The 144,179-nt window shown below is 41.9% G+C and overlaps 1 pseudogene; it reads left to right on the top strand.

Annotated features, from left to right (window-relative positions):
* Window positions 1-6,772: 6,772 nt before the first annotated feature.
* Window positions 6,773-7,029, top strand: LOC142448872 (metallothionein-2A pseudogene; annotated as a pseudogene).
* The last annotated feature ends 137,150 nt before the right edge of the window (window positions 7,030-144,179 follow it).

Genomic DNA, 144,179 nt, shown 5'->3' with positions numbered 1-144,179 from the left:
TTTTAAAAAGATGATCAAAGGTTTTGTACGAAAATCATCTTCATATTAACACACACACCCCTCCTTCCTGTAAGAAAGCATACTGCTACGGATGCATTCACTAATGCATTGTACCCACAGCAGTTTTCTAACCTGAAAGGATCCAGCAGCCACTGAGAACAAGGCTCATTTGTGAAGCTGCACAATTTATAAGACCGTTCCCTCAGAACTCTCCATTTTCTCCCACGTTGGTTCACAGGTGTCGTGTGTAGGTGGGTGTTTGTTTTGCTTTTTAAGCTCGTTATGATTCATGTGCTTTGGTGCAGTTTTGTTGGGTGGAGGGTCAGGCGGCAGCGTATAGCTTGGCAGTGTGCAAACACTGAGCTTCCGAGGGAGGTTTGTGGGAAGGACAGGAAAGCTTGAGATTGCAAGGGCAAGGAGAAGAGCAAACGGCCATGTAGGCATGAGCCATAATGCTTGCTAACTCCCTTTGTACCCAGTGTCACATGATTCCTTTGCATAATATATATTTCACCTTGCAAATAAGATTCAAAGACTTTCAAAATGACTCTTCTACTTTAAATAGTGAATTTTATGAATCATTAGGTTTATAATTCTATAAAAGCCATAGCGGTTTTATATTGGGTACATAACTCTTGGAGTTCCTGAGTGGTGCAGAGGAGTACCATCTTCGCCTCTGATTGAAAGGCTGGAAGTTGGAGCCCACCCAGAGATGACTCAGAAGTTGGAGCCCACCCAGAGATGACTCAGAAGTCCTGGTGATTGACTTCTAAAACCTCCACCACTGGAAACGCTCTGGAGCACCATTCTATTTTGACATCATGATTCTCCATAAACTGGAATTCCCTCAAGGCAACGAGACTGCTATTCCAAACCACGAGGGCTCTTATTAATACAGTTTTTCATTTAATCTGCATGAAAGCCCTACTTAGAAAGGTCTGTTATTATCCTTGCTTTCTAGATGGGTCAATGAAGCACAGAGAGGTCCAGGAACTTGTCCAAGGTCACACTGCTAGGTTCTGGACAATCGGATTCCAGAGTCCACATTCCATAGGTGTTTTTAACACCAGTGACCCTCCTAATCATACGCTTTTAAGGCGCAAGTAATAACTTCTCAGGTGACCGATGCATCCTGAGCAGTTATGCTGTACGCTTGTCCCCACAACTCATCGATCCCACGGCATTTCTGAGGGGCTTCTGAGTGTTCGAGGGGCTTCTCCAGTGGAAGAAGTGGGGTGTGGGCCTAGACACATGGCACCACCCCCTTCTGTTTTTGCTTGGAGGGCAAGGGGTCATGTTGTGCCTACACGTGGGTTCTTCTGCGTTTGGATCAGAGTTTCCATCCCATGTTAGCAGATTTTGGTGTCTCTGTTACCTAGAGCATCTGTGACACAAATATCCCAAGGGGATGTCTTTATTTCCTCTCTGTTCTGAAGGCTGAAGGTCCAAATAAAAGTCTCAGCCACTTTGATTGCTCTCAAAGTCTCAGTGGTTCTGGGTGATTCTCACATGACATTTGCCTTTTCTGGTCTGTGCCTGTATCTTATCTTCTCTTTTGAAAACTCAAAAGTGACTAGATTTAGCACCCACCCTGCTGGGATGATCATAACAAAGCGTAACAATAGAGATTCGAGCCATGGGAGGATGAGGGAAGACACAATTCGATTCATAACACCCAAGATTTTATTATTCTCAGTCGCCTGTGAGCAGCCAGCCACAGCTAAAACAGAGCTGCTTCTTTTCCATGATAATCTAAGCCAGTTTACTGTCAACTGGCTGCTAGACTTCAGGGGGTGCGGATGGGGGAAGAGGCAAGAATACTGAAATATCTAAATTGGAAAACAAGAATTTTTCGAATACCCTGGTCGACCTTGTTTAGTGCTCAGAAATTCTGAACTGCCAACAGGAAAAGGTTACGGAACACCTGTGGCATGCGTGTCCCCCTGCTCGCTCTTTGCGCACCGACACTCACTGCGTTTTCAAGGACTGCTCCATTCCTGACACCTGTGTCAGATTGGCTGACTTTGTGAAAAATTAAGCAGGGCTTTCTTTCGCCAGGGCTTGCTTCCTTTCTTTCCTGTGCATTCCCGCTAACAGTCGCTCAACACTTCTCACTCTAGCCAAGCACCGGAGTGGTCGAGAGGCCCAATATTAAAGCCCCACTATTAGAGCAAACATTTCAGTATCTCAGGGGTTCCATTCAGGTTGAGAACCATTGGCATGACTAAACTTCCTCTTTTCTTAAATTATTGTCCCATGTGATTGATAAAAGCTCAAAAAATAGAAAAAATATTTTCTTAGTATTAGAGGGTTTTAAAATATATATATATATACGCCTGGCATATATATATATTTAATTGTATTTCCAGTGACAATCTACCCAGCAAATTAGGTTCTCACTGGACAAATTCTGTACACACGGGGCAGTGACACTAGCTCCATTTTGTACCCCGTGTCTGCCTCCTTTTAACTGGGTCTGGTTGTTCTTCTACCAATGCTCTAGTTTCCCTGCCCCTCTTTCCAGCTCATCGTTGCCTTCTGAAATTGTTGACCTTTGGGTCTCATCTGTATGGTTTTTGACAGGGCGCGTCAATCATGGACACTAGCCTTCATTTTGTATGTAAAGCTGTCCTTTTACTAAGAGGCGACTTGACAGCTGTGAGTAGTTTTGGTTTTGTAAACTCTGGATGGGCTAGTTTAGTTTTGGATGGGTCCTCACACTTTTCAAACAGGGGCCAGTTCGCTGTCCCTCAGACCCGTTGCAGGGCCGGATTATAGTTTGAAAGAAAACTATGACCAAATTCCTATGCACACTGCACATATCTTATTTTGAAGTAAAAAAACAAACGGGGCAAAAACACCCGGTGGGCTGGATAAATGTCCTGGGCAGGCCGCATGTGGCACACGGGCCGTAGTTTGAGGACGCCTGGCTTATAGAGTATCTTGAGGTGATACTCTTAGAGAGTCCTGCACTGGTCTAACAGGTCTAGACTTTGTAAGAATTGGAGTTCTGGTCTGCATTTTTCTCCTTCTATTCGAGTCTATCTATGCGGCCCTGATAAGACAGATGAGCAGGGAGAGCTGGGTGTCATCTACTCACAGTAAAGGAAGTCAGGTGGGCCATTCCCTCTATACCAGTGGTTCTCAACCTTCCTAATGCTGCGATCCTTTAATACCTCATGTAGTGGTGACCTCCAATAAAATTATCCCACTGTTACTTCAGAACTATAATTTTGCTCCTGTTATGAATTCGGTGACCCCTGTGAAAGGGTCATTCGATCCCCAAAGAGGTCACGACCCACAGGTTGAGAACCTTCTTTATAGGCTCTCCTCTCAAACTTAAATTTCCTTTTTTTCCTCTTTATTGCAGGGAGGCTCCTTATAAGTAGATAAAAGTAGCTGTGTTTTATATGGCTGCTTACAAGATCACGACCCCATGCACTACTCTGTTCTACTAAGAAGCAGAACATGCACTGTCTGATGCCAATTGACTGAGTTGTCCCATGAGATTAATGTTCTAAGTCTTCAAGTTCAGGAAACACTTCTCAAAAGGTGTTTGGTGATATCTGAGAAGATCCTACAACTATGTTATCTATGAATATTTATGCATGAACACGTGTGTATGCACACATATGGATAGATACTCCTATGTGTACACCTATGTACCTCTATGTATTCACCCAGAGCTACCTATGCACGTACACCAAGATCTATGAGCACAGACTCATTTGGGGATGTTGTTAAGTTGTATGTATCATATTCTTTAGCACAAACATCCTTTTCTCTATGTGCTTCTTAGGGGCATCGCTTACTTTAGTCAAGTGTGTTTGTTACACTTACGTTCTGGGCTACTCTTCCCATTACGTAAAATAACAGGTATCTGTGATTGTACACACTCTTGTCTTTTTGTAAACGTGAGACCGTACAATTATCTTTGCGTGACTGACTGATTTCCCTCAGCCTTTTGCCCTCCACACCATCTGTTATGACGTGCTCTATGGGCTCACCAGTGTCCTTTATGGTTGGGCTCTATTCCAGTGTATGGACATCCCAAATCTTGCTTACCCATTCACCTGTTGAAGGGCACATAGGTTGTTTCTTTTGTTGCTATTGTGAATAATGCTGCAATGGATACATGTTACTAGGATATGTAGCAAGGAGGAGGAATCCTGAGGTGTCTGAGTTTCAACAGACCAGCCGAGGAGAGGAATCATCGCTTCTTCTGCCAGGCTGTCACACTGGGATACTTGCCTGATGCTATTATGTTGCCCACTCATGGTGGAAAGGCTTTAGCGGAGTGTCCAGACTAGGTAGAGAGCCTGATAATATAATTCTGGAAACCAATCAATGAAAACCTCGTGGGTGCCAGCAGTACTTTTCATGCTGGAAGATGAGTCCCGGGGTTGCCCAGTGGCCACCGCAATGCCCTGGGACGTGCCAAGCATTAGGAAGTCGGCACGGGACTGGGCAGCATTTTGTCTATTTAGACATAAGGTTGCCACAATTTGGAGCTGACTCAGGGACAACTCTTAATGACAGCAACAGGAGGTGTGTAAGGAGAGGAAAGAACCTCAGCAAGATGTGAACAGAAACGACATGAATCAAAGCAAGACTTCCATCTCTCCCAAAAGCTTCCTTAGCCTGAAAGGAAGGTGAGAGGGAGAACCGGATGGGCGGTGCTGAGGCAGATGATGCTCGGGTCCTGGACACTCTCCTACTCAAAGAAATGGACCTACATGAACCACTGGCGGGGAGCTAGGAAAGGAATTCCAAATATTGAATTTTGGTGGAGTGGCTACTTAGAACTGAAATTAGGTTGGGATGTAGACAATAGAATTCTCTCCAACTCCCATACCTGCTTCTGACACTCTATACATTGCATCCCGATCTGTGTTTTAGCAGAAAGACTCATGAGGAAGAGGGTCCTTCTCTCCCTGTTGATTCTGCTTAGTATCAATGGAGTTGTCTTCTCCTGCCTGGTAACTGAGTGTTTCATATTCTCAGTAGCAGTATAAGGAAACAGGTTGTTGTTAAAGATTGGCCTATCACTACTTGGCAATAACTATGGGGTTTCATATTTTATAATCTTACCCATTAGAAAAAATTTGAGAAACACGGACATCATTTTTTTGTTCTTTCTTTTAAAAGATCATTTATTGGGGGGCTCTTGCAGCACTTACAACATCATTCTTTTTTTTTTTTGGCTTAGGGTTAGGGTTAGGGGTTAGGGGTTAGGGTTAGGGTTAGGGTTTAGGGTTAGGGGTTAGGGTTAGGGTTAGGGGTTAGGGTTAGGGTTTAGGGTTAGGATTAGGGTTAGGGTTAGGGTTAGGGTTAGGGTTAGTACAACATCATTCTTATGTTGCTAGCTTACAAGGACAGCAAAGACATTTTGCCATCTTTCTCTTGGGGAAGGATCTGTGTGTTGGTTGTATGCAGTGTTGTTGCATTACATTAGGTAAAGTCATGATTTGGCTATTGTGTTTTTTTGTAGATTGAGTTTTGTATCCAACACCACCATGTTACCATGAGGTCAAATTCAACTCACAGTGACTCCATGTGCTTCAGAGTAGATTTTCTCCATAGGGTTTCCAATGACTGTCAACCTTTTGAAGTAGATTTCCGATGTTTTCCTTCGAGGTGCCTCTGGGTGGATGCGAACTTCCAGCCTTTTAGTTAGTAGTCATGCGTGTTAAACTTTGCACTACCAGCAAAGAAAGGTACTGCTCCTAAGAAAGGTATGCTATAAAGAAAAGGAGCTGATATCAAGGGCTCAAATAGAAAGTAAATTTTTAGAAAATAATTATGATAACACATGTACAAATATGCTTGATACAATTGATACATGAACTGTTATAAGAGCTGTAAGAGCCCCCAGTAAAATGAACTTTAAAAAATGAAATTAATAAAAAAAGAAATTAAGAGAAATAAGATGATAAAAAAGAAAGGTATGCTACAAGGAAGTATTTATAGGTGCGAACTCAAATATGGCTTTGAAATGTGTCCACTTCTCTATGCTTAAGTACAGAGAGTCCATGACTATTATCTAGTCACGTTACCATGAACTACTTACGACTTTCTAGTGTTTGCTTTTGTTTGGCTAATGGGGATGTAACTAGAGAAATAGGAAGTGCCATATTGAAGCTGTACATTTATATGCGATGTTTTCAACCTCCGAATACAAATTAAGATTGGGTTTATAAAGATTTTTTTAATGTGTCATAATGCTCAAGGCCGAGATTTTGATTAACTGAGCTAAATTATTATTGGCCTATAAGGAACTCTGGTGGTGATGCAGGAGCCCTGGTGTTGTAGTGCGTAGTGTGTTGGGCTGTGCTAACCACAAGGTCAGCAGTTTGAAACCACCGGTGGCTTCAAGGGAGAAGCATGAGATTTTCTGCCCCTGTAAAGAAGCCCAAAGGGGCAGTTTTGTTCATCCTTTGGACTATGGTCATTTTTGTAAATATCTTCATCACAAAAGTTTTACCAAGACGGCTTTTTATTAGTGTCCAACTTTTTGAGAGCAATTACAATAACTGACTTTGCAAACTTTCCTTTAATTTATGCAAAATTTCCATAATCATTAACTATGCTTCTCTATTTCCTGATTTCTTCCTTCTACTTAATCACTAATAAATGCTCGTCTCTATACATTTGCCTTTTATTTTCTTTTTATGTGAATCCAAATCCACTTAAAGAAAAAGCCAAATCAAGCCTTCCACCTTCCAGCATCCTTTCACACTTGACCTGGGACCGCCAGCCTCGGCTCCTCCAAATGGACCCCAACTGCTCCTGCGTCACTGGTGGCTCCTGTGGCTGCTCTGAGTCCTGCAAATGCAAAGACTGCAGATGCACGTCCTGCAAGAAGAGCTGCTGCTCCTGCTGCCCTGTGGGCTGTGCCAAGTGTGCCCAGGGCTGCATCTGCAAAGAGGCATCGGACAAGTGCAGCTGCTGCCATTGATAAGACAACCGATATGAATGTACTGGCCTGTCCAAAACCAGAGATTCTCCCTCAGATGAACCTGACCTCTTTTCTACCTCCTTTTTATTTGTACAAAATATATGAAAGATGATGATAAAAGCTGGTGACTTAAAAAAAAAAAAGCCAAATCAACTGTCATACACTACTTGTCCCTTGTGGTTGGCTTAGTTTACTCAGCACAATGTCCTCCAGCTCCATCTGTATTGTGAAATGCATAAAGATGTTATTTCTCCTACTGTCTCCATTGTACGTATGCATCACATTTTGTTTATTCATTCAGCTGTAAGCAGATAAAGTGTCCTGCTGCGGACCACTGCACTCAATCACCTGGCAGGGTGAGCATCAGTGTGTGCTTATTCACGAGTCTGAAAGATCAGCGAGATATAGTCTTGAAGACTGCCTTTCCCATTCCCATACAGTTGGGGTTTTAGGCGCCTTAGGATTCCCTCATATTCGTTTTGTTATAATCTTTTACAGAGTCCAATTGTTTTCCCATCCAGAGTGCAATCTGCATTCTCTGGTTGTCAGAATATTGGTTTTGTGACATTATGCTGAGAATGTAGCACAATCTGCATCAAAGAGTACCTCCTTGGAATTGGGTTTGTGTTATTTTCTGTTTCCCAAGGCATAATAGTTCTGGGTTTGGGCTGAGATCCGAAAGGTTGGCAGGATGAAACCATCAGCCAGCCGCTCCTCAGCAGAAAGACGAGTCTTCTTACTCCGACAGTTGCAGTCTCGGACACCCACAGGGGTAGTTCTACCCTGTCATATAGGGTCATATGAGTCTGCATCGACTTGGTGGCCATGAGTGAGTGAGTTATCCTCTTAAGTGAGAGTTAACTATACAATAACAAACTAATTAAATCACCTAACATATGCAATTATCTCCTAAGTTAGACATACTTAAATTATAGCATTTACTTACTCAACCTGTATGTTCTAGGAGTACATTCACAGGAGAAGTTAGTAAGGAGAAGATAGGGCAGTAAATAATAAAAAGTTTTAAGCTCAATGTCTTCTCTATTTTCTTAGATGACACAGGATCAAAACAAAATTCAATAAATCCCCTCCATCATGTGTTTGAGTGATGGGGTTCTTTCCACATCTTGGCTATTGTGAATAGTATTACAACAAACATTGGTGTGGAAGTATTTGATTGAGTCTCTGCTTTAAAACACCTCCCCCACCCCCCCCCTACATGCACAGTTTTATTGACATATAATTCATATTCTGCTTTCAAGTCTTTCGGATATATACCAAGGAGTGGAAGATGAGATGATAGGTCTCTCTCTCCCCCCTTTTTTAATGGACTCCCTATAGTCTTATTCACAGCTCACTAGCTCTCTTCATGAGTAGCCAGTGTCATCCTTAGAGAAATTAATTTCATACAGAAGCAAATGTATATACGTTATCTTAGTTATTTTTCTTTCAATTTTTTAAATAACAAATAAAAATTCCATGATGCACTGTTCTGGGATCCCTGGTGGTGCAGTGGGTTACAAGTTATGCTGCTAACCACAAGGTCAGCAGGCAATATGGTGGGCTGTTGACTCAAGTGCAAAGAACTAAAGATGGAAGAGACAGATGCAGGATCCAGCCCAACCCAAAACTCTACGCTCCACCGAATCTATTTATATAGAGATTATGCCACACTCCTGCGGAAACGTCTTTTCAATTGCATCAGAGCCCTAATCTTGCCACTTATTCTATTCCACAGTAGATCTCATCATGGGGTTGATTACATTGTGCAACATAATATCATGGGGGACTACTATGTCTTACCTACCTGTGTTAGTCTGGGTAGAATAGAGAAACAAATCCATAGGCTCTCATATGTGTAAGAGAGAGAGCTTTATATACATGAGCAATTGCATATTGAGAAAACATCTCAGCCCAGTCCAGATCAAGCCCATAAGTCTAATATTAGCCTATATCTCCTATACTAGTCCACAAATCTCTCTTCAGACACACAAGGCCACATGCAATGATTCAGAATGCAGAAAGATCACAGGTCGGTGGGAGAAAAGTCTTGTGGATCCAATGGTGGTGGAAGCATCACAGGGCTGGCCCAGGTCTCCCCTGCATGTCTCGCTTGGGTCTCAGTGTAGCTCCACATGGCTTGACCCACAGGAAGGTGAAGCAGAGAAAATGTATAACCCACCTCCAGAGAGACAGAGGGGAAGTTTCCAGAATCCTCATGAGAATTCATGTTCATAAGAAGGCATCATCAGGCTGTGACCTGATTGACAGTCTAGGCTCCACCCCTACACTTATTTATCAAGGTGACACGAAATTATGTAACTACAACACTATCAGACCACTGAGAATCCTGACCAAGCCAAGTTGTCACAAAACTTAATTCTCACATCATTCATTAAGCATTAAAAAATAAATAAAAATGATGATGATACAGGTTCTCAGGAGAGCATCACAAAGGTCAAAGTGGAGTAGTTTGCACTTGACTATTGACCTATAGGTTGGCATTTCAAATCCACCCCGTGGAACCATCCGTGAAGGACCTGACAGTCTCATTCACAAGGATAACAGCCAGGAGAAGCCTATGGCACTCAGTTCCATTCTGAAACACATTCGAGGGGTCACCACCAGGTGCACTCACACTTGAAAGCAGAAAGATTTGCTTTGTTTTGTGAGAGTTTGTGTGCCCCTCGTGCTCTAAGATCAGCAGTTTGATAACTAGGTGAATGTATGAATTTCAGCTGTTATTCCATTCATATTTCAGTGCATTAGAATAGATGGTAATTTATGCATGAAAAGGTGCTTCATTACTAAATTATACATTTAGGCTTGTGATGTTTTCTAGGTTGTTTCTTTTCCTCTTTAAGCACATAAAGATTTTATCTTATGAATTCATTATTTACTGGTCTTGGAAAATGTCTATTTTAGTTTAAATAGACTATGATCCACTAAAACATAAAAAGATAATTTAGAAATGCCATCAATAATTAAGTCCTCTTCTATTTAAAATATTTGCCTTGGCTAGTTATTTCAACTGTTTTAGAAGCCTGCCTAAAAGCAATACTCTGTCTTGCTAGAGAAATACATAATGTTTTCCATTGTATATACCTTTTTGTAAGTAAATTCAATTTATTAGTTTCAAACAGATTAGATTCAAACTGATGAGATTTGCATAATTTAAAGATTATTGTGTTGATATCCTCTTTTGGTGCTTATCCGATTATGTTTTGAGAATCCTCATTGGCCTTAAGCTGATTTAAATTGATAGAATCTTATCATTAGAAAGGACATGGAAGCGACTAACGCAGGACCCTGGGAAATGATTGCCTTTGCCTGGGTACCTTTCTCGTGAGGCAATAACCAGTCTGCGGGTTATCCCATTTCATTCTTTACAATTTTTCAAAATTTTATTCTCTCTTTTAAAAAAAATCATTTTATTAGGGGCTCATACAACTCTTTTCACAATCCGTACATACATCATTTGTGTCCAGCACATTCATACGTATGTTGCCATAATCATTCTCAAAACACCTGCTTTCTACTTGAGCCCTTGGTATCAGCTCCTCATTTTCTCCCCCTCTCCCCTCCCCCTTCCCCCTGAACCCTTGATAATTTATAAATAACTATTATTTTATCATATCTTACACCATCCGACGTCTCCCTCACCCAGTTCTCCACTGTCCGTCCTCCAGGGAGGAGGTTATATATAGACCTTGTCATCTATTCCCACTCTCACCACTGATCCTGAGGGGTTAATCTGTCCTGGATTCCCTGTATTTACAGTTCCTATCTGTGCCAGTGTACATCTTCTGGTCCAGTGGTTATGTAAGGTAGAATTGGGATCATGATAGTTGTGGGGGGTAGGAAGCATTTAAGAACTAGAGGAAGATTGTTTGTTTCATCATTGCTACACTGCACTCTGACTGGCTCATCACTTCCCCACACCCTTTCTGCAGGGAGATGTCCAATTTCTCCCAGATGGGCCCTGGGTCCCCACTCTGCACTCCCCCTCATTCACAATGCTATGATTTTTTTTTTTTTGTCTTTGATGCCTGATACCTGATCCCTTCAACACCTTGTCATCTCACAGGCTGTTGTGCATTTTCCATGTGGGCTTTGTTGTTTCTCAGTTAGATGGCCCCTTGTTTATCTTCCAGCCTATGGGACCCCAGATTCTATCTATTTTGATAACTGGGCACCATCAGCTTTCTTCACTGCATTTGATTATGCACCTGGTTTGTCTTCATCGTTTGTGTTCGGGTAGGCTGGTCTGCTTCTTCTGTGTGGGCTTTGTTGTTTCTTAGCTAGATGGCCGCCTGATTGTCTTCAAGTCTTTAAGACCCCTGATGCTATATCATTTGATAGGCAGGCACCATCAGCTTTGATCGCAACTTCTGCTTATGTACCCACTTTGTCCTCAGTGATGGAGTCAGGACAGGCCGGTGTGCTTCTTCCATGTGGGTTTTGTTGTTTCTCAGCTAGATGGCTGTTTGTTTATCTTTAGGTCTTTAAGACTTCAGGTGCTATATCTTTTGGTAGCTGGGCACTATCAGCTTTCTTCACCACATTTGCTTGTGCACCCATTGTCATCAGTGATCATGCCAGGCAGGTGAGCATCTCAGACTACTGAATTGTTAGAACAAAGTGTTCTCGTGTTGAGGGAGTACTTCAGCAGGGGCCCACTGTGCATCTGTTTCCTTAATACTAAACCTATAAATATATGTACATAGATCTATTTCCCCCTCACCATATATAAATATATTTACATCTTTATATGCCTGTATTTAAATCTCTATGACTAATCTTTGCCTCCAAGTTCGTTCCTCTGTTTCTTTGTACTTTTCTCTTGTCCCACTATCATGTTCTGCCTTCATTTGGGTTTTAGGAATTCCTCTCGGTTACATTGCCCTTGATACATTGGTTACATTGCCTCGGTTACACCCTCCCTGACACTGATTTTGGATCCCTTGTTGTTCCCTTGTCCCTGGGCTTGTTAACACCCTCTTTCTTTCCCCCCGCCTCCCCTACCCCTATGTCTCCCCGGAACTGTCATCCCCTTGTTCTCTCTTCTGGCTTGTTTTTTCTGTCTATCCCTTCCAGGTAGACAGGCTATGTACTATCACAAGAGAGTACCACGAAGCAACAACAGAAAGTAAAACAATAGCTACAACGAAAACGCGCGCGCACACACGCATACACACATAAACGTATGAATAGTTCAGGATTTGTTTGTTTTCCTTCATGGGCGCTTTCCAGTCAAGTCTAATGGGGTGCCATGCCCTGGCACCGCCTCTATCCCTGGAGACTTCATTGCTCTGCTTCCCCCGCTGCTCTGGTGCATGCCCCCAGAGGCTGGCTTTGGCATGTGAGCTCATGTTGGGCACAATTCCCACCTTGTGTCTCTAGTGTTGTCCCCAATGGTGTTATAAGTCAATGAGGAACACTGTGTCCCATGGTGGGGCCGGCCCTGCGGTCATCTCTGTGCATTGTTTTTCTGAGCAGGAACATTGTCCTCAGGGCTTGCTGAGCCAGGATGTGCATCACTCTTTTCTTTTTTTTTCGCCCTATGCCCCCTCATTGGCTCCTGTGTACTCTGACCAGACCAGTTCCTCTAACCCTCTTCTTGAGCTGTAGTGCCAGTGCTGTCCTCTGAAGTGAATTCTTCTTGGGGGGTGGGTGGTGCTGTCCACTTAGTTGGTAATGGGGCCGGCCCCTCAGGCCTCTCTATCGGTTCATGTCAGTGTGTTGCGTTCTTGTCTTGGAGTTCCAGGTTGAAGTCTGGTCTCTCTTTCCCTGTGGAAACACAATCAACACCCTCCCCCTGTGTGGGCTAGTGCCCTGTTCCCCCGGCTACCCATACCTTTTTCCATCCTCCCTTTTAATGGGCTACCATATACATCCCTGAGTTTAGTCTGGCCCCTGCCATATTACCTGGGCCCCACCCAGGGACGTATGTATACAGCATCTTCTGCCCTATGCCCCTTTTGACTTTTTTTTTGAGATTACCTCAGAGGACTCATGTAGTACTTGTCCTTTTGTGCTTGGCTTACTTCACTTAGCATAATTTCCTCCAGTTCTTCCCATGCAGCGATGTGTTTCATGCATACATCATTGCTTTTTAGGGATGCGTAGTACTCCATTGTATGTATGTACCAGAGTTTTTTAATCCATTTGTCTGTTGATGGGAATTGGGGCTGTTTCCAACTCCTTGCAATTGTGAACTGTGCCACGATGAACATCGGGGCACAGATGTCTGGCCATGGATTGTTTTTTGTCTCTTTTGGGTATATGCCCAGTAGGGGGATTGCTGGATCATAAGGTAGCTCAATTTCCAACTGTTTTAGATATTGCCAAATCGATTTCCATAATGGTTGTACATACCTACAGGTCCACCAGCAGTGGACGAGAGTTCCTATCTCTCCGCATCCCCTCCAACACTTGTTACTTTCTGATTTTTGAATTGGGCTATCTTTGAGGGTGTTAGGTAGTATCTCATACTTGTTTTAATTTGCATTTCTCTTATGGCTAGAGATCTGGAACATTTTCTCATGTATTTATTGGGTATTTGGATTTCTGCCTTCGAGAAACTCCTGCTCGGGTCCTTTGCCCACCTCCTGAGTGGACAATTGGTTTTTTTTTTGTTGTAGTTTAGCAGTGTATTGTAGATTTTAGTAATAAGGCCTTTGTCTGATGTGTCATTGCTAAAGATGTTTTCCCATTCTGTAATCTCTCTTATTACTCTCTTGGTGAATTCTTTCAATGTACATAAGTGTTTTATTTTTAGCATGTCCCATTGGTCAATTTGTGCCTCCTCTGTGTTGGTATCCTTCCCAGTTTCCGATAGCCTATGTAATCCCTGTGCCAAGATTCTCAGGTTTGTCCCAATTCCCTCATTAATTGCCCTAATTGTTTGGGGTTTTATCCCAAGGTCTGTGATCCACCTTGAGTTTATTCTTGTGCATGGAGTGAGGTAAAGGTCTTGCTTAATTTTTCTGCAGCAATGTGTCCATTTTTTCCAGCACCATGAATTGAAGAGGGCATCCACTTCCCATTTGATATTTTTGGGCCCCTTATTAAAGATCAGTTGTCTATATGCTGATGATTTTATTTCTAGGTTTTCAATCCTTTTCCATTGGTCTGAATATCTGTTATTATACTAGTACCACGCTGTTTTGACCACTGTGGCTGTGTAGTAGGTGTTAAAGTCAGGTAAAGCAAGCCCTCAGACTTGGTCCTTCTTCTTGAGGAGTTCTCTGCTAATTCTCGGTTTCTTCCCTCTCCATATGAAGTTGATACTCTGTTTTTCCAACTCTTTAAAGAAAATTGCTGGAATTTGGATCGGGATAGCATTGAACTTATAGAGTGCCTTGGATAGAATTGACATCTTTACAACATTGAGTCTGCCAATCCACGAGCATGGGATCTCCTTCCATTTGTTGAGGTCATCCTTGGTTTCTTTTAATAGTGTTTTGTAGTTTTCCTCATACAGATCTTTTGGTTTTTTTTTTTTTGAGTCAGTTATATCCCTAGATATTCAATTTGTGTTTGGCTATTGTGAAGGGTACCCTCCTTTTGATCTCCTCTTCTGTGTCCTTGTCCGATGTGGATAGTAGTGCAATAGACTTCTGTTTGTTGATCTTGTAACCTGCTACTCTGCCATATTCCTTTATTGCTTCCAGTACTCCTCTTGTGAAACTCTTAGGATTTTCCATATATAAAATCATATCATCTGCGAGTAATGATAGTTTCACTTCTTCCTTCCCCAGACGAATACTTTTGATGTCCTTTCTTTTTGCCTTATATTGTTACCTAGGACCTCCAGCATGATGTTAAATAGGAGTGGGGATAGGGGACATCCTTGTTTAGTCCCCTTTTTCAGAAGAATTGATCTAGTCTTTTCTCCGTTGACTACCACATTGACTGTTAGTTTTTCATATATAGCTTGTATTATATTGAAGAATTTTCCTTCCATTCCTATCTTCTTGAATGTCTTAAATAGGAATTGGTGTTGGATGATGTTGAATGTTTTTTCTGCATCTACTGATATTATCATGTGGTTCTTATATCTCTTCGTTTCAATGTGACGAATAATACCAATGGTCTTTCGTATGTTAAACCATCCCTGCATCCCTGGTATGAATCCCATTTAGTCATGGTGAATTATTTGTTTTATATATTTTTGTATTCTGTTGGCTAGTATTATGTTAAGGATTTTTGCATCGATATTCATTAGGGATATTGGTCTGTAGTTCTCAATTCTTGTGGTATCCTTGCCCAGTTTAGGTATCAGAGTTACACTAGCTTCATAGAAGAAATTTGAGAGTTTGCCATCTTTTTCTATGATCTGGAAGAGTTTGTGTAGGATTGGTGTCAGTTCTTCCCTGAATGCTTGATAGAATTCACCAGTGAATCCATCTGATCCTGGTGTCTTATTGGTTGGTAATTCTTTGATAGCCTTGTCTATTTCTTCTATTCATCTGAGTCTGTTGAAGTTCTTGATGGCCATTAGGGATAATCTAGGGAGGGATTGTTTTTCCAAGAATTCATCCATGTCTTCCAAGTTTTTTAATTCATTGGAGTACAGTCTTTCATAGTACTGTGTAATTATCCTTTTGATTTCACTTTGGTCTGTTGTAATATTCCCTCTTCCATCCCTCATCCTTGCTATTGAAATGTGTTCTTTCCTTTCTTTGGTCAAATTTGTGATACGGTTGTCGATTCCATTTATCTGTTTGAAGAACCAACTTTTAGCAGCATTGATTTTTTCCATAGTTTTCTTATTTTCTCTCTCCTGAATCTCAGATCTAATCCTTATTATTTCTTTTCTTTTTCTGTTAGTTGGATTTTCTTGCTGACTCCGCTCTAGTTGCTGTAAATTTTGTGGCAGTGTATCAATCATAAGCCTCCCCTCCTTCTTCATGTGTGCATGTAATGCTATGAGACTTCCTCTGATGACTGCCTTTTCTGTGTCCCACAAGTTTTGGTATGTCATGTTTTCTTTCTCATTGGTTTCTAGAAATTTCCTAATTTCATCTCTGATCTGAGCCAGTACGCTCTCCTTTTGCATTCTCCAATGGTTTGCCTTTGATTTCTTTATCTTCCTTTTGTTTATTTCCAATCTTATGGCACAGTGGTCAGAGAGAGAGGTCAGTATGATATCAATGTGCTTGAATTTATGTAGATTCGACTTATGCCCCAGCATGTGGTCTATTTTCATAAATGTACCATGTGGACTTGAATAGAATGATAATTCTTTTTTGTTTGGGTGGAGAGCTCTGTAGATATCTATCAGGTCAAGTTGTCTAATTATAATGTTTAGATCTTTAGTCTCCTTGTTGAGCTTCTTTCCAAGCGATCTATCTTTCTCAGAGAGCGGTGTATTCAAGTCACCTACTATAATTGTTGAGACTGTGATTTAATTTTTCATCCTTTGCAGTGTTTGCTTGACCTATTCTGCTGGACGCTTGTTTGGCCAGTAAATGTTTAGAATGCTTATTGGTTCTTTATGTAATGCTCCCTTGAGCATTATATCATGTCCACCCTTATCTCTTTTTATGGTTTGCTCTTTGAGGTCAATGTTATCTGAGATTAGGATCGCAACCCTCGCTTTTTTGAATTAGAGGTTGCCTGGTATTGTCTCCAGCTTTTGATTCTCAGCCTGTTTTATCTGTAATGTTTAGATGTGTCTCCTGTAGGCAGCAGATCGAGGGTTTGTGTTTTCCAAGCCAGTCTATTAGCCTCTGTCTCTTAAGGCCGGAATTCAAAGCATTAATATTCAGGGTTATTACATCTATCTGTGGACCCTGTGATGTCATTTTATCTCGTTTGTGTTGGGTGTTTTCCTACCTCCCTCTCTTTTCTGTGGTTGTGCATATGTGTGTTTGTGGTTCATTCTTACCTTCTTTGCATCGTTGAGTCAGTTCTATCTTGGGGGCTGTTTTCCCTTTGATGGTCTCTGGGTGGAGTTGTTGCATGTGGAGGTCTCTTGTATGTGCTTGGTGAGTGTTGTTCTTCTGCCCACACTGGGTCAGTGAGGATCTTTTGTAGTGCTGCGTTCCTTTTAGCTGTGCACGCTGCGGTCTGATAGGAAGTATTGGCCCCATTGTAGGGGAGCGTATTTAGGGGATGGGTTGGGGATTGTGTGATCTGTTTCTGGCTAGGGGCACTTCCCTCAGGTAGGCAGGTGGGAGGTCCCCCCCTCCTCCCCCGCGACTGGTGTGCAGATGCACCGCTTGGAGCCCAGAGGGTTGGACAGAGTGAGCTGGGAGAAAGGCGAATGCAGTGAGCAAGCCCCAATGGCTTGGGTTTCTATGCTGCAGCTGCAGAAAGCTCTGTTAGACTTGGGTCCTCTGCCTGGCAGGCCTGAAGCAGTGTGGCAGGATGGGAATCTCTGCATGCGTTTGTGTGTCCCTGCGCACACACAGGCGTGCACGTGTATAGAGGGGCAAGAGCGGGGATGCCCAGGTAGGGTGCTGCCTGACGGATCTGCAAGGAGTGCAGTGACAGTGACAGGGCCGGCACCTCTGGGTTGAGATCTCTGAGCTTGTGGCAAGTCTGACTGGCTGTTCGCGGGGAAAACTAAGGCAGGACAGCAGCCTCTGCCTTCCGCCTGTGTGCACCTCCCTGGATAAGGGGGCAGGGTCTGTCTGGAAGGAATACGAGGGGTGCCCGGGTGGGCCCCGAATCTGCAGGGGGTGGGGTTTATGCAGCTGGAGCACACACTCGGACCCGGACACCCTGAGGCGGGGTTGGATTACAGACTGGTGGTTTTGCTTGGAGTGCTGAGACGGGCGCAGCCTTAGCCATGCAATTGGCTGCCCTATGGCGCCAGTTCCGGCAGGGCAGGTGCTCTGAGTGCCACACCAGAGACCACGGGTGTCCGCATGGAGCCCTGGCGTTCAGGTGGGGGTCCACCACTGGGTCCTAGAGATGTTCTGAGTGGTCTTGGGAAGCGAACAGGCAGATTTGATACCCCTACTCTGCCCGCACCTCTCCCCACACACTGATCTCAGAGCTCCAGGCATGAGCTTCCTATCTGGCAGCCATCTTCCTGGACTCCCTTTCTCTCTTTTTAAAAAATTGTTTTATTAGGGTCTCATAAAACTCTTATCACAAGCCATTCAAACATCAATTGTGTCAAGCACATTTGTACATTCATTGCCCTCATCATTCTCAACACATTTGCTCTCCACTTAAGCCCCTGGCATCAGCTGCTCATTTTTTCACCTCTCTACCCCATCCTTCTCCCTCACGAACCCTTGATAATTTATTTATAAATTATTATTTTGTCATATCTTGCACTGTCCGACGTCTCCCTTCACCCACTTTTCTGTTGTCCGTCCCCCAGGGAGGAGGTGATATATAGATCCCTGTAATTAGTTCCTTCTTTCCACCCCACCTGCTCTTCACCCTCCCAACATCACCATTCACACCACTGGTCCTGAAGGGATCATCTGTCCTGGATTCCCATGTTTCCGGTTCCTATCCGTACCAGTGTACGTCTTCTGGTGTAGCCAGATTTGTAAGATAGAATTAGGATCATGACAGTGAGGGGGGAGGAAGCGTGTAGGGACTAGAGGAAAGTTGTATGTTTCATCATTGTTATACTGCACCCTGACTGGCTCATCTTCTCTCCGCGACCCTTCTGTAAGGAGATGTCCAATTGCCTACACATGGGCTTTGGGTTTCCACCCTGCACTCCCCCTCATTCACAATGATATGATTTTTTTTTGTTCTGATGATGCTTGATACCTGATCCCTTTAACACCTCATGATTACACAGGCTGGCATGCTTCTTCCATGTGGCTTTGTTGCTTCCGAGCTACATGGTCGCTTGTTTACCTTCAAGCCTTTAAGATCCCAGATGATATATCTTTTGATAGCTGGGCAACATCAGCTTTCTTCACCACATTTGCTTATGCACCCATTTGTCTTCAATGATTTTATCATGTAGGTGAGCACACAATGATATGATGTTTTTGTTCTTGGATGCCTGATAACTGATCTCTTCAGCCCCTTGTGATCCTGTAGGTTGGTGTACTTCTTGTGGGCTTTGTTGCTTCTGAGCTAGTTGGCCGCTTGATTACCTTCAAGCCTTTAGGACCCCAGATGCTATATCTTTTGATAGCCAGGCACCATCAGCTTTCTTCACCACATTTGCTTATTCACCTGCTTTGTCTTCAGCAATTGTGTCAGGAAGGTGAGCATCAGAGAATACCAGTTTAATAGAACAAAGTATTTTTGCATTGAGGGAGTACTTGAGTTGAGGCCCAATGTCTATCTGCTACCTTAATACTAGACCTATAAATACATGCACATAGACCCATTTTCCCATCCTCATATATAAATATAGTTACATATATACATGCCTTTACTTACACCTCTATAAATGCCCTTTTCCTCCTAGCTCTTTCCTCTGTTTCCTTTGACTTTCCTCTTGTCCCACTATCATGCTCAGTCTTCATTTGGGTTTCAGTAATTCCTCTACATTACCCTTGATCACACCCTACCATGCCTCCTACACCCTCCTCACCACCGATTTGGGTCACTTGTTGTTCTCTTGTCCCTGGGTTTTTAACACCCACTTCCTTCCCCCACTTCCCAATCTCCCATTTCCCCCTGGAACTGTTGGTCCCATTGTTTTCTCCTCCAAATTGTTCATCTAGCCTATCTTATTTAGACAGACCTGCGGAGATAATAACCTGCACAAAACAAGACAGAGCAAAATCAAGCAACAAAATAAATCAAAACAAAACAACAACAAAACAATGAAACAAAACAAAATATAACAAGAAAGAAAAGCTTATAGTTAGTTCAAGGACTGTTTGTTGGCCTTTAGGAGTGTTTTCCAGTTGAGTCTGTTGGGGCACCAAGTCCTGCCCCAAAGTCTATTTTTGGTATTCCCCGAGGACTTCATTGTTCTGTTCCCCTTGCTGTTCTGTTGCAGCCCTTTAGTGTTTTGCCTCAGTGTGGTGGGATCAGATGGGGTGGAATTCCCATATTGTGTCCCCTGTAGGGCTATGGGTCAGTGAGGGATGTCATATCTCATAGTGGGGCTGGCCATGTGGTCTTCTCAGTGAATTGTCTGCTCTGAGCAGGAATATCATCATCAAGGCTTGGTGGACCAGGATGTGCTCCACTCTCTCTTCCTCTCCCTTCATTTGCTTCTGTGTGCTCTGATCAGACATGTCCCTCTCCCTGAGCTGCAACTTCAGTGCTGTCCTCTGAAATAAATTCTTCTGGAGGGAGGGGCAACTGAGGCATCTGTAGCAAGATAAGAGTTGGCTCACAGGCAACAGACACAGAAAGGTAAGGCAGGCACGGTAGCATGGAGGAGCACAGCACAATGACGCAGTCCATCACAGTCCATAGGTTGGCTTGGCCCACAGGTAGCACAGTACACATGAAGAGGCAGGGCAGCTAACTCAGGCAGTACTCTGGTCCAACCCCCAGGGAGAAAGAGGAAGGGGCCAGCTTCACAGAGCCATTTATCTTGGTTTTAACTCCAAAAGAGTTCAACAAGCTGTGTGTGATTGACAGGCTAATCTCCACCCACATAGTCCTATGGGTTCCATTTTGGCACAAAAAAACCTAACCATCACACATGATGACCTACTCCTGTAGGTCACAGTATCCTGTAACCAACATGGTTTTCCATAGCTAATTTCAAGAAGTACATCATCTGGCCTTTCTTCGGTGTCTGTTTTAGCCTAGCAGCTCTGTCTACCAAGGGTGGGTCTGCTGGCATGTGAAATACTAGTGCTGTAGACTCCAGTATCACAGCAACACGCAAGCCACCATAGTATGGCAGGCTGACATACAGAAAGTGCCCACATTCTCTCATCCTGCTCATCCTCCAGCACTGTAAGTTAGGATAAGGATATGTTTAAGAGCTTGGTTCTTTTTAAAATAGAGAGTGCTGTAGCTTATTTAATATTCAGAAGCCTTACCTTTTTTCCACAATAAATATGGGTATAAGAATTAGAATGATGCTCCATTTTTAAATGTAAATTTATGTTTTTAATGTCAAAGATATAGGGCCTAGTCTTTTGACATTGAAGTTCAATTTTTCTCTTGGAAGGTAAGACCTCATCTGTTGGATAAATGCTGATGAGACTGGCTTCCAATCTGTTTCCCATTTTCTTGCAGTGAGGTGGACATGTGACCCAAAGCTCAATAACCAAACTGTCCACACCCCAAATTAGAAAGTTAGGCAGAGATTGAAATAAATTAGTGCTCATTCATTGAAGAATATTACCCCCAAAGATACTTAGCACTCACTAGCTCCCTTTCCTTCATGCGATCTCTTTCTTCAGCCTTGATTTCCATTCTATGAGCCATGCAGCAAATTCTAATTTCCCTTTAATTTCATCTGGTTTTGGTCATTTACAACCCAGAAACCCTGATGATGACAATGATGAGGACAGGATATTGTTTGAGCCTGATGTAGGTGTTCCTAGATGATACTCAAATTCCCTACCATATATGCCAACACATAGGACCCTATAAAATAGTAGAACTGTCCCTGTGAGTTTCTGAGAAGATAACTGTTTACTGAAGTAGAAAGCCCTGTTGTTGGCTGGTGGTTTCAAACTACAGTCCTTTTGGATTGCAGTCCTTTGAGTCCATTTAAACTCACAGCACATAGTAGGGTTTTCGTTCTTCATAAAAGCAGATCACCATATCTTTCTCCTATGGAACAGCTGGTAGGTTTGAACTGATGATCTTTTGGGAACTAACTTCCTCACTAAAACCTTTAACTACAACAACAAAAAAATGATTGTATGAAGGTTAATTATGGGATCTTGAACAGCAAATGGAGTTGGAGGAAACCGAATTAGGAAGCAGTTCTAAAGTGCTGGGCAGACACAAAATATTTTGACACGTTTATTCTTTCTGTATTAGTTTCTATTCACTCTTCGATGCCTTATTCAAGCTGTTGATACTGCTGCTATAGTCTGGTGCTGGAGAGTGAAGGAGAGGGGTTAGTTACCCATCCCTTATCTTGTTTTCCTGTGGTCTGGCTCATTTGAGCGCTCGAAGCCCATCTCCAGATTCCTTTCCAGACTGTGGGACACTTTCCAGAGTCTTTCACTCTCATCCTCATCAAGCTTCACAGATGGGCTTTGTTGGTCTGGGTTGGAGAAAACATGAATGTCAAATTTCAATTTTAATTTTTGAAAATCAACCTTTCCACAATAAGTGAAAAGACACCCCCTGTACTACCCACAATTTATCAAAATGCAACCTATTCTTCAACTAAAAAAGAGTTGATTTTGTTGCTGTGTGACACTATAGGACAGATATAACTGGCTTTGTCAGTTTCTGACACCATAAATCTTTTTGGGAGCAGAAAGCCTCATCTTTCTCCTGAGGAGCAGCTATTGTCCTGGTGTTACCTGCCCAGTTGGCAACCCACCATGCCACCTGGGGTCAACACAAAAAATCCCATATGTTTTGCAAATCTTTTCCTACTGACTACATCTTGAGAGAACCTGACCCACATTGAAGTCTTTGATGTGCATCCCCTATACCAGTTTTAAGGGAACAGACCTTAGAGAGTTTTGCAATCTGGAGGTTTATTTATACATCTAATTCATGTTCTTACTTGTAGAAGGCAGACAGGTTTTACAGTCCTCCCACAATTATTGACACAAATGATGGTGTTCTTTTGTAGCCCCACTCACTCTCAAATCACCACATATGACACCTGCTTATGGCCTCCGATTACCCATAGAGGGGTATGCATGGCTTGTGACAGCACAGGCTGTGATCCGTAGACCATTGCCATCCACAGATGTGCCCCCCAAATAAGTGTTTAAGACTAAAGCGTTCGAGCAGCTTCCAGTAAAGCACGCCCTCTCTGCTGCACGGCAGCCTCTGCGCACCCCTTTGCTCTACTTTCCACCCAATCTACTTTTGAGTTTGGGAGTCCAGTTTATCTATCTCTCCACCTGCCTACTGATCATCTATTTTAAAAGGCTTGTTTCTGTTATGGTTTTTGAGAAATAGTTCACATACCATCTAATATGTACAACTCAATGTTCTTTGTTTTGTTTTTCGTATTCTAAATTCTAGTATTTAGAATTCTCTGACTTACGGCATATTCAAGTTATGGCAAACTGCACCGAGGACCATTCTTTTCTTTTTATTCCCCATTCACTGTAATTTTACAGTGACAGAATTGACTCAGGGTTTCAGTTGCTTTAAAACCTGGGCTCAAGCTCACTGCTTTGCTGAAATCGATAGTAGTTTGGGGAGCAGGGAGATGTTATTGTGAAACATATGAAGAAAGATAGAGAAGGATAATTCTCACTAGTTTCCTTTTTATTTCTTTCTTTAAAAAATAGCTTTATTGGAGGAGACAAGCTAGCCAGGGTGCAATGTAGCAATGATGAAACGTACAACTTTCCTCTAGTTCTTAAATGCTTCCTCCTCCCCCACTACCATGATCCCAATTCTACCTTGCAAATCTGGCTAGACCAGAGGATGTACACTGGGACAGATGGGAGCTAGAAACACAGGGAAACCAGGACGGGTGATCCCTTCAGGACCAGTGGTGTGAGTGGCCATACTGGGAGGGTGGGGTGAGGGTGGATTGGAAAGGGGGGAACTGATTACGAGGAGCTACATGTGATTTCCTCCATGGGGGATGGACAGCAGAAAAGTGGGTGAGGGGAGATGGTGGACAGGACAAGATATGACAAAATAATAATTTATAAATTATCAGGGGTTCATGAGGAGTGGGGAGGGAGGGGAAAGTTGAGGAGCTGATGCCAGGGGCTTGGGTGGAGAGAAGATGTCTTGGGAATAATGAGGGCAATGGATGTACAAATGTGCTTGACACAATTGATGTTTGTGTGGGTTTTGATAAGAATTGTATGAGTCTTCAATAAAATGATTAGAAATAGCTTTATTGACATACGCTTCATTTATCATATAATTTACCCATTCAGGCACACTAAGAAAACTTGTTATCACAAGCCATGTCAGAACATTTTCTTCTCGTTGTTGTTAGCTCTCTGTCTCCCCCACAAGCTCCCTTTCCATGCCCCTGGGTAATTATCAACCCAGTTACTGTGTCTATAGATTTACCTACCCTGGATTTCATAGACAGAAAATCATACACAACACAAATGGGAAGCAATCCCCCACTCCCCTTAAAGAAACCTGCCCCCCAAACAAACAAACAAACAAACAAACAAGCAAGCAAACACCAGCCATAATGACAAAACAAAAGAAAGCAAAACTTTAATCAGAAAGAAAGCAGAAAATATTGAAAATTGAAAAAAACTTAGCATTTATTAAAAGGGAGATCAAATGATGAAGTATTGCATTCTAACCTAACTAATGTCATAATCAACATTACAATGCTCTCTGATTGATAGCAAGGCTAGTGACACCCCTGGACAATGGTCAGAGGGGATTCGCCAGAGGCTTAATCCATGTGTGGACGCTGCTCATGGATTTTGGCCTTCTGTCATCCACAGGCTTCTGCACACCACAAGTGTACAATTTAGGCGCTGATTCAGTACCTTCCACTGGATTTTAATTTCATTATTTACAATCCTTGTCACATAAGCTGTGAGCTTCTTCCATGTGGAATTACTTGACAACTCACTTAGATGGCTGCTTGTTTTAAGACAATTTTTAAAGATCCCAGATGCTATTCTCTCTCATCTTTGTGCAACATCTGGTTTCTTCACCACATTTTTCTATAGCTGAGGGTGAGTATTGAGCAGGACCGTATCATAAGGAATAATTTTGTTCAAGAGGGCTAGAATTTCTACCTAATTTTTTGGTCTAGTAACATCATCTCCATTCCTGGGGATAATTTAGATGATCCAGAATCTTCCACAAGTGGAGTTAATACTGAAACTGACCAAATGCCAATGTTATCTAACTTGTCTTCATGGTTGGAATACATTTCAATGATTTGTGTATTTTTAAATGCATGTTTGAATGTATTCAAGTAGATCTATAAATTTACATGTAATGTAGATGAACAAGGTACGATTTATAAAGCTACTGACAATTTATAAAGCTATTGATAACAATGGCAACTAAAAGAAAGTTGGCACAAAACAGGTAACTGTGTTAGTTCAGATAGACTAGAGAAACAAATTCATAGACACTCATATGTGTATATGAAAATGCTTTTTATACAAGAGCAATTGAATATTGAGAAACATCCCAGTCCAGTCCAGATCAGTCCATGAGTCCCATATTAGCCCATATATCCGATCTATAAAGTCCTCTTCAGACTCAGAAAACACATGAAATGACACTGAATGCAGGAAAATCACAGGCCAGTGAGTGGGAAGTCTTGTGGATCCAGTGGTGGTAGAAGCAGCTCAGCACTGGCAGGGTCTCCACGTGGCTCCTCCAGTTCCCAGGGCACAGGGTCTATCAGCATAGTGCTATGCGTCTCATCAGTAGATCATTTCAGGGAGTGAGCAGAGAGAGTCTTCTGCCTCCAAGGAGGAAATCCAGGAGTTCCAGAATCCTCAGGAGAAGGCCATGTCCACACAGAGGCCTCATTCGCTGTATCTTGATTGACGGGCTAGACTCCACCCCAATACTCTTAATCCTCAAATTGACACCAGGTTATGTAACCACCACTGTCACCGCCATCATCCAGCACTCCCAGCCCCAGGTTACCACTACTCTGCTCTCCGTTTCTACTCAATTATATTTTAGCCTTGTTGCTGTACTTATCTTTAAGTACTCTGCATACCTGCCCACATTTACCTATACTTCTCTGGTGTGTGTTTTTCAAAACTCAACAAAAGTGATGCTTAACTGCAGACCCTCACAAAGCTAGACTTTCACTAAATATTACCAACTATTGACCTTCCACTTGAAGTTGCCATGTGAGCGAAGTTAGACCATCTGTCAATGTCTGCCTCTCAAGCTTTGAAGTTATGCTTCACGCTCAGGAAGTTCTCTTCTCCGTGAACTTGGCAAATATTTGCTCCCTTGGTCGGCCTCTAATTTCCAGAGAAAGTAAATCGCTTGAACAAAAACTGTATTTGGAAAGGTGCTTATGTGGGGAGCCTGGTATCCAACAAGAATCACGTGACCCTCTGTGTGACCTGCTGGGCAAAGTGTAAAGGTGTGAAACTCTGTGATGTTTTTCTGCAGCTACTGAAGTAGTCATGCAGCTGCTGGGCCAATTCTGACGAGAAAAACCTTGCACTTTGCTCAAGTGTCACAACACTTGGTGCAAAATCTGTTATATTGCAAGGAGACGAGGAAAAGCCACAACCACACTCTGAAGGCTTGGTACCAAAATGAGAAATTCTGTTAGGCTAGAGACTGGGTGATTGACACCGTCAACCGAAGCTTTTAGTGGAACTTTGAATTGAGCCCAGGTGGAGCAGTGGCCTAGTACTCTGCTGCTAACTGGAAGGTTGGAGTTCAAATCCCCCAGCTGCTCTGTGGGAGAAAGAGGTGGCAGTCTGCTTCTGTGATCACGATTGTGCAACTCTTCTTCATATGATTTAACTATGGACTATCATGATTTATGAATTATATGCCCGCAACCTTGTTTTTAAAAAAGATTGCAGCCATGGCAACCTTATAGGGACAGTTCTACTCTATCTTATAGGGTCACATGGAGCTGGAAATGATTTAATGACAATAGGAGCTGAACTGCAGCCAGCCTGTGCACACCTAGGGACAGAGTGGTTTTTGCCCTTTGTGTGAACCCTGAGACAGGGCACACAGTTCTCGCTTATCTACTGCTGCTTTCCTCCAAGGACCACGGTACTGGTTAGCTCCTCTCTGCCAGGGGCTCTGACAAGCAGAGAGGTAACATGTCTGAGAAACTGTGAGCTATGATAAGGCCAAATCTTTCTTACAGGGTAGGGTGGGCTGGCAGCGGGTCTGAGGAGGGAGCAAAGGGAATCTGTGAACACTTTTCTCAATTCTGTCAGTTTATGAACAAAAATATTTAGCTCTCATTTAATTTGCAGAAAAAGGCTCTCAGGCTGGGTCTCTTTCCCAGATCGGAAAAGGCATCAATAGCTTTTGCCTAGACTATTTTGCTGCCATCACTGTGTAACCAATTCTCCATTTAACCAGTATTGTGATGCCCAGGCCGTTCCCAGTGCTTGCTTCTCCTGTAGGCGCTCACACACATCGGGAAGCCTGCAGGACACGGACACCTGGAAGCAAGCTCTGCCGGCTGGTGTATCCACCAGGAATTCTCAGGAATGCTTCAGGCCCACAGCTCCCTCCTTAAACCTTTAGTCTCTCCTTCCAACATTCCTCTTCCAGCCACTTAGTAGGTTTCTGTCTTTTTAAAGTTTTGTTATTTTTCTAGGAAAAAGGAAATTTTCCCTTTCTAGAAATTTCTTAGCCTCCTTCCCCCTCTAAGGTGATGTTTCCCTCATTTGTTTTCCAAAAACTGTATTTGTATTACTTTTAGAGATCTCCTCTCAGATTATAACTGGTTGGTAGTGACCCTCTATCTGTGGTGTGTGTGAGAGAGAGATGGGGGAGGGACATGGGTGTGGCGAATAGAATATCAGAAAGGGAGAGAGCTCAGGATATGTGTATCTTCCTCATTGCCTTTCCTTACACCTAAAGAAAAGGTCCACCACCTCCTTGTCGGTGTGTCATCCTGTGGTGATGCTGGAAGCCACACCACCAGTATTTCAAAGACAAGGGTCACCCATCGTGGTGTTCCCTGAGGAAGACAGGCCTGGAAACCCGCTTCCAAAAACCAGCCTAGAGAGAGCCTAGAGTGACAAAAGAATATTGTTTTGTGATGTGTGGGATCTGAAAGGTGGTCCCGGACCCCACTAAGTTTCCTTTAGTGATGCAGGAGTGGCTTCTAAAAGTTCCTTGGAAATGTAGTGAACAGATAAGGCAAAATGTTCGTCACAATGTTCGAAACCCCCTTGTATAAGGTCACGCTGAGTCAGAGTTAACTAGCTGGCAAGTAATACCAGCATCAATGAAAATATGACCAGGTGGGAGAAGATACAGTACATAAAAGATAGAAGATACGGAAGATGCCCCTGACTGCGGCCCATGATTGAAGCAGGATCTGCAAGTCAGCTCTTCCCCCAATCCAATTGTCTTCACTCTTCTTATTGTGAGTCGCGAATTATTCTCTCCTTATGAAATGCCTTGAACCTAATAGCTTTCCTCCCAAAATAAACCTAGATGTTTAAAAGCACACAGATGCCAAATATAGCTGAGATGACATTCTCCTCTTTGCAACTCTCTGTCTTGAAAAAACAGCTAAATGGATGTTCCTGCTAGGCACATTTCATTTCTTTGGCTGGATGCCAGTAGCCCTGACAAACCCTCAGGCAGCACTGATTAAAATCATGCTCAGATTTCAGTCTTATTAATTTTTTTAAGACGGGCAACAAAAAGAAAGTTTGTTTTTGGTCAGTGTACCTTGAGCAATAGGTGCAAGGATGGAGAGCAGCTAGACCAGCACTTTTCCCCTCCAAAAATCTGAAAACTTCCTCCGAAGATGAAGATAGAATTGCCAATACTCCCTTAAACCGACCCCTTAACTGGCCCTGCAAGGGCTGGGAGCAAACAGAGGGCAGGTTTCACATTTCTTTCTGAAAATAATGAAAGTCACAACATTTTATGCACAAAGACAAAAGCAAATTGAAACTGTGTCTAACTCAGGGTAGTTATTAAATTCCTTGTATTTGAATTTATGTCAGGTTTGCTTTCTGTTGTTGTTATTATAAAAATGCACATGACACAACAACTGTCTGATCTCATTTTTACATGTACAACTCCGGGACACTCATTGCGTTAATCACATTGTGCCACCATCACTTCTTATACAATGATCCCCCCACCCCACCCCCGCTCCAGGACCCCTCCAACAAACTAATGACACACATGCAAACAGATAAACATACAAACAAATCCACTGCTATCAGTCAATTAACTCTAAGGCTGGATATCTTTATGGGAGCAGACAGCCTCATCTTTTTTCTGTGGGGCATCAGGTGAGTTTGAACCATCAACCTTGCCGTGAGCAATTAAAATTGGGGTTAATAGCATCATTGAGGTTCCTTTAAATAAGTAAATAAATTTCTGTTCTCTATGCATTTGTGTAGTCTAAGAATGTCATTTAAATAAAACCATACAATATTTGTCAAAGTGAGGATTAAGTTTTGATTGTGTTATTAGAAGAAGTTGAAGAAAACAGACAGATATGCAGAAACCAAAAAGAAAAAAACTTTCCTTTTTGATGCAACATAATTTGCTCCTTTGTGAAAACAATAATCAGGTCGGTCCTATGAAAAATTCAACACTTCAGAATTTGAAACAAATACTTGGTAAGATTAAATAAAAAACTATTTTAAAAGCAGACTTTATGACTCCAGGATAGCAATATATCTTAAACTCTTATATCTTCTGATTACATATTATATTCATTTGGAATTTCAAAAATTTTAAGCACATTTGATTGACATCTCTGAGGCTCTGTGTTGGACAAAAATCTAAAGAAAACATGCAGAAAAATTTGCTTCTTGTCTAGATGGAGTAACAAGGAAGGAATTTATCTTCACATTGGAAATAACAAAAGCAGCAGCAGCACAGCTAAAAGACAGGATGCAATGGCACGCAACACATGCAGGTGAGAGCAGTGATCCAGCATGAAAGGAAAAATGGAAAAGAGTTGTAATATTGCCAGCATACTGTGTGGGGAAAGTTCTAGATTAGTGTAGGGAGGGCAAATCTATTGGTCTTGAGGTGGGAGGATAACTGTTGGTCTTAAGAAGCTACAAATTCTAACTACAAACTCACTGCCTTCAAGTTGATGATTCCAATTTATAGACAGAGTAGGAGCCCTGGTGGTATAGTGGTTATGTGTTGGGCTGTGGTCTGAATGGTAAGCAGTTCAAAATCACCAGCAGCTCCATGGGAGAAAGAATGGGCTTTCTACTCCCATCAGTCGTTACAGTCTTGGAAACAGCATGGATTCTACTGAAGTGAGTTACAGGTTGAAAATTTTACAGGAGTGGACAGTCTACCTTTTCTCAGAGGGATGGTGAGTTTGAACCACTTTGTGGTTAGCAGGTCAATATGTCACTCCCTCTGCCACCAGAGCTCCTGCCACAGTAGCTAGATTTCACTAGCAGAGTGCCAGAGATGAGAGAGAGAGGTATATACTGACATTTCTGGAGATCCATAGAAGGTCCGCCTAATATATTCATGTCAGTACTAACAAATGTGTTTGAAGAAGCTACCTGAAATCGGAGCAAGACTCATGGAGAAGGACTAGTGAAATAGAGGGTAAAGTTCACACAGGTTTGCAATAGTGATCGTTCCCAGCAGCCAGAGTGGAAGAAAGAAACTTGCCTCAGGACAAAACTAACAAACAAGCAAAAATCCAAAACACAATGCCACGAAGTCCATCAATTCTGACCTATGGTGACGGGGTAGACCCCTTGACTCTGTAGGACAGGTTAGAACTGTGTCTATGGGTTTCCAAGGCTGTACCTTTTTATGGGAGTGGAAAGCCCTGTCTTTCTCCCCCTTAGTCACTTCTGTTTTTGAACTGTGGACCTTGCAATTAGCGGTCCAATGAGAACCACTATGTTTCAGGATAAGGAGGACATGAAATCGTGACTGAATGCAGCCCTCTATCTTTGGATATGTGCCATGTGGGCTTGAGAAGAATATGAATTTTTTTTTCTATTTGAATGAAAAGTTCTGTAAATATCTATCAGGTCAAATTGTCTAATTGTAGTGTTTAGATCTCTAGCCTTCTTGTTGAGTTTCTTATCCTGTGATATGTCTTTCTCAGAGAGTGGTGTATTGAACTCACTCACTATCATTGTTGAGGCTGTGATTTCTTTTTCATCTTTTGGAGTGTTTAGTTGATGTATTCAGAGGATCTTTCATTCAGGGAATCTATGTTTACAATGCTTAGTAGCTCTTTGTCTACCATTCCCTTGAACATTATATAGTGTCCTTCCTTATCTCTTTTTATGGTTTGCACTTTGAGGTCAATTTTATCCGAGATTAGGACCGCAACCATGCTTTTTTTTGAATTGTTGTTTGCTTGGTATACCTTTCTCCAGCCTTTGATTCTCAGCCTATTTTTTGTCTGTAGCCTTGAGCTATGTCTCCTGTAAGCAGCAGATTGATGGGTTGTGTTTTCTAAGCCAGTCTGCTAGTCTCAGTCTTTTACTGCCTGCGTTCAGGCCTTTAATATTCAGGGTTATTATCTCCATCTGTGGACTCTGTGATGTCATCTTATACCTTTTGTGTTGGGTGTTTTCTAACCTTCCTTTCTCAGTGGTGTGTGTGTGTGTGTGTATCATTCATGACTTTTTTTCCATCCTTAAGCCAATGCTATCTTGGGTCTGTTTTCTCTTTGTTGCCCTCTGGGTGGCATTGTTCTATATGGTGGTCTCTTATTTATGCTTGGTGAGTGTTGTTCTTCTGCCCATACTGGGTCTGCAAGGATCTTTAGTAGGGCTGGGTTTCTTCTAATGTATACTTTGAGTTTTTCTTTGTCTGGGAAGACTCTTATTTCTCCATTTATCTTGATCAATAATTTGGCTGGGTAAAATATTCTTGGGTTTGCGTTGTTTTCCTTCAATTTTTGGAATATGTTACTCCACTCTATCCTCTTCTTCATAGTTTCTGCTGATAGGTCTGAGCATATTCTTATTTGGGAAACTTTATATGTGATTGCTTGTTTTTCCCTACCTGCTCTCTTGTATTTTCTCCTTTTCCTCAAAGTTGGACAGTTTAACTATTATGTGCCGTGGTGACTTCTTGGGATTCCGTCTACCTTGTCTTCTTTCAGCCTCCTGAATGGTTGTTTGATTTTCATTCATTGAGCTGGGAAGTTTTCCTCTAAGAATTCTCTCCCTATTGCTGCAGATGACTTCTTTGTTGTGTCTTTCTCTGGTAAGCCAATAATTCTAATATTGTTCTGCGTCATAGCATCAGATATAGCTCTTTGGTTTTCTTCTGCTTCTCTGATGATTTTATTAGATTTTTGTTCATGTTTTTAAAGTCTGCTTGACTGTCCTCCAAGTCATTGATGCGGTTCTCTGCTTCCACCACTTGATTCTCGAGGTCCTTGTTTCTGCTACTGGTTTTTGTTATCTCCTCCCTAAGCTCCTGTGTTTCCCTCTGGTGTATGCTCTTTGTCTCCTCTATCATTTCATCCTTTTTCTGTATTGTTTCCCTCATATCCTGTATGACTCCAAGCAGCATTCTGAAAATTTCTTTCTATGAAGCTCAGTGTCTGCCTCTTCAATGCATGTCGTTATGTTCAGGACATCTTCTGCCATTGCCTTTTGTTTTTCCTGTTTTTCATTGAGGTCTTTGGGGCTGATGGCTGTTTGCATTGTGTTGTTTTAGAGAAGCCCCGGTGCCATTTTCCAGGGAGTCGAAGAGCACTGGCTTTTTCTTGGAGAGTTGTAGGAATGCTTCTTCCAACTGCCTACAGCTAATTTCACTATGGAATTAACCTACCGCTTTATCCTCCTGTGCCTTCCCTCTCAGGGGAGTGCCCCAGAAGGCTGGTGGATTGCCTGCTTTGATGTCGTGGAGGTTTGTCAGAGGTTCCTGAAGCAGCTTCGAATGTTGAGGAGTGTTGGTAGAACTCCCTTAGGCCCCAGGCAAACAGAAGAACTTCCCCATAACAATTTGGGTGGAGTATCCCCTGGTAGAGGTCAGCAGGGCTTTCCCAGCCTCAGGCTAGTTGCACAAGGTGGAGCTCACCTTGCTGGTTGTGGCACAGGCATAAATGCCCTAGGCTAAGGGGAGTGATCTGGAGGTCAGCAGTGGAGTGTGAGAGAACAGGAAAGAGACAAAGAGGAGGGAAAAAATTAAAAAGCAAGTCCACTGAGACTGTGCAGGGATATAAAGAAGAGAGGGAAACAGAAATAACAATGTAGCTGGGTCCTGATCCTTGTTCGTGGGGCTGCAAGGGTTTAGACCCTGCCCTGAGGTGGCGGTAAGCTGTGGCTGTTTTGAGAAAAAGCCCTTGTGCAACCTGCTGACACTGTAGAGGAATATAGAGAAGAGAGGGAAACAGAAGTAACAATGTAGTTGAGCCCCGAATCCTGCCCATGGAGCTGTAAGAGTTTAGTCCCTGCCCCAAGGCAGGTAGCAGCAAACTGTGGGTACGTTGAAATTAAGCCCTCTTGCAGGCTCCAAATGGTCCCGGCTCCTGCAGAGACAGTGGTGGGGATAAGGTAAAGCCCTAGCCGGCCTCCTCTGGTAAGCCAAAAGCTCCAGTCCCTCAAAACCTTGTGGGTCTGTGCCTACTTATCTTTATGATGCTCCTCCTGTCTTCTAGCAGTGTTGAATTTCCCTCTAAGCATCTCTTCTTGGCTGAATTCTGCAGATTCTCTCTGGTATGTGTTACTCCATCACCATCTTTCTGGAAGTTCCTGAATGCTGCTCTCATCTCACCTTAAAAAAAAAGAATAAAATGAAATAAAAACAACACTCAGCATTTTCAAACTCTTTCTAAGTAACTTAATGCCAGTGCAAAATAAGAGCCCAAGAAAAAACATCCAGCATACCAATAGAAAAAAATACACAATGTCTAACATCCAAACAAAAGTTACTAGGCATGTCAAAAGACAGGTTATACAATCCACCGTGAAAAAATGTGTCAATCAAAACTCTTGAAGCAAATTCTAATAGAACTGCAAGGAGAAAGAAAAAGTTTGCTATTCCACTTTCAGCACTAGACAGAAAAAATGGAAAACAGTGAGGTTGTAGAATATTTAAACAAACCTGTTAACTAGCTTTATCTTTCTGTCTCTGACAGAACACTCGGTGGCAAGGAAACTCATCTTTTTAAAGTACAGACAGAATACTCACGAACGTAGAACATATTCTGAGCAATAAAATAAACCCTCATTTCTTTCAGACTCATTTTTACATAAAATATATTCTCTTACCAATATGAAATTATAAATCAAAACCAGAAAAATGCCAAAATTGTTGAGTTATCATGTATTAGTAAACCAAATATTCAAAAATAATCTACTGATCAATATCAATATCAGTGATGAAACTAGAAAATATTTTGGACTGAATACAAATGAAATAAAACATTGACATTTATGGGACACAGCTAAAGCAGTACATAGAGGGAGTTTTAGCGCATTAAATACCTGGATTAGAAGAAAGGTCTTAAATCACCTCAGTTTCCATTTAAAATCTAGATAAAAGAAGAGTAAATTGATTCAAAAAAAGGCAAAACAATTATAATAAAAATCAGAGCAGAAATAAATGAAATAGAAAAACATTAAAAATTATAAAAAGAAATTGATGTAACCAGAAACTGGTTTTAGTCAGCATGATTAGGGGGAAAAACAGATAGATAGAGAAGATATACAAATGACCAACATTAGGATTTTTTCAGATATTATATCTATTAAAAGCATAATCAGGAGGTATCATTAATTTTATCCCAAAAGTATCTGACAACTTAGATGAAATGGACAAATTTCTTGAAAGACATATTTCTTTAACTTATGGAAGAAAAACAGATATCCTGAATAGATCTATGTTTGTTAAATAGATTGAATATGCATTTATAAACTTCATATCAGAAGCCTACACTGGTGTATTCTACTGAACATTTAAGGACTAAGTGGTAGCAAGTCTACATATGTAATCTCCTGCAGAGAGTTCAGAAGGAGTAGTACTTCACAATTTTATAAGACAAGCATTAATATGGTGCCAAAAAGTAGACAAAGAAATTACAATAAATGAAAATTAGAGATTAATATTCCTTATTAACATAAGCATAACAATTCTTAATGAAATCTTTGAAAATGGATTGCCATAATATATCTCAAAAAAGCATTGACTGTCATTGAGTTGATTCCAACTCTAGGGCAGAGTAGAACTAAACTTGTGGATTACTGAGATTCAAGCTCTTATGGGAGTCGAAAACTTCATCTTCTTCCTACAGAGTAACTGGTGGTTTCAAACTTTTGACCTTGCAGTTAGCAGCTCAATGTGTCCCGCACTATGCCACCAGGACTCCTTCCAACAATGTATAGAAAGAATAATATACCTTGATAAAGTCAACGTCAGTCTGAGTTTGCCTATAAGCTTTTAATGATATGTTCCACCACCAGCCCTTGGCCTTGTTTTGGTCAATGATATTGAGCTTCTCCATTATTGTTTCCCACAGATGTAGTCTATTTTATTCTCGTGTATTTCATTTGACAAAGTCTATGTGTTTAGTTGTGCCTTATGCTGTTGAAAAAGGTTATTTGTAAGAAAGATGTTATTGGCCTTACAAAACTCTGTTATGTGATCTGTAGCGTCATTTATATCACCTGTCATATTTTCCAACTATTGATCCTTTTTTTGTTTCCAATTTCCACTTTCCAATCACTACTAATTATCAATGCATCTGGATTATATGTTTGACCAATTGTAGACTGAAGAAATTGGTCAGTTTCTTCATCATTGGCTTTGTGGTTGGTGTATAAATATGAATAAAAGTTGTATTAACTTGGGTCCCTTGTAGACTTATAGATATTATACTTTCACAGATAGTATGATATTTCAATATAGATCTGGAAAGTTCATTTTGATGCTGAGTGCAGTATGATTTCTCTTGATTTTATCATTTCCAACATAGTAAACCATATGACTCTGTAGCTCAAAATGGCTAATAGTACTCTATTTCAATTCATTAATGCTAAGGCATTAAATTTCCTAGATTCATACTTCACACTTTTTTAGTTCCAATTATTAATGGAATTGTTGCTTCTCATTTTGAGTCATGGCCCATCAGCTAAGGAAGGTACCAACAAGGGCTTCTCTCCAGCTAGGTCATTATACTTGATTATACTTTGAGAAGGGAACACTGCCCTAGTTGATTTTGGAGTGCTTTTCAATTTGAAGGATTATCTTTGGGCACTATAGCAGACAATGCTCTGTTGCTTTCAATGACTAATTTTTCAGCATCGCAAAATCGCTATGTTCAGTAAAGGAAGCTGGACAAAATGTAGAGTGATTATATTTACATGCTGTGTGATTCCTTTTACACATTATTCTAGAAAATGTACTTTAATCTGTAGTTACAGAAAGCAGATAAATGGCTGCCTGGGATGAAGCGCAAGGAGAAGAGAGGTGCTGGGAGGGGCAGGAAGGAGGAACCAGGAAACTTTGGAGACAGAAATGTTCATTATCTTGACTGTGGTGATGGTTTCACTTACAATGTACACATATGTCAAGCTTATTGTATTGTAAACTTTAAACATACTCAGTTTATGTCTCAATTAAAAATCTCAATTACACTGTTTTACATAAAAGGCTATGATATAGGAAGTCTAAGTAAGGATTTGGTGTTTCTAGACCAAATAACTCTCACCAGTGAAACAATATAAATATTGTAATGTATTATAGACATTACATGAAACTAACAATGAGCAAATATTAAAACCTACTGAAAAATACTCAAATCAGACAATACATTCACTTTGAAAACATATGGGTGTACTTTCTGTGTGTGCACGATCTGATCTGAATATTCAAAAAATGTGACCATCTGCTAAGTAAAAATGAATTTCAATAGGGAGGGATGATAAGGACCCCTGGGTAGTGCTGTGAGTTAAGCCTTGGGCTTCTAACGACAACTGTCAGTTCAAACCCATCATTCAGTCCATTGAAAAAAGAGGAGGTTGTCTGCCACGATAAATATTTATAGTTCTGGAAACCCCTTGTAGGGTCATGATGAGTCTGAATTGGTTCCGTGGATGTTTTGTTTTAAGGGATGAATGATAATACAAATGTAGACATGATTTGGTAGTACAACAAATGCCATGATAATTGGTTGAATCTTTGGCAAATCCAAAATCTGAAATGATATTGGCCTAGCCCTGGTAGCATAGTGGGCTATGTACTGGACTGCCAATTGCGAGGTTAGCAATTCGAACCCAACAACCACTCTGGGGGAGAAAGTTGAGACTGTCTTCTCCCATAGAAGATCAGAGTCTCAGAAACCCAAGGGAGCAGTTCTACTCTGTCCTATAGGGCTGTTAAGACTCAGAGTTGACTTGCTGGCAGGTGGAGAGTAGAGACTGGTCCAGCTGTCATGGTAGTATGTTCACTAATAGAAATGACAAAACTTTTGTTTTGTGTGTGAAAGGAAATACATAAAAAAGTTATAGTGACTTTCATGAGATCTAATTTTAGAAACGTAGATTTAAGCCCTAAAAATTTATTTGTTTGTTCTTCCAAAAGATATAAACAAAGCAACAAGGCTTTTTATTGTGAATTGGGCAAAGAATCAGTTTTACACTTAAGGATTCATATAGATTCTATTTCTTTTTATTCCTTACAAAATCCTGTCAGTGTGACTTCACTCATCCCAACTCCTTGTGTTTTGTCCTCCTTATGTTTGCTGTCTCCATCCCATCTTCTGTTCTAACCCTTTTGAACTTTGTCATTGGATAAATGCTGTCACCTGAACCCCAAATTATTCGGAGCTGTGTATCCCTCAGTAGTGTTGTGCTCCCCTTGTAGACCTAAAATTGAATCACAGTGACCGTTTAGTTCTAGGACTGAAGGTGACCAAGGGCCACCATCCTAGGGGTTTCATTAGTTTCCATCTGACCATCATACCTGGTTTCTTTTCTGATTTTGACTTTAGTTACATGTTGTTCTCTTACTCTATCCAGGATCATCTAAGGTGATCCATTTTGGGACACTTAGGAGTTGCAGCCAAGTATCATCTAGTACTTCTTGTCCCAGAATTATGGACAGAGATTAGCTATACTTCTGTTCATTAGGAGGTTGTACGGAGAAAGAGAGGACCCACCTTTCTCATCACCATCCACCAGGGTACCAGGCTGCTTTCTTGAGTGAATGCTGCTTGCAAAAGTTTAAGATGTTGGGGCCATATTGAGCCATTCAAAAATGCACCCATCTGTTTTCTCTCTGGCCACTTGTTTCAGGGCTGCCTCTAATAGTCAGTATTCAATTTACCTCTCTATTCTTTCCTCTGAAGTTCAGGGTTCCAGTATTATCATTTGGCCTCTCCTGTAGAGCGTCTGCAGAGGATGTCTGCCTAGTTTACCATCTTGCCAGTAGTCTGAAACCCAAACCAAATGCACTACTATCAAGTTGAATCTGACCCTACATAATGCTGCTGAGGCTGCAAATGCTTACAGAATCAAAAAGCTTCATGTTTTCCCCTCAGAGCAACTGATGGGTTTGATCTGTTAACATTGTAGTTAGCAGCTTGATAGCACCACTACATCTCTGGAAGTCAGCAATGTATATTTCTTAATTTAAAAATAATTAAAATTAAACAAAGACTCTAAAATGCTAATATAATTTGCACTCAAATGTTTTTTTTACATGAGTAAATCAGACACAGGAAAAAGAGACAGATATCCATGTTCCCTCAAGAAGTTCATGAAAATGGAGTCCAAAATAATTGTAGCCATGAGCAGCCTTTCTTTTGGGCTCAACATCCATGACCACGAGAATTTTAGCTCTCTACATGAAAGGCCACCAGTGCTAAGTGAACATGACACCTATCACATTGTGTTTTGAGGTTCAGGATCTGTGCTCAACAATGCCTGAAGGCTGTCAGCTTCTTGGATGAGCACATCAAAATGATGAGGAACGAGGGCATGGCAGGAGAGCCTGATGGAGAGAGGACAGAAATTTGTGGAGGAAGTAGAGGGGAAATCGAGGTTGGCTGTTTCTCAGAAGGCAGTTATAAAAGTGCAATGATGAAAGAACTTAGGGTAGTTTTACAGTCACAACCAAACACCAAACCAAACCAACTGCCTTGGGAGTTGACATAATGGCACCATTTGAACCATAGAGAACTGGAAGTGGGCTGTCTTCTGATACTCTCCGGGTAAACCCACACCACCATCCTTATAGTTAGTAGGCAAGAACATAACCATTTGTGCCATTCATATACTCTTTACAGTCCCTGAAACCTATTATTTCATTAAAAAATCACCTTTATTTTCCAGTTAAAAAATAGTATTGAAATCTAACCAGTACCAGGCACTATCATGGGCTTTGGACAACAGGTAGTTCTGATAATGTCGGGTAGTTTCCTACAAATGACCCATGTCATCCTGTACTTTCAGTGAATTGACAACACTGAGGGAAAGGTCCAGATTCAAAGTTAATTCTGCATTGATCTTATTCATAACACACGGAGTACCAACAGCACTGTAAGGAACAGAGTTCAATCCATCTCAGTGTGATTTCTAACATGTACCTCACTCCCAAAGCCTTGACCAGGACAACAGAGATTCTTGTGCTCTCCCAAGTGATGTCTGGTTGACTTATTTCATTTCCCACATTAAAAAAATAAAACCAACCAGAAACAGCAACAACAAATAGGACTTCCTTTTTTAGTGGATCCTACTTACTTGAATCATTAAGCCAATAGTGGACATTTATTGAGTGAGATTTTCAACAGTAACCGATGCCTATTGGGCTTTCTTATAAAGACATTTTTTTAATTCCATAAGATAAAAAATACCCTAAGTCTCAGCCACATTAAAAAAATCTATTATGAAACGCTATACCTCCAACTCTTAAAACTGAGCTAATTTAAATTTCATGATCCATGTGTGATAGTGCGTAAACAGAAATTAGCCTCAGGCTATGAGACCAACAATTACATAGTCCCTCAAGGAAATACAAACCAATCTTTTAATAAAGAAACCAATAAGATAGGAAGAAAATTGTCAGTGCTTAAGCGGCTTTTGAAAATGTTGTCAATCTATTGGTGAAAACTCCCTGATCTTACAATACATACCCAGAATTTTAAAATATTCCCCTTAGAGGTTTGCCCTGCACAATTATGGAGAAAAGAATCATTTTATTCATTCAAAATCATTGAGTTCATTGAATCAGGAAGCAAGCAACAGACATACATACAACCTCCTCCCTTAATCAACACATCTCAATTCTGAATCAAAATATATGTATGTGTTTCCACTGTGACATCGAAGCAACATTCTTATAGTCTTCTACCTACCTTCTATTGGAATACTTTTTCTGGTTTGGTCTCTTTTTCATCAGACACATTTAACATATATCACACAGTCCTGCTTTGCAGTATTTTGAAAATATTAAATATTTAAATTAAATGTTTTATTTAATTATTAATTATTTAATTAACATTTTGTTTAATTATTTAATTTAAACTTAATTATCACATGCCTAAAAGAGTGCGGGAACATAAGATAAGCTTGATGAATTTTTATAAAGTGACTACATCATCTCATCACCGCTCAAGGAACGGAACATAACGAGGACACCAAAAGCTCCCTCTTCAGCCTGCTGCTAGCTCCTGCAATCCCAAAGTGAGGGCATCCCCTTTCCCGGCTTTTGTTCTTGACGTCAGTAGAATCGTGTAGTTTGGAATCATCTGTTTCTGACTTCTTTCACCACATAATGTCTGATCTGCCTGTGTCATTACACATAGTAGCAACGTTTACATTTTTCTTGCTGTGTACTACTGTATTGCATGAATATGCTAAGATCATTTATTTGTAGTTTTACTGTTGGACACTCTCCCCTCCCCTCATTTTGGAAATTATCAATAGTGCTCTAAGGAATAGTTTCGTATATCTATTTTTATGACGATAGACATGCATTTCTGCCAAATATACGTCGGTGGGAGGCATTATTAGGTTATCGTGCATTTGGGATGCTTAGTTTAGAAGACATGGGCAGTTTGCCACAGTGCTGTGCCCCCTTATACTTCCATGGCGATCAAAGGAAGTTTCAGCTGTTATATTCTAACCATTAATTTCTATTATCATTCCCCACCCCACCCCCACCCTTATTTCACGATCTTGGTGGATATGTCAAAACTGAAACCCAAAGCACCGCTGAGTAAAATTCAGCTCAGCAACCCTGTAGGACAGAGCGACACTTCCTCACATGCCTTCCTCAGCTTTGAGTCTGTACAGAAGCAGACTGCCTCTTGTTTTTCCCCTGGAGAGGCTAGTGGGTTCAAACCATTGACCTTTCAGTTCACTAAACTTACTGAACTGCCAAGCTCTTAGATGTAGTGTTATGTTTTGGGGGTTTTAATCTGTATTTCTCTCAGGGTAAATGAGACGGAGTACCTCTTCATATGTTCATTGGCCATTTGAATGTTCTCTTTTGTGCATGGATTGAGTTATCTGTGTCCTCTCGTTTTAAAAATTGTTTAATGAAGCCAAAATTTGATCAAGTCCAAGATGACTTTTTTTGTGGTTGTAATATCATATATTCATTTTCTAGGTTGTAGAAATCATATCTCTACCCTCTGCCAGCACATTAGTAGAATACATCTGGGTAATCATTCTCTTATTAATGAATGAGTTATGATTTACTTGATGGCTGAGGTAGTTTATTGTGCCAACCTGGCCAATAAACACATGTGGGGTTAATTGAAGGGCGGAGGGATAAATGGCTCACCTTTCGAGTTCTCGGGTCTCTTGTTTCTGATGGTTGGACCAGGGTGCAGCTGCCTTAATCAGTTCCCTGCTTAAGCTTGCAAGGCTCATTTCCTGCAAGACATCCCTGAAAAGCCGCATGGACCTACCCAGATGCAGCCCTGGGTGCTGGAGCAGCCAAATGGAGACCTCTGCCAGCGCTGAGATGCTTACACATTCATTGACTCGGCTTTCCTCCTGCAGTCAGCATCATTACATCTGTTTTGTGAGGTGGAGGAAGACTTTATGGATTGGTGTTGGACATATGGTTTAATGGGTTAATATTGGACTTGTGGGCTTGGGCAGCACTGGGTTGTTTTCTTGATGTGCACTTAAGCTTTATATAAAACTCTCTCTTATTCATGAGTTTCTGTGGATTTGTTTCTCTGAACTAACACAATGGCAATATCTTTACTACATTCTGCTTATTTATTAAAACAAGGATACTTCTTAGTAGCAAAGTCTCAAGAGTTGATTTCATAGATTCTATAGGAGCATATGCAAATCTCCAGATCAAACTCGCCACCATCAAGGCATTGCAGACTCACAGTGACCCTATCGGGCAGAATAGACTTGCCCCTGTGGGTTGCTGAGACTGTAAATCTTTATGGGAGTGGAAAGCCTCATCTTTCCCCAGCCGATTGGCTGGTGGTTTCCAACTGCCGACCTAGAGGTTATCAATCTAATACATAACCACTATGCCATCAGGGCTCCTTGGAGTACACACAGTACTCTGGTATTGAGTTGTGGTAACACTAACCAAGCAATACAAATCTATCCCAAGCAACCCACTGCCACCCAGTTGATTCCGACTCATTGGAACCTTATTCTCTCTATAGGATTGAGTTGAACTGCTCCTTGGGGTTCCTGAGATGGAATCTTTACATAAGCAGGCAGTCTTGTCGTTCTCTGGTGGGGTGGATGGTGGGTTTAAACCAACCGAAGAACTTACAGTTAGCTGCCCAATATTTAGTCCAAGGCAGCACCAGGGTTCCTAAACCTTTATCCTAGGGAAGTGAAATCTTTAAATCTTGAAATTAAAAGGTCTAGTTTAGTATCTTTGATACCTAAGAAATCGAAGCTCCATTTTCCAAGTCAGGAGCAATTTTGATCCTCCAAAGAAGGTTATTCAATTAAAAAATTGTCCTCTCTGTGGGTACAGGGCTCTCCCAATATTTAAGAATTGTTGTCATTTCCACTTTCTTCCCACCCCCCCCTTTGTTGGAAGGGTTACTTTTGCTTTTAAAAGCTACAGGACAGAACCACTTCGCAAGCTGGTCTACTAAAGCTTTCCCAGCTGGGAAGCAGTAAGAGTGCTTCTACCCATGGTGCTCAGGCATTCTCTTTCCTGCGGGAGCATCTGAAGTACAGCGTGCGGTAGCAAGTTACAGTGTGGTTTCGTCAAGTAAGCCAGCATGCTCGGTGTGTTTCCTGTGTGCCGTGACCTGTGCAATAGTTTAGGGGTACAAAGATGAAGGAGACAGCACCCCAACCCCTTTGAAGCTAAATTACTCAAATGCCATGCAGCAATCCAGTTACTCCAAATTGGACAGTGAGTGGGAAGTGAAATGAGAACTTCCTGGGATTACATAAGTGGAGATTTCGAGGGGCCTGATCATGGTTTTTGAGAGATGCATACATTTGCCCGTGTTGTCCCTGTGGGCCCAAAGTGAGCCCACTTTCTGAAAATAGGCCAGGGTAAGACCCAAGGCTGGACAAGGGTTACTGCATATATCTTTTCATGGTTCCTTACATTTCTTTCTGGATCACCCTGTATTGTGTAACTTCAGTGGCTTTCCACAATATCCTGGGAAATTGTCGTTGGCTACCGTTGAGGTGGCGCTGATGCATGGGGACCTGATACATAACAGAACAAAACATCGCTTGGCCTTGTGCCTTCTTGTCTATGGCACATTCCACTTCATGGCTGCAGTCATTGTGTGGTCCCTTCCAGCTCATCTCCTGGCTCTCTACCAGACAGTTTTGGTTATGATCCATACACATTTTATAGACCATTGTGACTATTTTTTTTAAAGCAGGCTCCCAATGCATGTATACTACAATTTAAAGAATATGGGGGTGGGGGGGAGCATCTCAAACAAAAGCCTGGAAAGAGAGGTGCTGGAAATGGAGGAAAGAGGGAGGCAAAGCAACTTGTACACAGTTGGGGGGCATGTGGGAGGGGGAAGCAAGCCTGTAATTTTTTTTTTTTGAAAAGGAATCAAGAGCTATTTCTCAGTGCCTTGAGCTTTTCTGTGGTTAGAGCGTGCTCTTAAAGGGCTGAGGTGTGGGTGGGCGCCATTGTTAGACTACAGAGTAGGGTACCAGTTAGTGAACGGTGAATGTCAGATAGTCAAGGGTTTGACAAAGGAACCCGTGTGTCTTTTCTTGTATGCACTCGGGTAAGAGGTCCAACACTGCATTACATTTCTAAAGGGATCCTGTGATTTAGATTATTAACAGCTTTATTTCACAGCAGAGTCCCTGCGTGGTACAAAGGGTTAACACACTCACCCAAAGGTTGAAAATTTGAGTTTACCCAGAGGTACGTGGAAAGAGAACCCTGATATTCTACCTCCCCCAAACGAGCCATTGCGAATGCTGCAGAGTACAGTTCTACTCTAAAACACATCGTGAGTTGGAAGCAACCTGGCACAGCTTGTTATTCTGCCGAAGAAGTTAGACATTTAGAGACTCTAAACTAACTTAGGTGTCCCTGAGTGGCACACACAGCACTTGATTACTAGCTGAAAGGTTGGAGGTTCAAATCCATTCAGAAGAGCTTTGTGAGACAGGCATGGCAATCTGTGTCTGAAAAGTCTCAGCACTGAAAACCCTAAGAAGCAATTTTCCTCTACACACATGGGTTTCCAGAGTCAAATCAACTGGGTCACAACTAATAGCAAGCAACCCTCCCAAAATGAACTTGGAGTAACAATTGGAATGAGACTTCTGCCTTAGGTTTTACTCTTTTCACCAAAGAATGTTTTTCGTTTGTTATGGTTACTTTAATCATTATTACTTCTAAAGCTAAAGCTCAGGGATTCAGCAAGATCCAACAAATGGAAGTAAGTGTACCATGGGCTCCATGGTTGGTCGTGGGGTCCCATCTTTCTAATGTGGCAGCAACGTCAGCTGGGTGACCTTGCAGGAACACACAGCTAAATTATAGGACTCTGTGTTGGAGGCCTTTTCAGATGCCGAAGGGTCACCATGGTGATGGGCAAGATGCCTACTCTTATTTGAGAGTCCCCTCAGGATGGCAGAGGTCATGAAATAAGGCACTTCATTGGCCTGGGGCAGTGAGTATTGGGGACGATGCCAACAGGCGCATGCGAATGATTGCTTTCGGAATGTTTTCAAAACAGTGAGGTCTTCTTTTTCAAATAGTAACAGGTGTGTTCTCCCCGAGGGAGTATTTTTTCTGTCTCACAACATTCTTTCCCACGGTTGCTTAATTTGAGAGACAGCCAGTCTAGTCATCACAGGGAAAAGGTGAGACAGTAGAAAGGGAGCTATTCTCCCTTGGTCAGTTTCCAAATGTCTTCTGTTAAGTGTGATAAAACACATGTGAGAGGGTTTAAAAATAGCTCTTGGAAAAATAGAATGAAAAGATAATGGCATTTTCTTCATGAAATTTTGAAGCCCCTTCATGTAACTTAAAAGTTGCTACTTTGACCAGTTGAGAGGTCTGAGGGGCTGGCTCCAATGCCAACTATGTGAACAGTTGCCCCTCCCCCCAGAAGAATTTATTTCAGAGGACAGCACTGAAGCTACGGCTCAGGGAGAGGGACATGTCTGATCAGAGCACACGGGAGCAAATGAAGGGGGAGGAAGAGAGAGTGGAGCATATCCTGGCCCACCACACCTTGACGATGATATTCCTGCACAGAGCAGCCAATCCACAGAGAAGACCGCATGGCCAGCCCCACTATGAGACATGACATCCCTCAATGACCCATAGCCTTACAGGGGACAACACTGGAAATTCTGTGTGGGAATTGTGCCCGATCTGACCCGACCACTCTGAGGCAAATCACTATAGAACAGCAAGGGAGCAGAGTAACAAAGTCCCCAGAGACTACCAAAAATAGACTTTTGGGCAGGGCATCGCACCCCATCACACTTGACCAGAAAACACTCTTGTAGTTCAACAAACAGACCCTGAACTATTGATAGGCTTTTCTTTTGTCACTTTATTTTTTCTTGCTGTTGTTTTGTTTTCTTTTATTGCCTTATTTTTTCTCTGTCTTATTTTTGTGCATATTATTATCTTGGCAGGTCTATGTAGATAAGATAGGAAGGATAAACAATCTGGAGGAGAAAACAACAGGACTGATGGTTCCTGGGGGACATGGGAGAGGAGAGAGGGGAAAAGGAAGTGAATGTTAACAAACCCAGGGACAAGGAATAACAAGTGATCCAAAATCGCTGGTGAGGAGGGTGTAGGAGGCCTGGTAGGACTTGATCAAGGGTAATGTAGCTGAGAGGAACTATTGAAACCCAAATGAAGGCTGAGCATGATAGTGGGACAAGAGGAAAGTAAAAGGAAATAGAGGAAGGAACTAGGAGGCAAAGAGCATTTATAGATGTCTAAATGTACATAGGTACATTTACATATGTAAATATATTTATATTTGACAATGGGGAAATAGATCTATGTTTATATATTTATAGTTTTAGTATTAAAGTAGCAGATGGACATTGGGCCTCTACTCAAGTACTCCCTCAATGCAAGAACACTTTGTTCTATTAAACTGGCATTCCATGATGCTCACCTTCCCGACACAATCACTGAAGACAAAGTGGGTGCATAAGCAAATGTGGTGAAGAAAGCTGATGGTGCCTGGCTATCAAAAGATATAGCATCTTGGGTCTTAAAGGCTTGAAGGTAAACAAGTTGCCATCTAGCTCAGAAGCAACAAAGCCCACATGGAAGAAGCACACCAGCCTGTGTGATCACAAGTTATCAATGGGATCAGGTAGCAGGTATGAAAGAACAAAAAATGATACCATTGTAAATGAGAGGGAGTGCAGAGTGGGAACCCAAAGCCCATCTGTAGGCAACTGGACATCCCTTACAGAAGGGTCGCAGGGAGGAGACGAGCCAGTCAGGGGGCAGGGTAGCAATGATGAAACATACAACTTTCTTTTAGTTCTTAAATACTTTCCCCCTCCCCCAACTATCATGATCCCAATTCTACCTTACAAATCTAGCTAGACCAGAGGATTACACTGGTACAGATAGGAACGGGAAACACATGGAATCAGGACAGATGATCCCTTCAGGACCAGTGGTGAGAGTGGCAATACCAGGAGGGTGGAGGGAAGGTGGGGTAGAAAGGGGACCTGATTATAAAGATCTACATATAAATCCCTCCCTAGGGGGATAGACAACAGAAAAGTGTGCGAAGGGAGATGTTGGACAGTGTAAGACATGACAAAATAATAATAATTTATAAATTATTAAGGCTTTATGAGGGAAATGGGCAGGGAGGGAGGGAGGGAGAAATGAGGAGCTGTTATCAAGGGCTCAAGTGGAAAGCAGATGTTTTGAGAGTGATGATGGCAATGAATGTACAAATGTGCTTGAAACAATGGATGTATGTATGGATTGTGATGAGTTGTACGAGCCCCCAATAAAATGATTTTTCAAAAAGTCGCCATTTTAATCTTTTAAACTAGCATTAATTATATTCACTATGTTGTGGGACCATCACTACTGTATATTTCCCCAAGTTTTCTTCTCCCCTGCAGTGCAGTGAATTATTTGATATGGCTGAGCAGTGTGTTCCATCTGCCTCAGACCATGTAGCCTGGACTTGTTAAGAAACAGACACTATAAGTTCCCCCACTCAATATATTCTGAGAATAAGTAGGGTGAGGCTGCAGGAGTCCTGATGGTCTCTGGATAAAGATAGAAGCCCTCCAGCAAAGGGTGAGGCTGGCTTCCCAGAGCTGGGCAAAGTTATTGGTCAAATTATATAGGAATGGAGTCAAAATTGGTAGATTTGTGGCAACCCGTGACAAAAGATCAGCTTCGCTTACTACGTTGTGAGATCCTAGAATCTAAAACAATGGGTGACAAATGGCTGATAGAGCAGCTGACATCAGTGCTTGCCCTCAAGGTGGCAGCCTCTATGTTTTTCCTTGCATCCGTCCATCACAGATGTTGCCAGCAGAGGACCTGCAGTCTCAGCTCTCACTGATTGCTCAGCTCAAGACCAGACTTTCCCTGTGAAGACTCACCTCCAAAAGACCAAGAAAAACATATCACCCATTTCTGTCCAACCCAGGTAATTCTGATGGGCCATTTCAACTTTCACCCCCTATCAGAGATGGTTGATGGTATTCGGTCTGAATCACAACTTGGCTTCTCCCTCTTTTTAATTTGTTCCCAGGTACTAATCCCCCCACCCCATGTCCACCTCCCCAGGTATCAATGTTGAGGACATTCTTTAGCAAACATCCTGTCTCAGTCTGCTTCTTAGAGAACCTTAACTGTAACAGCTTCTAGGAGTGGCATGGGGAAGCAGTTAATGAGATGGGGGTTTAGTGGTAGATTACATGGTACTTGCTTGGCATTGAGGCTCTATCTCATCACTGATTATAGATGAAGAAAAATTAGTCCTGACACAAGGTGTCCATCCAAATTTTAGGACTGTCTTCCATAGTAAATTGGGATGATGGACCAATTATACTAAATGTTGTGGTGTATCAGGTATTTGGAAAATATGGGGAAGAATGGAACTCACAGGACAACGGGATTGGGTGGTGGTTGCTGAATTGTCTTGAAGATGTAGAGGAAGATAAGAAAAAGCTAAAAAAAAAATCTCATCTTCTGCAGCAAGAGGTAACCCTATGGGTTACAATGGTTTGATCCTTCATCAATCACATGGGGATAGTGCAAGATTGGGCAGCATTTCTTTCCATTGAGCATGGTGTTGCCAAGAGCCAGCAACTGACTCGAATGCAACTTCCAATGTTAACAAACAGATTATTAATCTGTACCAGTACTAAAATCTGTACCAGTACTAAAATCTGGTGGAGACAGAGTACATACTAATGTATTTTTGATTTCACACTCTTAAGAAATAAATCCTGAAATCTCTGTTGTTTAACAAAGTAAATGTTACTTATTGCGTGAATAGCTTCCAATACAGGTAAGGCAGCCTCCTCCTTCTTGTACCTTCACAAGATACCTTCTTGTATCTTGTGGTCATCAAGATATTGATACAGGGGAAGAAAGAGCTGATGAGATCTTTCTAGAGTTAGGTAAGTATTGACAAGAACTCAGTTACATGATCATGATCTTAAATTTAGCTGCAAGTGAAGCTGTGGAGTGCCAGAAGGAAGAGAGAATTTGGTAGAGACTTGTCTGGGATTTCTCTTTCCCACAACTATGGTTATTCCTAGGTGCCTCTCAGATAAGTGGGAGAAAAGGAATGGCCCCACAGTGTCCTCACAATGGCCTCCAACATTGGCATTGAGTTTAATGAGTTCCTGGTTCTTACGGCTGGAAGAACTGGACACAGCATTGTTCTTGAGCACCATTAAACCTGGCTACACACATGTGAAGCTAGCTTATCACAGTGGCTTCCTGGCTCATTGTGTAAACTGCTTTGTTTATTCTGAGATACAGTCTCAGGTCCTCCTCAGGTTTCCTGGATTTTCTTTCATTGTAGTTTTCATTTTTTAAATCATTTTATTGGCTCTTAAAATAATCCATACATCGATGTATCAAGCACATGTGTGCATATGTTGCCATCATCATTTTCAAAACATTTTCTTTCTACTTGAGCCCTTGGTATCAGGTTCTCTTTCCCCCACTCTGTGTTAGAGAAACAAAACCAGGATTTACATATAGATAGATAGATAGATAGATAGATAGATAGATAGATAGATAGATAGATAGATAGATAGACAGATAGATACAGCACAAAGGAATATAACAGCTAATTAGTCCACACAGCAGTACAGAGGGCTCATTTCTGTGGAACAGTTAATATACTAGAAGTCGTTCAACACATGAGGGCTGCTGAGTCCAAGGTCAAGGAAGCAGAAAGCTAACTCTTCCCTAGGGCAATGCAGGCAGTCTGGCCACAGGCAGCAAACAGCAGGACAGGTCACCAACAGTCAGCAGCTCAGGAGATTGGAAAAGCAGACAGGGATAGGATATCAAACTCAAGCAATGCAAGACGACAGGATCCGCCAGCCTCCTACTCAAGCAATGTACGCACTAGCAGCGTGGTGAAGCAGGTCTCGAAGGAACCTCCAGCTCTAGGAACACAATCCACGTGCTGAGGCAGAAAACTAGCTAAAGCAGCCATACACTGGTCCAATCACCAGAGAGCAAGTGAGAGAGGGGCAGGCCTTGCTGAGTATTTATCTCTTTGCCCTCCAATCAATCTGCGACCTTATTAATCCCACATGTTCCTATTGGCCAGGTTGGCACACCCTCCTACCCTTGTGAAACCTTGATAAGTTATAAATTATTATTATGTTCATATCTTACACTGTCCACTGTCTCCTTTCACCCACGTTTTTGTTGTTCATCCCCCTCGGGGTGGTGTATGGAGTTATACATCAGTCATTGCCATCAGTTCACCTTTTCTTCCCCTTCTCTCCCCCCCTTCTCCTTTGTTCCTGAGGGACAATAATGTCTGTCCTGAATTCCATGTGTTGAGAGCTCTTATCTGTACCAGGGTATATGCTCTGCTCTATCTGGATTTGTAAGGTAGAACTGGGGCTTTGATTGTGATGCTAGGGAACATTAAAGAACTGGAGGAATGTTGTGTCTTTTGTCAGTGCTATACTGCACCCTGGCTGGCTCCTCTCTTCCTTGTGACCCTTCTGTGAGGGGATATCCAAATGTCTATAGATGGGCTTTGGTCTCCACTCTGACACCCCTCGTTTGCATAGATATGATTTGTTGTTTTGGGTCTTATGATGCCTGGTACCTGATCCTGATCATGATACCTCATGATCACATAGGCTGGTGTGCTTCTTCCATGTGGAAATTGTTGCTTCCCTGCTAGATGGCTACTTTTTTATATTCAATCCTTTAAGACCCCAGATGCTATATTTTTTTAATAGCAGGGCCACCATCAGCTTTCTTCATCACATTTGCTTGTGTTCCCATTTCATCTTCAGCAATTGAGTCCGTAATGTGAGCATCATAGAATGCCAGGTTATTAAAAAAAATACTCTTGCATTGAGTGAGGACTTGAATAGAGGACCAATGTCCATCTGCTACCTTGATACTTAACATATAAATATATATACATAGACCTATATCCCTACCATTCTATATTAATATATTTACATATACACATGCCTGCATTTATAACTTTGTAAATGTCTTTTGCCTCCAGGTCTTTCGTCTGTTTCCTTTTGCTTTCCTCCTGTCCCACTAGCACGTTGGACCTTCATTTGGCTCTCAGAAATTCCTCTCGGCTACAGTGCAATTGATCTAACTGCACCTTCCTGGATTTTCTTGTTGAAGAAAAGAATCAAACTTTCTTGCAGTTTCCCAAAGGAAGATTATCTTAGACTTTGGCTTGGGAACATGGATCTAGGTAAAACAAAGCATAGAACAAATGAGTATAGGGTATAAGTGACCTCAGATAGGCATAACGGCATAACAAGTATTTGTGAACATTGTTCTCCAATATGGATGTTATTGTCAAACTGTCTTTAAAGCCCAGACTAATGATTCACACTCCTTGGAAAGTCAGAACTGCGTGGTACTGGTTAAGAGTGGGGGCCTTCTGATCTAAGGTGCGCCTATTGGTCTTTCCCTGTTTAGAGCAAAGAAGAAAGATGAAAATCAAAGATACATACAAACAATTAACCCCAATGCATAATAAACCATGTAAACATCAATCTTCATTGCTCTTAGAAAAGAACTAGATGGTGCCTGCCTACCACTAACAGCTGCTTGGAAGGAATCACCTTGCAAGGCCCTGAATGGAGTCGGAGAAAAATGCAGAACAAAACTCAGAATCATAAAAGAGACCAAGCTTACTGATCAGCTAAAGACTGTTAGAACCCCCAAAACATTTAATTATCCTTCAGGTCTGGAATGGAACTTACCCCTATGGTTCAATTTTCAGCCAAAAGTCTTACTTCCAAGTCACTATCATCGGGTCAATTCTGACTCTTGGCAACCCTACAGAGTGGGCAGACCCCACCTGCCCCCATGGGTCTCTTAGACTACAAATCTTTATGGCAGTAGAATACCTCATCTTTTTGGACTAGAAGGGGAACAAAAACCAGTGAAGTACTCACACCTTAGGAAATCCAACCGTTTGATGTTCAAGGTGGCAGCCTCTAGCCAAGGACAAAGTTCAGAGGGTCAAAAGGGAAGGAGGACTGGAGGCTATAACACAAGGTGAAAGTAAGATGTATGTTGTTGCATTGAAGGGATTATCAATAATGCAATAAAGCAAAGTGTGTATGAATTAATGAATATGAATGGATGGTTTGGCTAGAAACCTTCACTTGATCCACAATAAAAAGTCAAACAAAACAAATGAAAAAAGAGTGGGAGGCTTCTATAATTAAATTTCCTGGATTTGAATCTCAGTGCCCAAACTTGGACAAGTTCATTCATTTCATAAATCTGGCATTTCTCATCTGTAAAAAGGGAAAACAACACACACATCTACTTACATGAGAAGAATTTTGAATGAAATGGTCACTATACCTGGGTTACCTTGATATATAAAAGGAAGCCCGCACCAATGTTATAAAATCCTGCTCTACCCTTGGACATGAGGCTGATGGGGGGGGAACAAAACACTAACTCACCCAAAGGGAGGGTATTGTTTGTAGCTCCACAGGGAAAGGGGCCAGACTTCAACCCAGTGCTCCAAGATGTGAATGCAACATACCGGCATGGAGTAGGGAATCAGTGGGGAGATGTGAGGGGCCTGTCCCAATCCCAACTACGTAGACACCTGTCCCTCACCCCAGGAAGAATTTATTTCAGAGCATAGCACTGAAGCCGCGGCTCAGGAAGAGGGACATGTCTGATCAAAACACACAGTGGCAAATGAAGGGGGAGGAAGAGAGAGTGGAGCACATCCTGGCCCACCAAGCATTATCGACGATATTTCCACTCAGAGCAGCCAATCCACAGAGAAGACCATATGGACAGTCCCACTATGAGACATGACATCCCTCACTGACCCATAGCTCTACAGGGGACACCACTGGAGACAGAGTGTGTGAATTGCACCTGAACTGATCCCACCACACTGAGGGAAAACTCTAACGGCGTGCAACAGAACAGCAAGGGGAATATAGCAACAAAGTTCCCAGGGAATACCAAAAATAGACTTCGGGGCTAGGTCTTGGCACCCCATCAGACTCAACTGGAAAACACTCCTAAAGGCCAATATCCTTGAACTAACTACAGGCTTTTCTTTGCTGTTGTTTTGTCATTGGCTTTTTGTTGTCGTTGCTTCCTTTTCTTTGGTTGCTTTGTTTTTCCCTGTCTTGTTTTTGTGCATGTTATTATCTCTGCAGGTCTGTCTAGATAACATAGGTTGGATGAACAATCTGGAGGAGAAAACAATGGGACCAATGGTCCTGGGGGGACATGGGAGAGGGGGAAAGGAAGTGGTGTTAACAAACCCAGGGACAAGGGAACAACAAGTGATCCAAATTGGTTGTGAGGAGGGTATAGGAGGCCTGGTAGGGTGTGATCAAGGGTACTATTACTGAGAGGAATTACTGAAACCCCAATGAAGGCTGAGCATGGTAGTGGGACCAGAGGAAAGTAGAAGGAAATAGAGGGAAGAACTAGGAGGCAAATGGGCTTTTATAGAGGTCTAAATAAAGGCATGTACCTATGTAAACATTATATATATATATAAGGATGGGGAAATAGATCTATGTGCATATATTTATAGGTTTAGAATTAAGGCAGCAGATGAACATTTGGCCTCCACTCAATGGGTGCATAAGCAAATGTGATGGAGAAAGCTGATGGCGAAGGGATCAGGTGACACATTTCAAAGAACAAAAAATCATATCATTGTGTGCTCACCTTCCTGATACAATCTCTGAAGACAAATGGATACATAAGCAAATGCAGTGAAGAAAGCTGATGGTGCCCGGCTCTCAAAAGATATAGCATCTGGGGTCTTAAAGGCTTGAAGGTAAAGAAGTGGCCATCTAGCTTGGAAGCAACAAAACCCACATGGAAGAAGCACACCAGCCTGTGTGATCACGAGGTGTCAATAGAATCAGGTATCAGTCATCAAAGAACAAAAAATCATATCATTGTGAATGAAGGGGAGTGCAGATTGGGGACCGGAAGCCCATCTGTAGGCAACTGGACATCCCCTTACAGAAGGGTTGAGGGGAGGACACGAGCCAGTCAGGGTGCAGCGTAGCACCAATGAAACATACAACTTTCCTCTAGTTCTTAAAGGCTTCCTCCCACCCCACTATCATGATCCCAATTCTGCCTTACAAATCTGGCTAGACCAGAGGATGTACACTGGTACAGATAGGAACTGGAAACATAGGGAATCCAGGACAGATGATCCCTTCAGAACCAGTGCTGAGAGTGGCAATACCGGGAGGCTGGAGGGAGGGTGGGTTAGAAAGGGGAGCCCATTACAAGGATCTACATAAAACCTCCTCCCTGTGAGATAGACAACACAAAAGTAGGCAAAGGGATTGGATAAGATATGACATCATCATAATAATAATTTATGAATTATCAAGGGGTTCATGAGGGAGGGGGGAGAGGGGAAGGAGTGGGAAAAATGAAGAGCTGATACCAAGGGCTCAAGCAGAAAGCAAATGTTTTGAGAATGATGGTGGCAACAAATGTACAAATGTACTGAGCACAATGGATGTATGTATGGATTTTGATAAGAGTTGTATGAGTCCCCAAAAATGATTTTTAAAAAAGCAAAAAGAAATGAGGCTGGTGAAGCTTTGTCTCACATACATAGGATGCGATATCAGGAGAGACCAAAAGCAAACACAACTCAGTACTCCTGAGTCACTTCTGACTCATAGCAGCCCTGTAGCTGATTTCAGAGGTTGTAAATCTCCCACAGAGCTGCTGGTGGATTTGAATTGCCGTCTCTGTGGGTAGCAGCCCAGACCATAGCCAGGGTTCCTCTTAGGATAGACTAGCCTCTGGAAAAATCCAGCATGCTTGGTGAAGTAGAGGGTGAATGACAAAGAGAAAGGCCGTTAGTGAGATGATTTGACTTGACACAGGCTACAACAATGTGCTCAAATATGGCAAAGATTAAGAGGATGTCAGAGGACCAAGCTGTTTTGTTCTGTTGTAAGCAGGGTCGCTATGGGTCAGAACCAAATTGATGGAACTTAATAACCCTCTTAGATGTGAACATCCCAACTTTCATTTTTGATAAATAAAATGTAAATTGAGCTCCTACCATCCAGCCAGTGCTTGTCAGCTTGTGGAGGCTTGCTTCTTGCTGAGGCGCTAGAAGCTATTCCTCCTGTATTTCAAATACCACCAGGTCATCCCTGGTGGGCAGACTTCAGCAGAGCTTCAGACTCAGCAGAGACCAGCTGATCTACTTTTGCAATGTGGATATGGAAAGCCTTATGGGTCAATAGAAGATGGTCTGATCTGGCCCTGGAAGGTGAGCCCCTAGGTTAGGGGACACTATAGTAGCCACAGCGATGAAATCAGTCTTATCAGTGATCACAAAAATGGCAGGGGGGCCCAGCATGCTTCCCTCTGTCATGCTGGGGTCTCCAGGAATGAGAGCGAACTTCAGGGCAACTAGCTAGGGCAACATCAGATGCCGAGTTTTAATAACATGCTTCAGATAGGGACTTCAACACATGCATATTAGGTCGGGTTGATTGCCCAATAAGCAGGGAAAGCCTAAGCGTACTTGTGCTTACTTCTGAATCAGTAGTGAGTAATTTCTCATGAATTTTGCTTATCTTTGTTACTGGATACTGTCCTTGCCAAACCAAAAACCAAATTCACTGCCATCAACTGGATACCGTCTCATAGCGACCCTATAGGACAGGGTACAACTGTCCTTGTGAGTGTCCAAGACTAACTCTTCACAGGAACAGAAAGCCGTGTTCTGAACAGCTGATTTTGCAGTTAGCAGTCCAATGCTTAATCATTATACCACCAGGGCTCCTCTGTCCCTGCCAGAAACTACATTTGGAAAGAGACCTTGAACCTGGATGGAAGTGCTACAGGATTAGGAAAGAACTTGAAGCACAATGTTTGATGTGGTAGAAACAGTTGAAGTTGTTCACTACAAATCATTGAACCAGTAAGCCTGCGCTTACCTTGCTTTCTGGGAAATCTGACCCTGATGTTGGACATCTGTGACAACGGACTCTGGTTCATGTTGTGCAGCAGGGAAACTATTGGTTGGCCAGGAGAGTGGAGTCCTTCACAACGGTGAGAACAAATATTTACCTCCCTTGCTACCAACCATCTAACCTGGCCCAGTTGCAAACAGCTTATGACATTGCCGGAGGGTGGGAGGTGGTGGGGCTGCTTCTTGAAGAGCTGGTGTCAGAAGGCCGTGTTCCCCTCCGCAGGGTTTGCTCTCTGCTTTCTCTGCTCCTGACAATGGGGTTCAGCCCTGGGTTGCACACTTGCCTGTTTTCCTTCTTTCATTTCTTTGGGGCTCAAGGAATATGGGAACAACACGGAAATGAAGGCCCCTGTGTGCCGGATCTGCAAAGTGGCATTGTCTGACAGTGGGGCCTCTCTGTCTGCAGGACACTGGGGGGCCGTGCTCCCTGCTGCGCTCTCCACATGAGGGTAGCAGCCACACAGGTAGGGGTGGAGGTGGGCTGTCATGTAGGTAGATTCTAAGTCTGGGTGCAGCAAGGGGGTGTGGGTTTAGAAATGATTAAGCCATAAAATAAAACGTGGGCTGAAGGAACCCGTTTCCTTCTAAGGGCCAGGCCAGATGCTAAAATTCTGGAATCTGCAGAGATGGCTTCTGAAGGTTCTTTGAAAATTTGTGAACGCATTAGTCAGGTCATGAGCTCAACGTGTTCTCTACTAAATGTTGGTGTGGCTGTGCAGTAAAGGTTCTCTACGACTTTATTGTTAATTACCTTTTTAGTTCATCGGTTCACATTTTCTCGTCTTTTAAAATTCAAGTTAGCTGCTTAGGAGAACTGTGCATTCAGTAATATCAGAATTCTCTGGCTTGACTCAGCCAGACCTAATGCTGAAGAGCTGCGGTATCTATTTTCTCCTTTCTATTAGGTTTTTGCACTCCATTCTGCTTATCACCTGGGATGCAAATCAAGCCAGAAAAGAGCTTTAATCTAATCAGCAGTGGCCTTGCTTGTGCCGTGTGAGGTCTCTATATAAATGATGGGACGAAAACTTGTTGCTATGCACCATGACCTGTTTTGCACACTCTCCATACTGGTTAACCTTGTGTCTGAGCTCTGCGCAGGGCTCAAAGTCAAAGGGGCCGTGGGAGGTTGCTTTGTATGTTCTGGGAGAAGGCATGCCACCCCCAGGAGTCTGGATTCCGGGCTTGGGAAGATTCTGAAAATTGCTGTTCTTTGAGGCACTCTCCAGATATCTCCATCTTACCCCTGCTTTATGAGAGAGACAAAAAGATAGAGACAGAGACATGGGGAGAGGGAGAGACCAAGTGAGAGAGCATGAGAAAGGCAAAACAGTTTCTTTTTATCAAGAATTCTCCATTCACGTAAATGAAGCTGCATTCTCTGCATTCCAGGCTGAGCAATGAGGCAAATGGATCCATCCCTGGAGGAAAGATGGGAGACCAGGGCATTTGGAGCCGTTTGTAATTTAGGAAGAGCAGCAAAAGCATCCCTCCAATGGCACAAAGGGTCAGATACAGGGAAATTCTCTGCAGATGGGGACCAGGGGACATACGAGAATTGCCCTGCTAGCAAACTCACAAACAGAACCATTGTCCTTTCTTTGAAATGCTAACAGTGCTCTTTGATGGGGGGAAGAAGCAAAAAGGAGAAGGGGAGATAAAGGGGCTTATAAACCTATGATCAATTCATCTTGAAGGTGCAAATGAGTGCTTAGAGGCGCAGATGTTTTCTGTTGTTGTTGTTTTTTTTTTTTTTTGCTTGAGAGTAATAAAAAAAGCTGACCAAATTCTAGAATGCCTCTCTCCACGTCCGCCAACCCCATCCCCCACCCCCACCCCCCCACTATATTGGGTCAGGGAAAGAGGTCCATCTTTTGTTGCTGTTACTGTGACAGCCCCAAGTAAATGATTGGCTGAGGCGCAGAGCTAACAATTAACTTTAAATACAGGCAGCTGGCTGTGTTTTGATTAAAAGCCAGAATGAAGTGATGGGGCAATCTGGAGTTTCTTGATGGTTGAAGCCTGGTTTTTTAAAAAACTCATTTGCACAATTGCTCGCCTGTGGCTGCCATTTCCTTTACCGCCTCTACGGGTTTGTAGGCTTCCAGGCTGGCAGTGGCCCTCGGAGGCAGGTCTTGGTGGCACTGCGTGGCCCCAGTGGGCGCCTTGCTGCCGCGGGATCTGTAGTGCTTGCTCTATCGATGAGGATTCATAGCAGTGTGTGAGCTTGATGTTCAATGCCTCTTTGCCCACTGAGTTGATTATTCATGAATAGATACAAACAAAAATGAATTAAACCAACTGCTTTTCTTAGCAGGGTTGTTTGAGCAAGCTGTATTAGTTGACCTTCGCGCCACCTTGTGGGAAATTGTTGTATTTAAAATTTGGAAGCAAAGCTTTGAAGGATGGATTTCTTTGGAAGGTGCAGTGAGTGCCAATTTGTAACTGAACTTTTTGCACATAAAATTCAAGTGGAACGACCGTAGTTTAGTTTCTCTTAGGGAAATGTTTCGGAAAATACCCTATAGGGAAAACTAATGTGTTTTTGGTGATTATGGGAACTTACTGTGCATGTCACTAGCAGATACATTAAGGAGCCCTGGTAACACGGTCAAATTAAGTATGTGTCGAACAAGTTTGGTTGAAGGTTTAAAGACGCCAGCTCCTCACGGGAGGAAGATGAGGCTGGCTGCTCCTGTAAAAGTGTCCAGTCTCAGAAGCCCGTCACAGAACAGGCTTGCCATGAATCAGAATAGAATCCGTGGCCATAGCCGTGGGGAAAGAGAGAGAACCACCACCCACAAGACAGTTTGTCACCCTGTGCTGGGTTGCACGTGACTGTGGTAATAGAAGCTCTGCCACCCCTGAATATTTCAAAAGCCACCAGGCTCACCGATTGCTGGCACGTTTCATGGGGGACTTCCTGAACACCTTTTGGATCCCAACCGAATATATCTGACACACCTGCATTGACCACAGCATCACGAGGACCATTTGCTGGAGGAGCAGCAGGCTGGCCATGGTGAGGGAGCCCCTCAGGAAATGGATCAGAACAGTAGCTGTACAGATGCACAAGCAGATGTCCGCAATCCTGAGGATGGCAAAGGGAGGACCCTGTTTCTGTTGCACTTTAGCTATGAATCAGAGTGGATCTGGCACCAGAGGTATATTGGATCCATGGAGAGAAATCTAGATTTAGATTTTATAGCTTGCCTCTGAAAGAGCTCAGTCATTTAGTCAATGCTAACTCCCAGTGACCCCCGTGGATTTCCAAGACTGTACCGCGATCTTCCTCCCTCAGAGCTGCTGGTTGTTTTGAACTACTGACCATGTGCATTACAGCCCAAGGTGTAACCACTACACCACTCGGGCTCCATTCCTAAACTAATTGTAGCTCTCAAGTCCCCAAGGTGTTGTGGGTGGGACATAGATGTAGCAGAAACAACAAAAGTTTCCTAATAATAATTTTCAGTTTATCCTCTCCATTTAAGTCCTTTTCAACATCCTGGATTGATTTGATTTCCTCTCCACTCCCTGCTGTACAGAGAAAGGATGAAGCTTTGTGATGAGGAGAGGTGTGTTGGAGGTCTGAGCACTGGACCCACACCTTCCAGTTATGCATGTGCTGGCCTGGCTCCTGAACCTCTGTGTGGAGTCTGCTGGAGACAGCTGGGCCTTCCTAACTTCTTGGAGCATTCTATTGGGCATGCTTCTCTGGTCACGAGTCTAATTTGTGCATAGGAGCCCTGGTGGCACTGTGAGTTAAGTGTTGAGCTTCTCACTGCTAGGTCAGTGGTTCAAACTCACCAACCTTTCTATGGGAGAAAGGTGAAACTCTCTGATGGTAAAGGTTTACAGTCTCACATTCAAGGAGCAGTTCTCCTCTGTCCTATGTTGGGGCTGTGAATTGGAATCGGCTTGCTGGCAGTAGATTTTCACTGCAGCCCATGTACAGGGTGTGCAGAGCCAATATAATTTTCTAAGGCTATCTTATCTACCCTATCAGTCCTGCTGCATTAAACGTGATACCCAGCCAATGCCCCAAGTCCCTGAAGATGCGCTTGGGAATTGTCAGGTTTTCTTTTTTCTTCATGTTTGTGCGTGCCTGTGTATCTGGGACTTCCCTTTCCTCACAGCTTCCATCCATTGCATCTGAACTGGAGACAAAGCTGGAAGTTCAAGTTTGCAAAGGCTGCCGTGCTCACTTATGGAACTCTCTTGTTTCCAAAGACTAAAAAATTATAATTTTGTAGTCAAAAGCTGAAAAGAAATCCTTCCTGTTGGTGCATTTCTTATGGAAATACTTGTAGAAGCAAACGGGTAGTCTCGCAGAATCAGAGTGAGGACATGCATTTGAATTACTAGTTGAAACCACATCAATACCATTCAGTAAAATACTATCCTCATTCCATTATGTTATAATTGTTAGTTCTAAAAGGGCAAATATCTTAAATTTTGGCCAAAAGCTTAGAGTGAGCATTGGAATTGCCTGGCAACCATCTTCTAAATGTGCAATTCCCTCAGACTCAGAGTTTCTAGCTCATGTGCTCTGAGACTCGGATGTGGTTTTGAGGATGTTGTTGGCCAAGAGACTTGAGTGGAGTGTGTGGCCTCTCCCCTTCCCATCCACTAGGCTTGGCATTTACCAGCGATTGTTAAGTATTTCAGTTAATACTGTGTGTGGTAGGTGTCTTGGCAGGACGATAGGTGTCAGGTTGTGCATGTCTGGACACAAGAGCCTTGTCTGTCCAAAGATTGCTCTGGAAATTCCTGGCTGCCCCCAGAAACTTCCCTTAACTTCTTTGGGGCCTAGAATATAATGGGCAAAGACTGGATTCTTTACCACCATTTCCCTGTGGGATAGCCTCCTGAAAGAAGTGCCACCACAAGTGTGGAGAAATAATAGTTCTTTAACAAATATTTATTGAATACCTACTATGGGCCAAACACTATTTATTGAACACCCACTATGTGGGAAACACTACCACCTTCCCCATCTCCATCCAAAATTGCTATCCAGGAAGTGCCAACTTGTGGTGACTCCATAAGAATTAAGGGAGATCTGTCTTTTCATTTGATTTTCAGTGGCTGGTATCTTGAAAGTAGATTGCCAGGCCTTTCTTATGAGGTACGTCTGAATGAACTGGAACCTCCAACCTCTGGCTTAGTAGTTGAGCAATTAACGGTTTGCACCACCCCGACTCCACTGGAGATAGAGCAGTAACAAAAGAGAGAATGTAGCGCCCACATTTCAAGTGGGGGCTGAGAAGGGACAAGCAGGGAAAGTGAGGATGATTCAAGATTCATGACCATTTGAGATCATTATGTGGACTCTGAACAATGACAGAGGCACAGAGAGCCTGGTAAAGAATGGGTGCATGTGGCTGGGCCTTTTAAAAGGACCCAACATCCTCCTCTTGGTCCTGGAGCCTACCCCGCTGGTGTGCTAGCATCTCAGTGGAGGGGAGGCCTAGGGCATGACGGAATGGACAGTGGTATTAAGGACCCATCATAGGGTTGTGGGACCTTTTCCTGGAAGTTGGACATAGACAGAGGTCAGCTGCCTGGGCAAGTAGGCAGGGGTGTGGCCATAGCACACAGGCATGAAGACGAGGGGTTGTGGGGTGGGGGGATCATCAAGTAGGGGGGACCAAAGTCCAAGCCTAGAGAAGAGACAGCAGTTACCTGGCAGAGGGCTGGTGCACATGAGGACCCTAGACATTGTAGCATTCCTCTGGTCCCACCTGTTCCAGATCATTGAGGGAAAGAGACCTTAGAAAGGACCCAGAAAACACAGGGAATGCAGGGCAGATGATCCCTTCAGGACCAGTGGTGAGAGTGGTGATATTGGGAGGGTGGAGGGAGTGTGGGGCACAGAGGGGGAACCGACTATAAGGATCTACATATAACCTCCTTCCTGGGGGAAGGACAACAGAAAAGTGGGTAAAGGGAGACCTCGGACAGTGTATATATGACAAAATAATAATTTACAAATTATCAAGGGTTCATGAGGGAGGATTCAATAGGGGGAGGGGAGCGGGGAGGGAGGGGGGACATGAGGAGCTGATGCCAGGGGCTTACGTGGAAAGCAAATGTTTTGAGAATGATGAGGGTAGTGAATGTACAAATGTGCTTTCTACAATGCATGTATGTATGGGTTGTGATAAGAGTTGTATGAGCCCCCAATAAAATGATAAAAAAAAAAAAAAAGAAAGAGCCCAGAGTCATTCAGGTCCTCCAGGAATACAACCTTAAGCTGCACAGGGAAAGCTCACTGCTACCACCGCTGGTGAATTGTCCAGTGAACCACGACTCCTGGCAACTCCGCCGAGGAGCAGAGGAGGGCTGTGCTCCAGGGGATTTTCAGGCCTTTCTTTCCAGGTGTTTCTGGGTGGGTTTGAACCTTGAGACTTTTAGTTCGTTTTTGAGTTCATTGTTTGAACCACCCAGGACTCCAGAAATAGTCAGCAATCCATGCTAATTTGTCAGGGGTGGAGGGCTCAGCTTATGGAGTTTGGCATAGTTGTTCATATATCCTCTGATTGGAAGATGTTGTTCTATACCATCACCAGTTCGCTGTTTTCATTGAAGGAATTAAGAGCTCAGTAAATACTTCCTGGCTCTTGTTCCACTATTTTGACTTTGGGCTTTGTTTAGATTTTTCTCCAATTTGGGGACCCATTAAAATAAGGACTCGTCCCTCACTGACACACAGTGCTACAGGGGACAACACTGGAGACAATACTGGGAATTGCACATGCTCTGAGGTGAAACATTAAGGGCGTGCAACAGAACAGCAAGGGGAACAGAGCAACGAAGTCCCCAGGGAATACCAAAAACAGACTTTGGCGCCAGGGCTTGGCGCCCCATCAGACGATACCAGAAAACCCTCCTATAGGTCAGCAAACACCTTGAACTATTTACAGGCTTTTCTTTTTTTGATTGTTGGGTTTTTTTTGTCATTGTTGTTTTGTTTTATTTTGTTGCTTTGCTCTGTCTTGTTTATTTGTGCATATTATTATTTCTGCAGGTCTATCTAAATAAGATAGACTGGATAAACAATCTGGAGGAGAAAACAATGGGACCAATGGTTCTGGGGAGACATGGGAAAGGGGAAGGCGGGGAGGGGGGCGTGGCTGGGAAGGAAGTGAGTGTTAACAAACCCAGGGACAAGGGAGCAACAAAAGATCCAAATCGGTGGTGAGGAGGGTGTAAGAGGCCTGATAGGGCCTGATCAAGGGCAATGTAACCGAGATAAATTACTGAAATCTAAATGAAGGCTGAGCATGATAGTGGGACAAGAGGAAAGTAAAAGGAAATAGAGGAAAGAACTAGGAGGAAAATGGGCATTTATACAGTCCTATAAAGGCATATACATATGTAAATATATTTATATATAAGGATGGGGAAATAGATCTATGTGCATATATTAGTAGGTTTAGTATTAAGGTAGCAGATGGACATTGGCCGTCTACTCACGTACTCCCTCAATGAAAGAACACTTTGTACTATTCAACTGGCATTCCATGATGCTCACCTTCCTGAAATGATTACTGAAGACAAAGTGGGTGAGGTAAGAAAGCTGATGGTGCCTGACTAACAAAAGATATAGCACCTGGTGTCTTAAAGGTTTGAAGATAAACAAGGGGCCATCTAGCTGAAAAGCAACAAAGCCCACATGGAAGAAGAACACCAGCCTGTGCGATCATGAGGTGTTGATGGGATCAGTTATCAGGCATCAGAGAACAAAAAATCATATCATTGTGAATGAGAGGGAGTGCAGGGTGGAGACCCAAAACCCATCTGTAGGCAACTGGACATCCCCTTAGAGAAGAGTCACGGGGAGGAGACAAGCCAGTCCGGGTGCAGTATATCACTGATGAAACATACAAATTTTCTTTAGTTCCTTAATGCTTCTAAACCCCCACTATCATGATCCCAATTCTACTTTATAAATCTGGCTAGAGCAGAGGATGTACACTAGTACAGATAAGAGCCGGAAACACAGGGAATCCAGGACAGATAAACCCCTCAGGGCCAATAATGAGAGTAGAGATATCAGGAGTGTAAGGGGAAGGTGGGGGAGAGAGGGGGAACTGATCACAATGATCTACATATAGCCCCCTCCTGGAGGGATGGACAACAGAAAAGTAGATGAAGAGAGATATCAGACAATGTAAGACATGAAACAATTTTTTAATAAATTATCAAGGGTTCATGAGGAAGGGTGGGGGAGGGAGGGAAAAATGAGGCGCTGACACCAAGGGCTCAAGTAGAAAGAAAATGTTTTGAGAATGATGATGACAACAAATGTACAAATGTGCTTGGAAACAATAGATGTGTGTATGGATTGTGATAAGAGTAGTAAGAGTCCCCAATAAAATTATTTTTTAAACAAAGGACTAGTGTATGATCAGATTGATATGGGTGAAACTGTGATTGATGAAATTAAGATTCTTTTTCTTCCTGATCCTCTTGAAAGCATGAATTTGATAATTTGCAATTATAACCAAGAAAGAATTAAGCAACTTTATGATGTAAATGAGCATAAAAGTATTTTCTGCATGATCAAATGCATAACCCACTCCCACCCACGCTAATCGACTGCCAATGAGTCACAGTGATCCTGTATAGGGTTTCTGAGGCTTTGAAAATCTTTATGGGTGCAGACAGCCTCATCTTTATCCTGAGGAAGGGGTGGTGAGTTTGAATCCCTGACCTTGCAGGTAGCAATCCAGTGCTTACCTGACAGCATCACCAGGGCAAAACACAAAAAAACCTGAGCCACCCCTTCTCAACCCTGAACTTGCTATCAAGTTGATCTGACTCATAGTGACACTATAGGAGAAGGTAGAACTGCCCCTGTGAGTTTTCAAGATTGTAACTGTTTACAGGCATAGAAACCCCATCTTTCCTCTGATGAGTGGCTGGTTTTGAACTGCTGACCTTGAAGAACACAGCCTAACGCATAACCACAACTCCAACCATAACCACCAAGGCTCCTGCTTAACCGTTGGAAAGTTGCTCAAAGTTTGTGCTTCAGTTATCTACTGCTGAATAACAAACGGAGCTTCGTGGCGCAAATCAACCATTGTTCTATTTCTCACAATTTGGGGGCTGGCTGGCCTCAGGTGGAATGATCTTCTACTCAAGATGTGTTGACTGGGGCTGCGGGCATTTGGGTGCTTGATTAGGTCTAAGACACCACATTCACAGAGCTGAATACTGGTATTGGCTCTTGACCAGGACCTCATCCTGAGCTGCTGACTGAGGGCCTCCATTCTCTCCCTGTGTCAGCTTGGGCTTGCTTATAAGATGGCTAAGTTCCAGAAAGACCAGTTCAAGAGGGAGGGAAGAAGCATAAATGCTCATAAGGCTACACCCAGAAATGTATGGAACATACTTTTCAGCTTCCTCCGTTGTTCAAAGTAGTTATGAGCCCAGCCCTGAAACAAGAAAGGAGGAATTACTCTTGATGTGAGATAACATGCATGTCTAGATTCTCTCTCAATAGATCCTGTCTCCCCTCTGGTCACAATAAGTCACATTTTCTGCATCCTCCTCAAAAGGTGCCCTGGTAGTGCCATTGAGTAAGTATTGGACTTGTAATTACAAAGATGGCAGGTCAAACCCATTGGCCTCTCTATAGAAAAAAGATGAGGCTGTCTGCTGCCATAAACATTTATAGTTTTAGAAACATTTTGCATAGAATCTGGGTTTCTTTCTTTTTTTTTTTCAATCGGACACTCAATGCAATCTGGGTTGGAGGGGCGGGGTGTAGTGGACATCTGTTATTTTTGTCTGCTGATCATCATTCTCCCGTCTGGTGACAGCATCCAAAATTTTCTCTAGCGAACTCATCCCTCCCCCATTCCAGAATCTGGGTTTCTTTTTGTTTTTATTTTCCTCTCAAATTAGCATTATGATATTAGCTCAAAGCCATTATTTAAACTAATTTTAGGTATGGATGAATACTTTCGGGGACATTTTCTGTAGTCCAGTCTTGTGAATTAGCAAGAAGTTATCTGCCCTATCTACATGCAATAGACACTGTGAAAAGGGACACGATAATTATAATAAAAATTAAAACACGTGTGTTGAAATATAATTCACTTATCATACAGTTCAACAATTTAAACAAATTAAAAAGTTGTGCAATCATCGCCACAATTTTAGAAAAGTTTCTTCTTTCTTGCACTCATTATCAGCTTCCCGTTTCCCCCAAGCTCTCCTTACCATCCCCCACGAGGCTTTCCAACCATTTGCTGTTGCTATAGATTTACCTATCTTAGATTTCTTTTTTAAATTTCATAACGTAATTTTCTGAATTATGTAATATTTTAAATGTGTAGGAATACAGAGATATATGTGCAGTAAGAAAAAAATAGAGTAATTGCTGACTTATTTTTTCCCTTTTGTGAAGTCTCAGGGTCCTCTCTCAAATTGCTAACTTCTACCAGGTGCTTTATATCTCTTTCTTTCTTTCTTTTTTGTTCACAGCCTTTTATTGTCTCTTTTCCCCCCAAAATATCTTTTTATTGGGAGGTAATACAAATGTCATATAATTCCATAGTTCAATTACATCAAGCAATATTATAAAATTGCTACCCCAAATCAGTTTCAAAACATTCTCTCTCGTCTTGAATTCCTTGATATAATCTCCCCTTTACCCCCATCCCCTTCCCTCTGGAAATCTTATTCTACCTTTCTTCAAGCCTGGGTTTCATATATTGGAAAACAGAAAAACACATAACAAAAATTCAAGAGGGCTACCCCCAATGACAAAATATATCATTGTTGAACCCCAATATGAAGGGGAAAAAAGCAAGAAAAACTTCAGGAAATGTTGAAAACCAGATCACGTCCACTGTATTTGCGGGTTGGTGGGGGGTGTGGGGTGGGCGGGGATCAACTGACAAGATTTTAACTGTTCAAGTCGGCTTTATACTTTTGATCTCCTATAGTCATCTTTCCAATATACTCTGTTTTGTAACCAGTTTATTCCCATCCCTCCATTATATATAGAGGGGAATCACCAGAGGCTTCTTCCAGTACAGACCTCACAAATGTGTCTTGGGTTTCTACTGTCATCTGTAGCCTTCCGCAAGCCAGGATCTCACATTTGGGCTCTGAAACTATTTCCTCCTTTGGCTTTAGGCTACACAATTTGAAATTTTTTGGTCACTGATGTTGGAGTGCTTCTTCCATATGGACTTAGTTAACATCTCAGCTTGGTGGCCTAGATTTCATATCAAGAAAAACATACAATAAAAAGTGAAGAAAAAGCAAACAAAAATCCGATAACAATAACAAGATAAAAAACCAAACTCAAACTCACTGCCATTGAGTCAGTGCCAACTCATAGCAACCCTGTCGGTCAGGGTACAACTAACTGTCCTTCTGGGTTTCTGAGAATGTAACTCCCATGGAGAAGCTGGTGGTTTCAAACTGATGACCCTGCAGGGAGCAGCTCAGTGCTTAGCCACTACACCACCAGGGCCCCTTCAATAAGACACAGACAAACCACAGTTGAAAGGATGTGGACTTACACTGTCTGTAAACTGGGGGCTCAGAATTTAACCTCTAACACTGTTCCCTCATCCAGTCTTCAATTTACTATTTACCATCCTGGATACCATAGATTGTTATCTGTGTTTCTTCAATGTCCACTTAGCTGTCACCTCACTTAGATAGTTGCTTGTTTTAAGACAAGGCTTTAACACCTGAGACACTGTTTTTTTCTGATAACTGAACACCATCTTATTTCTTTACCACATTTTGCTATTGCACCAATATCATCTATGATATCTTCATAAGTGCAAGTATCAAGCGGGGCCATGTAATAAGAATTAATTTTTCTTAAATTAGGGCTATGATTAAGTGCAAGCTGAAAATACATTAATCATCTATGGTTTATACATGTCCCTGGTGCAATTAGAGATATTATTATCAATTTATTGGGTAACATAAATCATCCCAAAGGAGCATGTGGTAATTCTGTTGATAATATCATTAATTTAATCACTGTTATATAATTTCAAATAATATTAAAAAGAAAAAGAAAGTATACATATGTTGGACAGCCTTTTAGACCAAACTGCATGGATTGTTTACCTGTGCAGGTCAAAACCTCTAGTGACTGGGCACTCTTTACGTTGGCAATGAGACAATAGGGCAAAACTTTCAATAATGCTCATTCACAAAGGTAGATCCATGCCTGCTAAACTAAGACATGTGTATAAAAGCAAAGAGAGCAGGAAAATAGCAAATGTATGGTAGTCCTGAGCTGCCCTCCATTGGAGAGCCCTCAAAGCAAGAGATTGGGACCAAAGTCCAGCCACCTCCAAATCTCCAAATCTTGGGATGGCGGTTGTTTGCTCCTCACCTAGGGCATTTCAGTGCCTCAGGAACTGAAGTAATCTCAAGGAGTATTTTCGATTCTTACAACTCCTATAGGTGAGTTTTAGGTAAAGTCGAGTTCACCTAGTGGAGTTTCCAAATCAGAGCGTTTTAGGGTGGCCTATGAAGGATGTTCTGCAAATCTAAAGGACAGAGTGTAAATTCTTGGTTCATGTCTGCATATAGCCCTTGGTCTGAACCACGAAACACTGGCTAGCAACTAGGTCAAAAGCGGCCAGTTAGGAACGGAACACTGGATTTAGTCTCCTCTTGGTAGGTAGTTGTGATGACTAGGGTTGATGTCAACTAGTCAGAAAGGGTAGGGGGAGGACCTAGCCTATCAATTGGGTCACAGCCTGATGACACCTCCTTGATGTCATATGATTTGTAGAAGAGTGAGAGACACTGGGAACTCTCTCTGCCCCTTTGCCTTCCTTCTTGCTGGGACTCTACCTGCCCCCTCCCGCGCCCCCTCCCCCCGCAGCTATCTGTGGACCACCCAGCCCTGAGAGCTGTCAGTGCCCTGCTGTCCTTTCCCTGACTTTAGATCCACAAGAATCTGCATCTACCAGCCTGCTATCTTCCTGCTTCATGCGTTACCTTTCTTTGTCATCAGTCTGCTTTTATACGAGTCTGAAGAGGGCCCTGCCTTGCGTCAGACTTGTGGACTGGGCTGGGATGCCTTCTTGATTTAAGATTACTTCTTTATATAAAGCTCTTTTTTATATATATTTATGAGTTGGTAGTGTGTGAACTGCTGGGTCATGTAGGGTCATTGTTTCTGTTTACTGACATTGCTGTTGTTATGACTCTTAGCTCCACTATGTGCAAAATAATGAAACACTGCCTGGTCCTGCCCCATCCTCATAATTGTTCTTATGTTTGAGATTATCACTTTGTCAATCCACTGTGTTGAGGGCATTCCTCTCTTTTGCTGCCCCTCTATTTTACCAAGCGTGATGTCCATTTTTTTAGGAACTGTTCTCTCCTGATAACATGTCCAAAGTACAAGAGGTGAAATATCGCCATTCTTGCCTCTAATGAGCCTTCTGGCTATATATCTTCTGCTGATGTAAGTGAAGTATAATTGGACCCAGAAAACATACCGTGGGGAAATGGATAAAAAGGGAGAAATATGGCTAAGTGGGAAATGTGAAGGGAAGAAGAAAGAGAATAAAATAAAATTAATACTCATAATATATTTGTAAAAATATTTGTAAAATAGTGGGAAAATGTGTATTAAGAGGAGTCATAAAAATAACAGGTATTGTGGCAGAAAAAGAGGCGGCCCACCCCCTTTGACTGTGCTATTTTGCGTCTGCTGCTGCATTAGGGGAGGGGACATGCTTGAGGGGGCTGGTGCCAGAGAAGACAGCAGCAAAGAAGGAAAAGAAATGGTGAAGAGTGTTGCTTGGGTAGTGAGGATTTCTTTTCTGTCTTTTTTTAAGTCATTTTATTGGGGGCTCTTACAGATGTCATAACATTCCGTATTTCATGCATAATTGTACAATTGCTGCTACAATCCCTTTCAAAACTTTTTTTTCTCCTTCTTGAACTTGTGGTGGGTGGTGAGGATTTCTCTAACAGGCTGCCCTCACTAGTCTTGCAGGGCCCTTCGAGGCCAGCAAGGTAAGGCACTTGGCTGGCCGGGCTGGAGCCAGGCTGGGTCGGATCAGCTTGTGCCGGGGTAATGAGTACATAGGAGAGGATCGGGCTGTGGGTCAGGGTGAAGGGGTGTCATAGTCAGCAGGGATTGCTGATCTCTAACTTCAAGAAACGTTGGTGTACTTGGCCTTGCAGTTGTTTCTCTGACTCCCTCCTTGTGGGATCTTTCTAGTTGCCGAGATCTCCCCAGGGGTTTTACCCGGCAGCCATTTGCACCCCAAGGTTTCTGATTATAATGTCAGAAGGAAAAATGTACCAGGAATATAGCTTGTTCAATCCATTAAAAACAGACAAAACCTGTTACTGTTGAGCTGGCGCATGGCAACCCATGTAGTCAAAGTAGAACGGCGCACCGCAGGGCTTTCAAGGCTACGACTCCTCAGAAGCCGATCTCAAGGCCTTTCTTCCAAGAGTGGGTTCAAACTTCCAACCTTTCATTCAATAGTTAAGCACGCAGCCAGATGCGCCACCAAGGGCTGCTTTACTAGTTTAGAGAAATCTGAGATTCGTTCAGGTAGGTACTGTTAGGTTAGGTCCTTCCTTCCTTCCTTCCTTCCTTCCTTCCTTCCTTCCTTCCTTCCTTCCTTCCTTCCTTCCTTCTTTGGGCTGCTAGCCACAGGTCAGCATGCGGAAACCACCAGTGCAGTGCAGAAGAAGGACATGGCATTGTGCTCCCATCGGGTTACTCAGAAACTCACAGCCAAGGGGCTACTCTGTCCTGGGAGGTCACAAGGAGTCAGAACTGACCCGATGACAGTGAGGCTTTCCTTTGAACATTTCTTCCTTGATTTCATCCTCTTTCTTTAAAATTGGGGTTTCTTTCTACTCCAGGTGGACAATTCTCTGCAACTCTTTACATCACCCTTTGAGTCGCCCTTCCTCTTACAGAACAAAGGGTGATGGTTGTGTCGATGTATCTTAGCCTGCTCTCTCACCACAAGAGACTGAGAAACAAAGGCTTCTTTCCCTTATAGGTCTCCAACCCTGAGTTAAAGGAGCCCAGGTGGCATAGTGGTGATGCGTGTTGGGCTGCCAGCTCAGAGAAAGATGGGACTTTCTACTCCCACATGGAGTTAGGCTCGGAAACCCACAGGGCCTCTTCTACACTGTCTGATAGGGCCCCGATGACTCAGCATCAACTTGATGGCAGTGAGTTTGTTGTTTTCATTTTGTTTGAGCCCCAAGTTCGTATAATTCCTTACATTAAAAAATACTTAATGGATTTCCTGTGTATCAACTTTATTAATCCATTGCATTTGCCAAAAGCCATACCTGAAAAAGATGTCTTTGAGACAGGCCCCACTAAAGCTAGGAATGAGAGTCATGGTGCTGAGAAGAACTTCAAGGTAGCATCTGCAGTCTTCAGAAGGTCTTTGAAGGGTCCTCCAACTATATCTTAATTTCAGCTATATATTAATATCTTAATGCAGGCACTGGAGTAACCTTTGCTTTAAGGCAATCCTTATTTTGAGATCTGGCTAGGTCCTGGGCTCTCTATTCTGTCCCCACAATGATTGAGAGTCAGTTTGACTGCTACTGGCCTTTGGCACTACAAACAAACAAACTCTCAGATAGCCAAATACTCTTTTGGACACCATACTCTGAGAACCCTGTCATGAAGAATAAGAATTTTATTTTCTCCTTTTCTTTCTCTCTCTCTCTCCCTCCCCTCTCTGTATTTTTACTACCTTCTCTTTATCTTTCATCTATGGAGTTTTGTTTATGCTTTAGCTAGTGTTCATCTTACTGATAAAAAACACAAACTTACATATTTGTTTCTTGATTGATCATCTTTCTGCAGCATTAATTGGCAGCCATGGTTATTTTTACTTTAATAATTTTATTTTCATTAGAAATCATCATTTTAAAATATACAGACTTTTGACCATTTAATGCTCTTATAGAGAAGTGTGGAGTCCCTTGATAGTAAAAGTGAGTAAACATTCGACTTCTACTAAAATGGCTGGTCATTCAAAGCCACCCAGAGGCTCTTTGGCAGACAGTCTTGGCAATCTTCAGATCGTTCATAGAGTTGGAAGCCACAAGGCAGTTTGTCTCCGGCACAGGGGTGGCCATGAGCAGGAATCGACGGGAACTAACAACATCAAGAAATAGAATTCATTTTTACAATTTGAGCTTATATTCACTCACCTTCAGTAATTCTAAGTCTTGAAATTGTGTGGACCGTTTTTGCATTTGGATATAAATAGCTTTAATTCACTGTTTTTATTGTCATATAAGATGCTGTTTTCTGAGTATATCACATATCAATGCCCCGGTCTTGTCAATTAATGACAGATGTCTAGATAGTTGAGGTGCTTTCCCCCAGATATTATTTAATGCAGCATTAAAAGTCTAGTAAATATCTCCTGGGTACGTGCATGAGACTTATGAATTTCAATACATACTAGGGGTTGGGACTGCTGGGCTGTGGAGTACTCATACATGTCCATGGACAATTCATAGTCTTTTGAGTCTTGCTTTGTTCATCTTGTGTAATGCACATGAGATGCATTCATATTTGTTTCTGCTTATGGCCAATGAATGCATAATTGTTTATTTATTTACCAGTTGATAGGCTTATGAATGTGTGTTTATTTACTCACCAGTTGATAGATTTATGAATGATTTCCAATTTCAGGAAATTATTAATAATATTACTGGAAAACATTCACCTAAAGGTATTTATGTGGACATATGTTTTCATTTATTTTGGGTAAGTACTTTGGAGATGAAATACTGGGTCATATGATAGGTGAATACATATGTTTCATAGGAAAAAAATGAATTGCTTTTCTAAAAAGACAGGGTCATTTTTGTTTCACCAGCCATGTATGTCTGTTCTAGTTCTCCACATCCTTTCAGCACTTGGTAGTCAGGATTTTCAGCTTAAAACACAAACAAACACAAAATTAATTATGATAACAGGAGTGTCTTGGGATCCCATTTTGCCTTTGATAATCTTTCCCCTAATGACTAATTATGTTCAGTATATTTCCATGGGCTTATTTGCAATCTGTATATTATCTTTGAAATACTTTCTTGTAAATAACATTTTATTTTCATTTACCACGTGGTCTTTGGTAAATGCCATTAGTTTCAACTATGTAAATGGATATTCAAAGACAATTCATACATTTCCATCCATCATAGAAAATGCAGAATATCGTGACATGTTTAGTGGTGGGAAAACCAAAAGGGAAAACCCCACTACTACAGAGTCAATTCCAATGAACAGGGACACTACAGAGGGTCTCTGAAGCTGCGAATTTTCAAGGGTCAGATAGCCTCATTTTCCTCCCCGAGGAGTAACTGGTAGATGTGAACTGCCAACCTTGCAGATAGCAGTTCAGTGTTTTCCCAACAGTGCCACCAGAACTGGGCAGGGTCTAAATGGAAACTCAGTCAGTCACTTAGTAACTTAGGCAAGTTACTCAGCAGCTCTGTGACTGCACTCTTATCTGTAAAGTGGGGATTATAAATTGTGAGTATTATATGAGATGATTTATGAGGAACGTGTAGAGCAATGCCTTATATAGCAAGGGCTATGTAAGTAGCAGCTACTGTCATGATTTTCATCACCACCGAGAGCATCCCCACCATTAGCATCATGTGATTTGTGCCTGAATTCTAGTTTTCAAGAAAGAATACATGCCAAGAATTCACTCAATACTATCTGCTTCTAGTGCTGTAGCGGGGGTCTTGTCAAATCTTCAAATATTATCTAAAAGAAGAAACGGAGATCTGAGGAATAGAAGGATCATCATATCTCATATAGCTAGCTTTTGGGAGACCTAAACGCCTTTTTAAAATGCCATTTCAAATATTGACAATTTCAGTATTTTCCAGACCTGCTTTGGTATCTGGACAACAACTAGAGTTGGCTCTCCTTCCATCGTTTTGCCAGATTCTGTCACAATCAATTGAATAATTCTTCTAGAACATGGAAATTACTCATAACAGACCCAGATTGGTGTTTAGATGGCTTTAGAATAAGCTGAATGTAAACTATTATTCTATTCACAAACTTTTTTAGGTGAGTAGACTTCATTTTAATTATGTCAAAGTATGCATTCACCTGTTGTTGGGTGCAGCTGAAATATTATGGATATTGGCACTGTGTAATTGATTACGATGCATGGTCAATCCATCGTGTGGGCGATCGTGGCATTCTGAGTAAGGACATCATGCCTGGCACAATAGAAGGCCAGTGAAAAAGAAGACGCTTGACAAGATGGCTTGACACCGTGGTTGCAACAGTGAATTTACACGGAACAACTGTGGGATGGTGCGGGACGCATCGGTGCTGTGTTCTGCTGTACAGAGTCGCTACGAGTGGGGACCAGCTCCACGGCACCTACCGCCATCGCCAACCCTCGCGACGTGTCGCTGGGAAGACGGAAACGTCTCATGGTTCCGCGGGCAGCAGAGTGCGTTCTCCATTTGCACCACTGGAGTGGTTCACAGCTCGCTATTAGCTATTCGCTGGAAGGAGCTCACAGTGGAATGTTCATGGGGTTTGGTCTGGTCTAATGACTCCCTGAGAATATAAATTTACACACATAATTTAGTTTAAGATAGTAAAATACTTAACACTGTTGGTGACCACTGTACCCACAATTTTTCTTTAAAAAAAAGGGGGCTCTGTAATGACTCCCTGCTTCCACTGAGAGGAGCCGTTTCCTTGGAGAAGAGAACGCAAGCGTGAGGCAGAGATTGTGTTCAGGATTCAACTTCAACTTTGGTTTATAAAGAGAATCACTTATGTAATCTTTAGATTCTTAAATGCAATACCGTCTTGTAATTACCAGAAAGATCCATTTTACAAACAATATAAACCTTTAGACATACTGATTTGATGTAGGTAGTTAGGTAAACATGTAATATCTTATCCTTTGATCTCCTTTATGACCCATTTTAAAGTTGTTTTTGACCCATTTTAAAGTTCAGTTTTTAGTTATCTTGCGCATTCTTTTTGAATGAGGTTTCTCTATGTTTTGTCTAGTAAATGTTGTTGGATTTGTTTGTTTGCTTGTTTCCTGTTGGTGTTTTCTGTGATTTTCTGTATATGAAATTCAGGATAAGCAAATCTAGAGAGACAGTAACTGTATTGATAATTAGTAGGGTCAGAGCAGGAGAGGATGGCGGGAAATGGGGAGCTAACAGCAATGATTAGAAGAAGAAAGTGCTCCGGAATTGATGGTGGTCGTGATTGCACAACCCTTCCTCATATGATTGAACAATGAAATTGTATGATATGTGAAGTATATGCCCAATAAAACTCTTTTTTTCAATTGGTTGAGTTCAGGTGGTGCTATAGCTCCCCAAGGGATTGTAAAAAACATTTTTAAAAAAGCAAAAATCTTTGCATTCTCTTCCAAAATACCTGCTGTCAAATAGCAGCACCAAAATTGAATTGGATCAGACGATTGGCGGCGCTATGCGTGTCCGAGGAGAACTGTGCTCCATAGGATTTCCAGTGAATGGTTTTTCGGAAGTAAACTTTGAGGCTTTCTTCCAAAGCATGTCATAGGTAATATTTCCTGAGGGCATGCTATGTAAAATCACAGTTTTGTATCTGTTGTAATTATGGAACCTTTACTCTTAGCAATAATTCTATAATGTTGGGGTAACTACCATCCTTCCCATATAATAGATGCAAAGCCGAGGCACAGAGATGCAAGTCACCTCCCCAAGGTGACATAGAACTGTAAGAAGCAAGCAGCCTGCCTCTAGAACCCAGGACCTTGACACTCCCCTTCTTTGTTTTTCAATAGTACTGTCATTTTTCATGAACAAGGAATGTGAATGATGAAATAAAGTCAAGCAGTTCTGGGACAGCATGCCTATGCATATGTTGCATCCACCTCGTGACATTTCTACAAGTAAATTTTGGCCTCATTCACCAATATTTTCTATTATAGGCAAATCATATTATTTTGCCTATAATATGAAAATATTACAGTCTTTTAAATTGCCTGCTTATGCATATAAAATAGTGGAAATGTTGATAACTCAGTAATTCATCAACCTGTTAATACTTTTGGCTTAAATTTCAAGTAATACAAAATTGATTCCTTCCTTGTGTGATATTTCCATGTGATCAGAAATTGAATTCAAACATGTGCAGAACACATCAGATTGATCACTCACAGAGATAGTATGTGTGGGGTGTGTGCATGCATGCACACATGGCTGGCAAAACCTATAGTAAATACTATTTGCATAAAATATGGCAGTTAGTTGACAAGCCTTAGCTGAATGAAAGCATGCATGACACAATGAGGAAGGAAGTGAGAGAGGGAGACCGTAAAATAAGGCACTTTGGGCAATTGTTCCAGATATCAAATCAGTCATATTTCCCTTTGGGACTCAGAAGAGCTAAAGCAGAGAACTTGGTCTTCCCCACAGTTGTATTAATGCAACACAAATGTCAAAAGAAAACAAAGTGGAGAGGAACTTGTTTGGGATATTTTTTTATTACTTGAAATGTTGTCAGGCCCATTGGCATAATGATGATGGGATAGTAGCTGGAGACTTTTTACCAAGGTGAAGGTGCTGTCTGATGAATGTGGGGATCAGTGGGAAACATGCTGTACCGTGCCGAATAGAATATCATGAGACCATTCCCTCCATGTTTTATTTATATTTCCAAGCTTGCTTGTTTTCTTGAAGCATCTTGAACGTCTTTGTTTTTCTTTTCCTTTTTCGCACCTTTCCTTCTGACCCTTTTGGCAGCTGTTTTCAAATACTCTGCCTTTGCTATATTTTCTTGACTTTAATAACTTTGAACACCAATTTGCCTGATGATAAAAGATGTCCTGGAGGACTTTTTAAAGTTAAATATCTAAGCCCATATCTCCCTTTGAAAAACAACTTTGATCAGACTCTTGTTTTCTGCTGTTAGTAGCTATGAGTCACCTCTGACTCATGGAAACTCTTTGGACATCAGAACAAAACATTGCCCAGTCTTTTACCAGCTGCCTAATCACTAGTATATTTGAGTTTGTTGTTGTGGCCTGTATGTAGTGTCTTCCAAGTTAGAGGCTCATTTTCTTAGCACTTTATTGGGCAAGACTACTGAGTCACAGTATTCTCAACAAATAAAGTACTAAAGACTACATAGAGATGAATCAATCACTGATAACCAAAATAGGAACAATATTTTCTCAGAGACTTCTCTATTCTGAGAAATAATATATAATAGGGTTTCTTCAAGCATCGATGGACCAATCATCCAATTGCATATTCTTTTTTTGCTTAGAAAACAAGAACAGCAAACAAAGCTCATAGTTTCTGGCAATGTGGGGGCTGGGCAGATAAGTTACCCAAAACTTTTATGACAAGGGTACAAGAAAAAAAAGAAATACATACAGATCATAATCCTGCAAGCCTGAGCTTCAAAAGAAAGGAAACAAAGCCGTTTGGAGTAGCAACCTGATATCTGCCTTCACTCACCCAGGCCCACACAGCATCCACACTGGTAGCTGGTAACCAGGAAGCACCATATACATATGACTAGTTTACCTGTACCTCTTGCAGGCCCATCCACTGGATGAGGGGTAACGCCTGCTCCTGCATCACCAGCAATTACATATAATGGCCTAAACTAACCCAACCTGCTTTCAAATGCTCTACAAGAACAGTGAACAGAGAAGTGCACACACACTTCTCTCTCAATCACCCCCACCAAGAGATAAGTGGTAAGCATGGACGTGCTGTGAAGCTCGTAAAGAGAGTAGCACACCTGCTCTACTTGATCAGATATATCAAAATAAAGCAAAACCTAGGTTAAACACAGCAAAAAGTAATCACTAATTAAGCGCAAATGCAACCACACCACAATGGCACAGAGACAGCAGAAAACCCCAGTTCATTCCAAGAAACACGACAAAGTACCCCTCAAACAAATCACCAAAAAGTAGAGCCAAAAATCTGTCCTGAGGATGAAATGGCATTGGAGTGCCTGTAAGTAATAGAAAAGAATGGTGTTAAGGTGCACTCAGTGGATTGAGAGAAAGAGGAAAACACAAACAAAATCGAGGAAAAGACAGGCAAAACTAGAATAATTTAGGAAAGCACTAAGAACAAACTGACAAAATTAGCAAAAAATTAGAAAACATACAAAAATGGCAAATAGAAAGGAAGATGGTTTATATTAAGAGGTCAGAGGCTAGAAAGGGCACAAGGGGAGAACTGAATCAATGGAAGACAGAATTAGTGAGATTGAAAATAAATCTCTCAATACTAACCTGTTAGAGCAGTGGTCAGCAAACTGAGGCATGTGAGCCATATATGGCTCTTTCAGTACATCCATGTGGCTCTGAAGTAAAATTGGAAAAAAAATTAAGGATATTATTCAGATAAAGGTGATTTTATTCATTTATAAAAATATACTTTTGGCTTTTGAATAATTTTTTAATTGTTTTAAGGGACAGGATTGGCTCTTCTATCTCAAAAGTTTGATGACCCCTAAAGTGTTAGAGAAATGATTTGAAAAAAGAATGAAACAAAAATAGAGAACACCTAAGAATTATGTGGGACATCATTAATAAGAGTCTTTTGTCTGACCAGAGTTCCAGAGCAGCAAGAGACAAAACAGCCACAACTACAACACACACACACACACACACACACACACACACACGTTAAGTTTCCAGTGACTCCCCTCCAATCATAGTTGAGAGATGTGAATAACCTTGCTATCAGACAGAGACTTGCACATTAGATTATGGCAGATGTAATTAGGTCAATTAGGTCAAAATGTAATATCTTATTATTTGGTCTCCCTTTTGATATATTTTAAAGCTGTTTCACTTAATAATAAAAAAAGCGAAGGGAAAATACACATGGAATCCCCTCTGACCACGGACCAGGGATGTGGACAGCCTAGCTCACATGCAGGACGTGCAGGGAAGTGGGTTGTTGCAGAAGCAGTTAGGTGAAAATTTAGCACCTTGTCAGTTGATCTCCCTACGTTCCATTTAAATTTGCTTTAGTTTTAATAGTTTCTGCTGCTTTTTCAATTGAGGTTTTTATCTGCTTCACTTGATATTCTTTTAGTTTTGATTTGCTTTTTAATGTTTTTCCATGTATGAAATCCAGGATAGGTAAATCTATAAAGACAGTAACTGGGTTAATGGTTCTTTGGGGGTATGGCAAGGTATGTGTGTGTGTGTGTGTGTGTGTGTGTGTGCGTGTGTGCGTGTGTGTGTGTGTGTGTGTGTGCGTGTGTGTGTGCGTGTGTGTGTGTGTGTGTGTTGGGGGTGGGGAGCTAATATTGATGAAATTCACTATGAAGAAAATGTTCTATAACTGATTGTGGTGATGATTTTTACAACTCTTCTTGATGGGATTGAGCTATTGAAATGCATGGTATGTGAATTATATACCAATAAAATTGTTGGAAAAAATTCTTATCTTGGAAACATCTAAACATTTATAGGTTTGACACAAAGTATGTCTACATATCTATTTACACATGCTTCAGAATATACAGGGGCAAAGTTATGAAAACTTCTTACCGGTAACCAAACACCTTGAGGTATTACTGCATACGGGGTCTCAGGGCCATCAACTCCTAGAGACACCAAGGTCAATTGTCATAAGATAGTCTACAAAGAAAGTGTTCTGTGTCTAATTTTGGTGAGTAGAACCTGGAATCTTAAAAGCTTGAGAGTGGCCATTAACCCTGTGCATTTCTGAAGACAAGTATAGGTTTCTCCTGGTCCTGACAAATGGGGACTGAAGAAGATAAGAGCCTCAAGTAAAAAATTAGTCCAAAGAACAAATGGACCAACTGAACCTCAACTTTTATGACCCTGAGACCAGAAGAACTGGATGGTGCCTGCCTACCATTACCAACTGCTCTGAAAGGGATCACAATAGAGGGTTCTGGATAGAATGGGAGGAAAACGTGACACAAAACTCAAAACCATAAAAAAGACCAGGTTTCCTGGTTAGATAGACACTTGCGAACCCCTGGGATTGTGGCCCTTAGTCACCATTTTGTCCAGGAATTGAACTCATCTCTTTGACTTAATTTTCTTTCATTTTTGGTCATTTAAAAAATTGCTTTATTAGGGGCTCATACATCTCTTATCACAATCCATACATACATCAATTGTGTAAAGCACATTTGTACATTCATTGCCCTCATCATTCTCAAAACATTTGCTCTCCACCTAAGCCCCTGGCATCAGCTCCTCATTTTTGCCCTTCCCTCCCCACTCCCCCTCCGTCATGAACCCTTGATAATTTATACATTATTATTTCGTCATATCTTGCCCTGCCCGACGTCTCTCTTCACCCTCTTTTCTGTTGTCCATCCCCCAGGGAGGAGGTCACATGTAGACCCTTGTAATCAGTTCCCCCTTTCCAACCCACCCTTTTCTCTGCCCTCCCAATATCGCCACTCAAACCACTGGTCCTGAAGCAATCATCCGCCCCAGATTCCCTGCATTTCCAGTTCCTATCTCTACCAGTGTACATCCTCTGGGCTAGCCAGACTTGCAAGGGAGAATTCAGATCATGGTGGGGGAGAGGGAGGAGGAAGCATTGAAGAACTGTAGGAAACTTGTATGTTTCATTGTTCTACATCGTATCCTGACTGGCTCGTCTCCTCCCTGAGACCCTTCTGTAAGGGGATGTCCAGTGGCTTACACATGGGCTTTGAGTTTCCACTCCGCACTTGCCCTCTCATTCACTATAAGATTTTTTGTTCTGATGATGCCTAATATCTTACCCCTTTGACACCTCATGATCACACAGGCTGTTGTGCTTTTTCCTTGTGGGCTTTGTTTCTGAGCTAGATGGCTGCTTGCTTACCTTCAAGCCTTTAAGCTTTGATTAAAATTTCAACCAAAGAATAGACAAGTCTATAGAGGGAACAATAACATCAGGGAGTTATGCAATCCTCAGGACAATCAACCATTTGAGATCCAAAGGACAAAGAAGTTCAAAAGGCAGGAAATAGTAAGAAAGAAAAAGGAATGGAAATGGGAAGCCTAGGACATTGGGTGAGGGGTTCTCCATTTTAGGGGTTGCAATCAGTGCTATGAAGTAAAAAGTATATGAATGGAATTAATGGAAATGAGTGGTATAAATGGAAAAATGATCTGTAAACCTTCACCCAATTTACAGCAAAAATACATAAAAACAACATATATGAAAGAGTTTCAAAAAGCACTTTGAAAAAATGTAGTTAAAAGATAATGGAGCTTTTCCATAAACCTGTTGAAGACCCCTCATATACGTGTGTGTGTGTGTGTGTGTGTGTGTGTGTGTGTGTAAAGGTAAATTAGAAAAGCTCACTTAGAAAAGCTATTTGCTTTGCCAAGGGAACTGAGAGAACTCTGTTTTATTACCATGTGAGTCATGTCTTTCCCTTGGTTCTGTGAAAAGGTTATGAAACTCATCAAATATTACTTTGGAATAAAACCCTTGTTTTGGTTCCCTTAAAAACAGAAATTAATTAATTCACATAGATGTAACTTTAGCTTCATGGTGTTGTAAAAAGATACATAAATAAGCCCGAGTCCACGGAGGAGCTGCCCGTTTTCAGGTCTCGTCGACAGAAGCCTTTCTCTAGGGCTTCGTTTTCAGTTTAGAATCAGACAGACAATCAGTCTCAGTGTTCTGGTCAGCTACTTCGCCATCTGGCTGGATGATGCAAGGGAAGTGATTAGGCTTTGATCCCAGTTTGATTTAATGTCTTGAAGGGCTAGAGTAGCCAGGTCAGAGTACCAGGCTATGGGGGCTACAGAGGCTAGGAGGACTGGTGGGGGAGGGGCAGAGAAGGCAGAGGTTCAGCTGAAGAGTCCCAACAACCCTCATCAGAGACCTGCATCTGCCATTCAGTTGCAAAGGAATTTGAGTTCTGGGAAGGGTGAGAGAAACCACCTGAGTAGCATCTTTGTGGCCACAAGAACCTACTGGGGCTAGGGAGCAGAGGCTAGAACAAAGACAGGCTAATAAAACTACCTGCAATGGTCCCTGCTTGTTGGCTGTATCCTTTCCTTGTTCCAGGACCAGGTCAAATGGTCACAGTGACAACTGCCCTGAAAGTCCTAAGGCAAGGAAAAAGCTTAGTAAAACCTGCCAACGTTGGAACCTATAGAAAGCAGAAACCTATCATAGAAGGAAAGCTCAAACTTTTTCCATTAAAACCAAGTGATTGCAAATTGGTAAGGCAGAAAATCTGAGAGGCCTGGAAAGCAAAGCAGTCGTACCAAGTTCCAGCTCTCATGCCTTGTGCTGCAAAGGGCTCTATTGGATTGTGTTAAAGAAACAGTGTCCTGCTAAATGACATTCCAGGAAGGAGTAAAGATCCTCCTTGGGCCTATGAGAGAGAAGGACTGATAAGGAGTAATGGGCTCTTAATGCACCCCCTCTACACTTCCGCAGGGAGCTCTCGTGGCACCTACCACTTTCCATTCACCTTTCTCACCCACCCTCTTCATCTTGTTCTTTGGATGAGAAACCTCCTGGCTCATGGCTAGATTGGTAAGTGGGGGCAGGATTGGAGACTTCTTTGTCTTTCTGCAGTTGACTGCTTGTTGAATGCTTGATTCATTGTCTATTGGGATCTTTGGGAGTGCATGGTGGTGCGGACTGGGCTGCGATCCTTGGGAGAATGACTGGACTTTCCACTCCTGTAAACAGTTACAGTCGTAGAAACCCATGGGGCGGGGGGTGTCTTTATGAGTTGGCATTGTTTTGTTGGCAGTGAGCTTGGTTTGGGTTATTTCATTTTGGATACACAAATACCTCAATGGTGCAAAACACTTCAAATTTCCTGGCTACTTACTAAAAGGTTGATAGTTTACATACACCTAGAGGTGCCTTGGAAGAACGGCCTGGACATGTAATTCCAAAATATCACAGCTATTGAAAACCATTGACTTGAGAACCTCCAACTCTTCATTAGGCTGTAGGCTTTTTCTCTCTGAGACATGGGGAAAATCAATTAACCTTCTTGGGCCTCTGCTTCATTAGAGTTATAATTTAAATATGGTTATTAGGATTTAGAACAGAAAGAAACAATTGAGCCATTGTTACTGCAATGAGTGCTTCATCATGGCACAGATGGGGACTATATAATATGCTTTTTTTTTAAGTCTAAAAAAGTGGGCATATTTTGCCTTTCCGACTTTTTGTTATGCCGTATGAGCTGAATAGAGCTGGATTCTTGTGGGTTACCAGACTTAGTTAATTATCCAAGGACATGACGTGGCACACCTGTTCATATTTCCTTTTTTACTATTTGGTTTAGAGGCAATAAAATCTCAATTCATTTTCATAATGCATTGGTTGCTGTAAAACACACGTTTCTCAAGTATTGAGGGGATTGAAGAGAAGAGTCACCACGGTTCCAGGGTCAGTTACTTAAAGGGACATCCAGACAGTGTCTCTTTTACTTAAAAGGCCAGTCACGAGAGTTGGGGAGTTGTCATGTCTGGAAATCTGCTCCTTGGTTTTGGTGTGCATTCACGTGGGAAGTTGTCAGTGTGTACAGGCAAAGGAACTGCTGTCCCTGCTGGTGTGTTAGGAGCAATGTGACAGGTGCACCTAATGACATGAAGTACTCAATGGCACAGCATTGCCTCAGGTCACTGTTATGATAAAATAGCTGTGGTCCAGGGCCGATAGGCAGGGATTCTTCAACATGATGTGGACATAGACTGATGAGGGTGGAAGGAATTTGTAATAAGTGCTTTCTGACATTGGGGGAGGCCAAACAAAGTCGAGCTTGTTTGCTGGCAGCTGGTCTCTAGCCAAACCCTCATGGTGAATAGGTTACTGCTGTACCACATGGAATCTCTGAATGGGGCCAAATGTTTAAACTTCTGACTGCTAACAAGAAGATTGGGGTTGAGAGTCCTCAGAGGCACCTCAAAAGGCCTGAAAATCTATTCCCAAATAACAGTCATTGGAAATGCTGTGGAGCACAGTTCTGTTCTATAGCATACGGAGTCCCCATGAATCAGAGGTCACTCGACAGTAACTAGATTTCTGGAATGGTACCTACCACTGGAGTTCTGATATTACAGAGATCTAAGCCTGGCAGTGCTTGACCTTGAGAGCTGGTGGGTTTGGTCGTTTTCAAACTGAATTCTTCATTTTAACTGTCAATCTTTTGGTTTTTCTCAAAATAAATGTGTGGTAGAAGTGCAAAATAGCAGTGAAAAATATCCAGAGTGGAAATAACCTAAGGCTCCATCAACAGATGGCTGGGTAGACAAGATTACCACACAAGGTGGAACGCTGTTCAGTGATAGGGGGAAATGCAATTCTGAGACATTCTAGGATACGGATAAACCCTGAAAACATTATGTGGATTGACATATGTCAGATACTATAAGGCAACTCTTGCATGATCCCGCATAAATGAAATACCTCGAGGAGGGGAATGCATACAAACAAAACTTTATTCCTGCTTACTGGGGGCTGGGGGTGGGGGCACGTGGGTCACTGTAAAAGGACATGTAGTTTCAGTTTTGGTTGATGGAGCTTTGGCAGCAGAGTGGTGATGGCTGCAACACCTTGTGAGCGTGATACTTTCCAGGAGCGTGCACCCGACAGTAGATTCATGGGAGATGTTATGCTGCGCATCTTTCAGCACACTCAAAGAAGGATTGCAGGATGGACACAGATTGAAGTCAGTACCTCAGGTGTAAGAGGCCAAGGGAGGGTGTGAGACTGACAGCTTGCTGGGACTCCTCCCTCAACTCTCACCAAAAAAAAACAAAAAAAACAAAAAGCAAGGAAAGCATGAGCTTTCTTGTGCTTAATTACTAATCTTTAGTAAATATTTTCACATTTCTTTCACCACTTCCAAGATTCTGCTTCTAGGCAGTGTTGGCCTCTGTGACTTCCCAATCCCACAACACCTGCCTGTAGAACCACAGCCTCTTCAAATATACAGACCTTAATTAGTACAGTGTACCCAGCAAGCAGCTTACCTGTGATTATTTACTAATCTGCAGAGAACGCTTTCACTTTTTTGTAGAAGTGGTGAACCCATGTGAAATTGTTCACAACACCCTAACAAGAAAGCACAAACAAGCCTGCGCCTCCTTCGTTTACCCTGTCTGTGCAAGGCCTCAAAGTGGGAGGCTTAGAGGGCTAGTGCGGTACCAGGGGGGTGGTCTCCTTTCTTTTCAGAGACATGAAGTCCCTTCTTCTGGAGTCCCCTGCCCACCCAAACCCCAGCCAGTCTGGGGTGACTTGGAATTTTCCTTGCAGAGACTCCCCCCCAAATCTTCTCCCCGTACCACATGCTTTTAGTGATGACTTGCAAAGATGAAGTAGTTGAATGTGTACTATCTTTGTACATGATTGTGCATTGCTTCCCATGATGTTCCAGCTAACATCCTGTAGTCACATACAATCTTTTTTTGAAGCGTTTTGGTGGAGAGACAAGAGGAGGCTGGAAGTTGGTTTTGTAGTTCTGACTCCCTTACTATCTAGCTTTGTGACAACAGGGAAATTTGCTTTCACTGGGACCTAGTTTCCTAACCTGGAAAATGGGGATACAAATAATAACTGGGCTATTACTTGCCTTAGCACCCTATTGCTTCTATAAAACATTACCCTGAACATAGTGACTTAACACAAAAATCTATTTCTCACAGTTACGGGGATCAGGAGTCCAAAACCAGTATCACTGGTCTGAAATCAAGGTGTTAGCAGGGCCTCACTCCCTCTGGAGTCTCTATGGGAGAATCTGTTTCTTGCCCTTTTCAGTTGCTCGTGGCTACCAATGGAGCCCTGCTAGCACGGTAAGTTGCTTACGCCTTGGGCTACTAATTGCCAGGCACTCTGAGGAAGAACGATGAGATTTTCTGCCTTGGAAACTCAAAGAGATCAGTTCAACTCTGTTCTGTAGAATAATAATGATTCAGAAATCATTTGATGGCACACTGGAGTTTAGTTTGGTTTGGTGGCTGCCAGCATTCCTTAGCTTGTGGCTGCATCATTCAAACTTCTACTTCCCTGGTTACATTACTTTCTCCTCTACTGGCTATGTCAAACCTCTTTCTTAAAAGGACTCTTTTAGGGTCACCTGGATAATTTAAAACAATCTTCCTATGTCTAGATCTCTAATTTAATCACATCTATAAAGGCATTGTCACATTTACAGGTTCTGGATATACTTTAGGGGACCATAATTCAGCTTCCCACAGTTGTCAACCTGTAAGCATATAAAAGTATTACATCCCATATTCACACTTATGAAGATGTATCTTAAAATCTACAATGCACCTTAAAAACATAGCTCATTAGATAGGCCAAATCTTAAAAATTTTACTTTATTGGGGGCTCTTAGAGCTCTTATCACAATCCATACATATATCTATGATACAGCTTAGTGATTTTCTTTGGGATTGACCTTACTGGGTATTTATTGAACTTTTTGAATACATGTCTTTCATGAAACTACAGAAGTTTTATTTTAATATATCTTTGGCAACTTTCTCTGTGGTGTAAAAATTTTGGTCTCTTTCTGTTTTGGAATTCTTATCACTCATAAATTATTCCTAATGATGCTATCCTATATAATCTTCAGGCTCTATTTTTTTCTTTTCATCATTTTTCTTATTGTCTCTCTAATACATTAAGATTAAGAGATTATTTTTTCAGTTTTATTAATTCTGTTTTCCATTAATTCAATTCTACTACTTTGTTCTTCCAATGCATTACCTATTTCTGAAAATTTAGTATTAGTCTTCTGGATTTCTACTTATTATTTTATGTGTTTTATAATTTTCCATTTATTTTGTTGATTTGTTGTTGTGTCATTGTCTTAAATTCTTCTAGATTTTGTCTGTGTTCTCTTTGATTTTTTTTTTTCTTAAACTGCTGAAAGGTTCTAAGGCTGTTTCTTCTGAATTCCCTCTCAGGTAGTTCTAGTAATATTGCTTTCTCTGGAAGATTTTTTGGCCTTGTATTTTGGGCAGTCATTTGAAGTATTTTGTCCTGCAGTGTGTGTGCATGTTGTTTGCAGTTGTCTGTTGTCTGTGAAACATGGTGGAGTTATTGTGTGAATTTATTGATTGCATGTTAGTTTGCTTCATCCTGGATTTTTGTTTTAATATGTTCAAATAACAGCTTGGGTGTGCTACTATGTCACTGGTTTGACAGAATTAGCGCACTCACCACCTGCCTTGGGGTGGATTTGGTAGTAAGTGGCATGTAAGCATGAATCTCTAAATAAGGGTTGTGCAGAGGAGCTGTGGACAGGTTAGGGGGGCTTGGCTGTCCTCTTCCATCTATGCAGTGATGCTTGGGTGGGTGGTAGCATTTACCCACTGGATGGCAGATGTGGTGGCTATAATTGGTTAGGTTTCTGTCCCCTTACTATTTTTGAAAGATAGGGGAAAGTGTGTATGGGGTACGGTGAGGAATAGAGGAAGAAAAAAACAAGAGAGGGGAGAAAAGAAAAAAATACAAAAGAAAGGAAGAAAAAAAGGTGGGGTGAGAAAAAAGTGCCTCAGAATTGGGACAAAAGCTAGTCACAAGATCTGGCTGCGATGGGAATGGACCACTTGCTGTACAGGAGCATAAACTGCTGAATGCAGAGTCCAGGGTGCCCACTACTAAACACGAGGTGATGGAGAGTGGGCAACTGCTCTGTGGAATAGAAGTAAAAGTGGGGAAGGAAGGAAAAAAGTGAAAAAAACATCAAGAGTGTAGGAAAAGGGAACTAATAAGAAGACAGGAGGGAAAAACAGAAAGAAAAAGTAGGGAAAGGTGGGCTAGCACTAGCACAGCATTAACAGACAAACACAGCTACAGTGGGACTAAGGAGCTTATTCTGTGGGAGTGTGGACTGAGTTCCACAGGGCTGGGGGTAGACAGAACTGACTATGAGGGTGGAGGTGGGGCAGGCACCCACTGCAAGAGATCAAAAAGAAAACAAAAATGCAAAGGAAGAGGGGTGTGTGTGTGTGTGTGTGTGTGTGTGTGTGCTAGGAAAGAAATGGTGGGAGAAGGGAATAGAACTAAGATTATAGATTTAAAAAGAGGGGGTGGGTGGGTGGGTGGGAAGCAGCACAGCAATGGCACTATTAGGAGAGAGACTGGATTGATTGAAGCAAGTAGGGGTACATTGGACACTGAGAGGTTGTACAAGGTCACACCTTTCTGGTTACTGATCACCAATGTAGGTGCTATTTATAGGATTCCTTCTGTGATGGGAACGCTGCTTACATTAATTCAAAAAGATGCACTGCACCTTTTTGGCAGTTTATCATTCAGCCTCTTCTTTCTCTCATTGATACTTGATCTCCTTCGTTATTCTTCCTTTCGAGCTCTGGGTTCCAGGATTGTCATTCAAATCCATTTCACTTCGTCTCTGGAGTCTTTGTAGTAGAGAATCTTGATAGAGTACTTGTCTAGTCTGCCATTGTGGACCCACCACTAGTGGACCCAATCATTTTTTAATAGTATGTTTCTTAGTTTCCATGTAATTATTATGGTGCTTCCTTATTCTTTCTGATTTTGATCTTCAGGTTATGGTCAAAGAAATGCTTTGTATGATTTAAGTTTGTTTAGACATGTTTTATGGCCTAGCATTTGGTCTGTTCCAGAAAATGATTCATGTGCAATGAAAAAAATGTGTATTGTTCTGATAATGGGTGAAGCATTCTATTTATGTCCATTAAGTCAAATGGACCTATGGTTTTATTTAAGTCCTTAATGACCTTATTTATTTATTTACTTGGAAGTTGTTCTGTCTAGAATTGAAAATAAATAGAAATCCCCAACTATTATCTTAGAGTTACCTATTTCCTTTTTTCATCTTAGTATTTGTTTCATATTAGTCAGTATTTTAGAGCACTGATCATAGGTGTATGAGTATATATGCTTTTAATTATTATATAATCCAGATGGATTAACCCTTTTATTATGATACATTGTCCATATTTTATCTCTTGTAACAGATTCTGATTTAAAGTCTTTATATTTTTTGGTACCTGGTAGCAATATGACCATCCCTACTCTTTGCCACTGGTTTCATGGCATGTTTTTTCTTTCTATATATATTTCTATCTTTAGTCAGTCTGTGTCCTTATGTCTAACACATGCTTCTATAGGCAACAAAATGATGGATCATGTATTTTTTATCCATTTGTCACTCTCTGCCATTTACATGAGGAGTTAACTCATTTCCAATTAAGGTTATGACATAACATGAATTATTGACTTTATTCATTTTGCTTACTATCTGGGGAGGTATCCCTTGAATGCCACTGCATTCTCTGATTTTCTGACCCAACAACAGGAACACAGAGTGGGTGATTCTACATTGGCTCCGTCTTTTATGTAAAAATACACATTGCTGTTATTAGTTGCTTTCGAGTTGGTTCTGCTTCCTGGTGACCTCATATACAACAGAACAGAATATTGCTTCATTCTGTACCATCACTATGAGTGTGGTCATTCTCAAGTTAACTTTTACAGCCATTATATATTTTAAAAAAACATCCAACTTATCATCTTCCAGTATCATAGCAGACAACATTCTATTGTGATCCAACATTCTATTGTGATCTGGAGGGTGGAGGGAATGTGGGATAGAAAGGGGGAACTGATTACAAGAATCTATGTATAGCCTGGGGGATGGACTGCAGAGAAGAGGGCAGGGGGAGACATCAGACAGTGTAATATATGACAAAATAATAACAATTCATGAATTATGAAGGGTTCATGAGGAAGGGGGTAGTGGGGAGGGAGGGGGAAAACTAGCAGTTGATATTAAGGGCTCAAGTGGAAGGCAAATGTTTTGAGAATGATGATGGCAACAAATGTACATCTGTGCTTGACACAATGGATGTATGTATGGATAGCGATAAGAATTGTACAAGCCCCCAATAAAATGATTTTTAAAAAGTAAGCCAAGCACAAAAGGACAAGTACAACATGAGTCCTCTGAGGTAAGTAAATAAAAAATTAAGTTAAATTAAAAATAAAAGTAAAAAAAGAAAGAAATGCAAAGGGGCACAGGGAAAAAGCTGCTGTCTACAAACGTGCCAGGGGTGAGGTCCAGGTAGCATGTCAGGGGCCAGACCAAATCCAGGGGTATATATGGTAGCCAACTATAAAGGAGAGGAGGGGAGGAAAGGAAAAAAAAAGAAATGTGTAGGGGGCCGGGGAATAGGGCACTAACCCACCCAAGGGGAGTATATTGTTTATATCTCCACAATGAAAGAGGGACCAGACTTAAATCTGGTGTTAAGGGATGTGACTGCATAACATCGGCATGGAGAGGGGAGCCAGTGGAGGGACCTGAGGGCTTGACCCCAATACCAGATACGTGGACTACTACCTCTCCCCCCAGAAGGATTTACTTTAGAGGACAGCACTGAAGCTGCAGCTTGAGGAGGGGAACATATCTGATCAGAGCACACGGGAGCAAATGAAGGGGGAGGAAGAGAGAGTTGAGCACATCCTGGCCCACCAGGCCTGGCAGATGATATCCCCGCTCTGAACAGCCAATGCACAGAGTACATCATATGGCTGATACCACTATGAGACGTGGCATCCCTCGCTGACACATGGTCCTACAGGGGACAACACTGGAGACTCAGTATCGGGACTGGCCTGGTCTGACCCCATGACACCAAGGCAAAACACTAAAGGCATGCGGCACAACAATGGGGTGAGCAGAGCAGTGAGCTTTGAGTGTAAAGGATAGACTTTGGGGCCAGAGCACGGCACCCCATCAGACTCGACTGGAGGACACTCCTAGAAGTACAAAAGCAGACTCTGATCTATTTACAGGTTTTTCTCTTCAAAAAATTTTTTTCTTTAGTCATTGATTTTCTTTGTTGTCATTATTGTTGTGTTCTCTTTTGTCATTTTGTCTTGCTATGCCTTGCTTTTTTGTGCTTATTATTATCTCTGCAGATCTGTCTAGATAAGATAGACTGGATGAACAGTCTGGAGGAGAAAACAACGGGACCAATGGTTCTGGAGGGACATGGGAGACGGGGGAAAGGTGGTGGTGGTGATCAACCCAGGGACTAGGAGCAACAAGTGGGAGAGGCCTGGTAGGGATTCAGCAAGGGCAATGTAACCGAGAGGAATTACTAAAACCCAAATGAAGGCTGAGCATGATAGCGGGACAAGAGGAAAGTAAAAGAAAACAGAGCAAAGAGCTAGGAGGCAAAGGACATTTATAGAGGTCTAAATACAGGCATGTACATATGTAAATAGGTTTATATAGAATGAGGGGGAAATAGATCTTCACACATATATTTATAGGTTTAGTATTAAGGCAGCAGATGGACATTGGACCTCCCCTCAAGTACTTACTCAAGCCAAGGACACTCTTTTTTATTAAATTGGCATTCTATGATGCACACCTTCTCGACAGATTGCTGAAGACAAATGTGTGCATAAGCAAATGTGAAGAAAGCTTATGGTGCCTGGCTATCAAAAGATATAGCACCTGGGGCCTTAAAGGTTTGAAGGTAAACCAGCAGCCATCTAGCTCAGAAGCAGCAAAGCCCACATGGAAGAAGCATGCCAGCGTGTGTGACCACAAGGTGTCGAAAGGATCAGGTATCAGGATCAAAGAACAAAAAAAATCATACCATTGTGAATGAGGAGGTTTTCAGAGTAGAGACCCAAAGTCCATCTGTAGGCAACTGGACACCTCCTTACAGAAGGATCTCAGGGAGGAGATGAGCCAGTCAGGGTGCAGGGTAGCAGTGATGGAACATACAGCTTTCCTCTAGTTCTTAAATTTTTCACCCCCCTCCCACCACTATCATGATCCAAATTCTACCTTCCAAATCTGTCTAGACCAGAGAATGTACACTGGTACAGATAGGAACTGGAAACACAGGGAATCCAGGACAGATGATCCCTTCAGGACCAGTGCTGAGAGTGGCAGTACCGGGAGGGTGAAGGGAAGGTGGGGTAGAAAGGGGGGACCAATTACAAGGATCTACATATAACCCCCTCCCTGGGGGATAGACACCAGTAAAATGGGTGAAGGGAGACATCGGACAGTGTAAGATATGACAAAATAATAATTTATAAATTATCACGGGTTCAGGAGGGAGAGGGGAGCAAAAAGGGAGGGGGAAATGAGGAGCTGATATCAAGAGTTCAAGTAGAAAGCAAATGTTTTGAAAATGATGATGGCAACAATTGTACAAATGTGCCTGGCACATGGATGTATGTATGGATTGTGGTATGAGTCCCCAATAAAATGATTTAATAACTAAAAAGAAAGACTAGTCACTAGAAAAGTGGAGGGTCAAAGAAAACGAGGAAAACGCTCAGTGAGATGGGTTGACCCTATGGTTGCAACAATGGACTTCAATCTCAGAAGGGTCATGAAGATGACAAGGGCAGCCTTTCCTCCTTGCTGTTCATAAGGTTGCCATGAGTTAGAGCTGACTCAATGGCAGGTAATAGCAAGAACCCAATGAATCTAGGGATCAGATTATTTCCATGTCTGAGGGAGGGTGAAAGGACCCTTCTAGAAATCCCTAATAAGAGAAACCATGATTTTTTTCCCTTCTGGATGCCTCTGTCTGGTTGAATCATAAGAAATCTCGGCAATTCCTCCATCTGGATGATTTATATTTATTTTCTGTCAGGGACAGAATGGTGATTTTCATTTTCTGCAATCAGAGAGAGAACTGATCCTTTAATAAAAAGTCCACGGCTCGTCCTGAACCATCCACTGCTTTAGAAATAAATGCAGCCTCTCAGTTTGTATTATTTGTGGTGCTCCAAGACAAAAGACAGAGGGGTCAGGCTGGGTTATCAAGCTTGGTTTGTTAATGGCCTTTCAATTCAGTCCACTGTTGATGGCAAACTCCCAAACCCCTTTGGACTAATGTCAGTGAAAGAGTTGGAAGTAATATTTATCCCATCTAGGCATAATTCCAAATTATTGGCCAAACTAGACTAAACTAGGGCTCTTGGTAAAAGCTTGCCAGTGCCTTTTAAAAGCTGAGTCAGTTTAGAGGTTTGAATGTAAGACTATCAGGGTTGTAGTGTTGTACTTAGGAAAATTCCTAATTCATCAGTGTAACTTGCAGCGAGAAAGATTGACCTGATTCCTCATCTGTCCTTTGTGTCTTTGTGTGCCATCAATTTTCCTGACAGAAAGGGGGTGAGAGAACCTTTTAACTATTTATTTGGCCTTCTTTCCACGAGCTATATGTGTACCACAAAGTAAACTGTGAAAATGTCAATAAGTTTTATTTAATCAATGTAGTTTCCATATAGGGTTATTATGCGCTAGCACTGACTCAATGGCAGTGAGTTTGAGAGAGTGAGAGGCTTAATATGTCATAGTAAATCATGCAGCATATGCCATGGAATCTCTAAATCAATGATTCGCTATCTTTTTAGAGAAATAAACAAATTATGATTCGACTTCTCAGACACAGATGCTTCTACTGCTTATGTGACAAAAGCATTCAAAAAAACTTTGGGTTTTGCAAAACTGAACACTAAAAATGATGGTACAAATTAAATATGCTAATATTTTATTCTTACACTCACACACCTGTAACTACATGATATGAACAAGAACTAAACTTAATAAAAATACCGGCACATTTTAAAAGACACCTGAAGTGTCTAAAAGAACAGACATGTTTCAGAGATATAGGACTTTACCTTGAAAATTCGCCACTTCTCTCCTCGTTTTCAAACTGGAGAGGCTTACGCTGCGATGCTGGAAGCTGTGCCGGTGCAGGTCGGGAATGATTTCATGTTCTTCTAGCCAAAGCCTCTAACTCCTGCCACATGGCATTCCTTGCAAGGATCTAGTAGCAAGGTGGGAGGAGATACTGATTGTAACTGGTAAACAGGCTACATTGTGCTAACCATCCAGCTGGGTATAAAGTCAGCCTCTGACAAGTGGGGTGGGCGGGTGGAGGAGCAGTGTGGGAATCTCACTACCAACAAGGGCCAGGATCTCTGTGCGTGAACTTCCTGGATCCAGAGCTGTGTTAGATCTCTCTGGGGATAGAGTTGCCCCTCAGTCCTTGGGTCCGCACGAGAAAGAATTCACACCGAAGCCTGGCTCGTGATCCAAGTGAGTTTAATGAGAGTTAGAAGAAGTTTCAGGTTTTATGCGGCACCCATAGGATTCCTCCCGACCATGCAGCCTGGCAGAGACTGCTCGGCGTCACGCAAAGGTCTCTTTCCCTGTGCCTCTCTGTTAGATCTCTCCCAAGTTCTCCCAAAAAGCCCTCTCTCCCTCTCATTCCTGCCTTTTCAAGGATTCCAGGGAGAGGCTTGGTGAACGACCCCAGATCGACCCCATTGGCTGAATTGCAATCACCTGGGCCAGGTGGGCCCATCCAGGTTTAACGCCCACCCATGCCCACCGCGGGAAAACCTAGGCCTCTGAGCATGTGCAGTGAACCGCCCTTTGTTCTCGTGCTTGGCTCTCTTAGGCATGCGTCAATGGACATCCCATCCCTGCCCTATCTGCCTAACAGATGGCCTTGTATTAGAGGAACAGCAGCAGAACCAGGAGCCAGAGCATGAAGCAGAGAGGGGAGCTTCCCAGGCCACAGAACGAGTAAAGCTGAGCACTGTGGGCAAGAGACTGGTTTGTGGATTAATGTGCCTATGGACACTTGCTGGCGGGCTTGGCTGACCCGTGGAAGTGGAGCTGAGTGCCTGAGGTTGAGGCTAATTGAAGTGGGGTGCCCTTGCGCACTTGATTCAGGAAACTGAATGCCTTTGGCTTGAGGCTTACAGGTGAGTGACATTCATTTTAGGCACTTGTTAGCAGCCCTGAAAGATCTTTGCAACATGTCCAGATAAACAATTGTAGTCTGAGCATTTCATACTTGTGTGACAACCTCTTAACTTCTTTAACAAATACCAATACCAACAGGGTCACCCATCATGGACAGGTTTTAGTGAAACTTCAAGACTAAAACAGACCAGGAAGAAACGCTTTGGAAGCTCTTTTTGAAAATGAGATAATGTAAGCCTTGTAGATCACAACCGAATGTTGTCCGCTCCAGTGCTGAAAGGAAAGTCCCTTAAAGTGGAAGGCACCATATAATGCTGCAGCAATAGACCCAAACATAACAGTGGCAACGAAGATCGTGCAGGCTCAGGCAATGTTTCCTTCTGCTGGACCTGAAGTTTGCCAAAAGCCAACTTGACAGAACTAATTCCAAACTTTAAGACAAAGAGAGGGTGGAGGTGTAAGGCCAGGTCAGTGCTGAATCATCGAGCTATGGAAACAAGGGCACAAGGCACACAATTGGGGAAGACTGAGCAATACGTGCTTGGAATATAAAGGGACCATAATGACCAGAGAGCAGAACGGGTATTTTGAACAAAACTGCACTTCTTTGTGGCTTGCAGCATTCACACCTGCTGACGTACTTAGTGCTCCATTGTATTTAGATTTAATACACTGAGAGAAAGCGCGTACTTGTAACTTCTGGGTTCTATGTAGCATTATTCCAATATTCCTCAATCAGGCATGGGAAAGGTCTCTGATGTATACATGTGACATATGCACGCGGCACAACCCCCTGGACTATGTGTGCACTGGGCCCTGAGTGGGCTATGACCAAGACCCAAAGAAGTTACAAGAACACAGGAAAGTTGCATATTGACCAGTGAGAACTCATATGATGTCTACTCGATCTTTCTCGCCCTTTCCCTGAAAGGGAAACCTGTATCATCTGTTTGTATTAACTTTTCTTTAATACTCTTTGATGAAAGAAATGGCTTCTATACCTTTTTAAAAAGTGTTAAATGTGTAAGCAACCGAATTAACAGAGTTTAAAGAAGGTTAGTTAAATTTCTTTGTTCCCCCCTCCCCCCAGGGCAAGTGAATCCAAATGAATGTTGGGATGAAAGGATATTTGGGGTCCCTATTTCTTTTACTTTAGTCACCACTGACAGAGGAAATGGATTTCTTGGCAGCATCTAGATATGTCAGGAAAGACTAAATCGACGCTATTTTTTCTAAAAGTTATTTTGAGGGCTGGCAAAATCCCAGGCATGTTTTCTGTTTTTGGTTTAGTTTTTGCTGAGTGCTTTGTCTATTAACTTCAAAATCCAAGTGTATTTCAGGAGAGACATAATCTGTTCAATATGTTCTTGATTACTTGTATATAACTCAGCAAAATGGTGTTTGGTAAGAGTTATTTATTTTTTTCCCCATCTCTTTAATTTTCATTGAACTTCATGAATTTTTCCCATTTCCTTTCTTGACTTTAATTTAATGAATATCCTTTTCATGGATAATAAAATATTTGCATTTTGAGAGGCTCAAATTTTGTTAGAACATCAATGTTCCTGAAGTGAGACCTGATGCGTTTCCCATAAAGAATGTTGAGGTTGCTTTGAAGCTGTAGGTGGGGCCTGAAGACCTTTGTCTACTTCTCTGATTTCTTGACTTGCTTCTCTGCTGCAGTTCTTATAACTGATATCGCTACTTTGGTACCATGAGAACTCAAACCAAAAGCAACAACAGCAGCAACGGAAAGCAAACCCACTGCCACTGAGTCAATTCTGACCCTAGGTAGAATGTACTAGGCTGTAAATTCTTATGGGGAGGAACCTTGGTGGCGAAGTGGTTGCACGTTGGGCTGTCATTCTCAAGTTCAGCAGTTCGAAACCACCAGCTGTCAGGCATGTTTTTCTATCCCTGTAGAGAATCACAGTCTGTGAAACTCCCAGGGCAGTTGTATTCTGTCCTATAGGGTCGCTGGCAGTGGGTGAGTTTGGTCTGGACTTTTGGAACTCCTGACGGGAGCATCTCCCCTCTCCCTTGGACTAGCTGGAGGGCTAAAACTGCTTGGATGAGTGGTTGGCAACCCAATGTGTAACCCACTCTGCCACCACAGATCATCAAGAACAGGATGCCACCTTCCCATTCTTGCCAACCTCTTCACACAAACACAGAAAAGAAGTCTATAGCAACCACTTTTTTAAAAAAAGAGTAGGCTTAAAGTAATACATATAAGGAATCTAAAATATGTTTCCTAATAAATGAGAAGAAAACTTATGATCTGTCAGCTTTGAGATAGTATGAAAGGTTGGTTGAGCTTATTTTTGCTCCTTAATCATTCATCATATTTTCTTTTATCCAGCATTCCAACCTTTCAGTCTTCCTATGAATCATTAGCTCTTCGAGATTTAGCACTCTGACAGCTTGTTCGGAGAGCCTGACCCTAGACTTCTGGGCCGGCTGGCCAGCCTCAGCAGGAGCTCTTAGGAAGACAGCTGGCATCCTAGGAGGCTCAGGAGGCTCCATCCCCTTCAGCGGGGCCCAAGACAGGCGGTGGGATATAACAGCCTTGAACTGCAGGAGGGAGAAGTCTGGAGCTGACCCCGGGCATCAGCTGCCCCCGATAACTTCTCCAGGAGCTTATGAACATTGGTGAGTTCAAGAGGGAATTAAGATATGGACAAAAACTGAGGAGAGGACATTTATAACATGCTTAAAGTGTCAAACCCTGCCAGTGAAAAGCAACTCTGAAATGCCTTTCCTTTGGTTATGGCCTACACTTCCAGGCAGAAATCTCGACCTGTGGTTTCTAGTTCTCACTATTTGCCTGGAGAAGTCTTGGTGGCATAATGGGTTAAGTACTGGACTGTAAATGGTAAAATCAGCAGTGAACCTACCAGCTGCTCAGGAGAAAATGAGGCTGTCTGCTCCTGTACAAATCGAGTGTCAGAAACCCAAAGGTTATTTTTAGGTGGGGTTGATATGACTAGATGGTAGAGGGTTTGGTTTGTTTTAGGTTTGCCTTGGTGTAGACTGTTCTTTCCTTGGCCTTCAGCAAACAAAGAATACCTTAATTAGATAAAATTAGTAACTTGTTTCATTATCAGAATTATGACCTAGGAGGAGTTGGTAGGTCAAATAAACTCAAACAAATAAAAGGATATAAAGCCTTTCTATGTAAAATCCAATTTAAAAACACTCATCAGTTTCATGACAAAGGACAATAAAAATGTGTTGGTGAGAATGAGGGGAGTCGGAGTGGAGACCCAAAGCCCATCTATGGACAACGGAACATCCCTCTACAGAGGGGTCTCAGGGAGGGGATGAGTCAATCAGGGTGCAGTAGAGCACCAATGGATCATATGTGAGGCTCCCCCCAGTCCCCCCAACTATCATGACCCCAGTGCTGCTTCCCACTCTGGACTGGACTGGAACATATACATAGGTATAGGCAAGAGATAAAGCTCATGACATATGGAACCCAGTAACAGGAACGGGAATACTGATTTCAAAAGGGTAGGGGGAGGAAGAGGGTACCAATGGCAACGAATGGCACATAACCACACACACCCCTCCACGGGGAAGAACAACAGAAACCAGAGGGGAAGGGAGACAGCAGTTGGTGTGAGATATGAAACAGTGACAATCTATAATCTATCAAGGAGTCACGAGGGTGGGGGGATGGGGAGGGAACAAAAGTAAAGGTCTAGAAAAGAACAGTGGCAATATATGTACTAATCTGCCTGAGACCATTGATGTATGGATTGTACCAAGAGTTGTAAGAGGCCCCAGTAAAATGCTCTTTAAACAAAAGATAATGGCCTTGGAAAACTTAAAACCAAAACAAAACCCCTCACTCATTGCCATCAAGTGGACTCTGACTCATACTGACCCTACAGGACAGGGTGGAGAGCTTCCTCCTTCTCCTGGTTGTTTTGAAAGAGTGACCTTGTGGTTGACAGTGCAACATAGACCCACCACACCAACAGGGAAATCCTGTCCCCTATAATTCAAGAACAGGATTATTTTTTTAAAACATTTTATTAGGGGCTCATACAACTCATCACAATCCATACATATATATACATCAATTATATAAAGCACATCTGTACATTCTTTGCCCTAATCATTTTCTCTTTTTTTCTCCTTTTTTCTTTTTTTACATTTTATTAGGGGCTCATACAACTCTTATCACAATCCATACATATACATACATCAATTGTATAAAGCACATCTGCACATTCCCTGCCCCAATCATTCTCAAAGCATTTGCTCTCCACTTAAGTCCTTTGCATCAGGTCCACTTTTTTTTTTCCTCCTCCCTCCCCTTCCCCGCTCCCTCATGTGCCCTTGGTAATTTATACATTGTTATTTTGTCATATCTTGCCCTATCTGGAGTCTCCCTTTCCCCCCTTCTCTGCCGTCCATCTCCCAGGGAGGAGGTCACATGTGGATCCTTGTAATCAGTTCCCCCTTTCCAACCCACTCACCCTCCACTCTCCCAGCATCGCCCCTCACACCCTTGGTCCTGAAGGTGTCATCCACTCTGGATTCCCTGTGCCTCCAGCCCCCATATGTACCAGTGTACAACCTCTGCCCTATCCAGCCCTGCAAGGTAGAATTCAGATCATGGTAGTTGGGGGGAGGAAGCATCCAGGATCTGGGGGAACGCTGTGTTCTTCATCAGTACTACCTTGTACCCTGACTGACCCATCTCCTCTCCTAAATCCTTCTATGAGAGGATCTCCAGTGGCTGACACTTGGGCCTTGGGTCTGCACTCTGCACTTCTCCCTTCATTCAATATGATATATATATATGTACACATACACACATTTATACATATACATATCTATTTTTTTTTGCATGATGCCTTATACCTGGTCCCTTTGGCACCTCGTGATCACACTGACTGGTGTGCTTCTTCCATGTGGGCTTTTTTGCTTCTGAGCTAGATGGCCGCTTGTTCACCTTCAAGCCTTTAAGACCCCAGACACTATCTCTTTTGATAGCCGGGCACCATCAGCTTTCTTCACCACATTTGCTTATGCACTCATTAGTCTTCAGTGATCCTATCATGGAGGTGTGCAGCCAATGATATGATTTTTTGTTCTTTGGTGCCTGATAACTGATCCCTTCGGGACCACTGGATCACACAGGCTGGTGTGTTCTTCCATGTGGACTTTGTTGCTTCTGAGTTAGATGGCCGCTTGTTTATCTTCAAGCCTTTAAGACCCCAGTCACTATCTCTTTTGATAGCCAGGCACCATCAGTTTTCTTCACCACATTTACTTGTTCACCCACTTTGGTTTCAGCAGTTGTGTTGGGAGAGTGAGCATCATAGAGTTCCAAGTTAATAAAAGAAAGTATTCATGCATTGAGGGAGTATTTGAGTAGAGACCCAAGGTCCTTCCGCCACCTTAATACTTAACCTATAATTATAGACACATAGATCTATTTCCCCATCCTCCTATATCTATTTGCATGTACATGTCTTTGTCTAGACCTCCATAAATGCCAGGAAATTTATGAACAGGATTATTTTTATAGCAGTTTTATTGAGATAAACTCATTTTCTATAACATGTATACCTTTGAAACATGCAATTGAGTGTTTGGGGGTGTTTCAAAGTTGTACAACCATCATCATCATCATCATCATCATCAACAATTGCTCATCTGTATCCTCCAAACAAAACAAAACAAAACAAAGAACTAGTTGCCATCTATTTGATTCCAATTTATGAAGAATCATATTATTCAGAGTAGAATTCTACTTGCTAAGGTTCCCCGTGGCTGTGATCTTTTGAAAGGAGTTTTCTAGGCCTTGTTTCTGCAGGACCTCTGGGTGCATTTGAGCCACCAACTTTTTGGTTTGTAGCTAAGGGCTTAATTTTTTGCATCACATAGGGACTCGTGCAAAAACATCATCTTACTCTAATTTCAGAACAATTTCATCCCGTCAAAGAGAAACATCGTATACATACACAATCACTTCCCCTTCCCTCCTCCTCACTGCCCCTGACCAAATGAAACCAAACTTACAGTCATCAGGGTGTTTTCAACTCACACTGACCCTATAGGAAAGGGTAGATCTGCCCCTCTGGGTTCCAAGAGTGTAACTTTATGAGAGTAGAAAGCTTGGTGGTTCTCACTCACAGAGGCTGTGGGCTTTTTACTGCTGACCTTGTGATTAGCAGCCCAAATTGTAAACACTATACCACCAGGGCTCCTCCTCACCTCTGATAGCCACTAGTAAAATTAGTGTGCTTTCTGTAACTTCAGATTTTGTGTTCTATTCATTTCATACAAATGCAAGAATACAATATATTACCTTTTATAACTAGCTTCTTTAACTTAACATAAATCGTTCAAAGCTCATCATGCATAATATGAACCAATACTTTATTCCTTATTATTATTGTTCCTATTTATTATTTAATTTTATAGAATACAATGCTTGTTCATTCATTTAACACTTGCTAGACAATTAGGAACATTTTTGGCAATCATGAAAATTCTGCAATAAATATTCAAGTAAAGCTTTGTGTGGACACGTGCTTCAGTTTCTCTTAGGTAGATGAGGGAAATTCAACAAGCCAGTGGAAAATGAAATTGAAAGCCAATAGAATTTTTACATGAATTTTTTGAAGCCCTGTTGTAGAGCCAGAAAAGGAATTGCTGGGTGACATGTTTGTTTGTTTGTTTTTTAAGTCATTTGCCTCGTGTAGGAGAAGCTTTTGCTTAACCCAATGTGGTGAAGATTTATTCCTATATTTTCTTCTAAGAGTTTATAGTTTTAGCTCAAATTTGAATCTCTGGTTCAGGTTGAGTTAGTTTTTATATATGGTATAATACAGGGATCCAATTTCATTCATTTGCAGGTGGATATCGGTTATTCTAGGATTATTTATTTAAAAAGACATTCTTTCCTCATTGAATTCGCCTGTCATCTTTGTTGAAAATAAATAGACTATAGATGTATGAGAATAGGTTAAAAAAGTATTCCTACAAAATGACAGAAATTGCTGCAAAATAACCAAAATTATCAAAATATGAAGTTTTAGTTCTCAACAAAATCCTCCATCTTCGTCTATGAGGGGGTACCCCCTCTGCCAGCAAAGAAAAAATGTTCTGCTAGTTGAAGCTTTTGTAGTACTCATTTTTCCTGCTAGGTGAGCATCAAGCAACTCACTCTGAATTAGTGCACCCAGTGGTGTCACCTGGGAAGGTTCTCTCTGGTCACAGTGAATTTTTTTGTAAAAGCAGTTTTGCTCAAACCTCGGGGGCGGGGGGGAGGGGAGGGGGGGTTCTTCTTCTTTTTTTGTGTGTGTGATGGCTGATTTAAGAGAACAGCATGCAGCTGTGAAATTTTGTTTTGAGCTTAGGAAAAATGTCACACAAACTGTGTGACATTGGACACAGCTTACAAGGACAGTGCTTTGGAATGACAAACCTCATCCTGGATGACCGTCAACTTCCTGAATGAATGAAAATGTCGACAAAATTCATGTACTTGTGCTCAATGACTGACGACAGACAATTGAAGAGGCGGGGATGTTATCTGGACTAACTTGGAGCTCTGTCTGCTCAGTGAATTTTAGTGGAAGATTGGGAGTGAGAAGGGTTCTGGCTGATGGGGAAAAGGAGCATCACGTGGGAACATGTCGTGTCTGAAAGAGCAGCTGTGAAGTGAGACTCACTGCCCCCTCAAGGTCATTACTGGTGATGGATGAGACATGGTGCTATTCTTATAATCCTAAAAGCAAACATCAATCAAGCCATTTGAAGATGCCATTATCACCTTACAACCCCCCACCAAAAAATATTATCGAAGTGAAATCAAAGATCCAGATGATGCTCATTTGTTTTTTGATGTGAGGGAGTTAGTGCATTCGGAGTCCATTCCACCAGGTCTGACTGTTAATCAACCTTTCTGTTAAGAGGTTCTGAAAAGAAGGTGTAACAATGTGTGACAAAAGGCCTGATTTTTGGCAGTAGAGGGTCTAGTTTTACCACCACAACAATGCACCTGTTCACGCAGCCATATTAGTATGCCAGTTTTTGGCAAAAAATATCATGCCTCTCTTGCCCCATGTACTTGACTCACCTGGCCTCGCCCTGTGTGACTTCATTTTGTTTCCACAAATGAAAAGTGACATGAAAGGACAGCGATATGAGGACATAGAAGAGGTGAAGAAAAAAACAAGGGAAGGACTGTCAGGCATCCCGAGTTTGAAAAATGTTTCCAAGAGTGGAATCTCATTTTGACAAATGTATTAAGTGTAATGGAGAGTACTTTGAAAGTGATAAGGTTGTTTTATAAAAAGAATTAAATATATACTTTGAAAAAAATCTGTTTGTTTTTGTAGTATCTCCTTGTATACACTTCTGAAGGCCACCATCTTTCCAACCATCCCCAGACAATTCTGTGCTCTTTATGTGCACACTGTCAGAGGAGAGCTTTGGCATCCTGGAGGGTCTCAAACCACATTCCTTTGTTTTGAGAACAGAAAAGATGTCTGAAGCATGGATGAGGTAAGGTTTCTCAGTGAAATTCTCATAGAATAGCCCTTATGAACCTCAAAGAATGAGCAGGCATATTGTCACGATGGGGGGAGGGGAATTCCTCTGTGCAGCTTTCCTGGCCTTTTTTCACTAATGAAATGTTAAATTTCCTCAAAAGTTCTCAATAAGCCCCATGATTGGCTTGTGTCTTTCAAGAAAAATCTATCAAGATTACCCTTTGAGATCAAAATTGTTGTCAACCCCTGAGCTGACCTGCCGGACTTGAATTTAACGGACTCAGCAGATCCCCTTTGAAGCCATTGTTTGGACGGCGCCTTGCTCTATGAAGAGTATCGGTAAATCCAAGACTCACGCGTGATTATGATTTATTCCATAAACTGTCTTCATTAGCTTTGATTTCACCTAGATGATTGATGTAACGATCAGTTCTTTCCCCGAACATCACTTTTGGTACTCATTGAGCCAAAGGCATGGTTTTGCTGTTGTTGGGTGCAGTTACACTGGCTCAGACTCACAGCGGGTCTAGGTGCAATAGAATGGAACACTTTCCCGCACCATGTTCACAGCCATTGCTCTGTTGGAGCCCCTTTGTGCTAGGTCTTGTGTCCTTCCATCTCATCTTCTTTTTCACTCACCTTGTACCAAATACCAAGCATGAAAAATACATACATAATTCATATGAGCAAAAGCTATTTGGGGTCCATAACACTTTCTCCCCCCTCTCTTTAAAAATCATTTTATTGGGGCTCATACCATTTTTATCACAATACATACCTACATACATTGTGTCAAGCCCATTTGTACATTTGTTGCCATCATCATTCTCAAAACATATTCTTTCTACTTGAGTCCTTGATATCAGTTCCTCATTTTGCCCTCTGCCTCCCTGCTCCCCTCTCCTTCATGAACCCTTGATGATTTATAAATTATTATTTTGTCCTATTTCTTTTTAAAAAGACAATGAGCTTGTTTCACTTTTCGTCGTGGATGCAAGCTCACAGGGCAGTGAGTTATCTGCTGTGCTCTTCCAGCTAGTCTCCCACCAGATGGCCTTCCCTGCTCGGGTCACGGGGAGAAGGGGGAAGAAGACAGTCACACAATTCACCTGTGAATAATTGCAAACAGAATTCATTGGAAAGCCATCCTCATGACTATAAAGTGAACCCGCTGAGAAGCAGGGGAGGGGACTCTCATTACCAGCAAGAGCCGGGAGTGGAATCTGTCCTCTGGGCCCTGAGATCGCGGTAGTCTTCGTGGAGAATACAGCTGTGATTCCATAGGGGAAGGAGTGGAACCAGGACCCAGAGCATGAAAGAGACAGCAAAGCTGAGTGCTTTAGGAGAGGAGGCTGCCTTGTGGAGAGGGGCAAGGGGCCCTGGACACTTAATTAGGGAGTTGGACTTGCTGACCCACCAAAGTGGAGCTGAGGGCTTTCAGGCTGAGGCGTACTGGAGTGGGGTGCCATTGGGCACTTAATTCAGGGAGCTGGGTTTACTGACTACAGAGCTTGATATCAGGTTGGGGCTTACAGCAGTGTGGCATGTCTTTGGGGGCATTTATTAGCAGCCCCCAAACATTTTTTTAGCATGTCCCAATGAACAAATATAATCTGAGCATTTTCCCCACATTCATTACAACCTGTCAACTTCCTTAATAGCCATTGTAATCATGAACATTATCTGTGAGCTGTGGAGCCTTTGCAATGAATAGCCACACCGGAAAGAAAAAAGTAGACAGTGTTGAGACAACTCACAAGTCAAGGCAGAGCTGATTTTCTAGACCTGAAGGTTGATGAAGGGCCATAAGCTAGAGGGTTGGTGGAACCAACCTTCTGACCACGAACACTGACCCTCTTTCTGATTTTGAGGTTTCCCCCCCTACATTTCCCCCTCCCCCACAACCCCCTCCTCCTCCCCCCCCACGATCTAGGACCTTCCAATGTGCTCTCTTTCAGAGAAGTTGTTACTGGCAATTGAGGACTATCTAGTTCTCAGCTCAGGGTCCTGGCAATGAATGTTCTTGCGAGGCATTAGTCCACTGGCTTAACTGCTTCCAGGTGTCTTCCACTTTCATCATCCTCCTTTCCTCTGGACACAGAGGGACCAATAGTGGCACCTGAGATATCTGCTCATAAGCTTTTATGATTCCAGTAGCTACTTACCAAATTAGGAGGTTTTCTTTGTGTGCCCATTGACCTTGGTGTCCCTTGAGATTATAGTCCTGAGCCCCCAGGTCCAAGGACTCATACTCTCAAGGTATTCCATGATAATCAAATAAGATTTTATAACTTTGATGCACCATGTTCATGGATATATTTTCATAAAAGGTAAATACTCATGTATGAGTGAATATCTTTGGTAAATCTATATATCCCTCCCATATCCTTTCAACCTAGATACCTATTTATGCAACTACTTGTGTATAATTATCATTTCTGGATTTCAGTATATAACAGTATTTAACCCGTGCTACCTTTAGCATTTTTTAAAAGGATTAAAAGGTTCAAAGATCAAACAGTTCTGAGACCCACGAAGGGACAAGCATTTGAACTCTTCACGCGGGTTTGCATCCATTGCACCTTGTGTCCAAGGAAGTCTCTGGAAGTCGGACATTGGACTTCCCAGCGAGTCTCAGCCCTGGGACTCAGGATCCAAAGGTCTGAGGTATGCATCAAACACGTTATAGAGCCAATTTTGGGTTAATGATCTCTAGCTACTTGATTGGAACCAAAAGAGGAAGCCAGGATTTTCTCCATAATATCCCCAGAAATCTTACCTCAACACTCTGCCATTTTAAAGAGGGGGTATTGGGAAGCTTTTGTCATTTTACATAGATTTATTGATTTTTAACTGAAGCCAAGGAGAGTTGTCCCAAGAGCTGCGAATGAGTAATCACTCAGCCAGAATGCCTGCATGAGAGGAGGATGCTTGCAAGGAGGGGACAGGGCTCTGCATCAGGATGCAGGCACCTTTTGGTGCCTTATCTTCTTTCACAATTAAGAAGCAAAAGAGCACCAGTGGATGGCAAAATGAGGGAGGGGCGGGCGTTAGAGTTACTGTTTGGACGGAAGGAACAATAGGAAACAATTCCCAGTGTTTAGATATTGTGAACAATTCCTAACCTAGATTTAGAGATCATTATGGACATCTGAAAATTACCAATTTAATATCTATTAGAAAAATTTATTTTCCTATTACCTTTATTTATTACAAGAGGTTCCCTACTCCAGGCTGGAAATCTGTCTTCAGTAGGCACAGCTCCCTCCCTTCCCCCATTTTCTGATGAGGAAACCAAAGACCCAAGAGTCTGACTGATCTACTTAAGATCGCATGGCTGGTTCACAGCACAGACATTACAGTATTTTCCTTTCTCCAGATGTTCCAGATTCCTGTGTTTTAAGCACCAAAAAGCATTTTTTAAAGGGGGGGGGGGAGGTATATAACATAGGATCACCATTTTTTTGTTTTAACAAGTAAAGACCTTGAGAACCCACAACCACTAAGTGATGTCAGTACTCCTCAGAAAAGAAATCACTCCATATATGTTTTCAAATCTTGTGGGTGCTGTAAATTTAGCTCTGTGTAATGCTTACTATATTTTCCTGCCTTTCCTTATTTGGGGGCGGATTGGGGTACACTTGGTCCAAGAGAAATCTCTTGGCAGATATTAGGCAGCAGCTGAACTACACTTTCCGTTCGGGAAGCCAGGGGACCCAAACTGTTTAGAAGTCTAGTTTGTGTAGCCTGTAGACGCTAGGGGATGCTGCTGAGCTCCCCTTTCCCAGTGTTTGCTTTCCAGGTGCCATTGAGTTGATTAGATTCAATTCCTACCCTTGGCACTCCCAGGTGCGCCAGAGTGGAACCGCGTTTTCAATGACTAAATTTTTGGAAGTAGATTGCCAGGCTTTTCTAGTGAGGTACCTCCAGGTGGACTTGAAATTCGAACATTTTGGTTAGTTGTTTAACCAAACAAGTCACCATTTGTATTATCCAGGGACTCCTGTTTCTCATTAGCTCCACTTTAATGGTACAGACGGACATGTGGCTTGAAACCCAGCTCAGATCAATACCATCTTGGTGGGCCCAGCTTCATGATGGCTTTCAAAGGACTGGCTTCAAGTCACCTCTGAGGCCTCACTTTATAAACAGAATTCACACCTACTATTCAAATGATGAGAGAAAATGTTTGGTAAAGTAGAGGGTCAATGAAAATGATAGAACCCTTCCATGAGATGGACTGACACAACAGCCACTTCTCATGAATGGTTCAGGACTGGGCAATGTCTTGTTCTGTTATGCATAAGATCACAGTAAACTGCAACTAACAATATCCAAATGATTGTAATCCTTGAGTAGTACAAATGATAAGCAGGTTGATTAACAGACCCAGCTGCTAACCAAACAGTTGGCGGTTTCGACCCACCCAAAGATGCCTCCAAGCACAATCATGGTAATGTACATGTGAAAACTCAGCCACTGGACACCCTATGGCCCACAGTTCTATTCAGACACACATGGGGTCTCCATCAGTGGAGAGTTGACTGTTTTTGTTTGTTTAAAACTAGCTTGTGTCTCAGGAGCTCTGGTTTCTGCAAGGTCCGTAGTTTGAAACCAAACCACCAGCTGGTTCCTTGGGAGAAAGAGAGGGCTTTGTACTATAAATAAGGAGTCTCAGAAACTCAAGGCGTTGTCCTGTAGGGTCGCTATGAATCGGCTTTGATGTGGTTGGTGGCAGTGAGTTTTTGAGAGCTCGTGTCCAGAAATGCATTTGAGCCACTTTTGGTTTCACTCTTCGTCCTCTTATAACCACTCAGACCAGTGTTTAAGGCTGATGGGTAAGGGGTCTGAAAGGTTTTAAAGGTTGTGACCTTTCTTCCTCTTATTCTTTTAAATGATTTGTTTGCTGATTTTTCCCTTTTGTGGACTAAGAAAAACAGAAAAGCACCGTCTGTCATTGTATAGCCCATCCTATCTAAAGAGCGGCTACATCCAGGAACTTCCCCGCATATGTGGTTCTGTTTTGCTGTTCTGCTTTGTTCCTTTTCCACCCTCCCTCCCTCCCTCCTTACCTCCCTGCACCTTCCCTTCCCACTCCCACTCCCATCCCTCCACCCTGGTCTCTGCATAGTTTTGAAAGTCTTGTCCTGTGGTGTAAAAGCTGCTTTTGTTTTATATTTCTCCTTTACAATATGGTGTCATAAAATATTTGTGTTTAGGATATTGACTAATTTTGCTGAGTATAATTCACTCCATTTTTTCCCATGTCATGACGTGTGTGTATGTTTTTGTTGTTGTTTGATGAGAACCTGTTTATGGTTTTCTATTTCATCTTCCCTTGCCTCCTAATCCTATGTTTCCATAATGGAGTAAAAGACTTGTGCTAAAGGTTATATGGCTCCACACATTGTTTCACTTACCATGGATGGAATCCGAAAAAGGCCAGGCTCTAGTTTTCATTTAAGTTGAACTCAGGCAAAGAACAATAATAATCTGACGTGGACTACTCAGTGACTGGCCATAACAATAGCCTATGGCCTTCTGCAATCATTTAGTTATTAATAAATTAGATCTGAATGAGTAAATTTGATGGTGTCATATCTATGCTCTTGTGGGCCAAAGTTTGAAGATATGCTTACCCAGGCCTGCTATGTATTACTCCCAAGTCTCAGAAAGAAAGGAGACTCCCAAAGTAAAGATGCCCATCAGACTGGAAGGAGAGCCAAGAGTGAGATGTTGACCAAAGTGGCATTTCCAAACTCTGGGATAAATTTATACACTTTTAGGATTTCTAGGGCGGGGCGGGGTTGGGACATCCGAATTAAAGTAGGACTTTAGGGGATTTCCTGGAGAAATGATTAGAAAGCAGGAAGAGGGAGGTTAACCCTTCTTTGCATACCCAGGATACTACTTATTAGGCACGACTTCAGAGTTTGAGAGTAGTCCTCTTATTTGGTGTCATGGTTTCCATCCTCTCTGTCTTCATGGCCCGACCTAGGGTGGTTTACAAAGCTTTTGGGTGTGTCTAGTTTCTCTGGGAGCTGTTGTTATGAGTTGGAGTGACACCGAGGCTCTACTGAGCACTGAGGTTACCGTCAAATCAGGCCAAGCTAATAAATATTTCTCGAGCATCTACTCTGTACAAGCCTGTATTTACAGTAGTTACCATTGCCTCCCTGCTTCAGGCAACGGTACAGGAAAACATGGCCGGAAGTTTGGAGGAGCCCTTGAGAAGAGGTAAAAAAAATATCATTGTAAGGGTAATGAAGCTTGGTTTTCTTCATTAAGGATCTTGTCTTGTGATTTTGTTGAACAGCCTTGTAGGGAAGCACTGTCATCTCCATTTTACTAAAGCTCCGGGGCGGAGGTCGCATGGCTCATAACTGGCAGACTATGGCGGAATTGCCAAATCTACCTCCAAAGTGGCCTATTATATGGTTTCCTGTTGGTAAAAATGGGTTATTAGCTCAACTACTACAACCTTTGGATTGGCAGTTTGAAGCCAACCAGAGGCAGCTTGGAAGAGAGGCTTGGCAGTCTGAGTCTGAAAAATGCCACCGTGAAAATTCTGTGGGGCCCTGCCATGCTAAGCACATTCAGAGTTGCCATGACGTAGGGCTGACTTGACGACACATCACAGCAATATCGATTCCCAACTGTTTCCGTGAGACTGGGATGGAAAAGGAATTCGTGACTGTGAATTCATCTCAAACTCATCCCCCCCTTTTCCCCCCACTACAATCTGTAGCATTTATGTAGCTCATGCTAATCCCTCCAAACCCCTCTGAGCTACTTGTGCTAGAGAAGTATTTCTGTGTGGAGACCCATCTGACTAACCCTGACTCCGTGCCTTCAAGACAGTCCGAAGGCTTCCGACTCTGCCCTCTGTAAACCGCCTGGTCCTGGGTGAGTGGGCTCATCCTCATTGTTTTCCCTCTCTGCTGTAAAAAGGCTCCTCAGGTTGGGGAGCTGCCTTCCTGAATCTTGCATGACAAGTGCAGATCAAAGGAGGTCTTAAGCAGGGATGCCAATGTCATTCTTGAACTTAGCTTAGAAAACACTGGCTGTCACCAAATTTTAAAAGTGGGTTCACCACTTTCTAGGCCTTTGGAGTAGAAATGCCTGGTATTTTAATGACTTTCTCTGTTCACTTAGTGATCTGATCAACATGAAATTTTATAAGGTAAGGACCAGAAATGAATCAGGTTTTCAATGCCAAAATTCCATTAAGCCAGCAATAAAGGATGCAGTCAATCTATTTAGCAGAAATACGTGGAGGCGGTGAAACCAAGTGAAATAATGAGACCTTTTAAATTTAATGTTTATTCCAGGGACTAATCATTTAAAAGAACAGCTTTCTTAGCATGACTGGCTAATATGCTTTTCTGTTCTATTTTTCATCAGAGGCCAGTTACTTTTCTCTTTTCCTTGGAGGCAATAGGGTATTTTTGCTATTATAGAAGTTTTGCTCATGAGAATTGATGAATAATTTTCTAAAATCTGGGATTTTACTCATTCTTTTTCTGGAAAATTGTTTTCTTTGATTCTCTTACCAAAAGGGCTCCTGGGGATGCAGCACACCCCCCCTTCCCCCCCCCCCGCCCCCACTAGCCAGCCCTTCTTATCTGGTTCAGATTACCTGCTTAGTATTTGCCCAGCCTCTTTAACTAAATGCAAAACCATTTGGTTTGTTCTGAGAATCTTACTCCAAGTGCCGCAGTCTTGACTCTTGCTCATGGTGAGCAACTCCAGTATCAGGGTAGACTTGTTTTGTGGGATGGATTTTCTATGGCTGAGTTTTCTGGAAATGGCTCACCAAGCCTGTGTTCTGAGGTGCCTGTGGAGCAGTGGTTCTCAACTTCTGGGTTGCAACCCCTCTGGGGATTGAATGACCCTTTCACAGGAGTCACTCGATTCAAAACTGTAGCAAAATTATAGTTATGAATGAGCAATAGAAATAATATTATGGTTGGGGAGGTCACCACAACATGAGGAACTGTATGAAAGGGTTGTAGCATCAGGAAGATTGAGAATCATGGGTTTGGAGGAACTCAAATAATCCATCTTTTGGTTAGGAGCCACATGCCTTTACTATATGTACCACCCGGGTCTCTGAGTATATTATTAGTTATTGTATAATTTAAATATAAGATTTTACTGAGAGAATAGGCTGAACATACAGCTCTACCCTTCTAGTCCTTGAAGTGATGGGAAAAGTTGCTATAAAATAAGTCTTGCCATCATTAGGAATGCTGAAAATGTGTTATATTCTCAGAATATAAGATGTTAGATTTTTAGAGGAACCAGAATGTAGAAAACATCAGTCCAAAGCACAGTTAGGAGAAAATCATAGTAAAGGCAAAAGTGATCTCAGTCATATTCCAGTTGCAAGTCCATGGACATTGGAAAACCGCGAGGGTGACTGTCAGGGAAAGGAATTTAAAAACTGCATACGGGATACCTGGGCCCAGTGTGGCCTCCTCACCTGCCCTTTATACCAAACAGCAACCTGTAGTGATACTTGCTTCCAGGAATCGGCCTTCACAGAAAGCTCTTGGAGCTGAACTGAGTGGGCTTGAGGGACCTACCGACCTCTACCCCAGACATGGTAGTGGTGGGTGGGTGAGTGAGAGCTCAGAGCTCTGCACTGGCGAGATGGAGCCTGGCTACCTGTGGAAGACCTTTTCATTTTGATAACTGGTAGAAAAATGGAGAAGAGCTGGGTGTGGTTTACTCTCTGGTTCCTCATTGTTTCAACTCATGCATTCTAAAGTGAGGCATTCCAATCACAGAGAGAGGACGGTGGTCAGGGACTTCAATAAGATAAGAAGATGATTTGAGATGGGATTATTCTGCTGTGGAAACTCCGCCAACCACTAATACTAATCAAACAAATCTTCCACTCAGAAAAATAGGAGACAAGCCAGGCTTGCTAGATATTTGTGGGAAACTGGCAGCACTAAAATAAGAGGGAAAAACCAAAAAGAACAATTGACTCCAGAAGGTCCTGATATATTTAGGCAAAGTGTGAGAGTGAACAGATATACTGTACTTTCCACCACCCTCCTTTTCATTGAGGTCTACCTTACATGTTACAACTACAACTCGGTGACTTTTTACTTATGTTTACACTTTGTGACAACAGCTAGATTTAGAAGAACAATATTTCTGTCATCTAACCTCTCACAGTTGATAATTCTCTAAAAGTAACTGCCTTGTTTGACTTTTATTTTCACTGGTTTTGAGCAAAAATTGACCATACAATATAATTTTTGTGTCTTAACTTTTAATGATCAATGCTACATCTGTAAGGTTTATCTACATCATTGTAGTAACTGTTTGTTATTGGTGTTTTGTAATATTCCACGAAATGATGAAACTGTACTTTATGCATTTGACTGTAAAGGGACATAAAAATTGTTTTCTGGTTTTGGTTATTGTGAGTAATAAAGATGCAAATATTCCAATAAATGTCTTTTGGCAATCATAAGCACTGAATTCCAGGAGAATCGCGTGGCCACGGGCTATACATGCATTTAACCAGCTTATATTCCCCAAGCAGTACATGACTGTTCCAGTTCTTCCACCTCATTACTAGCACTTGATATAGAGAATTAGGATATATGAAGACAAAACTCAAGGATATCTCCTTTTTGCTTTGACCTGAGAGATAAGGTAAATGGTAGTGTTGTTTATGAAGTTATGAAGACAGGGGGAGAAACAGGGTTGAACCTGGAAATGGTGGGAAATCATGAGATATGTCTTAGCCATGTTAGGATTAATTCCTATACCTATACTCATATATGCAAATAGGTATAGTAAATAGGAATTCTGGAAATATTTGAACAGAATAAAACTGGAAATAGAAATTAGCTTGTCAATTTCAAAACAGGGAATGCTGTAAGATCCAGAAAAGGAACAGAAGGGTAGCTGTCAGTGTGACAGGAAGAAAATCAAGTGCAGGCGCTGTCTCTAATGACATAGAAAGAATCTCCAAAAAATGGACACTATGCAGTATGTGAAGTATGAAATTGATTAATAGGAGGACTGGAAATTGACTGTTATGTTTGGTCTGAAGGACTGTGACCTTGACATGAACCACTTCAGTTGGAGGTGGTATGCAATTTGAGATTTGAGTTATGTTTGTCTGTCGATCACCAGGTCAAAAGTTTGAAACCAGCAGCAGCTCCTCAGAAGAAAGATGAGGCCTTCTGCTCTTGGGAAACATTAGCGGCAGTTCTACACGGTTCAACAGGGTTGCTATGAGTTAGAATGGACTCACTGGTAGGGAGTTTTATTTATTTTTTTAATGTAGGAGTAAAGAGAGAGAATAAGAATATTTAACTTCTTGTCTTCTATGAAGTTTTGCTATGAAGTAAAGCACAGGTGGACTGAGATATGAGATCTAAAGAGCTTTTTTTTCATTTTTTCAATTTTTTTCTTTTTGTTTGGTCTCTGTTATTGATTCACCTACTTATATAATATAGGAATGGGAAGCAATAGGGCAACAACTAGGGAATTAAAATCAACAGCAAGGAGGATGTAGAGATCCTGGGTGTGTTGGAGCAAAATAAATCTAGCTGAGAGGAATTACTAAGAGGCAGAAGTAGGGAGAGAGTAATGGTGGTTCAGGAAGAAGGTAAAAGGAAACAGAAGAATGATCTAGGAAGCAAAGCTATGGATAAATGTATAAGGATAAGTGTGTATATATGTAAATACATTAATTCATAAAAATAGAGGGGTTGGCCTAGGTCCATATATTTATATGGTGAGGTAGTGGATGGACATTAGGCCTCTGCTCATACTCTCCCTCAATGAAAGAACACTTTGTTCTAACAAGCTGGCAGTCTGTGATGTTCACCCTCCTAGCACAATCACTGAAGACAAAACGGATGCATAAGCAAATGTGGTGAAGAAAGCTGATGGTGCCTGGCTATCTAAAGAGATAGTGTCTGGGATCTTAAAAGCTTGAAGATAAACAGTCATCCAACTGAGAAGCAACAAAGCCCACATGGAAGAAGCGCACCAGCCTGTATGCTCATGAGGTGTCCATGGGATCACATATCAGGCATTAAAGACCCAGAACAACAACAATAAAAATCATATCAATGTGAATGAGGGAGAGTGCAGAGTGGAGATCCGAAGTCCATATATAGACAATTGGACATCCCCTTACAGAAGGGTCATAAGGAAGAAAGGAGCCAGGTAGGGTGCACTATAGCACTGATGAAACATACAACTGTCCTTTAGTTCTTTAATGCTTCCTTTCCCCCACTCCCCACACTATCACCCCAATTCTGTCTTACAAATCTGACTGTACCAGAGCATGTACATTGGTACAGATAAGAGTTTGAAACACAAGGAATCCAGGACAAATAAACCTCTCAGAACCAATAATGAAAGTAGCGATACCAGGAGGGTAAGGGAAAGGTGTGTGTGTGTGTGTGTGTGTGTGGTGGCAGCAGGAGGAGGAACCAATCACAATGATCAACATATAACCCCCTCCCAGGGGGATGGACAACAGAAAAGTGGCTGAAGTGAGACAGGTCAGTGTAAGATATGAAGACATAATTTATAAATTATCAATGGTTTGTGAGAGAAGGAGAGTAGTGGAAGAGGGGGAAAAGATGAAGAGCTGATACCAAGGGCTCAAATAGAAAAAAATATTTTGAAAATCATGACAGCATATATACAAATGTTCTTGACAGATGGATAGATGTATGGATTGTTATAAGAGCTATAAATGCCCCCAATAAAATGATTTATTAAAAAGTGGATGGTGCCTGGCTATCAGAAGACATAGCACTTGAGGTCTTAAATGATTGAAGTTAAACAAGTGGCCATCTAGCAGACAAGCAACAAGTCCACATGGAAGAAGGACATCAGCCTTTGTGATCATGAGGTGTTGTTGGGACGGGTAACAGGCATTATAAGACCCAAAACAAACAAGAAATCCATATTGGAATGGGGGGGGTGTCAGAGCAGAAACCCCAAACCCATCTGTAGACAGTGGGATATCCGCTCATAGAAGGGTCACAAGGAAGGGATGAACTCAACCAGGGGACAGTATAGGCCCAATGAAACACACTATTCTTCTGGTTCCTTGAGGCTTCCTCACCCTACACTATTATGACCGCAGTTCTGCCTTTCACTGCAGGCTAGACTGGAGCATGTGCACAGATAAAAGATAAGAGCTTGTGACATATGCTATCCAGGAACAGAAATGGGAGTAGCCATACCAGGAGAGGGAGGGGAAGCTGGGGAGAGAAAGGAAGGAAGGGGAAACTGATTGCATTGATCAACACATAACCACACACCACCCACTTTCAGGGGATGGAAAACAGAAATTTTGGGTGAAGGGAAACAGTCGTCAGTGAAGGATACGAAAATAATAATTTCGTGGGGGAGGGATAAAAGAGGAGCTGATACCAAGGGCTCAATAGAAAGTAAATGTGACATTCCTGGGGTGAGGTCCAGGTGCTATGGCAGGGGCCAAACCCAATCTAGGACTACATAAGGCAGCCAACTAAAGAAGGGGAAAGAAAGAGGGGGGAAAAGACACGGATAGGTGGGGAGCAGGGTACTAATCCACCTAAGGGGAGGGTATTGCTTATATCTCCACAGCAGAGGGAGAGAGACCCGATTTCAACCCAATGTACCAAGATATGAATACAGCATACTGGCATGTATTAGGGAACCAAGAGAGAAGTCTGCAGGGATGGCCCCAATCCCAAATAGGTGGACACCCCGCCCCCTTTCAGAAGAATGCACTTCAGAGTACAGCGCTGGGGCTTGAGCTTGGGGACAGGGGCACATCTGATTTGTGCACACAGGAGAAACGAAGCTGGGTGGAGAGGGAGGGGAGGACATCCTGGCCCACCAAGCCCCAAGGATGATCAATATTCCTGCTCAGAGCAGACAATACACAGAGAGGATCATAGAGCAGACCCCACCATGAGCCACAATATCCTCACTGAACCATAGCTCTATGGGGCACAACACTGGAGATACAGTGTGGAAATTGTGTCCAATCTGACCCCATCACCCTGGGGCCAAACACCAAGGGCATGCAACAGAGCAGCAAAGGTAGCAAAGTGATGAAATCCCCAGGGAATAAAAAAAATTGACTTTGGAGACAGAGTGTGGCACCCCATCAGACTTGACTGAAGGCACTCATAAAGGCCAAAGGCAGATCTTGAACTATTTATAGGCTTTTCCTTTTTGTCAGTGGCTTTCTTTTTGTTGTTATTTTGTTTTGGGGTTTTAGTTATTGTTTTGTTGGCTTTGAATTTCTTTGTTGTTCTATTTGCCTTTGCCTAGGTTTTGCACTTATTAATGTATCTGCATGCTATCTAGATAAGACAGGCTGGATAAAAAATTTGGAGATGAAAAGAATGGTTCCAGGGGATATGGAAATGGGAGAAGTAGGAGAAAGGAAAGGGGGTGGGAGAACCAGCCCAGGGACAAGGGAACAACAAGTGAACTAAAATCACTGGTGAGAAGGGCATGCGATGCGTAGTGGGGCTTTTTCAAGGGCAGTGTAGCAGTGAGGAATTTACTAAACCCGAATGAAGGCCAAACATGATGGTGGGACAAGGGGATAGTGAAAGAAAATAGAGGAAAAAACCAGGAGGCAAAAGACATTTATAGAGGTCTAGGTACAGGCATGTACATATGTAAATCTATTTATATATAATGAGAGGGTAATAGATGTATGCATTTATGTCTATATATTAAGAATTAAGGTAGCAGATGGACACTGGGCCTCCACTCTAGTACTCCCTCAACACAAGAGCACCTTGTTCTTACAAGAACACTTTGTTCTAACAATCTAGCATTCTTCCCAGCACAATCTCTGAAGACAAAATGGGTGCATAAGTAAATGTGGTAAAGAAAGCTGACAGTGCTTGGCTATCAAAAGATATAGTGTCTGTGGTATTAAAAGCTTGAAGATAAACAAGTGGCCATCTAGCTCAGAAGCAACACAGTCCACATGGAAGAAGCACAACAGCCTGTGTGATCATGAGGTGTTAAAGGGATCAGGTATTAGGCATTTAAGTCCCAAAACAAAATCATACCCAATGTGAATGGGGGGTGGAGGGCATGGAGTGGAGACCCAAATTCCATATGTAGACAATTAGATATCCCCTCACAGAAGTGTCAAAAGGAAGATATGAGCCAGTCAGGATGCAGTCTAGCACCGACAAAACACACAACTTTCCTCTAGTTTGTTGGTGCTTCCTTCCCCCGACTAACATGACCCCAATTCTACTTTACAAATTGGATTAGACCAGAACATGCATATTGCTACAAATGAGATCCAACAACACAAGGAATCCAGGATAGAGAAACCCTTCAGGGTCAACAATGAGAATAGCGATACCAGGAGGATTTTGGGAAGATGGGAAGAATTTAGGGCAATCAATCACAAGGATCAACATATTAACTTCCTCCCAGGGGGACGAACAAAGTAGGTGAAGGGCGACAAAGGATGATATAAGATATGAAAATAATAATCTATAACTTATCAAGGGTTCATGACGGAGAATGGGGGGGGGGAATGGGGAGCTGATATCAAGGGCTCAAGTACAAAGAAAATTCTTTGAAAATGATGATGGCAGCATACCTGCAAACGTGCTTGACACAATGGATGAATGTATGGATTGTGAGAAGAGATGTAAGAGCCCTCAATAAATGTATTTAATTAAAAAAAAAAGAAAGTAAATGTCTACAAAAAATGATGGCAGCATATGTACAAATATGTTTGATACAACTGATTGTTTTGAGAGCTGTGAGAACCCCCAATAAAATGATATTTTAATTAAAAAGTAGAGTATTATGTTTTATAATATCATTTTTAAAGATAAGAGATAGTATGATATATTTGTTTTTATTCTGATGAGAGTGGTCCAGCGGAGAGAGACAAAGTGATGAATGAGGAGAGAGCACGTAATTACTGCAGTGAGATAGATGAGTGGATTAGAGAAGATGAGATTCAGAGACGAAAGTGAAGGGTTGAATTTAGTTAGGGCCAGAGAACAGGAGAGCAATTGTACCAGGAGAGTAGTTCATTGTATGGACAGAGTCCTGTATCATAGTTTGATGGATTTAGGAAGGGGAATATGGGTTACTTTCTTGAATTTGCCCCTATTTTGTCGGTGAACTATAGCTGAGGTTGTCATCTGAGAAGGAGAAGGCAGGATTGGAAGGTTGAGAAGAAATAGTCCTGGTCCTATGGTAGTTGAGTGTTCAGTTCCTGAAGGAACTGTCGCACTGTTTTCTAAAACAGTTGTACTCTTTGCCTTCGCACCAGCAATGGGGAGTATTCCAATTTCTCCAGTTCCTCTGATGTTTTTTGCTTTCTATTTCTTTTTTAGAAATTTATTTGATTTTGTTTATGTTAACCATCCTAGTGGGAGTGAAATGGAAGCTATAGATATTGTGTGTATTAGATAATGTGTAAATGGCTAACAAAACTAAAGTCCTTTCAGTTATTAGAAGAAAATGCCAATATTATTAATAGGTTATTGAAGGTTTCTATCACATAAAAGCTTAGGTTTTAAAAATCTAAGGACATAAAATCTGCTCCTGTCATTTAATAGGCTCTAGATGCAGCCTTGGTTCAATTCCTAGTGATGTATAAGACATTAGCCTTAAGGAAGGAGTCATTAAAATCTCATTTTAACTGATTGCTGGCTTTAAGTTAGTATTCAGACTGATTTAGCTTCTCTCTTTTGGTTCTTATGAACAATGCTTTGAGTGTTCTGTATTTTTTCTTGCCTTTAATTATCATTCCATCCTAAGATTCTCATTTCTTTTTTGACTGACTTTTGGCTTGCATAAAGTAAAAAACAGCAACCAAAACACCCAACTTGTGTCTTTTCCTCATCGCCTTCATTTGCATTTCGGTCTATTTTGGCCTTTTCTGTAACGCTTTCAATGTGCTTTATTTCCTGTTTTCGTGAGTTTTATATAACTTAACAAAAATGTTATCCAAGACCTGTCTGTGTTAGAGGCTATTTATTTAAAACTGTAATATGGAATAAGCTGACCTGCAGATTGCATACTGAGCAGGACTGTTTGCAGGCCTGTCTTTAGGAGGAGACATTGACTACAGGTAAATTTCCAGGACTCTGCACCTGATGACTTGGGAAGGAAGGCAGCAAACAAGATGCAGATGCAGGCAATTCGCTTAAAGGCACCACTCACCTTCTTGTTTCCAAGGAAAAAAGGATGAAATTGCTTTTGCTTGCCTTCTAGTAAAGTTCCTTGTTTTCATGCTCACAGGCCTGTGTTATATTCAGTACAATGCATAAGCATTCAACACAATCAATGTTGACAAATGTATACACTCTGATTAAAATATAAAACATTTCTAGCATTCCAGAAAGTTATCCCAGGCCACTTTCCAGTCAGTTTTTACCCTGCGATTCTCAACTCCATGTACTTGCTGATAGGATTTGTGTTGCTATCGATTAGTTTCATGTTTCGTATCTCTATGTCAATGGAATCACATATGTGTTCTTTGGTTTATGATTCTTATTAGCATATTCCCTTTTGAGAGTGAGTCATCTATGTTGTGCTGTACAGTAGTATTCTCTTCATTTTTGTCTTTATTTCTATTCTTTGGTTATGACATACTACAATTTATCCATTTTCCTATTGGCTGTTTAAAACTTGTCATTATTATGAATAAAACTTGCTATTTTGTCCATGCAACTTGAATAAGCACACACATCTGTTTCTCTTGGATGTATATTTAGGAGTAATTTTGCTGGGTCATAGAGTTGATATGTATTTAAATTTATCAACAAATTCTGGTTTATTTTCAAAGCGACTGTACAAATTTAAATTCTCATCAGTAATATAAGAGAGTCCCCATTGCTCCATATTTTTTTCAACACTTAATAGAGTCAATTTTACTTTTACCTTGTGCTTTGTATTTTCAGAAAGTTCAGTATCATTGAAATTGGTCCTGGCTCCATTAAACATAATTCTTTGTTTTTAATTAACTATTTAACTAAGAATAATTTTAGATATATAGAGAAGTTGCATAGGAATTATAGAGAATTTCCATATAGATCTCTGGTGACAGCTGCTTTGAACACTTGTGGCAAGAGACTACTTATGACTGCAAATGTCCCAGTTCTGTTCTTCCTGAGCACACTGCTGTCTTCCATTTGCCAGCCTCCTCTGCAGGCAGGTGTGTCATGTGGTTTAGGTCTGAGTAATATGGTGCAAGCAGAGGTGATGTGTGCCGTTCCTAGGCCTGGCCTACTGGGAAACAAACAGAACAAAAGCATCTGTGACCAGGAGGCTCCCTTTTTGGGATGGACTGAAAAGCATTTCATGGACCTGGAGGACAGGGAGAGCTCAAGACATCAGGTCCTGGAACTCTAGGAGAGGAGCAAATCCTCCTTTGCTCTCTACTGGACTGTTCCAGAGACTATAAGTAAATATTTATTGGAATAAAGTCTCTGAGATATAGGAGTCATCGATAGCAGCTAGTCTTGCGTATCTTTCAAGAAAACACTCTCTCCAAGTCTATAATTATGTTCACTTTCCTCAAGAACTTGTTAGGTTTGGGTCTGCTTAATAAAGTGCCTTAGAATGACCCCTCACCTCTGACTCATAAATAGAACTTTTGTTTCACTTGGTGTAATGCTTTTGCATGTCATAACACTACATGTTTTTGCTGCTTCCCAGTTAATCTTAAAAAGTTCTTTTCTAAACTTATCTAGCTTATTTGGTTAAAAAAAGCTCCAGGGAAGAACATTCTTTTGGAATAAATCACATACGTCCACAAAAATTTTCCAACACCCTTAGATCAAATTCCTGAAGCCTAATATTTATTTCTCTGTCTTTGCTCTGTAATCTTCCAGCACGTAGGAGGCTCTGTAGGAAACAGGAGGAACAGAGCTCAGTACATAGCAGGGCATCCAATGAATTATAAAAATCTGTTCAGTTCTAAAGATCAAAACTCACACCCATCTGGGATATATAAATCCTATCTATAGAATTTACAAGGGGGGTTATCTTGAATTATGTGTTGGGTGTTGGTTTTGGCACATAATAAATATAAACGACCCTCACAGGACAATAGATTAACATCCAGAAGAAAACTTCAGGCATCTGTGGAATTTAAAGTGAAGATGCCCTACTACTCGGCTCACAGAGGAAAGAGCTCCCAATCTCCAGGAGATGAACTACTTTCCTTTTCTTTCTGAACTCCATACCAACTCCTCCCAAGAGAGAAGGGATGATTTATCTGCTCAGTGATGCTGGAAGAAGAAACTATGCAAAAATGGCACTCCCTCTGACCTTGTCCTTTTCAGGTTTCTCTGCCCACAACAGGGTGCTGCTAAGGGTTGAATTGTGCCTTCTCCAGCTGCCTCTGTACCTGTGAATCTTGTTTGAAAATGAGCTCTTTCTTTTTATATATGAGTGGGAACTGAGGTGACACAGTGGCTACAACATCAGCGGGTAACCCAAAGCCACCAGCTGCTCTGTAAGAGAGTTATGGCAGTCTGGCTGCTGCAGGAAGATTATAACCATGGAAACCCTAAGGTGCAGTTCTACCTGGTCCTAAAGGGTCCCTATGATTGGAATCACCTTGAAAATGTGATCAGCTAAGTCAATGTTATGCTGGGTCTTGATCCTATCTGAGTGGTGTCCTGTAAAAGAAAGAATAGGCAAGATCACACTGGGGAAAGGCAGATGCAACTATAAGGCCTGGGCTGTCCAGAAATACCTAGTCTGCAGAAGCTGGGTAAGACAGAGACGAATCTTCCATTAGCCCAGGATCAGAAAGCATGATCCTGCCAAAGCTCTGTTCTCAAACTTCCAGCCCGTGAGACCGTGAAACAACACATTTTCTGTTCATTACACCGCCTCTACGTGGCATTTTGTTATGGCATCCTTCGGATAGATGCATTCCATTCTGCTGAATACTACTCAGGTGTTAGGAAGCCAGTCAACCTGACCATCTAAGCTATACCCTCTGCCATGGAGTCAATTAGAAATAAAGCTGATGGCTTCCTCTTTGTATACATTACTCTGTTTTTCAATTAGTGCTGAATGAGGGGATGGATAACATCATATTCACTGTCCCTATAATCTTGTCACTGTGTCATACTGCAGTGGCGTCTATGTTGCTGTAATGCTGAAAGTTATGCCACTGGTATTTTCAAATACTAGAAGGATCACTTAAAGTGAAGAGTTTTCAGCAGAACTTCCAGACTAAGAATAGACTGTGAAAAGGAAGAGACCATCCACTTCAGAGGATTAGCCACTGGAAATCTTATGGATAACATCAAAACATTGTCAGATACATGGGAAAATCTTATGAACAGCAGCTGAACATTGTCAGAGATAGTGCCAGAAGATGAGCCCCTCATGTCAGAGGGCACTCAGACTATGACTGGGAAAGAGCTGCCTTCTCAAAGTAGAGTTGACCATCATGACAGACAGAGTAAAACCTTTGGGAATAAAGTCTTTGGGACCTTAATTTTCTCATGAAACATGATGCAAAATGAGAAGAAAGCTGCATACATATACTAATAATTGTAACTTGGAATGTACAAAGTATGAATTTAGGAAAATCGGAAGTAATAAAAAATGAAATAGAACACGTAAAGGTTGATATGCTAAGGTGTTAGTGAGCTGAAATGAACTGGCATTGGCCATTTGGAATCAGAAAATCATATGGCTTACTAAACCTGGAATGAGACAATCAAGAGAAATGACATTTCAAAGACATTTCAAGATTTATCTTGCAATACAAGATGTATCAATGTCTGTGATAGGACAATGTCTACCGGCATACAAGTAAATCTAGTCAGTGCAAAGATTATTTACATTGATGCACCAACCTCTAAAGTTAGTAATGAAGAAATTGAATAATGTTATCAATGTCTTTAGTCTGAAATTGATCAATGATGCAATAAAGATTCATTGATAATGATTGGTGATTGGGATGCAAAAGTTGGAACAGCAATTGGAAAATAGGACCTCGGTGATAGAAACGAATTTGGTGATTGCATGATAGAATTTTGTCAGAACAATGACTTCTTCACAGCAAATAGGTTAGCTATGGGCCAGAACACACTTGATAGCACCTAATAGCATAACAGATTCTCTAACAGACATGCATTTATATTGTATATAATATGCAAATCAGATAAAATGTATAGCATCCCGCCATATGACTGAGTAATTAAAAAAACAAACCATTTTTGGAGTCTTCTCAGAGAGATTGAAAGGAGGGACATACTTGAATAACACTTAAAATCAGTCAAAGATAGCATGTAAGTAACAAACCTGGCACATGAAAGGGTACGACTGGAACAGATATTCAGAGTTATAAGACGGCATTTGAGACTGCAGTCTTCCTTAAGATGGAGCTTTACCCTGCACATGTCTATAGCACTTGGATGTGTCTAAGTTTATATACAATGATATAAAAGAACAAAACTTTCAATTCATCTCAACCTCTGTAGTCTATTCATTATTCCAGTTCTGGAGAAGCCCCGGTGGTGGTGTGGTTATGAGATCCACATGGTCGGCTATTCGAAACCACCTCAGGAGAAAGACTGGGCTTTCTACTGCTATAAACAGTTACAGTTTTGGAAACTCACGGGGAGGTCGTTATGAGGCAGAACAGAGTCCAGTTGTGGCTGCTGAGTGGCATGTAAGAAATACTATAGACAAATACGCCAGGCAGACCTGGTCTTTGTTATGTTGAATTGTGTCTGCCACGCCCTTTGTATGCGTTTTAAATCCAAACCTCTATGCCTATGGTCAGAAACCCACTTGGAATCGCATTGTAACAATGCTGTAAGGGTAGAGTGGTGGTATCTGGCCTCCTGGAACTTCATAAGGGGTATAGAGACTCACCATCAGCATGACCCCAAAGATCAGACATATATTTCAACGTGTTTTTTAAAACAACAAAACAATTCTAACACCAACTATACCCTTGTGTAACACACTCCATTCCTTTGCTGGCTGAATAAGTTGAATATTATCTGTGTGGAATGGCCACACAGAGCTCATAGTCCATGCTTAGGATTATGGGGTTTATTAGAGAAGTAACAGGCTGACATTCAGGATTCAGAATGCTCAGAATATAGTTCTTTGATCAGAACAACATCTTCTCAGCTGTACGTGAAGGCAGGCTTCTCTGTGGCTCTGGGCCTCTCAGCTCAGGCACTGTATGGGTGGAAGTACTCCACCCATTAGGCAATCCTACTATCTGAAAGCTGGGAGCATTCTTGCTCCATGATTTAATGTGTCTAGCTCCACCAAATGCTCAGAATTCCTTGTTTTTCTAGACAGACTTTGGTTTAATGGTGTTCAATTTATTGTATTTTGTGTGTGTGTGAGAGCCACGAAGCCCGCTGTACCACCTCTTGTTGGTCCTGCTGCCACACTTGCCTCCACTCCCATGCCACTGCTTCTTGTGGTTTGTCACCATCTCCAATGTTAGAGCGCACACTCTGTGTTCTAGGTTTATGAGGGTCTCAGCACAGGGATCCTGGTGCGCAAAGACTCACTCCACTCCTTGCTCTTCGTCCTCAGTGGTTGTGAGATCTCCCTTTCTGTTACTGGGAGGGCTCAATTTAGTGGGATGGCAAACTTGAAAAATCCCCTCCTTAGGGTTCCCTACACCTTATTTGCATGATCCTACTCCTATAAAGATACCATGCATCTTATTTGCATCTTGATTACAAGCAATACAATCCCCGTGGTGGGCTAGAAACACCTTATTTGCATGGTCCTACCTAGTTATTTATTGGGAGTCACAAAGACTAAGAGTAGGAAGAGCCACCTAAGGGAATTCCCTGCTCCTGCTCCACCACTGTCTTTTGCGCATGGTGCAGGATTAGTGTAGGGTAAAACTGGAGTTCATTTCTTTTGAGACATAAAGAGATTAAATAAGCAAGGTAGCAAACAGAAGTGAGGAGAGTAAAGTCAGGCCACATGAAAATTGCCCAGAAGGAGAAAATCAGAAGAGACAGGACCTTTCTCCAATGGTGGCATTTTTGTGTCAGCTGCACTGATAGGAAGACAGAGTTGGGTATCAGAAGCACAAAGTACTACTTCAACAGATACCTAAAATATGAACGTCCGTTGGAATTTTGTCGTGTGCAAAGGTTAGAAGTATTTAAAGGCAATTCTGAGAGGACTCAGAAGGAAGCAAGGAGAGCTACAGAGTCCCCATCATTGTAGAGATTACACATGGTGCCATCCACTTCTGGTATTTCAGTGACAGCAGCATAGGTTAACTGAGCCTCTCTTCAAGCTGTTCCGTAATTCTGTGTTTAAAAATAACGATCTGTACTGTTAAATGCCCATCATCCACTAGTACTGTGAACATGCACATAGGAACAACATAAGATGACCTTCAGCCTTTCTTGTCTTTATGTTCTTCATGATATATGTTCTTCATGATATATACTTCTCTTCCAAATATTCCTGCTCTTTTATGCGATCTCACTTCAGTGCTGTCCCAGGCTCTCTCTTCCCTGGGTCTGTGATGAGGGTCTTAGCATAGAGATGCTAGGTCCAATGGACTCAGTTTTTTTTATCAATGGTTGGGACATGCCTCTTAGCCCTAGTTACTCAGTGCTGCTAGAACAGAAACACTGCACTTTGGTTGTTTTAACAAACATGATTTTATTTTCTATTTTTTCAAAGTTTAGAAAGCTAGAAGTCTGGGAGTCTGAATTCATGGTGGTAGTTCAAGTTGGCAGCTTTCTCTTTTCGTGGGCTCTGGAGAAAGGTCTTTGTCTCTTTGAACTTCTGTTCCTGGATGATGTTCACATGGCTTGGACATTTTTTTCCCCATCTCTGCTTGGTAGCTTGCTTTAATCTCTTATATCTCAAAATATTGACTCCAGACACACCCTAAATTCATGCTACCTTATAAATCAAACAAATACAACCCATTCTCAAATGGGATTATAACCATGGGCACAGTGATTAGGATTGAAAGCATTATCTGAGGGGGACAGAATTAAATCATCAACAAATACATCGTTCTTTAAAAAGGTAGAGTAAACTAACATTTTCTAAGACATCTTCATGAATATATAAAAATATCTATCTATTTAAGCTAGTGGTACAGTGGGCATTAATATGAACCTTGGATCAGCAAATAGAATTATATTAATAACAGTGGGTAGAAGAAATCAGTATAAGTCTAGTAGAGGCAGATCCTAAATACATTCTTAAAAGTCAAATTAAATCTTATCTTTTTTAAAATTAAATACTTTTATTGGGGGCTCTTACATCTCTTCACAATCTGTACATTCATCCAGTGTGTCGGCATATTTGCACATATGCTGCCATCATTTTTAAAGCATTCTCTTCCCACTTGAGCCCCTAATATCAGCTCCCCATTTCTTCCCTCACCCTCCCCCCACCCGCCCTCCCTCATGAACACTTGATATGTTATAGTTTATTATTTTCATATTTTATATCATCCTCCATTGCCCCTCACCCACTTTTCTGTTAGTCATCCCCCTGGGAGGGGGTTGTAGTTCGATTCTTGTGATCTATTCCCACTCCCACCCCTCCCTAATTCTCCTTGATCTCTACTCTCCTTGTTGGCCCTATGGGGTTTATCTATCCTGGAGTCCCTGTGTTGCAGGCTCTTACCTGTAGCAGTGTGCGTGTTCTGGTCTAATCCGATTGGTAAAGTAGAATTCAGGTCATGATAGTGGGGGGAAGGAAGCACCAAAGAACTAGAGGAATGCTGTATGTTTCATCAGTGCTATGCTGCACCCTGACAGGATCATCTCTTGCTAGTGACCCTTCTGTGAGGAGATATCCAATTATCTACAGATGGGCTTTGTATCTCTACTCCAGGTCCCCTACCCCCATTCACATTGGGTATGATTTTGTTGTGGGTTTTTGATACCTGATACCTGATTCCATCGACACCTCATGATCACACGGGCTGGTGTGCTTCTTCCATGTGGGCTTTGTTGATTCTCAGCTAGATGGCCGCTTGTTTATCTTCAACCCTTTCATTATATATATATATATATATATATATATATATATATATATATATTTACATTTACATATGTACATACCTGTATTTAGACCTCTATAAATGTCCTTTGCCTCCTGATTCTTTTCTCTATTCTTTCACTTTCCTCTTGTCCCACCATCATGTTTGGCCTTCATTTGGGTTTAGTAATTCCTCACTGCTACACTGCCCTTGATTAAGCCTCACTATGCATCCCACACCCTTCTCTCCATTGATTTTTAGTTCACTTGTTGTTCCCTTGTCCCTGGGTTGGTTTCCCCCACCCCACCACTTATTTCTCCCACCTCCCCTTCTCCCATATCTCCTCAGGGACCATTGGTCCTGTTCTTTTCATCTCCAATTTTTTTTTATCCTGCCTATCTTATCTAGATAGACATGCAGATACATTAATAAATGCAAACCCAGGAAAAGCCAAAAAAAAAAAAAACAGCAAAGAAAGTCAAAACCAACAAAACAATAACAACAAGAATGGCACAGACAAAAATGGAAAAACCTCTAAATAGTTCAAGGTCTGTTTGTTGATCTCTATAAGTGCCTTCCAATTGAGTCTGATGGGGTGCCACACTCTGTCTCCAAAGTCAGTTTTTGGTGTTCCCTGGGGATTTCATCACTTTGCTACCTTTGCAGGTCTGTTGCATGCCCTTAATGTTTCGCCCCAGAGTGATGGGGTCAGATTAGACAAAATTCCCACACTGTGTCTCCAGTGTTGTGCCCCATAGAGCTATGGTTCAATGAGGATGTTGTGGTTTGTGGTGAAGCCTGCCCTATGGTCCTCTCTGTGCATTGTCTGCCTGGAGCAGGAATATTGTCCTCGGGGCTTGATGGGCCAGGATGTCTTCCCCTCCCTCTCCACCCAGCTTCATTTCTCCTGTGTGCACTAATCAGATGTGCCCCTGCCCCCAAGCTGTAGCTCCAGAGCTGTATTCTGAAGTACATTCTTCTGAAGGGATGGGGGGTGTCCACATATTTGGGATTGGGGCCAGCCCTGCAGAGCTTTCTATTGGTTCCCTGGTACATGCCGGTATGTTGTATTTACATGTTGGTGCATCAGATTGAAGCCTGGTCTCTCCCTCTCTCCCTCTCCTGTGAAAATATAAGCAATAGCATCCCCTTAGGTGGGTTAGTGCCCTACTCCCCCCTTACCAATGTCTTTTTTTTCTCTTTCTTTCCCCCTCTTAGTTAGATGGCTGCCTTATGCATCCCTGGATTGAGTTTGGCCTCTGCCGTAGTTGCTGGACATGATGCCAGAGATGTATATATATATAGTAGCTTTTCCCCTATACGCCCTTTTAAGAAAAACCTTACCTCAGTGGACACATGTATTTTTCCTTTTGTGCTTGGCTTGGAAATCACTTAGCATGATTTCCTCCAGTTCTTCCCATGCAGCAATGTGCTTCATGCATTCATTGCTGCCTTTTCAGGGATATGTAGTACTCCGTTGATGAATTCGTCTGTTGATAGAAATTTAGGTTGTTTCCAATTCCTTGCCATTGTGAACTGTGCCACAATGAACATTGGAGCACAGATGTCTGGCTGTGGTTTGTTTCTTGCCTCTTCTGGGTATATACCCAGTAGGGGGATTGCTGGGTTGTATGGTAGCTCAATTTCCATCTGTTTTAGATATTGTCAAATCGATTTCCCCAATTGCTGTACATATCAACAGGTCCATAAGCAGTGAGCGAGAGTTCCTATCTCACCATAGCCCCTCCAATACTTGTTGCTGATTTTTTGAATTGGGCTATTTTTGAGGGTGTTAGGTGGTATCTTATTGTTGTTTTAATTTCTCTTATGGCTAATGATTGGGGGCATTTTCTCATGTTTATTGGCCATTTGGATTTCTGTCCCTGTGAAACTTCTGTTCAGGTCCTTTGCCCACCTCCTTACTTGGCAGTTAGCAATTCTCTTATTGTAAGCTTGCAAAATATTGTAGATTTTAATAATAAAGCCTTTGTCTGACTTGTCATTGCTAAAGATGTTTCCCAGTCAATGAGCTCTGTTATTACTCTGTTGGGGAATTCTTTTAATGTACACAGGTGATTTAGCTTCAGTATATCCCACTTGTCAATTTGTGACTCATCTTTATTTGTATCCTTTCATATTTCTGATAGCCTATGTATTCCCTATGTCAAGTTTCTCAAGTTTGTCCCAATTCCCTCATGAATGGCCCTAATCATTTGGGATTTTACCTCAAGTTCTGTGATCCACCTTGAGTTTATTCTTGTGCATGGAGTAAGGTAAGGGTCTTGCTTCATTTTTCTGCAGGTATATATCCATTTATTCCAGCACCACTTATTGAAGAGGGCATCTGCTTCCCATTTGATATTTTTTGGGCCCTTATCAAAAATCACTTGTCTGTATTTCTGAGTTTTCAGCTGTTTTACATTGGTCTGAATATCTGTTGTTATACCAGTACCACACTGTTTTGACCACTGTGGCTGTATAATATGTGCTAAAGTCAGGTAGAGCAAGCCCTCCCACTTTGTCCTTCTTCTTGAGGAGTTCTCTGCTACTTCTTGGCTCTTCCCCTCACCATATAAAGTTGGTAATAATTTTTTTTCAATTCTTTGAAGAAGGATGATGGTATTCGTATCAGGATGGCAATAAATGTATATGGTGCCTTGGACAGGACCGGCATCTTTACTATATTGAATCTTGCTATCCACGAACATGGGATATTCTTCCATTTGTTGAGGTCACTCTTGGTTTCTTGCAACAGCCTTCTGTAGTTTTCTTTATATAAATGTTTTGCTTTTTCAGTCGAGTATATCCCTAGATATTTTAATTAGTGCTTGGCTATTGTAAAGGGTACTACCTTTTAATTACCTCTTCTGTGATCTTGTCTGATGTGTATAGTAGTCCAATAGACTTCTGTTTGTTGATCTTTTATCCTGCCACTCTGCCATATTCCTCTATCACTTCCAACACTCCACTTGTGGAGTTTTGGGGATTTTTGATATATGAAATCATATCGTGTGTGAATAACAATAGTTTTGCCTCTTCCTTCCCCAGACAAATACCTTTGATGTCTTTTCTTTGTCTTATGTTGTTAGCTAGGACCTGCAGTACTATGTTAAATAGAAATGGGAACAAGGGGCATCCTTGTCTGATCCCCTTTTTCAGTGAAGTTGTTTTCATCTTTTCTCCATTGATTACCATGTCGGCTGCTGGTTTTTCATATATAGTATGTTTAATATTGAGGAATATTCCTTCAATTCCTATCTTCTTCTTGAGTGTCTTAAACAGGAAGCGGTGTTGGATATTGACAAATGCCTTTTTCCGCATCTATCGATACTATCATGTGGTTCTTATAATTTTTTCAGGTCAATGTGGCGAATAAGACTACTGGCCTTTCATATGTCGAACTACCTCTGCATCCCTGGTATGAATTTCACATGGTCATGGTGAATTATCTATTTATTTTTAAAAATCATTTTATTAGAGGCCAGTGCAACTCATAATATTCCATACATCCATCAATTGTGTCAAGCACATTTGTACATTTGTTTGCTATCATCATTCTCAAAATATTTACTTTCTATTTAAGCCCTTGATATCAGTTCCTCATTTTTTTCCTCTCCATCCCGGCTGCCCCCACCCTCGTGAACCCTTGATAATTTATCAATTATAATTATTTTGTCATATCTTACACTCTCTGACATCTCCCTTCACCCACTTTTCTGTGGTCCTTCCCCCCAGGGAGGAGGTTATATGTAGATCCTTGTAATCAGTTCCCCATTTCTACACCACCTTCCCTCCACCCTCCCAGTATTGCCACTCTCACCACTGGTCCTGAAGGGATCATCTGTCCTGGATACCCTGTGCTTCCAGTTCCTATCTGTACCAGTGTACATCCTCTGGTCTAGCAGGATTTGTAAGGTAGAATTGGGATCATGATAGGGCTGGGGTGGGGGGGCGGGGAGGAAGCATTTAAGAACTAGAGGAAAGTTGTATGTTTCATCATTGCTATATTGAACCCTGACTGGCTCATCTCCTTCCCAAGACCCTTCTGTAAGGGGGTGTCCAGTTGCCTACAGATGGGCATTGCATATCCACTCTGCACACACTATAATTTGCAAGAATATGTTTTTTTGTTCTTTGATGCCCAATACCTGATCCCTTCAACATTTCATGGTCACACAGGCTGGTGTGCTTCTTCCATGTGGGCTTTGTTGCTTCTGTACTAGATGGCCACTTGTTTACCTTCAAACCTTTAAGACCCCAGATGCTATATCTTGATAGTCGGGCACCATCAGCCTTCTTCACAACATTTGCTTATGCATACATTGGTCTTCAGTGATCATATTGGGAAGGTAGGCCCACAGTGATATGACTTTTTGTCCTTTGATGCCTGATACCTGGTATCTTTCTGCACCTCATGGTCACACAGGCTGGTGTGCTTCTTCCATGTGGGCTTTGATGATTCTCACCTAGATGGCTACTTTTTAACCTGCAAGTCTTTAAGACCCCAGACCTAAATCTTTTGATAGCTAGGTACCATCAACTTTCTTCACCACATTTGCTTATGCACACATTTATCTTCAGCTATCTGTCGGGAAGTTGTGCATCATGGAATGCCAATTCAATAGAACAAGATGTTCTTATATTGCGTTAGTACTTGAGTACAGGTCTAATATCCATCTGCTGCCTTAAAACTAAACCTATAAATAATATGCACGTAGATCTATTTTCCCACCATTCTATATAAATATATATACATAAGCATATGCATGTATTTAGACTTCTATAAATGCCCTTTGTCACCTAGTTCTTTCCTCTATTTCCTTTTACTTTCCTCTTGTCCCACTAGCATACTCAGCTTCATTTGGGTTTTTAGTAATTTCTCTCGGTTATATTGCCCTTGCTGAATCCCTACCAGGCCTCTCACACTCTCCTTGCCACTAATTTTGGATCACTTGTTGCTCCCTTTTCCCTGAGTTGGTCAACACCACCAGCGTTCCCCCACCTTCCCATCTTCCATGACCCCCCACCCCTACCCGGAACCATCGGTCCTGTTGTTTTTTCCTCTAAACTGTTCATCCAGCCTATATTATCTAGATTGATCTGTATAGACAATAATATGCACAGACGAGGCATAGCCAGATAAAGCGACAAAAGAGAACACAATGATCACGACAAAGAAAGCCAATGACCAAGAAAAACATAAATTAATTTCAAAAGAGCACAAAAAAATAAAGGAAAACCACCTTGTAAATAGATCAAGGTCTGTTTGTTGACTGCTAGGAATGTCCTCTAGTGAAGTCTGATGGGGTGCCAAGTTCTGGCCCCAAAGTCTATGCTTTGCACTCCCTCAAGAGCTCCCTGCTCTGCTCCCTGTGTTGCATTTCCACAAGCCCTTAATGTTTTGCCTCAGTGTCGCAGGGTCAGACTGGGCCAGTCCCGACAATGTGTCTCCAATGTTGTCCCCTGTAGGGCCATGGGTCAGTAAGGGACGTCATGTTTCATAGTGGGATCAGCCATATGGTCCACTCTGTGCATTGGCTCTTCAGAGAGGGATACCATCCTCCAGGCCTGGTGGGCCAGGATGTGCTCCACTCTCTTTTCCTCCACATTCATTTGCTCCCATGTGTTCTGATCAGACATGTCCCTTTCCCTGAGCTGCAACTTCAGTGTCGTCCTCTAAAGTAAATTCTTCTGGAGGGAGCGGAAGTTGTCCACATAGCTGGTATTGGGGCTGAGCCCTCAGGTCCCTCAACTGGCTTCCCTGTCCATGTCAGCATATGGCTTTCGCATCCTGGAACACCGGATTTAAGTCTGGTCCCTCTTTCCCTTTAGAGACACAAACAATACCCTCTGGGTCAGTGCCATAATCCCCCGCCACATATCTCTTTTTTCCCCTTTCCCTCCCTCCCCCCACCTTCCTTTTTAGTTGACTACCATGTGTACCCCTGGCTTTGGTCTGGCTTCTGCCATACTACCTGGACCTCACCCCTGGCATGTTTGTATATACTAGTTTTTACCCTGTGCCCATTTTGCATGGCTTTTCTTTTATTTATTTTTTTAATAAACTTACCTCAGCGGACTCATGTTGTCTTTTTGTGCTTTGCTTACTTCACCTAGCATAATTTCCTCCAGTTCTTCCCACACGGTGATATGCTTCATACATTCATCACTGCTTTTTAGTGATGCATAGTACTCCATTGTATGTATGTACCAGTTTTTTAATTCATTCGTTTGTTGATGGAAATTTGGGTTGTTTCCATCTCCTTGAAATTTGTGAACTATGCTGCGATGAACATTGCAGCTCAGATGTCAGGCCATGGTTTGTTTCTTGCCTCTTCTGGGTATACACCCAGTAGGAGGATTGCTGGGTTGTATGGTAGCTCAATTTCCATCTGTTTGAGAAATCACCAAATTGATTCCTTACTGACTGTACATACCAACAGGTCCACCAGCAGTGGATGAGAGTTCCTATCTCACCACAGCCCCTCCAACATTTGTTGCTTTCTTATTTTTTGAATTGGGCTATCTTTGAGGGTGTTCGGTGGTATCTTATAGTTGTTTTAATTTGCGTTTCTCTTATGGATAATCATCAGGAACATTTTCTCATATGTTTATTGGCCATTCAGATTTCAGATTCTGTGAAACTTCTCTTCAGGTCCTTGCCCACCTCCTCAGTGGGCAGTTAGTTTTTCTTTTATTGTAATCCTGCAAAGTATTGTAGATTTTAGTAATAAGGCCTTTGTCTGATGTGTCATTGCTAAACATGTTTTCTCAGTCTGTGGGCTCTTATTACGCTGTTAGGGAATTCTTTCGATGTACACAGGTGACTTATCGTCAGTATATCCCACTTGTCTGTTTGTGACTCCTTTGTACTTTTAATCCTTCCCTATTTCCGGTAGCCTATATATTCCCTGCGCCAAGGCTCTCAGGTTTGTCCCCATTCCCTCACTATTGGCCCTAATTGTTTGGGGATTTATCTCAAGGTCTGTGATCCACCTTGAGTTTACTTTTGTGCATGGAGAGAAGTAAGAGTCTTGCTTCATTTTTCTGCAGGTAGACATCCATTATTTTCAGCACCACTTATTGAAGAGGGCAGCTGCTTTCCATTTGATGTTTTTTGGGCCCTTATCAAACATTGGCTGCCTGTATGCTGATGTTTTTATTGAGTCTTCAGCTCTATTCTATTGGTCTGAATATCTGTCGTTATATCAGTACCATACTGTTTTGACTACTATGGCTGTATAATATGTGCTATAGTCAGGTAGAGAAAATCTCTCACTTTGTCCTCCTTGAGGAATTTGTTCCTAATTCTGGGATTCTTTCCCTTCCATATGAAGTTGGTAATCAGTTTTTCCAATTCTTTGAAGAAGGATGGTGGTATTCATATTGGGATAGCATTAAACTTATGTAGTGCCTTGGTCAGAACTGACATTTTACTATATCGAGTCATCTAATCTATGATTATTGGATATTCTTCCATTTATTGAGGTCACTCTTGGTTTCTTATATTAGTGTTTCATAATTTCCCTCATCCAAATCATTTTTTTTGGGGGGGGGGATTGGGAGGATTCCAATCTGATGGACTGAAGTCTCATATATATTTGAAGCTTGGTTTTTATACTCTTCTTACACAAGGGAATTGGTTACAAAACAAACATCAAAGAACTTAAACATTCCTAAACTCTTATCTATGCAAATGTTACTTAACTAGTCACAGTTTCTTTACTTTGAATAATAAAAGCAGTAGGTTCAAAGACAACCACACGGATATGCAAGATTCAAGAGAGCCTCAAAGAGATCTTAAATAACTGAGTTATCTCTCAATGTTTTTAGCAGCAAAGTCACAAAAACAGTCATTTTGCAATGCTTTTGTCTGCAGAGACACAGAGACGCAGGGGACTGAATAGTCACCCATTAGTAAACACCTTGATCAGCCGGATGCTTCCTACATATCCCCCTTCTTTGTTATTAAAAATGAGCAAAGCGGGACTGCGTCTGTACTGCCAATCCTTCAGACTTTACGGAGGGGGTTAACTCCACGAACTTGATTCAACTCAAGGCTGTTCAGATGAACTTGTGCAGTAATACGTGCTAGCATGGTTTGAAGACATTGCAGACAACAAGGTAGTAAAATGCAAAAAATTTCCCGAAAAATCAATAATAATAATAATAACATATTCTTTATATTCATGCAGTAACAACCCAGAGTTAATTATCTTATTGTTAAGCAAAGACATTTTATACATATAGCAACTTTATCTTTTGTTAAGCGAGACATCCTCGAGAAAATTAAAACACCTGTTTTTCCAGACCTTGCATACTTTCTTGTTTTTGACAGTCTGTTCAAAACTTTAAATTACAGAAGAAATCAGCAACTGACACAAGTCATGAGAATTTTCAGCTGTTTTAAGGTTGAGTGTTAATGGCCTTCAACATCTTTCTTTCTTTCACTCTTTTTAATTTACTGAAGACGTTTTCATTCAAAACGTCAGCAGATGACTGTGTCTGGCTTAGGTTGTCCAGTCCTGAAATCTCCCTTACCCGTCATCAGTCATAGTCCTCTTAGGTTGAGAGACTCAGACTCGATTTTACCCGTCTTTGACTAACCAGCTTCTGCCTTACACACCTGTTTGGGGAGGGGGCAAAGTGCACAGGTACACTTCATGAAGTTTTGTTTCTAAGGCCAATAATTTAACCATAACCTTGCACAGTATCATAGGAAGTATGCATAAGATCAATAATACACACACTTCAGCTGTGACCATGTTATAAACAGCATTAACTTTTTGTTTTAACTTTCTATCTTTTTGAGTACCCAACACATTAGTCACATTTTTGGATAAAGTACAATTGCTACAGTAATAGCACTAGCAACTAAGCAATATAGCTAAAATACTTGCTCATCTAAATCTTTATTTTGTAGTCAGGTAAATTCCTAGATATTACAATTTGTGCTTGGCTATTGTAAAGGGTACTACCTTTTTAATTGTCTCTTCTGTAACCTTGTCTGATGTGTAAAACAGTCCGATAGATTTCCGTTTGTTGATCTTGTATCCTGCCACTCTTGTATCCTTATTCTTCTCTTGCTTCCAATACTCCACTTGTGGACTTTAGGGGATTTTTGATGCATACATTTATATAGTCTGTGAATAATGATAATTTTGCCTCTTACTTCCTCAGGTGAATACCTTTTATGTCTTTTCTTTGTCTTATGGTGTTAGCTAGGACTTCCAGTACGATGTTAAATAGGAGTGGGGACAAAAGGCATCCTTGTCTGGTCCCCTTTTTCAGTGGAATTGTTTTAGTCTTTTCTCCATTAACTACCACGCTGGCTGTTGGTTCTTCATATATAGCATGTGTAATATATTTTCCATCTCTTCCTATCTTCTTGAGTGTCTTAAACAGGAATGCTTGCTGGATGTTGCCAATGTTTTTTTCCCGCTTCTATCAATATTATCACGTGGATCTTATCATTTTTCCAGCCAATGTGGTGAATAATACTGATGATCTTTCGTATATTGAAGCATCCCTGCAACCCTAGTATGAATCCCACTTGGTCACAGTGAATTATTTTTTATATGCCTTTGTATCTTATTGGCCATAATTTTGGTAATTATTTTTGCATTGATGTTCATTAGGGATATTGGTCTGTAGTTCTCAATTCTTGTGGGATCACTGCCCTCTTTAGATGTCAGTGTATATTAGCTCAATAGAGACAGTATGGGAATGACCTGTCTTTTTCTATCTTCTGGAAGAGTTTGTGTGGGAATGGTGTCAGTTCTTCCCTGAATGCTTGGTAGAATTCTACTGTGAAGCCATGTGGCCTGGAGGATATATTTGTTGGTAATCCATTGATCACCTTGGCTATTTCTTCTTTTGCTATGAGTCTGTTGAAGTTCTTGATGTCTATCTGGGATAATCTAGGGAGGTCCCCCACCCCCTCGTATTTGTACACATCTTCCAAGTTGCTGAATTCATTAGAGTACAGGTCTTCATAGTACTATGCAATTATCTTTTTGATTCATTAGCATCTGTTGAAATGTCCCATGGTTCATCCTTCATCCTTCACCCTTGCTATTGAAATCTGTTCCGTCTTTTGGTTAGGTTTGTTAGCAGCCTATCAGTTCTGTTAATCCTTTCAAAGAACCAACTTTTGGCTGCATTCATTTTTCCATCATATTTTTATTTTCCCTCTCCTGTATCTCAGGTCTGATTTTATTATTTATTTCATTTTTGCTGTTATTTGGATCTTTCTGTTGAGTTTGCTCTAATTGTTGTAAGTTATGTGCCAGAATATCATCCACGAGACTCTCTTCCTTTTTCATGTGTGCTTGTATTGGTATCAAACTTCCTCTGATAAATGCCTTTGCTGCATCCCAAAGGGTTTGGTACATTGTATTTTCATTCCATAGGTTTCTAGGAATTTCTTGATCTCATCTCTGATCTGGGTCAATATCCACTCCTTTTGCAATAGAGAGTTATTCATCCTCCCATCCAATTTTTTACCTTGTTTTCTCCATCTTCCTTTTGTTGATTTCCAGGCTTTTGGCAGAGTGGTTGGAAGGAGAAGTCTGTATAATCTCTATGTGTTTGAATTTACTCTGATTCACCTTGTGTCCTAGCATGTGGTCTATCTTCGAGTATGTGCCACGCGGGATTGAAAAGAATGTGATTTTTTGCATTTTGATGGAAAGCGCTGAAAATATTTATTAGGTCAAGTCGTCCAATTGTGCTGTTTAGATCTGTAGTCTTTCAAATTTATTTCTCTGTGACCTACCTTTTTAAGAGTGTTGCATTAAAGTCACCTACTATGATTGTTGAGCCTGTGATTTCTTTTTTTATCTTTTGAAATGTTTGATTTATGAATTTCGCAGGTTACTCGTTGGGCACATCTATATGTATTATGTTCACTGGTTCTTGGTCTACTGATCCCTTAAACATTATATAGTGTCCCTCTTTGTCTCTTGTTATGATTTGTACCTTAAGATCAATTTTATCATAGTTTAAGATTGCTAACCCTGCTTGTTTTGCATTGACATTTGCTTGGTATATTTTCTCCAGTCTTTAATTCTCATCCTGTTGTTGTCTGCAAGCTTGAGATGTGTCTCTTGTAGGCAGCAGATTGATGATGTATGTTTTCTAAGCCAGTCTGTTAGTCTTTGCCTTTTAATGCCTGAATTCAGTTCATTGATATTCAGTTTTATTCCATCCATTTGTGGACTCTTTGATGTCATCTTGTACCTTTTGTTTTGGGTGTTTTCCTACCTACCTATCTTATCAGTTTGTGTTGTGTGTGTGTATTTGTGTGGTTCATTCTTGCCTTCTTTCCACTATTGAGGTAAGGCTATCTTGGGGGATGTTGTCTCTTTGTTGTCCTATGGGTTTAATTGTTCTATGTGACAGTCTCTTATTTGAGCTCGGTCAATATTGATCTTCTGCCCATACTGGGTTGGCAAGGATCTTTTTTAGGCCTGGGGTTCTTTTTATGTATTTTTTGAGATTTTCCTTGTCTTGGAAGACTCTTGTTTGTCCATTTATCTTAAGAGATAATTTGGCTGGATGTAATATTCTTGGGTCTGTGCTATTGTTCCGTCAATTTTTGAATATGTAAATCCACAGCCTCCTCTTCCTAATTGTGTCTGCTGATAGGTCTGAATATAATTTTATTTGGATACTTTTATAAGTGATTATTTTTTTCTCTAGCTCCTCTTATGATTTTCTCCTTTTCCCCCATAGTTAAATTGTCCGGAGCCATGAGGCCCGGCCATTGCTTGGAATTTATTAGGACTTGCCTGGAGCCATGAGGCCCGGCCATTACTTGGAATTTGTTAGCCTGGGCTCTGGGCATTTTCTACCCCAGCCTATGTGACAGAGCACTGCAGCTGTAAAGCTTGAGCAAACAAGGGGTGATGCTCTTTTGATAAGCACCTGTGTCCTGCATCCCCTTGATTGGGCAAAAGATCGTCTTCCCCTATGCTTGATTTGCATGTACATGCCACTTCTCTGCGTACCTAATTGAAGACTGTAAGCCCTTACTGACTCATGGGCAGGGCATGCTCCCCTGAACTCCCTGATTGGCCTGTTGCCAAGGTAGCCTAATCTGCATGTGCGGCTGAGGCTCCCCCCTTGGCTGGCCCTTATAAGCTGTGACTTTTTGTTCATTAAAACAGGACTTGATCAGGATATTGTCTTGTCCTCATTCTCCGTGCCTCTTGTACCCCCCCAATTCCCACTCTCTCCTCCAGGACCCACGGTGAACGTCTCGCGGGACGGGACATTAAATAATTTAGCTATTATGTGTTTTGGTGAACTCTTTTTGGTATTCAGTCTGGCTGGTGTTCTTTTGGGCTCTTGAATGGTTGCCCGATTTTCATTTCTTAAGCTGGGGAAGTTTTCCTCTAAGAATTCCCTCACTATTTTCGCTATTGACTTATTTGTTGTGTCTTGTTCCTGTAATCCAATTATTATAATATTGTTCAGTATCTGATTGTCTTATTTTACTGCGTTTCCCACTTGTTGAAGTCTGCCTGGTTAAACTCTAGGTCACTGCTGCGATTTTCTGCCTCCTCAAGTCTGTTGGAAAAGTCTGTTAATTTGCCACTGTGTTTTGTTATTTCCACCCCTTAGGCCTTATATTTCCCTTTGGTGCATTGCCTCTATCTCCTCTATCATTACTTCCCTTTTCTGTATTGCCTCCTTCATATCCTGTGTGACCCCAAGCAGCATTCTGAAGATTACTTTCTGTGGCAGGCAAATGTCTGCTTCTTCTATGCATGTCATTAGCTTTATGACTTCTGGCATTTTCTTATGTTTCTCCTGCTTTTTAATTGGGGCTGGTTGCTGATTACATGTTGTTTTAGAGGATTCTGGAGCCATCTTCCAGAGTTGAAGAGCGCTGGGCTCTCTCTTGGAGGACTTGTATGAGTGCTTCCATGAACTACCTGCAGATAGCTGCACTGGGTGTCAGGCTACGGCTGTATTTTCCTGTGGTTTCGCTCTTACCCTAGCCAACCCATATTCTGTCATGTGGAATATGAGTTGCATTGTCCTCTCACAGGACACTGGTTAGGTCATTGTGAGCCACGAGGATGGCGCTTCACTTGCGGATCTCCCAGGAGGTTCTAGTGGTGTGTATTATGGGGCTTGGAGGTCTTTGGAAGCTGTGTGGTATTTCCCTCTGCAACTGGTGTGCCATGGAGGACAGGTGGGTACATCTTTCTTGATGTAGAGTACTGTGGATGCCAGGTGGAATTGCCCTGATCAGAAAGATCACCATGGAATTTGGGTGGATGTTCCCACAGCAACTTGTAGCATCACAAATGGTGGGCAGTAGTTCCCCAGTCACTTTTAGAGCATTGGGATACAGGCGAGAGTTCCCACAGATTTTTTAGGGCAGATCCCCAAGCAGTTTGGATGTAGTGGAGGGTGGACATGATTTTCCCAATTGAGTGTAAAGCCAACAAGTGTTGGTGGGAGCTCCCCCAACTGGGCTGTCAGAAATCCCCTATGAGGAAGGGAGTGGCCTGGAGGTCAGTAGTGACTTGTGAAGAGAAAGAGGGTGAAGAGGAGAGAAAGGAGAAAACAAGGACAAGAGGAAAACTAAAAAAAACAAACTTACACACACACACACACACACACAAAAGAACAAAACAAAAACAAAGAGTCAAAAAATGAAACCAAAGAAGAAAAACAATCTGCTAAAACTGTGGAGGGAAAGAGAGATAGAAGAAGGTGAAAAAAAGAAGAAAAAAGCAAAAGAGGAAGAAAAGAAAGGAAAAATAGATAAAGAGATAGCTGAACCCTGTGCTGTGCTGTGTGTAGCCCTGCCTCATGTCATGTGCATCACTACCACTGGGGTCAAGATGGAGCTCTCCCCACTGGGTAGGCAGTGTTGCCCTAGGCAGAGGGCAAGGGCCTGGAAGCCAGCAGTTGCATGTTGAAGGAGAGGGTGAGGAGGGAAACTTAAAAGAAGGAAAATAGAGAAAGAATAAAGAAAGAAAAAGAGAAAGAGGGGGAAAACCCACAACTGTGCTTGCTAAGACTGACTATAGGGTGGAGGAGAAGAAAGAAGAAAAAGAAAGAGTAAAGAGATAGCTGATCTCTGACTGCCTGATCATGAGGCCTGAGGGGTTTAAACAATGCCCCAAGGTGGCAGGTTGGTGTGCCCTTTTGTCTCAGGGTCCCACCAGTAATTACCCTATTTAGTAAGAATAGCCCTATTCAGTACAGGCCAAAGGGAGGTTTCCTCATGGGGCACTGTAGGGGGCTGTCACAGCTGCCAAATGTGGTATGCAGTGCTCCCACAGAGGACAGGCTGGAGTTCCTCATGCTATTTGGGTGGAGTTGCCCTAGGTGGAGTGTAGTGGCCCAGAAGCCAGCAGTGGCATGTGACGGTAAAGAGAGGGAAATAATAGGAAAAAGAAAGGAAAAGTAGAAAGAAAAAAAATAATTTGGCCCGCGGAGAGCGGCTGTGGCGGGAAAGATAGAAGGGAGAGAGAATAAAGGGAAGAAAAAGAACAGTAAGTAAGGAGATGGCTGAGGCCTGATCACCTGACCGTGGGACTGGAGGAGTTCCAATCCTGCTTCAAGTAGAGGGGTGGTGCGCGCGTGCGACATAGGGTCCCACAGATGTTGGATGGAATTACCCTTGAAGGCAAGATCACAACAGAGGCCGGGCAGCTGTTCCCTCAGCAGTGCTGAGCATTGGAGATCACTGGTATAGCAGGCTTGTGTGGTATGCAGTACTTCAGCAGGTTGGGTCGGGGATTCCCTCAGCAACATGTAGGGCTCCAGGACTTGGAGGGGTTCCCCAAGCCACATGGAGGACAAGCAGGACCTCCCTAGCTTCATGTAGGATCGCTGAGGGAGGACAGTAGCTCCCCTTGTTGGGTTTGCGGAGTTCCCCTAGCTTCTTCCAAGACTGCTAATGCCCAATAGCTCAGAGTTTCTTTTCCCCCCTGGCCAATTGGAATTGAATTAAATTAAATTGGCCCCCTGGCTATTGGCTCTGGGTTTGTGCTCAGTGAGATATTTGAAACAGGCTTGTTCCAGAGGCTCTTTGTTATGTTGAAAGCCTTAGGGCTCTATAGCTAATTTCTGGCATTCCTTAGCACTGGCTACCTTATCATGCTAATGTATGTTAAAGGCCCTGTTCTGTCTTTTTGTCTTGGAGTTAAACAATGAATCTGGGATTTTCATTTTTACTGAGAAAATATTTTTTCTCTTTTTTATATTGGGGTTATGGGGTACCCTGAATTTGGGCCTGTCACACTGACCCCTAGGGGAGGAGATCTAGCTTATCAGAGATGTTGTTTTCTTCTCGGCCAACTGGAACTGAATTCAACCCTGGGCTATGACTACCCCCTTATGCTCTGCCCTATTGTAATCTGACTCAGGTAAATTTTGTGATGTCCTTCAATTGATCTAGATCTATTGCTTTGCCAATCCTGACCCCCAGGCTATGAGCACAAGGCAGCTAAAAGCCCTGGGAGCTCTGGTGTGGGGTCCTGTGACTAGATTTCAGAGGTTCTCCTAGATCCTGTGATTGTGACCCCTTTTGGATGTCAGCCTGGGGAAATCACTACTTGCTGCTGGGCTAGTGCACTTGCAGAGGCTTGATTGGAGCCCATGAGCCCAGCCCAACAAACCTAGAGCATTTCAGGGCATTCTCAGTTCACTTTTTGACTGAAAAATTTAAAAAGTGGGGTCTAGGACAGACTGTAATACCCTCATTATAATTTTAGGACTTTGCCTCCCAGTCCCCTTCACCTTACCTCCCAATTTTGTGGTCTGGCAGTAGGAGCTCCAGTCGGGTAAATCTAATTGGATGCTATCTTTTTGATAAGCTCAGAACTCAATCTCATCTTAACCAAATTATTCTATTGATAGAAAATATGGCCTTGGGCCCCTGACTGCATCAAGCCAGAGCCAGGCTTTCTTTCAGCCATTTTGACCTTCTGTCAGACATTTTGCCTAAGCAGCATGGTCTCAGAGTATTTCTAAGGGTAATTTCACTCCCTGAGCTCAAAATATACATTAACCTCATTCATTTTTACCATTTCAGACAGGAATAATCAGATAATAGCCAAAGAAAAGAATCAAAATTTTGACTTCCCATATTCGTTCCAGAAAACAATCATGTCAACGGTGTAACCTTATCTGACCTGTGGCTAGAAGAAAAAATTACTATGAGGTAGGAGTCATACAAAGCAGCCACTCTCCATCTGCATGATTTCTTTCTCTAATACCCCACTCCTGGTACCATGTCATGTTAGACTGGGTCGACAAGAGGAACAAATACAGAGACACTCATATAGTGTTAGAGAGAGCTTTATATCAAAGAACAATTGTATATTGAGAAAACATCCAAGCCCAGTTCAGATCAAGTCCATAAGTCTGATATTAACCCATTTATCTCACACTAGTCCATTAATTCCTCTTCAGACTCATACAGCACATGTAATGATGCTGAATTCAGGTAAGATCAGAGACTGGTGGGTAAAAAGCCTTGTGGATCCAATGCTGGTAGAAGCATCTCAATGCTGGCACAGGTCTCCACATGGCTCCTCCAACTCTCTGGTTATGGCTGCTCAACAGGAAGTTGAAGCAGAGAAGAAGTTCCCAGAATCCTCATGAGAAGGCCATGTCCACAAGGAAGCATCATCAGTATGTGATCTGATTGACAGGCTAGATTTCATTCCTTTATTCTTAATATCCTCAGGTTGGCATGAGATTATGTAACTACCACAAACATAGAGTTAGGATTTTTTCCCCCTAGTAACCTCCTATACTCATATGTATAAAAGCCTACTATTTTTATCTGATGACAAATTAAACTAGTATTTAATGTTCTTCTTTAGGAAGTGGCCATAATGGCAGCTTGCATTTGTTGCACGTTGTTTTTCAGTGCCAGAACTTTATGTGGAATGTTATCATCCATAGTTGTCACCATTAGTAACTGTCATCAGGTGAATGTGGAACTTATATTGTTACAAGTTTCATTGGGAAGGAGAGACATTGGAAAAACCTCTGCAAGACTTGAGTCTCAACTCTGGCTGTCT

The sequence above is a fragment of the Tenrec ecaudatus genome, chromosome 5, assembly GCF_050624435.1.
Source record: "Tenrec ecaudatus isolate mTenEca1 chromosome 5, mTenEca1.hap1, whole genome shotgun sequence".
NCBI classification, from domain to species: domain Eukaryota; kingdom Metazoa; phylum Chordata; class Mammalia; order Afrosoricida; family Tenrecidae; genus Tenrec; species Tenrec ecaudatus.
This window is presented reverse-complemented; position numbering and strand designations above follow the sequence as displayed.